This window comes from Aotus nancymaae, unplaced genomic scaffold, assembly GCF_030222135.1.
Source record: "Aotus nancymaae isolate 86718 unplaced genomic scaffold, 86718_ANA_hifiasm-v0.15.2.pri h1tg000004l, whole genome shotgun sequence".
Taxonomy (NCBI): Eukaryota; Metazoa; Chordata; class Mammalia; order Primates; family Aotidae; genus Aotus; species Aotus nancymaae.
The window spans coordinates 16,861,550-17,005,728 of NW_026988415.1; the positions used below are offsets into that span (position 1 = coordinate 16,861,550).

General features: G+C 37.1%; 1 protein-coding gene across 6 annotated transcripts; it reads left to right on the forward strand.

The window, feature by feature from the left end:
- The first annotated feature begins 282 nt into the window (after nt 1-282).
- On the forward strand, nt 283-114,234 carry MBNL3 (muscleblind like splicing regulator 3). Of its 6 annotated transcripts, XM_012458766.2 has the most exons (10): nt 491-955; nt 46,402-47,262; nt 80,341-80,505; nt 93,763-93,951; nt 95,039-95,269; nt 99,540-99,690; nt 101,680-101,715; nt 104,099-104,193; nt 104,947-105,020; nt 106,666-114,234. In XM_012458766.2, exons 2-9 carry the CDS (start codon nt 47,086-47,088, stop codon nt 105,001-105,003), a joined length of 1,101 nt encoding a protein of 366 aa, XP_012314189.2. In that variant the 5' UTR covers nt 491-955; nt 46,402-47,085; the 3' UTR covers nt 105,004-105,020; nt 106,666-114,234. The 6 variants fall into 6 exon arrangements, with proteins under 6 accessions (XP_012314196.2, XP_012314189.2, XP_012314197.2 ...); XM_012458773.2 differs by lacking the exons at nt 491-955; nt 46,402-47,262 and adding an exon at nt 283-462; XM_012458774.2 differs by lacking the exons at nt 491-955; nt 46,402-47,262 and adding an exon at nt 5,454-5,573.
- The last annotated feature ends 29,945 nt before the right edge of the window (nt 114,235-144,179 follow it).

Here is a 144,179-nt window from a genome sequence, read left to right on the forward strand (position 1 = left end):
CAGCCCGCCAGCCGGGCCCGGGAAGGGGCCCCGAGGAGCCCAGAAAAGAAAATATTCTGGGCCCTGGAAACGAAAGGAGTCTTGCAAAAGCACGAGGGGGCCAAGGGGGCAGAAGGGAGAGGGGGGACCGTCGCCTCCGTCCTAGAGTCCGCGTGCGCTTGTCTGTAGACTTGACATTTTATACCCCAGAGCCGCCGACTTGGAGCCGGGTTGCAAGTCCCAGCCCTGAAGTTCTGGAGGTGGGGCGGGCTTTAATTTGCTTATATCTAATGATTTCAGGAATCTCGCTTTAAAATGGCGGCATTCAGTATGCACCCCTGCTAAAGGCTCTCCCGGCACCGGGGCCACCTCGCGCAGCGCTGCTTTTGCTTCTGCCGCTAACAGATGGCATGTGCCGCTGCCCCTGCTGCTGCCGCTGAGATCAGGGCCCCTTAGCCCCTGGGTTTGCGCTAACAGCGTAAGGTAAGGCTGGAGATGATTTGGGATTTGTAAGAGTGGCTGCCTTCCTAGGACCCCGAGGAAATAATGCCTCTTAAACTTCATTTTACAAAATAGCAAATAGAAGGAAAAGTCATCCTGCAACTTTGTTGCGATTTTAGAGCTTTGATCATTTGTTTCCTCCTTTCCTCCTCCTCCTTTTTCTTCTTCCTCTTCCTCCTCCTCCCCTTCCTTCTTCCTTTTTTCTACTTTCTTCTCTATCTCTTTTTAATTTAAAGGAAATTCTTGCATGGCATATCAGCAGCAAATGCTTTTTAACAACTAATTTCCCCGTTTTCACGCGATATCATGAGCAGTGCCACAGCTTCCTTGCAGAACCTTGTCTCTTCCCGCCCGGAGTCAACACATTTGGGCAGCTTGCTTTTGCTACTGGGGTTTGAAGGGCATGAGGGTAGATTTTAGGAGACTATTAAAAAGGGAACTTTAGTTTTTAACAATCACACAATAAGCTTTTATGGTAAGAAAACGAAATTAAACCCAGACGAGTAATGAAAGTTGACATTTAAGTGATTCATTGTTGTAGTTTCGTAATTAGGGTAGTAGACCTACTATGTGTTTTTCTGACCACTCTTGATTGATTGATAGATGAATAGAACAGATACATTTTTTGTGCCTCTAATTAATGTGTTTTACAGGAATTATTTTCTCCTAGATGTTCTTACATCACTGTAAATTGAGCTGGGATCCCCACAGCCTCTCCGTATTCGTGTGTAGACTTCATGGGAAAGCATCAATTAAAACAAAACTTGCAAGATTTAATTTTGAAATGATTGGTACTTTTTTATTAAGCGGACTCTGCTTTAGTCAATAAACGTTTGGGTCATTACTGATGCAATGTTTGGAAAACAGACTGTTGGTATGTGGGAATAACTTAACATGCATGCTTAATACAATTTATCTAAATTGTTTTGTTTTCTTTCCCCTCTGTTGAAAGGTTTATTGACAACTAGGCACCTCGGATTTTTCCTGATTATATTCCTATTTTCTACTTGGCCCATGAAAATCTAGTCCTGAATGTTTAACTACTTTTTAAAGTAATTTTAAACTTGTTTCTTATGTGTAATACCTTTGGTGGATGCTTTCATATTAACCAAAACTTCTTCAAACATAGTCTAAAATGGGCTTTTGCCCACAGCTCAGCTGATAATATTCTATCGCTGTTCACTTCTTCTCCCAAAGCAGTAGAAACTACTTGGTTGGCAGACACTCCTGCTACTAAATTTAGCAAGTGTGGGGAAAGGGAGAAACATATTGTTTTGCATTTATTAAAGCATGGTGTCGTTTTCTGCCCAGGTGCTGTAGTCTACCTAGAAACAAACAATCAAACTGTTTACAATGGAATTTACTATACAACAAATTTTCAGCAGTTTTTCATATTATTCTTGAGAGAAGTATGTGGGGCAATTCATTGCTTCATGTCTAAAATGAGAGTTCCTGCAGGTACAGCAATAAACACTTGTATTTTGGTAAAGAGAGGATGAGAAAAAACAACTTATCCCATTTTTAGTGGTTATGGACTTAGATCCCAGTTCAGAACAGCTTGCTTCTGGATGTGATGCCTTGCTGCTAAAAGACTTTGGACCAAATGCATCCTTAAAAGAAAGTGAAGATACTAAGCCTTGAGGCCAGAATAGACAAACTGGGGGAAATTTTGCCAGTTAACATTCTGCTGCCTCATACAGTGATGAGATTGGAGACCTTATACGAAAACATAAGTGAAGGAGTTTGTAAAAAAAAAAAAAAAAAAAAAAAAAGTTTTGAGAGATAATTGATATAGTGCTGGGCTACAAGTGGTGACTGCATGTTTTGCTGTACTTCTAAGGGCTACTTCATTTCTCTAATTTCCTTTACTACTTTAAGTAATCGTAATGACTCCCAGGACTATTATAAAGTACCCTTTTTCCTCAACTGTCCACTTCGGGCATTTCACAACAGCTGCTTTTTATGATTATCAGCTGGTAGCAAAGTACCTTTAGTATTTTGGGATTGGCGTTCTGTTCTTCCTAAATGGTTATCTCTTGCACCTACCTTCTACCTAAATAATGCTTTGCACAAAGTAGGTGCTTAATAAATGTTGCATTAAAAAGAAAAATGAATAGCTTATAAACTCACAGCAGAATAGATTTTCGGTACAGCTTTTAATTTAATCAGAAGGCATTTTTGTGCACTCACAAGAACCTAAACATTCAAATATTAGTATGTACATTTGCCTAGTTGCCTGCATCTTATGTGCAGGCAACTCAGTGGGTTCTCTTGGCTCTCACTGTACTTCCAGGCACTTGTGTACTTCATCTTTTTGACTAGTAGGTGTATTATTATCTATCCAGCTTCACTGTGGTACTTCCCAGTAATCACAGTGGCTTGGGAATAAAAAAGGTTTTGTCTTTTGAGTGACTGTATAGTACATATAGCACATGCTGGAACAGTGACAGCCTCTTAACTGTTGTGCAGATGTTGACAATATAGTTTAGTAGAGTTTTGTTCTTCACCCAGCTGCCTTTATGTGTGAGGGAGGAGGGGAGTGAATGGAGTGAAAAGCTCTAAAATGATGAAGATTTCTATTGATAACATTTTACTTTTATTCTGCTTATAGTACAATAAATTCAGGAAGGTGGCAGAATTTTTCTGTTTTGAAATAAATAATGTTGTCTGATAGGCTTACAAATAGGGATTGGTGCGTAGCTGACAGTACATAAGTTATAGTACGTTTTTGACAAGTAATTTGATCCTGTAATTAAAGTTAGATAATGGTCACTGCCATGTTAACACTATCAAGTGTCTGTAAGAGCATGAAGGCGACACTCACCTTTACTTCATCAAGGTTCTTCCATACTGTTGAGTTTTCTTGTGGCAATGTCTACTAGGCAGAACAGATGGATTTTTCCCCATTACAAATGTATGCGATGTCAAGAAAATAGAAATCAGAAGTTGTGTTTGTGGGATTTTTCTGCTTTTCTCTAGGTGTGATGTAGCTCTCACTTCAAATATAGAAAGAAACCTGAGCCTCAGCCAAAATAAGATGGACACTTTTCCTGAAAGAGAAGAAACTGTGTCTGGGAGCAAGTTGTTTAATTGTCAATTAACCAACCAGCAAACAAACATAAATTATGACTGAAAGAAAGCAATTAGATCTATAATAACGTGGGCTTTTATGTCTTACGGATACCAGATGGTTCCATGACGTTCTGTTCTTCCTAAATGGTTATCTGTTGCCTCAAGATAGCCAAATGACAGTGTTGGAAAGGCAACTTTGAGAATTAGGGTAAATAAGGTATTAATTGTTTTATTGGATGTTAATAACATCCACATGACCTGAAAGGGATAAGAAAATTTTTTTTTTCACATCATTCTAGTAAAACTTCAATCTTAACCCATCTTTTGGATGTGCTTGGTATTAGATTGAATGATAGTGTTTTTTAAAGATTAATGGGGAAAACAATATAATCTGGGAAGTAGGACCTTATCATTTTTATTTAAGAAATAATGGGACTTCCAAATTGCCTAGGCATACAAACACACACATACATGAGTGTGCAAATTAGTGGTCAATTCGGAACAATTTATGCAGATATACATTGCTTTCTCACCGGAAGATTATAGAAAAATACCTATTTTTATAGCATTCCTCCAATTCTAAGAATAAAAGAAAAAACATTCACCGTAAACGATAATAAATATTTGATATAATGATGTCTCTCTGAGGCTCAGGAAAAGAGCCAGGGCTCTGATTGTTCAACTCCAGGCAGTTAACTTTCAGAAAAAAAAGATGCTTTGCTCAGAACTCAAGAGGAAGCAAGAATAAAAGGAGGCTTGATTTAAATGTGTGTGTGTGTTTGTGTGTGTGTGTGTGTGCGCGCGTTCTCCCTTTGTATGTATATGGTGGTTTTCAAGAAGCCGAAGCATGGGACTCAATTAGACATGCTTCCTAAAATATTATGTTGACTCTCAAGTTTTACTTGTATCAGCATTAATTTGGCTCAGAAGGAAAAGGAATGATTTGTTTTCTGATTTGAGGCAGGAGTTTGTTTTGAGCCCAGACAGTGAGTGAACTTGAAGAGCTTAGAAAGAAATGGCCTCCCATTGAGGAACGGCCACCTGGACACAAATGCAGGGGGTTGGCTGTAGAGACTAGAGGTCATTTGATCTCTTTAAGCGATGGAAGCATCCTGGAGTCTGATAGTTTATTGGATTTTGTTTTCCATTTAGGATCATTCAAATTAGCTTAAAATTGCTCATATTGGATTCTTAGAATCCTGAGCGTCTTGACGTTGCCTTCAACTGGTGTGAAAAGTTGAGAAAGGTTTCTTCAGGCTTACTAAGATTTCTTTGAATGTACCAGTAACTCTTCATTAAGCAGAGGTTATTGGGTCTCTTTACCTCATATCCCCAGTGCCTAGTAAATAATAGGTTCTCAGTAAAAGTTTGTTAAAGAAATGAAAGACTATATTAATCTTTCTAACTTGTTTTTGCATGTTACAAACATTCTTCCCTGTAGCATTATTTCTGTTTTTTATTGACAAAAGAAAAATCAACACCAATAAGCAGACTGAACACTAGATTGAATGACTGTTGGAGGCCACAGGAGCAACTCAAGTCCAGGGAGATGCAACAATGCCAGCTTTGGGGCTGAGACTTTGAGGACTGGCTTCTGCTACTTTTCTTTCACTTGTAGTTGCATTTAGAATACCTCCCCCACATCCAAGGGATATCAGTCTTCATTATAAAGAAATGTTTACGTAGAAACAGTTCTTTAACAGTTTCGCCAGGTTAAAAATAAAGAAAAAAATCAGAAATACTGTGACTCTGATGTCTCCCGTCATGTATAGTTGAGGAAGTGATGAAGTTACAGACAAAATCCAAAAAGGACACTGGGAGCTGTCTCATTTTCAGTCAGATGCTAATTGCCCATTTAGAGGCTGGATTTGCATAGGTTTTTATTTACCAAGATACAGGTATGAATAGCGCCTCTTTTTCTTGTGTCCAGAAAGCAAAGTCCACACAGTAGAAGAGACAAGAGCTGTCATTTCAGATCCACCACAATCATCTTTTGTGCCCAGAGGATAATCCGTCTTTAGGTACAGTGCTTGCAATTTCTCCTTATGTGACAGTACAAAGTAACTAAACAAGAGGTTGTGTTGGAGAGTGGCATGGGAGGGGTGGTCTATTAGCGAAATGAGAGAGTGAAAGAACCAGACAGCTTGCGTTTTACCTTTTGTTTTGTAGTACTCAACTTCTACACAGGAAAACAAAACAAAGCAAAAGAAAATACCCTGGAGAATATTAACTGGGCATATATCTCATGAAATAATTCCTCAGTTACTTAATTTATGAATGGGGAAAATGAGATTGTCAAAATATATAATATTAAGGTGGCTGTTTTAAGGTTGGATTTATATACTATATACTCAGAACGCTTTTTTTCTGAGTTCCATTTAAAATATAGTGACAAATTCAACAAGACCCATGGCGCAGAGGTGGGGGGAGATCACATTATCCTCTGAAAAGTAGGCGTTTGATAATGGACCAGTTGGGGGTGCTGTTTTGCGAAAGGGTACATTGATATTTTAAAAACTGTTTGCTGTCTGTGATCCTTGGGGATCCCAAAGAAAGGATGGGGGCATTTCTTTCAGAAGTGATTTTGAGAAAAATTTAAACTCCCAACTCCTTTATGTCGGTATTTTCCCCCAAGTAATTGGACAACATAAAGAGAAACCTTATTAGCTCACCCAGATATATGAAGTGAAACATAGTACATGTTATAGAGTTATATTTTATATTTAAGGACTTCCAAATACATAAAATCATTGGGGAGGGGTTGGGGTACCATGCCTGTGTAATCTGATATGTTTCATGAATGCCTATAGCAGTGGCCTCAGCTGCAGACAGAGGCTGTGTCATTATGCACTCTGTTGGCTTTCTGAAGCCAGGGCCAAGGCCAGACTCAGATTGACAGGCTCCCCAAGAGAGGGCCTTTTTTTGAGAAGGACCTTGAATTTCGGCAGGACTTTTTGTGGTGTATATGTTTACATTTATTAAATTTGCTTTGTAATGCAAATGAAAATATACGGTCAAAATACATAAACCTATCTGGAGATAGTGTTAAACATCTGCATCTGAGGCAATTTGTGAATTTGAGGCCTTAGGTAAATGGTCATCATGACGTTTAGATATCATGACATCAGAACCAGGGAGGAGACCAGTATGAGCAGTGAAGGGCTCCATGTCTGCCTCTAAACTTCAGTTCAGGGTAGGTTCCACTCGCCATAGAAGATGACTTGAAAATCAGTGTCACCAATCCAAATGAGGAGAAAGGGGTAACGCCCGTTGATTGACTAGAGGGAGGGTCTGAGAGTTCTTTTTACAAATTTACATGTGTATTTTTAGTTGACACTTAATAATTGTAATATTTATGGGGTAGAGTATGATATTTCAATACGTCATACAATGTGTAATGATCAAATCTGGGTATTTAGCATATCCATCACCTCAAACATTTGTCATTTCTTTGTGTTGGGAACTTTCAAAATCCTCTCTTCTAGCTACTTGAAAATATAAACTGAAGTGTTGTTATTGTCACCCTACTGTGCTATAGAACACTGCAGTTTATTCCTCTTGTGTAACTATAGTTTTGTGTTCATTAATCAATCTTTGGCTATTTCCCAACCCCTACCCTTCCCAGGCTCTAGTTACCACTGTTTTACTCACTGCTTCTGTGAGATCAACTCTTTCAGCTTCCACATATGAGTGAGAACATGCAGTATGTATATTTCTATGCCTGGTTTATCTCATATAACAATGTCCTCCAGGCTTCTCCATGTTTTGATGGGACTTTTGACTGACTCACAAGTTGCTCCTCTACCCCATGTTTAATCCTATCTTTCTCTGAGAGATAAACCTGGTTTTGCTGGGGAATTCATTTGGATACACTGAGATTCAGTGCGGCAACAATACCAGGGCAGAATGCTTTTGCTTTCTTACTGAAACTCCCCCTCCAAAGCTGTTTTGTGATTGAGAAGTTGACAGGCTAGAAAGATGTGTCCTAGGGCTTGGCATTTCCCAGTGTTGAAAAAAAGACAAGACTGCCTCCGTATTTTGTGAAGAATGTCATCATCATCATCACATCCTCTTAAAAGGATCTGAAATGTGATTTGATTTAGAGAACTCTCTTACATGCACATACTTTGAACTTGCACAGGTCGTTTTGTGGGATGACGATGATGATCATGATGAGACAGGAACTCTAAGAAGCTAGTTTTCTGGGATATTGTAGTCTCCAGCTCTGTCACAAATCAAAGGACATGAAAATTGTTTCTGAACATTGATCCTAAATTAACAGGAAACAGCTAAGCAATCTAAGATCAGATTCTAAATGCTTTTACAAATATGGGCTTTTATTCCAGTATTCATTAAAATGCAGGGGTTCAAGTGACTGGATCTGTAACCTGTGTTAAGTGAATGTTTTTTGGATAAAAGTTACATTTTTCACTTTCAAGCCTGGATCATATAATAGGCCTCCTTGTTGCCTTGTGTCTATCCCCAAAGAAATCTCTGTAATATTTTTAGCCATCTAAGAAAACAGTTCAGACAGAGGCACTCAGAAACAGTGACAAGCAATGACAGGAAATGCTGGTTGCACTGGTCTCCTTCATAACTTAGTGAGGCCACAGCTGGCTGATTTGCTTTTAGCTTCCTGTTTGGGGGCTATTTGAGTCAAAAGTAGCTGTGTTTTCCATATAGAGTTTTTTTTTTTCTTTATTCTGTAAGGCCACAATAAATCTGTCACTGGGCTGCATGTTTCGTATATTTTATGAACTGTATCATGTGGTTTGAGTTTAATTTGAAAGGCAGTGCTTTTACAATCAAGGTCCCTCCCCCAACACCACCCCCCCACACGTGCAGCTTTGTGGTCTGGGATTGCATGGGCCTTCGAAAGTTTATGGCTTTATTTACACAATAGTGATTGCTGAGGAGGGCATTTCCTGCCAGCTAATGACTGGTTGGAAGGACCAACAGTCCAAATCCACGGAGAGAGGACCATTCATTAAATGCCAGGAAGCGACCAGGCTGCTTTTCTCATGAAGTGGTGGGGAGAAAGTGAAACCACATTCTGCCCTTTGAAGAGCCCAGAGCACCGTGGGCCGAGCTGGGTATGGATTGGTGCCTCCTCATCCATATGGAGAATTGAGCTGCTTTTCCTAATAAGTGACTGGATCTGGTTCCACAAATAAACTAACAGGGCCAAACTACCTCTTTCCCACAGGTTGCCAAATTGGGCTTTCGATGGGAGGGCATTTCCTATAGGTCGATGGTCCAATAGAGACTGGCCAAATAAAGTTGAGGGCCCTGAACTTGCCATTAACTGCCTACCAGATAATTCTTAACTCAGTGTTACAGCTACTTGAAAAACCTTTAAGATCACATGATTGAGTTTCCTAATTGGTTGAATAACTGATCATTAGTAAAGTGGACAAAAACTTGGAAAGGAATGGAAAGAATGGTTTGTTTTCACGGACAGTTTAGCAGCATATAGATGTTTTACTTTGATCTACTAATATAATGAAAGTAAATAATACACATGAAGAGTGCTTTGCCTTTTGTGGAAGTACCACTGAGAGCTGTAATAGTAATCATTTAACCCATGACATTTCCAGGAAACAGTTTTGTCCTCAGTATAATTCTTGCCTGCTATAAAGCAGCTGAGGTGTGAAGAGTTTGGCATTGATTTAGAGCAAAAACAGAATAAGATTGAGGCTGGGTTCACATCTAGGAATCTCTGACTTCCTGGCCTGCCCTTCACTCCCTTAGCTTCCTAACTAAACCTTCCATTTGCTAAAAAGTTAAATGTTTATAAAAGACAAACATCTGTTCTGAGTTTTTTGGTAGGTACCTCCATATAAAGGAGGCTATGTGACAACTTCTCCCCACCAATATCCCTGACTCCACAACTTGGCTTGGTCCTTTACCTTGAAATTTAAATGTCTTTCATATCTTCCAAATTTGGTGGGGGGATGGCAGGGGTGGGTTGAATCTCTGAAATAGAGGCAATCATTCACGGCCAGACACCTGCATTTCTTCATGGAACTGAGTAATCTGTCACATGCAGAACAAACCAAATATTAAGTTTCATTTTTGAGTCTGGCAAATGTCATTACATGCTTTTTAAATATTCAGTAATCCAGGGATTGCTGGTCATTACCAGTTCACAAAAGTGAAAGGGTTTTCTGAAGTTCAAAACATTCCACAAATAAACTGTATACTCATTACTGTTGTTATTATTAGATGATGTCCAGAGCAGATTTATAAACAAAAAAGTGGCTGATTAACTAATATATATATATATTTCAAAACATTATTTTAGTTTTTGAACATTTTTTAGTTTGAATGTTAAGATACACTAAAATTTTGCTAGCTCAGATTAAAGACAGTATTCGATTTACAAACTGATTTGGACTAAGAGCAAACAAGGTTTTTTCTAAGTAGATTGGCCTGAATATTTACACACATTTATAGTTAGCAACATAACTGTATTTATTTATGTATTTGTATTTATATTTATTTTTATTTTTGGAGATGGAGTCTCACTCTTTCGCCCAAGCTAGTGTGCAGTGGTACAATCTCAGCTCATTGCAACCTCTGCCTCCCAGGTTCAAGTGATTCTCCCTCCTCAAGCTCCTGAGTAGCTGGGATTACAGGCGCCCACCACCATACCCGTCTAATTTTTGTATTTTTAGTAGAGATGGGGTTTCACCATGTTGCTCAGGCTGATCTTGAACTCCTGCCTCAGGTGATCTGCCTGCCTCGGCGTCCCAAACTACTGGGATTACAGGCATGAGCCACCGCGCCTGGCCTGGACATTATTATTTTGTTTAGCAAAACCTTTCTTTATAGGTAATCTAAAATATATATTTCAAGCTGGTTCAGGTTCAGTTATCACAATTTGAACTAGTGGCATCAAAATTAATGTAGGTTTACTATATTTGGATCCAACAGCATTACCTTGTGGTATTAGGAAAGTCTATTTATTCTGTCATTGTAGTTTTCAGTGGTAGCAACAACTCATTGGTGCATAATGAGATCCATTTAGTAGGTTGTGATTAGCATTTCTATTAAACAGAATTGCATTAAATAGTAAGAAAATATCAACATGTATCATGTAGTAAGATGAGGTATTTTGGGTGAACCTATTATTTCAAATCCATGCACATATACCCTGAGTTACGATGTAAATGGTGTTTCTTACTATTTGTTGCTGTCAGAAAGGTTTAAAAGTCAGTGTTTTTGTGGATGTTATTTCTGTCTCAGAAATATTTTTCCTCTTTTTTTTCAAGGGAAGATGCTCAAGAAATGCTGAGGGCTTTGGTGATGACATACCTAGGGCTGTTGGTTCAGTATCTGATAGTTAATGCATCTTCTTTTCAAACTGAACAGTAAGATATTGCTATAGATGTGCTATAAGATTTAATGTGCAAGGTATTTTGCAGTCCTGAAGGCAGAAACTTTATATATTATGTATTTACTAAGTGGTATTGCTAGAACATTAGGACACTGAAAATAAAACTGTCTGGGGAAAAAAAGCCAAAAGATGATGTTTAACAACAACAAAAACAAAAAATGCCAGCTAAAAATATTGGAACAATTGAGATGCTTCGAACTGCAAAAGAATTATCCAAAAATATTAAATGTTGGAAGAAAATCCAGCTCATTTTACTAAGTGAAATATAAGTTAAAGGGCTCAAAAATTGTTTTTGATTTTCATAAATCAAAAATGGTCATACCAAGAGAGAATGTGTTTACAAGAAGGAAACAAGCTGATTGATAAATAAATATAAATGTTTATGCTGGAAAAAAGCTGTGGGTGTCTGTTTTTTCTGCAATGAACAAAGGCACGCTTTAAAATGAATTTTAAAATTGTAGCAGAGGTATAAGCTAAAAGTCTGTTAAATATACCTAGAATATTAATGGGAATGATTACAGAAATGAAAAAAATAGCCACATAGTCTTTCCAATCTTTCTTTTCTTGGTACTAATGAGTATTGAGCCCAGTAGTAGGAACAAATAAGATTTACTCACATGAACAGATAGGAGATTAACTACTGAATGTGACCCATTAGGATATTGGAATCGTCCTTACAAGTCTGGCCAATTTGTGCATATTTCTTAGAATTAAATGATTGTCAAGGGGAGGAAAATATTGCCTTCTGGGGTACTATTGCATTTCCGGTAGGATCATGAGGAGTTTGTCTTCATCCTCACCTCTCCTCCATTTCCCTCCCAGTGTCATTAAATCTCTTTCTGCCTGAGACATACTGAATTCATTCCCAAAGGTCTCTTCCTGTGGATATCCTTCAGAGCCTTAAAGCACTGTTACTTCCAAAGCTTTGAGGACTTGACATGCAGTAAGGCTTTATAGATATTTGAATGTTAAAACTAAAGTGACTGCTCTGAAAATAAAATGTCAGCTTTTATGAATTAGTGACTAAACTCTGTGATTGTGAGTTTGTATCTCCCTTGTCAGATATAGTACATTTAAATATTGTTAAGAATAGAAAAAGACTTAGACATCTACTGATTGTGTAATTAGCAATCAATTCATGGAATGAGATGCAAAACAAATTAAGTACCATAATAAAGAGTTACATCGGGAGTTTGAGACCAGCCTGACCAACATGGTGAAACCCTGTCTCTACTAAAAATACAAAAACTAGCCAAGGGCAGTAGTGGGTGCCTGTAATCCCAGCTATTGGGAGGCTGTGGCAGGAGAATCGCTTGAATCCGGGAGGTGGAGGTTGCAGTGAGCCGAGATAGCGCCATTGCATTCCAGCCTGGGCAACAGAGTGAGACTCCATTAAAAAAAAAAAAAAAGACTTACATCATCACTAACAAAACCCATTATATACATTATTCTGTTCATGATGATAAAAACTAAAAAATGTTGATGGGTGAAACTGAATACATGCCCTCATCCTGGGAGTTAATGGTTTTAACTTTCTTAGTCTGATATTGAGATCTTTAGAAAGCATATTTTGAAATACATATTTTGGGGGGTTATAGAATACCTTTGCCTTTAAGCATCTATTTCACTGTAAACATTTACAGAGTAGTATAGAGTCGGTTAAATAAGGTGTAGGAGGTTTGAGTGTGAGTTGTTCAGGGTTTTCAGCTGTAGGAAGCATGTAGTTGATTGTGTGTTTTAGGCAAACAAAATTAGTCATTGTTTTGGGTGTCAGCTACCTTTTGCACGTTAGCCTTCTGGGATTTTTTGTTATGGGGTGCTTGAAAAATTAATAGTGATAAGCAAAAGCTATGTGAAAGGGAGTGCTCAAGCCAACTAAACCCCAACCTATCATTCATTTAATGCAGCATTCTAGCTTTCATCAGGCTGTCTGGGAAATATTATGACCTGTTATGTGACACACCTTCCATATTACATTTGAAACTTTAAGGTATACACAGAACTCAAGACTTTTGACAGGTGAGTTTATTTTGTTTCTTGTGAGCGGAAATTTTCTTTGGTAGGCAATAAGACTGTGGAGGCAAACTTTCTTGTAGAATGGAGGAGGAGGAAGGAAAGAGAGAAAGAGCTGCATGGTTTGCTGATATTTTGCTTGCGGAATCCCTTATACCGCATTCCTCATTTTCATGAAATCCAAAAGAAGTTTGAAATGCTGTATTGCTGTTAGCAGAATTTTCCCTAAACTCATAAATGAGGGAAACCCCTTGGTCCCAAGAATTGCAACCATTAGCACTGTCAGGAAGCCTGCAATTATTTGGACATAAAGAAAACAAAATATATATACCTTCTATGTACTCACAACGGTTTAAAAAATAAATAAAAATAAATAAATAAATAAATAAATAAATAAATAAATAAATAAATGTAATCATGTTGAAATAAAGCCTGACCATCTCAGAACCAGGAGAGGAGCTTTGGCTCATATTATTCCTCATGTTAGGTAATCATTAAAACAGAAGAAAACAAAACCCTCTTGAAATGGCAGATTTTTAAAGTTAAGTAGGGTTTCCTTGGATCCCTATAAAGAGACTCTTGTGAAGCACGCATCCAGACTTTTGAGACTTTATACTTTTTGCTTCCTAGAGCAAGAAAGACTTAAGAAATAGGAAGTCAGAAAATACAGTAAAAAACTATGGCTTCTGTGCTGTTAAGAGTCCCTTTCTGATTGGGTTGGTGTGAATAATGGTACACAATTGAACCATGTAAGATGTTAGAGGCCTGAGACTTCCCTTGACATTTCCTTAAGTTGGCAGGCCCAGGCAGTTTGACATTGGCTCTTGTAGCACTTGGGTGGCAGGAGAAATAATAGTGTTTACAGCCACCTTCACTTCCAGGAATGTATTATACTTTTAAATCAATCTTAGTATCTGTAGGCAGGAGTTTATATATAGGAATAAAATTTGAACCCCCATTTTCACACCCAATAAAAACGTCCTGTAATAGGTGTTTATTCAGAGTCAACTGACATTTATTGAACAATTACTGTGTGCCAGATGCTTTGCTAGGTACTTTCATTTTGTTATGACAGTTTTTTTTGGTTATGAAATACAATTGGTTATAGCCAGGCAAATACTTTCTTTGGCATCTAATAGATACATATCAGGCTAAAAATTCTATCTTCAAGTCCCTGCTTACTTTTTATATACAACACCTCCAACCCACAATCATTGCTTTTCTGTCTTGCTTCATCATTTGGGGACCATCTAATGGCCCATGGCCTGCCTCTTCCATCCATGAAGATATTTATTTCATTATAAATCAAGCCAACACTAATCTCTTACCCATCCTGATGTAACAAAAGACTGCTTTCACTCTTTGATGGATGGTGCTACAGTAGGATAGGAGAAACAGAGGAAGAGGCTTGAGAGGTGGATGTAGAGTGAGGAGTTAGGAGTGTGAAATGATGTGGAGTTAAGTGCTAATGAAAGCCATGTAGAAAAATCTAGAACAAAATTGGATTAAACTTGGCCAGAATGCAGAGAAAATAACAGGGCGAGATGTTGAAAATTAATCCCTCAACCTTAGGAGTGTCCAGGGCAGCCCAAGTTGAGCCACACAGGAGGAATTTTTTTGTTATAGAAGTAAAGGACAAAGAAAGTTTCTAGAAGAAGAGAACACAACAGATACTGCAGGAATTATGTAAGTTGAGGCCACTGGTTTGGGCATTGAAAAGGTTGTTGGTGACTTTGGAGAGCCAAGAAGCTGGTTTCCAGTGGGTTGAGGAGTAAATGAAAAGTTGGAAAGTGAAAGTGGTAATGATGCATTTTTGAGCTATATGATGATGACGGATGAGATATGTTGGAACTTCAAAAGGAAATTACATCAAGGGAAGGAAAGGTTTTGTTATTAGGATAGAGATGACTTAGATGTACTTACTGGCTGATGAAAAGGAAGCAGAAGAGAATATCGAAAGTGTCTGTCAAGCATGGAATATGTTCTGAGTGGCTACCCTACTTGCCCAACATCTCTGTTAATATGCACAGTACTAATTGTGCAGTCTGATCAAGTAATTTATGCAGAACTCTGGTGAGCCTGAACTTTGGGTCTTCTTTATTCTTTTTGCCTTAAAGGCAAAAAGGAGGATTAGGGTTGTTCATAAAAGAACTGGAATAGCTACAACCAAAAAAAAAAGGAGGGGTGGGAGGAGGGTGAAAGACAGTGGAATTCTGCCAAAATAACAGGATTATTTTTAAATGGCTTCAGAGGCAAGACAGTGCTACTGAAATAGTGAAAATCTGACTGACATCTTTTTACAGCACAGGCTCAATGAAAATGAAAGAGAGGTTTGGGAAAAGCTATAAAAAATGAGAATTCAAATATAACTATCAAGGATATACTTTTACTCTATTATGTGCCTTTACACTAGAGTTCAGTGTCTTTCATAAATTTGGAAATTTACCATAGGCATTACTTCCCATATGTTGCATCTGACAAGTTCAGTTTTTCATGGGTTTTATATTTCAACTTTAATAAAAATAAAAATAAACCTCGGGTCTGGTTCAATTCCCCTCATTTTAATCACCCTCCCCATCTTCCCATCTATAAGAATATATTTATTTCCACTTTTTCAGAAGCTTATGATTATTGGTAGAAAATATCTCTACCTTCTCTACCTTAAGCTTTTAATTTAATGTCTAGGTTGATTCTAGTCAAACAAAAGGTGATGCCTCTCTGAGGTTCTGCAAATTTCTTTTTACTCTGAAGCGGAAAATGATGGAAATTTTTCAATGCAAATGCATTGAAAAACTTAAATCTTTGAAATTATATTGTAGAGATACTAATGATCTAAACCAACATTTTCAAAACTGTGTTTATTTTGCCACATGTTCTAGGATAAAAAAGATTTATTAGGTGGAATGCCTTAGAATTGAGGTTGAAACAAATACCACATTCTGAGAATCAAATTGCATTAAAGCTACATTCCTAAAAATATATGTAAACATATGTATGCATATGGGGTTTTTTTAGGTGCATGTGCGTGTGTGCGTGTGTGTGTGTGTATTCCTTTAAATTTCAGCTTTTGGTTTTTTATGCTGCATTTCAAGTTATTGTTGCAAACATCACTTGTTGATAAGAATTTAAGAATACTCTATCAATAGGGATCAAAGTAGATTAATGACATCTTCATGCCAAAAGAACACATTGCACAAAATCAACAGGACCTTAGATTAAAATATTTCCCCCAATGCTAGAGAAAAAATGTTAAATGCATTTCTGAAGTGAATCTAGGAATTTTGCTTTTAATTTTTTGTTTATGGTTTCTAGTATAAATTTATTATTTATACTGGGAAAAATAGGTTTTATGGTATCCTATATAGAGAAGAAAATCAAATGGCTTTACACTTAGATTATGGAGGATATAATTTTACTTTGTTGAAATAAAAATATTTGGCAGGTTTAAGTTCTGAAATAATAGCATGAATGAGCTTAATAAGCCTGTGATCAATGATTTGCAACTGTTTGCTTGATAATTGGAAGGACTGCAAAGGAAAGCAAGTTTATATGGTTGGTTTAAATTAAGGCTATTGTTTTGAGGCAGTCAGACAGCTTGGTAATCAAGCTGTGAACTCTGTGCATCTCTTAACTAATTAATTTAGTGTGATATCCCCTCTAAGTCCACGTTCTGTGTTACCAATTAGCTATACCGCATAGGAATCTTAGCCACACTTTCAGGGTCTGCTCTGTGGTTTAGTATTGTGATGATTATTTACTAGATTCAATAAAGAAGTTCAATTTACAAACATATCCTTTTTGGGTTTGGATAGTATCAATAATCAACATTCTTAGAATCCTTTTCCTCTGTAAAATTACGTTTTTGAACAAGTTTTACACATTGAAATTAAAGGAATTAAAATTGGAAACCTATAGAAAAACGTATTTTCCCCAAGTCTTTACTGCATTATCTTTTGGGGGGCATGTGTCTGTATGATTAATATTGCAATAAATGCCAAAGAAATGACGACTTGTTTGTTGAGCTTAAAGTGGAAAAATTCCAGCAAGGAAGACACAAGTGAGTAGTGAGAGAGTATTTCCAAACACATCCCTCTCAAAATGTCTTAAAATGGCTTTTCAGGAAAAAGTTTTTGCCTCCATCTCTGCCCAGCTGCATTTTAGTTGAGAGAAACATTTACTTTAGGATGCGAAGTACCTTGCTTTATTCAAAGACAGAGAAGCCTAGTTTGAAGGACTTGTGATCTTTGAGAGGTATTCACTTCCTCCGATTCAAATTCCAAGCAATTTTTCTAGTGTATGTACATCATCAGAACTCCCTTTTGTCTGAAAGTGCAAGATTATATTTAGTCCTTTAGCCCCAGTTCCTGGTACAGCATCAATGTTCCTAAATATCCATATTGACATCCAAAGTTCTGTCTCCTCTTTTCTTGCCAGGAATTTGATTCTTCCAATACTCAAATCGAAAATGGTACCCTTACATGTGTAGAGCAGTTGGCACAAAGGGGAAGGGAGCTAACTTATCTGAGTCTAGTCAATAAGCCTACACAATTTCACATGAAAAAAGCGAATCTACAAAATACATGGAGAAAAGTTAGGTATAGCAGTGTGTGTGACATCTGCAGTTGACCTTCTATAGCATATCAATGCTGGCATCCTCTCAAGGCAGCCTTAGCCAGGAAATTACTATACTTATAATCTTGGAAAATTGCTTCGGCAACAAAATATATTAGATAGCATGTCTTCTTTTTGTTTGCAAAGCATATTTACAGACTACATATGATGAGTTTATAACAGGGCATCCTAAGTGCTAAATATCTTTCCTTCCCTCCTGCAGCATGCACATACACAAATAAACATAAGAGCAGCTTTAACTTATATTTAAACCACAGTTATGTAGTAGCTTGCAGTTACACTGTATTTGTATTTTACAAAATGGGGGTCTCACTTTGTGGCCCAGGCTGCAGTGCTAGTGGCACAATCATAGCTCACTGTAGCCCAAACTCCTGGGCTCAAGCAATCCTCCCACCTCAGCCTCCTGAGTAGCTGGCACCAGAGACATGTGCCACCACACTTAGTTAATTAAAAAGAATTTTTTTTTTTTATAGACAGGGTCCGCTGTGTCATGCAGGCTGGTCTTGAACTCCTGGTCTCAAGTGATCCTCTGCCTCAGCCTCCCAAAGTGTTGGGATTACAGGTGTGAGCTATTGAACTTGGCCCAGTTATAGATGTGTAGCAGTTGTGAAAGTTTTTCAATTGTGTTTTCTCTTGTAATAACAGACCTAAAATAAATCACTTAATCGTATCTTTTTATTTAAATGTAGTATTAATTGATAGGCAATTTTTAGTTTCAGAGTGGGTCTAACTGTAGAACAATCTGCTAGGGAAAAAAAGGAAAATAAAAGGAAGATGATATCATATTAAGAAGTGGTGGGAAGAGGTGATGTAATTTTGTACTTTTTTCTAATAGTAACAGCTACTTACTATGTGTGAGTCTCTTTGGTAAGCACTTTACACACATTATCTCATCTAATCCTCACAGCAACCCTATGAATTTGGTGATCTTATTTATATCCTTTTTACAGATGGGGAATCTGGGGCTCAGAGAGAGGAAGTAGTATGCCCAAAGACATGTGCGAGTAAACAGTAGCATCAAAACTTGAACTTAATGCTCTAACATTAGTCTGTACCTATAATCCCCAGGGTTATAGTATGGAAATATAAAAAAAGGTTTGATTAGGAACTTGAGTTTACTGCTTGTCTCTTTCACAGTGTATTAGCCACCTAGGATTGTGCACGGGATAAAGATTGTGCTGCATGAATGAAGTAAACATCTAGAAGCACCAGATGCGACAGACATTACAATTCACTTCCGAATTATAGAATTATAAACTTTTAAAAGTTGAGGGGGGAAAGCATCACGTGATTAATAATACACTTGTGCAGAATAAGACTATTTGGCATAATATTGGCAGTAATAGCAATCCTAAATGTTTCAGACTTTTAAAAGTTGTATTACAGTGAGATTTACTATTACTTAATAGAGGTAGTTCCTGATATTTTTCTAGGAATGTTTCCTTTAGGAGACTTTAATTCACTCTCCTTTTCACCCCAATTTCAATTTTTTGGGTTTTTTTTTTTTGCATTTGTTGTTCATTCAATATACTTTATTGATCACATACTCTGAGTTAGCCATGTTTCTATGTGCTGAGGATATAACTCAGAGCATGTAAGTAAATGAATTTTAGTGTTAATGTAAGGGACCTAGACATTTTTCTATAAATTGAGTGTCACAAAGCATCATTGCCTTTATTGCCCTGGATGTCCTTCTTTATCCTAATCATGTTGTTTTCAAACATGTGTACTGATTTAGTCACAATAGCCAAAAATTGGAAACAACCCAAATGTCCATCAACTAATGAATAGGTAAGCCAAATGTGGCATACCCACACAATGGAATAATAGTAATAAAAAGGAATGGAGTATTGATACATGCTACAACATACATGAACCTTAAAAACATTGTATTAAATGAAAAAAGGCAGACACAAAAGGCCACATACTATATGATTCCATTTATATGAAATGTCCAGAATAGGCAAATCCAGGGACAAGAAAGCGGATTTGTAGTGGCTGCTTAGGGAATAAGGGGTGGGAGTACAGCCTAAGAGGAATGGGGTTTCTTTGGTGGGGGAGTGGGAGTATTATAAAATTTACTGTAGTGATGGTTGCAAATATTAGTAAATAATACTAAAAATCACTGTATTATATTTTTTCAAAAAGTACTTGGATTTTTAATGTGCCAAAATCTCTGGTAACAGACATGTATACATTTTAGATTATGTTTGTATACTTTTGTGCCCATTGGAGGCAGTACAGAGAGGTGATTGACAAGAAGCATTTTGGAGTATGCCTGATTTTGATCCTAGCTCTTCCACTCATCTGCTGCATAACTTTGAACCAAGTTACTTAGCCTCTCTCTGTCTCAGTTTCCTCATCTGTGAAATGGATACAATAATGGAACCTGCCTTTCAGAATAGTTATGAGCAGTAAATGAATTAATATATATGAGTGTGCTAAAAACAGTGCCTTGCACATGGAAAACGCGTGCATATTTTCTGTTGTTACATTTTCAATTCAACTGAAATGCCATGTTTTATTAGTCTGTTCTTCATAAATCATAGACACTCGTCATTAAATGACATTCAAGTAATTGGAAATTGAATGTTCCTTTTACAGGGACTTATAGTTCTTGAGTGTTCTCACACCAAAAGCCAACTAGATTTTCTAGTATCTGTACTTAAAAATAAGAGGTCAGGGTTGATCTTTTCTGCTCCTTTTACATGGTCACAAAGTTTTATAATGTCACATGCCTATCTATCAGTTAGCTTGATAAAATCTCTATAGCTCACACATTATTTCATGCCAAAGGATCAGTGCTTTCAAAATGTTTGATGCATAGTTACAAATCCATAGGAAATAAAGCATAAACAGAGTTGAATTCACACTTCTTGACTGCATTGATGCCATTCCATTTGCCAGTCTTGTGATTTACAAGGGCATTTTTTTTTTAGTCAGCCAGTAGCATCATTGGCAAATATGCTGTCTAGGGCAGTGTTTGGGAGTTCTGCTTGGCCAAAAATTGACACATACAAAGTAATAATAGAATACTATTATTACTATTATTATTAATACTACTATTACTAATAGTAATAATCTAATAATTTAGAATAATAAATTAACATTGAGATGATTGTTTTTGCCTTAGTGCAGATGCAGATTACTAATAACCTTTCATCTTTCAATATTGCTTCATATTTATTATTTCTAGTACAGTGATGATATATAAGTCATTTACAGGATTAAGCACAAGTATAAACCTTGAAAATGGTATAAAAAATGATGGAGCTAGTTTGGCACAGAAAAATAGAATCCTTTTGAGACAAGATGCTATACTATGTGTGACTCAGTGTAGGGTTTACAGGAGATTCACTTTGCACTTTTAACCTTTTGGAACCAAGTTGTTAACAATGTCTCATCATTGTATTTATATCACAATTTTTTCTTTGCCATTAAACGAAAACATATTACTGTTGTGTCCACAAGAAAGTTTCCTCAGCCCAACAAGAAAATGAATTATAGTCCTTATGTCTATGATCATTATTAATTTTTAATCAGAACTTCCCTTAAATGAAATGCACAAGTAGTTAAGTTGGGTTTACAAATTTACCAACAAATAGTCTTTATAACCTGCTGTAATTATCTCTAGAAATTTTATTGTGTTCAGTGACTAATTCTCCAGAGCTTTTACTAAGATAAATAAACAGAAACAGCAATAACCAATTTCCTTGTATTTCCTAATTATTGGCATGCCTTTTAGTTGTATTTTAGACCTAAGGAGGGCTGTGTCTCTCTCTAGGCATCCAAACTATGCTTTCTCCTAGTTGGCTTCCTGGAAAATCTAATCCTCCCTGTTGCTCATAGACTCAAGTCCAACTAAGCTCTTGTATATCCCTTCATGTTTTGCATATAATGTCAAGGGATCTGAATTTGTGTTGTGCAGTAGCAAGCACCCAGCACAAAGTAACAGTGTAATAGTCTGGTAGTATGCATGTGTACGGCCATATAGTATTAAATATTTATTGAAATACTTCCTTACTGGTTGGTAAATAGACACTGCCTACAGTACCCTTTCCAGTGCTCACTCCCTGACAATCCCCCATGATTCAGCAACAAAAATGGCAACACCTGGCAGAACACCATCAGTCTTGAGTGGCCTGTGACCATGATATAAGAATTGTTTAATATTTTGAGTATCATTCCTGGCTCATGGTTTACTATGAGGTCAGTTCCCTAACTCACTGCCCAGGCCATTGACGCTCTGTGACATTCACAGCCTTTTTCTGAACAATTTTTCCCTGATTGCTTCTTAAACATCAGCTAGACTTCTGAAAGAAGAGTTGTATCTCATAAAGAAATGGGATACTACTTCCAGACCTCTACTTCTAACAGACATTGTAGATCTCATGAAGTCCGGGTCCGAAAGCTTTTAACATACTCATAAGGAACCCCCCCAAGGCCCTCTCTAAGAACACTCAAGAGCCCATGTCATTTATATTTTAAGACCCAAATCTTAAAGACTCTTGATTTAATACCTTACACAGAGCAATTGTTTGCTGCAGTTTATTTGATCGAATGTGACTTTGCAAACCACAGAAAATTTAACCAGTGTGTTTGTGGGGGAACTTAATAGAGGCAGAGGCATAGTGAAGTCATGACCAATAAATAGCTGCCAGTGAGGAAGAAGACAGACAAACTGTAAAAAGTGGAAATGTAGACACCAGACACACAGGCATTTGGAGCCATTTAACAAAGTGCCCAGTATATCCTTCAAGGCATTACTAAAGTTTCTTTCTAATGATAACCTAGAATTATCAGAAAAAGGATTACTTTTCTCACTGTCTCATGTCTAAGGGAGAACAAAGTTTTACCAAGCATTTCAGAAATATTTCTATCCAAAGATTGGTTAAAAGAGACAAATATTAGTTTATAAGGCTTTTATTTTTTGAAATTTTATTCTTATTGATCTCCTTGCCTGACATTTTTCCAATAAATGAGGTGTTGTAATAAGAACTTTATGTGAACTTACGGACTTTTGTAGTATCTGATGGGCTTCCAATTTTAATCAAAATTATTTGTTATAGAAATTATGGCAGTGAGAAAATGATTTTGGGACCAGAGCCAGCATTATAAAGAAGTATCTGCTCTCAGTAAAAACACTATCAAGCTCATAGAGTTTGTTTGTGAGATAAAAGAATACATATTAATCTAAATAGTCTCTTTTTTTCAAAGAAATATGATTGAAAAATTATTAGGTATCTCAGTGATAATAGTATAAGAGAGCCTATTGAGGAAATGTCTAAAATGAACTGGTGTCACTGTTGAATTTTTACATGTACGTCTTCTACTTTTTTGTAAATTATTTTTCTCTCATCAATATCATATATGCTTCAAAATGTTTGTGCATTATTTAAAAATAGAAACGTGAACTAAAAGAAGAACAAAGATGAAGAATACTAACTTTTTAAGGTTCGATTTGTCAGTGAAACTTTTAAACACTATCAATAATACTTTGCTTATCATATGAAAATTTTCAAGTGCTGTGTGAATGTGAATGCTCACAATACCCTGTGCTATAATACAGATAAGGTAATATTATACAGATGTAAATGCTGTTTGTGTGTGCCAATAACCACATGCATTGTTTCCAGAATCATAGCTCTTAAAGTTAAGTTTTGTACCATTCGTAGTATAATGAGCAACAAATATTCTAATTTATTTAAAAGTATTACCACTGCCGTAACAAAATAAATACATGGTAGCTTACACCTTACAAGATGTGCCTTAGAGTTTTCTGTGATCAAATAAGCACACGCACAGTGATTTACCAGAGGTAGGCTTTTTGATAGTCTCTACATTAGAATCCTATATATGCTAATATATTTTTGAAAACCTACTATGTGCTTAGCAAAAAAATGTCTGTTTTAGTTCCCTATTTTTAATTTTTTATTATTTATTTATTTATTTTGAGACAGAGTCTTGCCCTGTCGCCCTATCTGTAGTGCAATGGCGCAATATCGGCTCACTGCAGCCCCTGCCTCCTGTTCAAATGATTCTCCTGCCTCAGCCTCCCGAGTAGCTGGGATTACAGATGCACGCTACCATGCCCAGCTAATTTTTTATTAGTGTTTTTAGTAGAGATGGGGTTTCACCATGTTGGCCAGGCTGGTCTTGAACACCTGACCTCTAGTGGTCCGCCTGTCTCGGCCTCCCAAAGTGCTGGGATTACAGATGTGAGCCACCGTACCCAGTCGGATGGTTTTTAAAACAAGCTCTTCTTACTTCTCCTTAGCATAACAAATGTATTTGGATAGCCAATACAATAAGATATTTGTGTGGTTACATCTTTAGTTGATACAGTACCATTCTACTTAACACTAATGGTCTTCCTGATTTTCTATTGGCCTGAATAACCTCGTAAAGAAATGGCATATGGAATCAATGTTTTTCTGGGGTTTTAAGTCTCACTTCTGAGTTCCCACTTAGATGTGAAAACCAAAAGTCCCTCGTTCTTTACTGTTATTTTATCAACCTTTGCAATTGTGAGGAGCAGATATTCTTGATTTTAACTTAGCATCATAAGATATGTATTTACATTGTATGTTCATATTATTTCTTTTCAGTGAGGGCTACTGATACATTTTCTCAGGTACAATGAAATATTAATTAAGTGAACCCAACTGTCTGAAACCCACAGTTGACAAAAGCTTTATTTGGATTTGATCATTAGGAAAAATATGAGTTTACCAAGGATTCAGTGTTAAGAAAAATATAACCACATTCTTTAGTAATGAGAGAAAGTTTTAATTCAGTTTACGATATGCTGTTTACTAAGACAAAAAGAAGGAATGGTATTTTGAAATGGTTTCTATCAAAAGTGTTTTTTAGCAACCACAATTTAAAAATTCATTCAATATTGTCATTAATTCAATCTATTTCATATGTCTACTGATTTTGGACAATATTGCGCTTTATCTTCTCATAAAACAGAGAAAGAAAAGCTATTTTTTTCATATATCCATTTTTCTTATTCATAATCTCATGCCACATTATTCTCCTCTAACCCCTTAAAAATTACAGACAAATTTTTTTAGGGTCAGTGATGGCTTAACCTTTGTTAACTTTGGGACATATACAGATCATGTTGTTTGATAGATTATAAATGAGAAATCTATTTATTTCTAAATTTTACACAGTGATAGGAATTGCTATGCAATTGATTCAGTTCTAATAATCTATATATAACTTAAATACCACAAAATGAGAAAAAGCAGTAATTGAAATGCATGGCTATAGTAATTTCTTAACATTTTATTGGATACATATTTCTTTTTAAATTGTGATCAAAACTCATTTTGAACTAGCCACTATGCTTGCAATTCCGTTGTCTGCCATGAGGTGAGGTGGTGTGTGGTTGTAAGCTGTAACCATCTGGGCTTGCCATGTGTGGATAACAGTGAGAATAGGTTTATAGTACACAACTGAATTCGGTTTTTTAAATGAAAATTAACTATTAAAATAATATAAATATTCTTTTTGCTTTTTGAGACAGAGTCTTGCTCTGTCACCCAGGCTGGAGTGCAGTGGCACAATCTCAGCTCACTGCAAGCTCCGCCTCAATCGTTCAAGTGATTCTCCTGCCTCAGCCTCCCAAGTAGCTGGGACTACAGGCGTGAGCCACCATGCCTGGCTAATTTTTGTATTTTTAGTAGAGATGGGGTTTTGCCCCGTTGGTCAGGCTGGTCTCAAACTCCTGACCTCAGGTGATCCTCCTGCCTCAGCCTCCCAAAGTGCTGGGATTACAGACATGAGCCACTGTGCCCGGCCTCAATATAAATATTCAATCAGCTTCCAAGTATAGTCAGATTGGTATGCATTTTTGAATAAAATTTAAATAAATGAAAGTGCATAATTATGAGTACTTTTCTTTCACCAAACTCTAAAGGTTTTAAATCACCTCATGTACTTTCTTTAGTTTTCTTTAAAGGAGAATTTGACTCTTTCTGTTATTCAAAATTTTTTGTTTGTTAAAAAGCTCTGGGCCATATGCATATAGACAGCTTCCTGTAGGCTCTTTGCTTATAGCTTTCTCTTCTATTGTCCTAGTTAATTGTTTTGCTACTAGTTCTAAGTGCCCTAAATAACTAAAGTCTGGGTTAGTTGGGTTTCAGTTGAAGTGTTAAGCCCTAGCAATTTTATATAGGAAAGAACCGTGTCACATATTAAATACAGTGTATCAGTAGGTTTAGCTCCTTTTTGGCCATTGGACATAAGATTCCACACCCATGTCCAAAAATAACAACATACACGCACACACACACACACAGTGCAGGTGTACTCACCCCTCTACACACATGGGTTTATAACAGTATAGTATGCATATGTAGACATGTGGCTGTGTCTTTCCTTGGTCTCTGAAAAAATCCTGCAATGATCTTTCTTCCACCAGCTAGCTTCCAGCTTGTCACTCATTCTAACTTGTACTTTCTTTTGGACTTTGATGCTTGGATTGGTATAAAAACTAATTTGTATCAAATCATGAAATTGCCTGTTAACTTCACTAGTAGATTCCCAGCAGTTTTACAGTCTGCTTTGCAAAAGGAGGCCAATAGTGTATTTCTACTGCATTTTTGAAGGCATTTATTTCAACTTTCCATTCAAATAAATAGAATGGTTGCTTTAGTTATTTGACCACATGTACTATCGTGCCATGAAAATTGAGAGTTTAACTGTAAAGAGAGAGAGGAAGGAGGGAGGGAGAGGGAGAAAAAGATTGAGATTGGGAAAGAGATTGAGATTTAAACTTTCTCCAAAATGTAGAACAAAATATTCAACTCCAGTTGTCAGAGCTGAGCTCTTGTGCTGGCTCTGTCACTCTTTGTAACTATGACTGTGTCATTTATCCTCTGTAGTCCTATTGTCTTCTCTGAAAAATGAGCGAGTTGGCCTGTAGATCATCACTGTCCACACTGTTAGTCTGTAACTCAGGCTTTCATATTAAAGCAAAAATATGGGGGAATGCATCTTAGCTTCAGGTCTGCTTACATTCATGACTGAACTACTCAACTTCCCATAAAAAGAACAGATTCTTATGTGTAATAGAAATGTATATGTTCATTATTTTTATTTTTATTTCTTACATTTTCTGAATCTTCTGCTATTAATGCAGTGCTTTGCATTTGGGATATCTTGTTAGATATACCATATTCCCATTCATGTTAAAGGAAAATAAGAACCCTGCAATGATTATTATTATTTTTTTGTTCACATAGGTAAAATCACTGTGATCTACAAGAAATGTTGCCTTTGGATAAGAGAATGCATTCTAAAAGGGCAACGCTTGTTATTTTATATTTTTTTTTAATAAGAAACAAGTGAAATTCAGAACTTAATCCAGTGCTGCCTCTAATAGTTCTAGGGTGTGAGATTATCTCCACAACTAGATTATAAACTCATTGAGAGAAGAAACTATCTTGTATGCATTTTGTGTCAACCAAAAACCAAATGCAGTGCTATGCCCCTAGCATGCAGGATAGAAATCTATACTATAATAATAAGTTATTGACTTATGGTATCTAGCCTTGTGTAGTCATTTGGGGGTTTCTAGCCCAATTTCCCATCCACTGTGACAGAAACCCAGTGAAGAGGAGTGCACCACCCAGAAAAGCCTTTCAACATACTGTTGGAGAGCTCAAGCTGTGAGAAGGCTCTTCACTGTGTTAAGCTAAAGTATATCTCTCTCTGCCTTTTACCTGTAGATCTTTCTGGAAAAACATAAAACAAGTGAACCATTTGTCTTTATTTTTTCTTGTTCATCTGTGTTCATCTCCAGAATTTATCATTTTATAAGTATTTATATAAGGACCTTGATGGCTTCAGAGCAGATACATAACAAATTATTTTTTAAAAATTGAGTCATTGCAGCCATAAAAAAGGAACAAAATAATGTCCTATGCAGCAACTTGGATGGAGCTGGAGGCCATGATTCTAAGTGAAGTAACCCAAGAATGCAAAACCAAATACCGTATGTTCTCACTTATAAGAGGGAGCTAAGCTATGAGGACGCAAAGATATACAGAGTGATGTAATGGACTTTGGGGATTCCTGGTGGGAAATTGAGAGGCCCGAGTAAAGGATAAAAGACTACCTATTGGGTGCATGGTACACTGCTCAGGTAATGGGTGCACCAAAATCTCTGAATTCACCGCTATAGAATTCATCTGTGTAACCAAAAACCACTTGTACCTCAAATGCTGTTGAAATAAAAAGTAATAATAATTTTAAAAATTGAGTTACTGTAAAGTAATGCGATGAGGTTTGTCAGATTTATATTTCCACACTGAATGAGATAAATCCAGGTGATTTATTTCAGAAGCACTTAATTAGTATTTACTCTGTACCAGATGTTATTCTAAGTCCTTTATAAATATTAACTAATTTCAATCTACAAAATGACCCTAGGAGACAGATTCTATTACTGACACTATTTTATAGATGAGGAAACTGAAGTACAGGTTATTTAGGTAACTTGCCCAGGATTTTCAATTAGTTAGTAAGAAGTAGAATAATAAACAAGGTCTTCTGACTCCAGAATCTTATTCTTAACCACTATGCTATGCTGGGATAATTGTTATGGGTCTCAAAAAAATCTAGGACATTTAATTTTGTTTCTCTGTTGTTCTCATAAGTAAGTACCTAGTTATTTAATGTTTCCAGTTTTTCATGAGAATTTTATTTACTTATTTTAAAATTAATCTTAAAAGATCTGGAAAAGGTACTGTGTTCATTTGTTCTGTTTGTGTCACTTTGAAGCACTCTACCTTAATTTATTTTGATTATATAAAATTTTTGCCTATTTAAGTAATTGACATTGCTAATATCTGGGTTTTACTATCGTCTCTAAGGATGCTGTTACATCAGCTCTGTTTTCTATCCCTTGGGCTACTGTTAACGTTTTTCCATCTAGGTCCCTTGCACTCTCCCACACTTACTTGAAAGATTCACGTTGACTGAAGTCAAGCCTAAAACACCAAATAAATACTATAATTTACTCATTTTTTTTCATTTTCTTTAAATTTCTAACAACCCATTTACCATGTCTGTCATTAACTGGGATCTTGGCTTTATTGAATACCGACTTCACACCAAGCATTTACATATCTGTCATATGATTTATTCCTGCTAGGAGACTGAGATACTGAGTTTAAATATTTTGACAGAGGTTCAAATTCAGGTCTTTGTGATTCTAAACCTTATTCTATAGTGTATACAACAACACACTTTTTTCACTTCTCTGGGTCTTAGTTTCCTCACCTGCAAAAGCGAAAAAAAAGTACAAAAAGTAGGCTGAGAGCCTATTAAGTGTTAGGCACCAGGCTAGGTTCTGCTCTGAAAGCGTTCACAGAAATACACAACTTTAATCTAATGGGTTCATGGTGGAGAGATCTGTTTGAACAGTGTGTGGAGTACCCATTGCTCCCTTTTATTTGGTGTAATTCAAAAGCTGGCTCTAGAGGAATGAGTAGGATTTCTCCCTTTCTAAGGAAGCACATTCCGTAATTCTATAATACCTTTAAATATATTTTTTAAAATCAAATTTATGTACTCTTGTTTCTATACACAGGTTTATTAAGTATGTGGCATGGAAATTATAGTTTGTTAGACTATTAAAGTTCATGAGAACAGGAACCATGTCCACTGCCTTGTGCTAGTACTTAACATATATTTGGAAAACAAATGAAAGAAAACATAGTTGTAAATATGCAGACTCTTACACAACTGACAATGTGAATTTGCATTTAATAACTCCTATATAATGCACACCATCTTTATTATTTCTACAAATTTCAACTCAGCTAGTATTTACTGAGAATCTAGTATTCCAAGTACTACACTAGGAGAGGTAATATTCAATTCAAATTAATGTTATACTTGAATGCAGTCATTGAGTCTAGGGGAATTTTAATAGAATGATAGATGGAAACCATATTGTAGTACATGCTGGAGTGATTAAGGGTGAGGAAGAGGAGGCATCATGTAGAAGAAATTTCAACCATGAAGGCTTTGGAAGCCTTCCTCTAGAAGGAGGCAGAGTTGATGTTTAGGAAAGTCACATGGATATTTGTCGAGGAGACAAAACTACGGCTCAAATGATAGTGGAAAGAGACCTGAGGAACATGGTCAAGGGATAGATGGATTCTGCCTTGGTTGGGATGTGGTTTGTCCCTGCCAAGACTCATCTTCAAATTTAGTTGCCAATGTAATGGTATTGAGAGGAAGTGAGGCCTTTGAGAATTGTGTACATCATGGGAATTCCACCCTCACAAGTAGATTAATGCAGTTCTCTTAAGACTGGGTTTATTCTCATAAAAGTGTGTTGTTATAAAGTGGGCCAACCATTTTGTCTCCCTCTCTTTTGCATTTACCTACTTCTTGTTCTACTTTCCATTATGAGTTGAAGTGGCACAAAGCCCACACCAGAAGGAATGCCTAATCTTGGACTTTTCTACCTTCAGAACCATGAGCCAAAATAAACAACTTTTCTTTATAAATTGCCCAGTCTCAGATATTCCTTTATAGCAACAGAAAATGGACCAGTTCCTAGTGATGTTATGGTTTGGCCTATTCTTCAGTAACCCTGTGGGCTTACACATAAGTTTTTTGTTTTTTAAATGAAGGGTATATAACATCAGGATTCCTAAAATCATATCATTTATCCACTAAGACATTTTTTGAAATTTGTTTGAAATTTTGAAAATAAAATGTAAACATGAGGGACTGTGGCTTATCCATGTTTGTACCTTCAACATCTGTTATGTGGCCCTGAGTTAGTTCTTCCTAAGTGATGGTTTAGTTAATAAATTTATAAAAGGTTAATTATAGATAACTGCTATTGATATACATTGAATAAACGGATATAAGCCATCTACCCTGAAAGGTTTAGAGGCCTACAATTATCTGCCTGAAGGTAATGAGCTTGACTTGATCTTTCAGAGTTATTTCCAACTCGAGAATTCTCAAAATTCTTATCCTTTACTAAATGAATCTTACCTGACTTTTGACAAACCTGAAAACATGAGTTGTGTTGTTTCAGTAATTACTAATGTGAAAACTGCTTTGCTGTTTGAGGCTTGAGTATCTTCAATGGAACAAGTGTTTAGTAGTACACATAATTGATAATACCATCCATATTAGACCCTGGGAATTTCAGCCTAGTTTTATGTCAGTATGAGTTGAAGAAGTTTGTATTTGCTGAGAACCTTTATGATCTTTTGTAGGATTATACTGTTATTTTAAATAGAATGAAGGCATTTTGCTTCCCTTTCTGTATATGGAATTATATGGCTGTCAAATTTAATAGCTTAAACCATTCAGTACTTAGTGATATAGATGATATAATGTAAACCTTAATTTTCTCATCACCTCAGTAATGTATGTGTATATGATTTTAAATTGATGATGGTGGCACCAAAATCAGCTTTGATGGACTTTCCCTTCACCTCAGTATAAACGTGAATGCCCTCTTTAAATTACTATTTAAGCCACCACTCCTTCTCCTCTGTCTCCTCCTTTTTCACCTCCTTCTTCTTTTTTGCTTAGCTATTTAAGCTGAGTTGATTTTTTGAGATGATTTTTAATCTATAGGTACCTTCTTACTTTCCATATTTGTTGGTACCATGTACAGACTTCCTTGCTGGTTTGATTTCAGTATTGATTTTATTTTCAAATCCTTGTTTTCTTTGCAGGCTCTTACTCAGATCTTGTCCTGAAAACATTGTGTGGTAAAATCTTTTAAAAAATATTTTGCCTCATGTATGTCTTCTTTTGTAAAGTGTCTATTCATCTCCATCGCCCATTTTTGAATGGTTTTATTTGGTTTTTTCTTGTAAATCTGTTTTAGTTCTTTGTAGATTCTGGATATTAGCCCTTTGTCAGATGGGTAGATTGCAAAAACTTTTTCCCATTCTGTTGGTTGCCAATTCACTCTAATGACTGTTTCTTTTGCTGTACAGGAGCTCCTGAGTTTAATTAGATCTCATTTGTCTATTTTTGCTTTTGTTGCCAATGCTTTTGGTGTTTTAGTCATGAAGTCCTTGCCTATGCCTATGTCCTGAATGGTTTTGCCTCAGTTTTCTTCTAAGGTTTTTATGGTGTTAGGTCTTATGTTTAAGTCCTTAATCCATCTGGAGTTAATTTTAGTGTAAGGTGTCAGGAAGGGGTCCAGTTTCTGCTCTCTGCACATGGCTAGCCAGTTTTCCCAACACCATTTATTAAACAGGGAATCCTTTCCCCATTGCTTGTTTTTGTCAGCTTTGTCAAAGATCAGATGGTTGTAGATGTGTGGTGTTGCCTCCAAGGCCTCTGTTCTGTTCCATTGGTCTATATCTCTGCTTTGGTACCAGTACCATGCTGTTTTGATTACTGTAGCCTTGTAGTATAGTTTGAAGTCTAGTAGTGTGATGCCTCCAGCTTTGTTCTTTTTGCTTAGAATTGACTTGGCTATGCAGGCTCTCTTTTGGTTCCATATGAAGTTTAAGGTGGTTTTTTCCAGTTCTGTGAAGAAGATCATTGGTAGCTTGATGAGGATAGCATTGAGTCTGTAAATTACTTTGGGCACTATGGCCATTTTCACGATATTGATACTTCCTAACCATGAGCATGGAATGTTTCTCCATCTGTTTGTCTCTTCTCTTATTTTGTTGAGCAGTGGTTTGTAGTTCTCCTTGAAGAGGTCCTTTACGTTCTTTGTTAGTTGTATTCCTAGGTATTTTATTCTCTTGGTAGCAATTGTGAATGGCAGTTCGTTCTTAATGTGGCTCTCTTTAAGTCTGTTATTGGTGTATAGGAACGCTTGTGATTTTTGTACATTGAATTTGTATCCTGAGACTTTGCTGAATGAAGTTGCTTATCAGTTTCAGGAGATTTTGGGCTGAGACGATGGGGTCTTCTAAATATACAATAATGTTGTCTGCAAGTAGAGACAATTTGACTTCCTCCTTTCCTAATTGAATACCCTTTATTTCTTTTTCTTGCCTGATTTCTCTGGCTAGAACTTCCAATACTGTATTGAATAGGAGTGCTGAGAGAGGGCATCCTTGTCTAGTGCCAGATTTCAAAGGGAATGCTTCCAGCTTTTGCCCATTCAGTATGATATTGGGGTCTGTTGGGGGGAAATAGGGGAGGGACAGTGGGGGGTGGGTAGTTGGGGAGAGAGAGCATGGGGAGAAATGCCAGATATAGGTGATGGGGAGGAAGGCAGCAAATCATACTGCCATGTGTGTACCTATGCAACAATCTTGCATGTTCTTCACATGTACTCCAAAACCTAAAATGCAATTAAAAAAAATATTTTGCCTTCTTTTTATGACTTGCATGATCCAGATTTTGATATAGGAAATTTATAAGTTAGCAACAGAGTTGAATTTGTGAAGGTACTGACAGTCTTGTTGTAATATTATAGTTTCATAGTTTTTTCATAATTTCCAAATCTTGGTTCAGAGATTTCACTTTGATTTGGATAGCCATGTTAAGGCAGAAAAATATTTATTATTGGGGGAAGGATCTACTGTGCCCAAGGGCTTTTATGCTTCCATTCTGCCAGCTGGATGCCAGATTTCTGAACCACATGTTCTTTTGAATGATGATTTTAAACCCAATGTGTCAAGCAGTTTCTAACTTATTTGCCAGATATGTATGAAAACATATACCTTCCAAATTATAAGCAATTCAGGATGCTCTGGGTTCCCTGCGTAGGAAGTAGTAAGTTTTCTTATTGTAATTTCAGGAATCTGGGGGAGGGGGAATGAGAACTTGGAGATTTTTTATTGGTGTTTATGACTGTTATGATTTCTAAGAACATTAAATATTGAAAAACACAATACAATGACTTGGTGACAAGGCTAGAATTGAAATTTGTGAAAGACTGATTTTGTTTTTAAATGAAATTTTAACATTTTTATAAGTATGTACCTCATAGGATATTGGGAATGATTAAATGAGAAAATGAATATAAAATGCCTAGTACAGTGTCTGGCACAGAATAAAAGCTCCGTACATGTTAACTGTTATTAATATCTATGACTTAATAATCAATGGATTGACCTTGGAAGATAGAAATACCTATTAGTTAATAACACAGATACTGGCTTTAGAATACATCATATAGTATGCTCAGCAAAGCAAATTTATCTTCCTCATTGTGTTCTAGTGGTTATTTTGTGAACCCTAAACACACTCTTAGAATTCTTAATATAATTCCCAGTATCCTAGTTGATTAGAAATTAATATAGACAATATTTTGTATGGACACAGTTTAACCAGACCAGATGATAACAGGAGAAATGGGCTCACAGAGGTAGAAACAGGAAAAAGAGAGAAAACCAAATATTTGTTTAACAGAAGAAATGTGCCAGATCTTACAAGTTTTGGCTTGCAGTAGACTGTGGCCAGGAGGGTCAGATGGTTACAAACAGATAAACTAAATCTGATTCTAACAGGTTTTAGAATGTAGAGAGGATCAGGCAGAGTATGATAGAAAAGCTGAATCCAAAGTTTGAACAACCGATAATAGAGAGGCAATGGAAACAAAACCACATGTACAAAGAAGATGTTCTCTGAAACTGAACAAGGGTGTCACAGCAGTTGTGTTGAAATTAGTGGAAGACACAGGCCCACAGAGGTCAATGAATCTTTATAACCTCAGAAACAAGGGATTGCCTTTCTCCAGGGATTTAAAGCTACAGAAGGTGCCCTTCCGGTTTTCAGTACTGTGAAAATGCCTCCATAGCCAGGAGTTAAGTTCCAACATGAATATGAGCTGTCAAAATAAACTAATGAATGAGGCCAATTGGGTTAAACTTCTGGGACTCTGCCTATTCTGATCACAGATTGCCAAGATATCAGATAAGATGAAATTACAGCATGAGCTCTTTGTGTGCACACTAGGAATTTTAGGCATTTTAGCCAAGTAAATGAACCCTTCTGGGCCTCTGTTTAAGGTTGAAGTAATCAGCAGGTTACTTTGCCCTCACTGGCTTTGATAACTCTATTATGAACTCATTTTATTTGGAATATTTTCATATTTGATGTATACTTGATTGTCCATATCCCTTTTTTATACCCAAAACTTGGATTTAAAACACATGCCTTACGAAAGTCAGCACAGAAGTTGTTTCCCCATTTATTGAAGCAAATCAGAGTTGAAACTGATAGGTATCATAGCATTGTTTTTATGGAAGATGGGTATTAGATTATGGAAGTAAAGTGTTGCTTTCCAATCTTATGGTATAATTAAACCAATCTCCTTTCCAGCCCCCCTCTACTTTGGCGGTTCTATAATCTTTCTTTGCAGATTTATTGAGATGGACCTTGGAAGACTGAAGAGAACTATTCTATCTGGGCCAGGAAGATGACTTTATAATAACTGTATTATATTTACACACCTTTCTTTAGTATTAACAAGGGCATTCACTACTTGTTCCACATTCAATTAAAACATGTTTAAAAGCAAGCCTATTTTACAGTTTCTCTAAATTTTTCCATAAAGACAGGCTCATAATTTTTAGTCAAGCATAAATCACTTTGGAATATCAAGAGAAAAATGATTTTTTTTTTTATTTTTTGAAACTTTTGAAGAAGGATACCCTTAGGCCTGTGTAAAGATTGGGAAATGTAGACCTTAAGATTCTATCCTGTCTGTGCTTCCAGCATTTTACTCGTAACTTTTTACTAAAGCAGCCAACTTTCCAATGAACTCTAGGTAATTGGTTTGTAGATATGTATTTCAGTCATGTTTGTGATATGAATGTGAAATAATGCCTCTAGAAACAGTAAGTTCAGACACAAAGGGTTAGAGCTCTTGTGTACACTTTCCTAGAAAATTCACTTTCCCAGAAAACTCCCTTCAAGGCTACTGGAGGGTTTGGCATTGGTCTTTGAAATTAGGGTACATTTGGGACTCTGCCAACATTTTCAGCCACAAAGCTTTTTTCTCTGTCTTTTCACTAGTTTTATAAGTGCTCCTGATAAGGAGAGAGTACTTAGTATGGATATTGAGAATCTGAATTTATTGGCTATAATACCAGTGATGAATTCAGGTAAGGAAGCCCTCACTGGATTCCTATTAGGTATGGTAGTGAATCCCTTTACAACATTAAATCACATAGATGCTACCTTAGTTTACCTCTCTGCCAAATAATCATCCTTATGTGTCCCTCATATTTGACTACAAAATTACTTGGGCTGTTTATAAGTATTTAAAGGATGAATAAACATTTAGTGATAGCTTTTGATATGTGTGTGTGTGTGTGTGTGTGTGTGTGTGTGTGTGTGAATGTTCAATCAAATCTTATCAATGAATATCTTGGCCACGAAAATTTAATTTGATTCATTTCAATACGTACTTTGAGAGAACCATAAACACTTCCTTTTTTCTTTTTCTTATTGAGACAGAGTTTCCCTCTGTTGCCCAGGCTGGAGTGTAATGGCACAATCTCCGTTCATTGCAACCTCCTCCTCCCAGGCTCAAGCAATTCTCATGCCTCAGCCTCCCGAGTACCTGGGATTACAGACATGTGTCTCCATGCCCAGATAATTTTTGTATTTTAGTAAAGATGGGGTTTTGCCATTTTGGCCAGGCTGATCTGGAACTCCTGGCCTCAGGCGACCTGCCCATCTCAGTCTCCCAAAGTGCTAGGATGACAGGCATGAGCCACTGTGCCCGTCTTCATGAACACTTTCAAACCACTGGGGTGCTGGTTAAAGACCTATAGCAGGAATTTACAGGATGTCACTATAGCCAAAACATTATTATTCAAATTTAGTTCCTGGTATGAGCTTATTCTTTAGCAAAATGTAACTGGAAAAAACCATCCTAGTTGAAAGTTCAACTACATTTTTAAGAGGAATTTCTATTATAGAGATAAAGATTGAAAAGTGTTTGAGTCAGTTCAGAAAATAGGAATGCAGTTATGTGTCCTTAATGACTGGGGTCATTGATAAATGATGGGTAGGTAGCAAAATGCAAACAAGAAGCTGTAATTTTCTGTTTCCCAACCTTTTTATGTTGGCCGGTCCTGAATTACTCTGTCTTGGCCTCATGGAGCCTGTAAAATGGAGAAAAACACTCTGACCTTTATCTACTTTCGCTTCACCTTTTGTTCTTCCGCAGTATGTTGAATGCATGAACTTTACTCTGACTCTGTGCTGTGGGTTCCTTAAGTAAAACAATTTTCCAGGAGCAGATTATTTATGGCCTCTAAGATTCTACTCTGCTTCAAGTCTGTGAGAGAGGCTCCTCCTTCTATAACAAATATATATTTTTTGGGTTGCTTTCCAGGTTCTTCAGAAACCACCTATACATTATTTTTCTTCCCTAGTATAAATGTACCGTCCTAACCAGCCCATGTATGCTCACCATCCTATACACACTAGGTGCCCAATTTGATCTTCCAGCCCTTATTCATGCTCTTCCCCTTTTCAGAAATACTATCTGCCCCTCTTGCCTTCACCTAGATCCTTCTCATTCTGTAAGGCCCAGCTCCCCTTTCTTCTTGAAAACTCCTTTGACTACTCTAGACTTCAGTGATGCTCTGTTCTTAGAACTGTCATCACATTTGTTGTTAATATTACCAAATTTTGTTCTTAATTGTCTGCATTGTTTGCAGACATATCATATATGTTGTTCTTACCTCCCCAACTAAATTAGGGGCTTCTTGAGTGCAGAGGCAGTACCTTAAGTTTCTTCTAATTCCCAAGAAGCACGTGATACAGTTCTGTGGAGATAGTTGATGTATAAAACATGTTTGTTGATTGGTATTTTCCTATATGAACATTTTTAAAGGTTTTACTTGCCTTGATATTAAATATTTGTTGATTGGATAAAATGAATGATGGATATGTTTCTTTTTGTATTTTCTGCCTCTCTGGCCAATCCTCCCCTGCTGCCACCCACTTGAACATAAAAGTCAAAGGACAGGGCTTTTGTCTTGTTCACTTTTGATTCCCCACTACCTAGATCAGGTCCTGGGTCATAGTAGATGCTTGATAAATATCTGCTGAGTTAATCATCAGCAAAATCACCCTGCATATATTAAATGGAATCAGTCTTGGGACCTATTTTGTATTTCATTTATCTCAAATGCTTGAGCATTATAGGACTGGGATTGGCAAATGTATCAAATTCCTGTTGTCTTCAAATTGAAATCCAGTTTTTGGTGAAAGAAGACCTTTTAATGGCATTGGGATTTCTGTCACATGCACATAAGCAAGCACTTAACTAGTGTGATTTAATAACAACTATGTTTACGATCCAAGTTTTCAGTTGTTCTATATTAAATCGGGCTAGTTTAACATATTTAAATGGCAGATTCTGGGTGTGGACCAAGATGACTGAATAGGAACAGCTCCAGTCTGCAGCTCCCACCAAGATCAATGCAGAAGGCAGGTGAATTTCTGCATATCCAACTGAGGTAACTGGCTCATTTCACTGGGACTGGTTAAACGGTGGGTACAGTCCATAGAGGGTGAGCCAAACCAGGGTGGGGTATCGCCTCACCAAGGAAGTACAAGAGGTTGGAAAACTCTCTCTCCTAGCCAAGGGAAGCCATGAGGGACTGTACCATGAGGAATGGTGCATTCTGGCCCAGATACTGCGCTTTTCCCAAAAATGCAGCAAAGCTTTAAAAAAAGTTAATGAAAAAGTTCTGTACATAGGCATAATATCCTTATTTTTACGACCTTTCTTTTTTTTCTGGAGAGAAGACTTGGTTTTCTTTAAGATGCCTGTGAAATCATGGTTTCCATTTGCAGTGCTGAGCACCTCTTATATTCCTTAAAGAATGTGTGGCACTGGACCACTAACCAAAACACGTGAGGGAAACAGAACTTGAAGCAAATTTGAAAACTTGAAGGCTTTTAAATCTTGTCAGCCATCCAATTCAAGCAGTGTATGGCAGGTGTGTCATATATTTGTAGAGCCAAAATAAATGGCCACAAGAAATTCAGAAGTAATACAGATGTAAGGAAAGCTTAAAATGGAAAGAAAGAAAGAAAGAAAACATTGTTTTCATTGTTTATTCAGGGGTTGATAAATGCATTTATAGGAAGACCTCTTCAGTGATTGGTTTAGGTGCCAAATATCTTTGTGATATTTTGGACCAGGCACTGGCAGTGTTTCTGTTATGTGCTGGTTTGTGGAGGGAAGGCAAAAGAAAGTAGGAAACAGGGAAACTGAGGCAAAAGTGCCTGCTGGTAGTGGCCTTGCAAACAGCTCTATTATAAGTTACTATTAAATTAGAAGAAAACATGTCTTTCTTCTCTTGTTTTACTTTCAAAATAACTTCCATGAGAAAAAAAATGTAAATCCTCAAAAATAATGGAAATTACAGTACTTTTTTCCCAAAGGTTGCACTTCATAGAGAATCTGTTCTGTAAATAATTTTAAAATAAAAGTTTTTACATTTTCCTTATGTTATGTCTTGTCTAGGATTCTTATAGATGAGCATCAGTTAAAAGTCAAAACTTTCAACTGGGATGGTTTTTTGCAGTTACATTTTGCTAAAGAATAAGCTCATACCAGGAACTAAATTTGAATAATAATGTTTTGGCTATAGTGGCATCCTGTAAATTCCTGCTATAGGTCTTTAACCAGCGCCCCAGTGGTTTGAAAGTGTTCATGCAGATGGGCACGATGGCTCATGCCTGTCATCCTAGCACTTTGGGAGACTGAGGTGGGCAGGTCACCTGAGGCCAGGAGTTCCAGACCAGCCTGGCCAACATGGCAAAACCCCATCTTTACTAAAATACAAAAATTATCTGGGCATGGAGACACATGTCTGTAATCCCAGGTACTCGGGAGGCTGAGGCATGAGAATTGCTTGAGCCTGGGAGGAGGAGGTTGCAATGAACGGAGATTGTGCCATTACATTCCAGCCTGGGCAACAGAGGGAAACTCTGTCTCAATAAGAAAAAGAAAAAAGGAAGTGTTTATGGTTCTCTCAAAGTACATATTGAATTGAATCAAATTAAATTTTCGTGGCCAAGATATTCATTGATAAGATTTGATTGAACATACACACACACACACACACACACACACACACACAAAGCTATTATTAAATATTTATTCAGCTTTTTAGGAAGAATCAATATCATGAAAATGGCCATACTGCCATAAGTAATTTGTAGATTCAATGCTATCCGCATCAAGCTACCATTGACTTTCTTCACAGACTTGGAAAAAACCACCTTAAACTTCATATGGAACCAAAAGAGAGCCCACATAGCCAAGACAATCCTAAGCAAAAACAAACAAACAAAAAAACCCCACAAAGCTGAAGGCAGCATGCTACCTGACTTCAAACTATACTACAAAGCTGCAGTAATCAAAGCAGCATGGTACTGGTACCAAAACAGATATAGACCAATGGAACAGAACAGAGGCCTCAGAAGTAACGCCACACATCTACAACCATCTGATCTTTGACAAACCTGACAAAAACAAGCAATGGGAAAAGGATTCCCTATTTAATAAATGGTGGTGGGAAAACTGGCTAGCCATATGCAGAAGGCTGAAACTGGATCCCTTCCTTACATGTTATACAAAAATTAACTCCAGATCGATTAAAGATTTAAACATAAGACCTAACACCACAGAAACCTAAAAGAATATCTAGGCAATACCATTCAGGACATAGGCACAGGCAATGACTTCATGACTAAAACACCAAAAGCAATGGTAACAAAAGCCAAAATAGGCAAATGATATCTAATGAAACTCCAGAGCTTCTGTACAGCAAAAGAAATTATCATTAGAGTGAACCAGCAACCAACAGAATGGGCAAAAATTTTTGCAATCTACCGTCTGACAAAGGGCTAATATCCAGAATCTACAAATAACTTAAATAAATTTACAGGAAAAACAACCCCATCAAAAAGCGGGCAAAGGATATGAACAGACACTTTTCAAAAGAAGACATTTATGTAGCCAACCAACATATGAGAAAAAGCTCCTCATCATTGGTCATTAGAGAAATACAAATCAAAATCACATTGAGATACCATCTCACACCAGTTAGAATGGTGATCATTAGAAAATCACAAAACAACAGATGCTGGAGAGGATGTGGAGAAATAAGAATGCTTTTACACTGTTGGTGAGAAAGTAAATTAGTTCAACCGTTGTGGAAGACAGTGTGGTGGTTCCTCAAAGATCTAGAAATAGAAATACCATTTGACCCAACAAGCCCATTACTGGTATATACCCAAAGGATTAGAAAATATTCTATTATAAAGACACATGCACACATATGTTTATTGCAGCACTGTTTACAGTAGGAAAGACTTGGAACCAGCCAAAATGCCCATCAAGGATAGATTGGATAAGGAAAATATGGCACATATGCACCATGGCATACTATGCAGCCATGAAAAAGGATGAGTTCATGTCCTTTGCAGGAAAATGGATGAACATGGAAACCATCATCCTCAGCAAACTGACACAAGAACAGAGAAGCAAATACCACATGACCTCACTCATAAGTGGGTGTTGAACAATGAGTGCACATGGACACAGGGAGGGGAACATCACACATTGGGGCCTGTTGGGGGGTTAGGGGGTGTGGAGGGATAGCAGGGGTTGGGGGGATTGGGGAGGGATAACATTAGGAGAAATACCTAATGTAGATGACGGGATGATGGATGCAGCAAACTGCCAATGCACGTGTATACCTATGTCAAACCTGCATGCTCTGCACATGTACCCCAGAACTTAAAGTAAAATTTAAAACAAAGGGAAAGTAAAAAGCCCTCTGAGGAAGTGAAAATTTTGAGTGGCTTTGATGGGAAGAAAGAATCCTTTAAACTGAAACTGAGTCATCCTTTCACTTATTTATTCACCTATTTCTTTTTCCATTAAACCTTTGAACTATATCATTTTAAAAATGTCAAAATTAACTATTTTATTTTCATGGAAGAATACTTAGGAATGGTTTCTTCCTATGGATTAGAGTGAAATTTCCCCCACCCTTACTCCCACTACCAGTTCAGTTTCACCACACCTATTATTAAGCAAAAACATTTCAAAGATGAACCTACTATCCAAGAACACAAACAGAAATCATCTGGGAATTTAATATTTTTATAAGATATTGTTGCTATCAAATGGACTGGAATAGATCATTCTTTATCGAGACTGAATTCACTATATATGAAGAATCCTAGGTATTGTCATCCCAATTTGAAGGCTAGAACTGTGAGAAAATATTCAACTTCACAGGTTTGACTGATTCAAAACTAACAGGTGGCCAAAGCTCTAGCCTAAAGGATGCCGAACTGACAAAACTCTTTTCTAGTGTCATACAACAGAAGGGTTAATGTTAAATTACCATTTAATCTTTATAGTTTTCAAAGTAAAAGTCCTGGGGAATGCTGCCCTAACCCCAAATGACAAGATAGAGCCAGCAAAGCAGAGAAAGACTTGATCTCTATTCTTAAGGCATTTAAATCTAATAAGAGAGGAAGGTTAAGGGTCCCAGCCAGCAAGCATGGGAAAGAATATAATAGATGCTGTAAGAGTAACACAGTATTGTGGCATGGTTAAGTGGGAGAAGGGACTCTGGAGTCAGGCTGCCTGAGTTTGAACCATGGCTTGATCACCTGCTAGCTTCATGAAGTTGTGCAAGTAAAATTACTCAACTTTCTCCACCCTCATTTCCCCATCTGTAAGATGAGAACAGTAGTTGCCCTCTCTAAGAGGAATCTGGAGAGCAATAAGTCGTAGTACAATTTTAAGATATTCCTCTCGATGGCTTACTTCTAGGTAGCAGTATTTGAGTGTGTGTTTAAGCGTATTCTTAAGTCATGGTGCTTGGTGTATCATTCATGGTGAGTTAGAAGTTTGTGCTGAAGACAGAATTCCTAGTGTTTACTTCCAGCTCTTCATAAATTCTAATACTCATTTTACTTCCTTGTACATCAAGTTACTTCTTTATTTAAATGAGCATAGCATGTTCCACGAGAGCAAGGACCTTATCAGTCTTGTTCAGTACCTAGAACAATGCTTGGCACACAGTAGATGCTGGATAAATGTTGGTTGAGTACAACTTACAAAGATTATGAAAATGTTGATACATCAGGCATGAATGTAATTCTGAGAACGAACCATAAGTACTGTACAGAAATGACAGGTTTCCCTTGTTTAAGATTCCCAAGAGAGATAAGCAATGCTATCTATGACATTTCTCGGCTAGAATCTATGCATGAGATTTGGAGTCAGCAAATCTTGCCTGGAGACACGGCTCTACCACTAGGCTTTGTAACTTCAAATAAGTAATTTAACCTCTATGAGCTTGATTTCCGTCATCAGTGTTTTGGGTTATTACTCATGCTTTAGAATATTTTTGAGAGATCAAAAGATGAAATATAAGGACTTGTAAACGGCAAATACAATAAAGTACAAATGCACTAAGAAATGGTAACTTTTCATGTTCCACTTTAGAGGACTATAAATCATAAGAAGCAGAACTGTATTCCTGTTACTTAAGTCTAAGGTAGTGAAGATAAAGCTGTATTATCCCCAAAACAAAATTGATCTTAAGAATACAGAGAAAACCAGCACTTCTCCCTGTCTTTTATACATAGTCAGACAAACAGAGCTGCATGAGAACTTCTCCGCATCTTTGCGCCAGCTCCGTTAAGTGTTGCACTTAGTTTCTTCTGAGTCAGCCCCTAAAATAGTTCCAGTCTGAAGGAAGACATGTGGTGGATAGAACTGCTTTGAAGAATTGGCCAGAGCTTCATCAAAGGTTACAGGCCAAAATTTTAAAAAAGAAAAAGAAAAAAGAAAATTCCTTCTTCCCCTATCTCTGATATTACATAAAATGCATGGCCAGAAGCCAATTCTTGTTTGCATTTTTCATTTGTAAAATTTCAGAATTCACATGTATTATTTATTATGTTTCTATACTTGATGGACCTCTGTAGAAAAAAATCTTTCTCCAGACCCTCACTGTTTACGTTTTGAGCAGATCTTATATAGATAGATCTTTTTAGTCATTTTTCTTCCAAATGTGTTTAGGCAAACTATATAATTTAGTTGTGGGATTAAGTTGGAATATCATACTCTTTCAGAGTAGTTTTCATAATACATTAAGTCAGTTACAGTGTGGAAATGAATTTACTCTTGAAATTTGACTTAGTAACACTACTAAGAAAAAATCTGTGGCTAAGGAGAAATTCAGAAAGCTTGGGATAGCTAATCCCATCACTAGTCAGGCTGTATTTGGTTGTCATGTCTCTTTAGACTTTAAAATATATATATAACAGCTTTATTGGGATGTAATTCATATACATCCTATTCATCTATTTAAAGTGTACAATTCAGTGAATGGGCTATGATATTTCAAAAATCATGCAACCATCACCAGTATCTAATTCCAGAACATTTTCATCACCCCCCCAAAGGAGACCCTGTACCCATTAAGCAGTCACTCACCCTTATCCCCTTTTCCCAACCCCTGGCAACCACTAATCTACCTTCTGTCTCTGTAGGTTTGGCTACTCTGAACTTTTCATATAAATGGAATCGTACAATATGTGGCCTTTTGTGACAGGTTTCTTTCGCTTAACATAATGTTTTCAAGGTTCATCCTTCTGGTAGCATGCATCAGTACTTCATTCTTATTTATGGCCAAATAACATTCCATTGTGTGGATATATCACATTTTGTTTATCAAATCATCTGTTAATGAAGCTTAAGTTATTTCTACTTTTTGGCTATTGTGAATGGTGTTGCTATGAACATTCATGTACAAGGATTTGTAGGAGGATTTCTTTATCCCTTGTTTTCAGATACTTTGGGTATATACTGAGTCGTGAAAGTGAGGGACTGTCCGACAGTTTGCCGCAGAAACTGCACTATTTCATATTCCCAGCCACAATGTATGAGGGTTCCAATTTCTCCAATTTTTCTGTCTTTTAAAGTTATAGTTAGATTAATGAGAGTGAAGTGGTCATCACATTGTGATTTTGTTCTGCATTTCCTCTATCAGGTTATTTTAAAAATACATTTTTCTAGAAGTCATTTACCTACAACTTTAACCCTCTAGAACATGGCCCTGCATGTAACTTGATACAGAAGGGCTCCCAAAGAAGTAAGTGCAGCCTTAGAACTTCTGTGAGAAAGCTCTGCGTCTTGTTCCGTAGGCTCCTCATTCAGTGGGTAACTAATTGTTATTCAACATTCATGACTGGCTATTTGGTTTTTCGGAAGAGAGATGGAAAATTCACTGTGGTAGATATTGTGACAATCAGAGAAGTGACAGTGGATGTGACAATTAACAGTCTGCCACTGAAAGAGGAGAACTATTATACTTCCTAGTACATTATGGGTTCCAAGTCTTTAATTAGAGTCCAAATTATGTTCAATATTTTTAAGAAGACAAAGTTACATAGAATGAATACATTTTAGAACAATTTCCATGAAGAATGACTCAGAGAAAAACATGTTTTGCTGTTGAGTAGATAAGCTTATTTGAATTTTCTAGGTACTTAATTTCTCAATGATATTTGAAAAGTCAGGTGATATTGAATTTCATCTTAAATATGGAAAAGACAAAGAAAATTTAGATTTTGTAAAGTTGTTGAAAATATTGTCCAAAAAATTCAATGAAATATTTTTAAGAACTTTAACCTCATTTTTCAAAAAAGCTAACAGTTGATTTTTCTAATACTCAGAGCTCACTTTTACCAATTAGTGCTATTTCAATATGTGTTTATGGCATATGCCAATAAATTAACCTTTCCTGTATCTTCTCAGCTGTCACTAGAAATTGTAGCTGGTTCACACTGAGTTAAACTGCAAACCATAAAGCTGCATAATATTTAATCTATTTCGTTAAACAGCACATTCTGTCTCACTTGTTTGTACATGCTGAAATCTTTTTCTGAGTTGTTCCAATTTCCCTTCATAGAGACTAAGGAGGCTACACAGAAAAAAAATCCAGTATCTTTTCAAATGATTTTTTTATTCACTCAGTTTTATTTATTTATAACTTCCGCTTATTATTGGTTCTTATCAAATAGAGACTTGAATACATTTTTATGCAAAAAATACAACTTATACAAATAAAGAGCCCTTTGACGCACCCTTAATCCTACTGAGTGAGCCATTATTGTCAGCTTGCTATGAATTATTCCAGATATTCATCTCTTTATGCACATAGGGAAATATGTTATTGTTTTATGGATTTTTCCATAAATCATAACACATATATATTACATGCAATATGCATTTATTTGAACTTGATACATCTTAGTGATCTCTACACATCAGAACACATATATCTGCTTCTTTCATTTTAACAGCTGCATGGTATTCCATAGCTATGCCATGTATACAACATAATTATGATACGTCCTTAGGGTATCTTCTTTTTTTTTTTAACACACACACACACACACACACACACACACACACACATATATATATATATATATATATAATTGTACTTTAGGTTCTGGGGTACATGTGCAGATCTTTCTGAAGCACATTTTACATTCCCATCCTCCACTCCACCTTATGTGAGATTGTTGCCCAGTCTGGTACTACAACAGTGAATCTAAGCAGTTGCTTGCTTTTACTGTACAGTTTTATATTGGGAAATGCCCTTTTTATTGACAACGGCTGACTGTACTATGTTGCACTGTCAGTATCTAGATGCTTCCTGTTTTAAATAGGATATAGTTACTTCTTTTCCAAATCTAGAGTTTGAAACGGAAGCATTGTATTATTTTAGCTAATTCTATTTATTTTTTTCTTGCAGGTTCTGAAAAGTGCCTTTTCTGAAAACTCTGCTACTTGGATTCTACTCTAGAGCTGTCTCTTTACAAACCCCTCTCCCTAACATAACGTTCCCTGCCCTCTCCACCTCCCCGCCGAACCTGGTGTGCTTGTAGCTTACTGTCAGCAGCTGGTCCATTTCTTTTTTCTGTGATTCTCAATTTTCTTAGTTATTTTCCCTCCACTTGATTTTGCAACAAAACTTTTTTGGGTTTCTAACATCCTTCCCAATCTTATTATTTATAGCTAATAAATAAGGAGAAAAACTTTTCTCCTCCTGATCTGAGACCATTCCACAAATCGAAGGGCAGCCAGCAGCATTTGTTTTTTGCAAGAATAATTGAAAACATCAACTGCAGAGCACAGAATTCTTTTGAAAGTCTGCCGGTTGTTTCACATAAATTCGGCAAAGGAACAAACAGTTGGCTTCTTAGGAGTTGGTCTCTAATTTGATTTTTAGTTATTCTGATAGAGTTTTTATGATTGGCTTTTTGTTTGACTAGACCAGATTTGACTTTAATGAAAACCTAAGTGCCAACAAATAGACGTTTCACCAAAACCACCTATTATCTCTTCACACTTAGTTTGAATTCATTTTTAATCCTTAAACAGTCGACAATAATATTGTACTTAAGAGGGTACATTGGATTTTAATTTTGCTTTCAATATGACGACTGTCAATGTTGCCCTGATTCGTGATACCAAGTGGCTGACTTTAGAAGTTTGTAGAGAATTTCAGAGAGGAACTTGCTTTCGAGCTGATGCAGATTGCAAGTTTGCCCATCCACCAAGACTTTGCCATGTGGAAAATGGTCGTGTGGTGGCCTGTTTTGATTCTCTAAAGGTGAGTCCCATCTGAATGCACATAATTTAAATTTGTTGATTTCTGTGTTTTTGAAATATGATGTGCTTTGAAATGAGTAAAAATAATAGCATGAAAATGATAATTTTTTTTAAAGACAGAATGTCAAGATAGAAGGTCTTAAAGTCAGAATGTCTTAATGACAAAATGTCTTAAGTCTTTGTGTTTGTAGAGCTAAGCCAAGTCTAAAGCTCATTTCACTGAAGACCACTTATCAAGACAGATACACTTAAAGAATAAAAATTCAAGAATTTTTGTAGGAGTGAGGGATTGTAGTCTTGCTATTGTTTACTTTTTTGTATATGATTTAGATGTTAAATATAGTGATCATAATCCTTCTATAACCTAGAGAAGCCCTTCACTGAATTATAGCTTATTATCCATAGTACCAAAATGCACTTGGCAGGGACCAGTCAGCTTTCAGAGAATAAATAAGTCAGACTGAGGGAGTATAAGGTTTCCAGAAGGAAAATTATGGCATTTTGAAGTGTCTCAAAGTATATTTTGAAACTTTAACTTAAACATATTGCTACAAAACTAGGTTCACTTAATTTTTCTCCTGGACAGCTGATTGACCAATTTCAGATTTGTGAGTATATTTTATAAGGAAAGTCCTATTACCAAGGTCATCAAGCCTGAGTATAATCTACTAGATTGCAAAGAAAATATAAGGGCAGATGAGATATTATGTAGAATAGGATATATATGATTGCAGAAAAAGAAAATGTACTGATTTTCATGTTTTATTCATAGTTATCCTTAAATTAAGGATAAAAAGTACAAATTAAAACATAAAAGCAATAAATTGTAATGGATTTCTAGTTTAATAAGATTTACTACAATGCATTTGAGATTTTTTTCAAAATATGTCAAAATGAATTAAGCTTAACAAGAACATTTTCAGTTTTTTGATATTATTTTACCCTCATCATGACCAATTTTACCTCATTAACATTTTTATTTATGGCTGCATTGGCTAACAGAGATGTATCCCTTCGTGTGATGGTTTCCTCAGGAAACATTTTCTTAAGTGATACACAGATGAAGTATCTCTTATCTCAAATGCTTGAGACAAAGTGTTTTGAATTTTGGAATATTTGCATATCCATAAAGAGATATCTTGAGGATGGGACTCCAGTCTAAACATAAAATTCATTTACATTTTATATATACTTTTTATACATAGCCTGAAGGTAATTTTATACAATATTTTAAATAATTTTGTACATGAAACAAACTTGTGTACATTCAACTCTCAGAAAACAAGAGTCACTATCTCAGCCACCCATGTGACATCATGTTGGCACTTAAAAAGTTGAGGCTTTTGGAGCATTTTATACTTCAGGTTTTCTGATTAGAGATGCTCAACCTGTACTACTTAAGGAGTTATTTTTACTTATTTTGTGATTACTAGGTTTTTTTTAACTTGCAGACCATTCCATTTTAATAATTGAAACTTGTTATTGTAAAGATAAAGGTAATTTCCACCATTGAAAATCTCTGAATTGCTTTTATTTGTGGTAGACATTATGACTGAAGAGCTTATTTTGTTTTCTTCATTTCGGTTCCACTTAAGTTTCTTCTACAATTATTTTGTGTATTATTTAAATCTGTTGCTACAGGATTGGGCAGTGCCTTGAAGGGAAAGAATGCTGAGTTAGTTGGGAGAAAAAGGAGGCATCTTTCATCCAGTCCATATAGAGAGTTAGGAACTGCAGTAGGAACTTTGCATGTGTTGTTTCAGGAGATGTGGGGTACTGCCTCAGCCTCATTACTGTATCTGACCTCAGGCAACTTAACCTCACAAACCTTGAGTGATTTCATCTCTAACAGATGGGTAGTATCTTCTCTATCTAATTCTTTGATTATTGTGGAGATTGCAGTGAGCTAGTGTAAATGGAAAACCATATACCACTATAGAAGTGAATTAAATAAAAGGTTTTCTTCCTATCAACTAAGTGTTTGTTGTTGGCATTCTTTAATAAAGCTCTATTTAGTTAGGGTTTATTATTGAAAATTACAAACTCATGTTCCAAATATACATGACCAAATCTAGTTGCTGTGTGATATTAGTTGTTCAAGCTAAGTAAAAATGTTTTTATGGTTACACTGATATAGAGTTCCTTGTAGGCTTTGTAAATTCTGTCTTTCCAAACATCATAGAACGTGGAAGGAAATGTGTAATCTTCCTAATCGTTAATACACTCAGGTCAGTAATTCCATTTAAAGGCAAAAGAGTGCCATAAACTAAACATTTTGAAGAAAAGTACTAGGGAAGGTAACTGTTTACAAAATGAGTATTGCCCTACAACTTTAAAGCTTGGAAAGTGTTTAATTTAGAGACAAAATATATAATAGCTAATGAATATTAATAAGCCACTTAATTATTTAAATAAGTTGTCTACTCACTGTAGCCAGTGTTTTTAAAGTAATGTTTGCATCATGTTACTATCCTGATGACCAGTCACACAGGGTAAAGATGATTTACATAATCCTTACATTCTCATATTTTAGTGAAAACCTTAATATTTCAAATATATAAAGCCTTTCAAACAATTATTTAATTCACCAGATAGCACATTAATCAGAGTTCCATGTATGCACAAGAGCTTTGTAGTTCTTATCCATGACATGCATGAAAGTTAAATTGAGGGTAATTGACCTATGTGCATTGTACTAGTGTCATATCTGTAATACGCAAATAACATACCTCAGTGGTTACTGCAGAATTTCCTACTTCTCTTGAGTTCGTATAATTGAAACACTGTTGAAATTCGTCTGTGTACTGTTTCTCCTCTCATGAGTGATTAAATAACTGAAACAATCTTTTGGTGCGTTTTGGGCTGCTGCTTGTTTTTGTTTTGTTTTGTTGTTCTTGTTGTATAAGAATTCTGTTAGTACTAGCTACTCTACCAGATGATGGTTACTGCTTAATAACAGGTACAACAGATACAATGTTCTATACTCATGTCACAGTGAGGGAATGTTATAAAAATAAGAAGGGCAAATTGGATGGCTGATTGTGTATTGTGCTGAAATGCTGTGCCCATCAATCCATGAATGTTGAGTGCTCAGTGATGAAGGCAGCACCATCTTCAAATGGAAATCTAGTGTAGTCCATGGATTAATTTCTAGATACATAGAATGTGGGTATCATGTGGGTATGCAGCTGCTTTTGACTCAGTTGCCTGGTGGGCTTGGCATAATCTGTTTCCAAAGTTCTCTTCAAAGTATCACTTAATCCATGCTATGCCAATTTCTTGATATTACAGTTTGCCATTGATCTAGGTTGGTATTTTTAGTGAATGCTCCTTGGATTTAATGAAGGATCATCATTTTAAAAACTAAATCAATCTTTGTGATTATTTTTATAGCCAAGTTATTCTGCTTCAGCAATATCATGATGTCTTGAACCTTTCCCTCTATACTTGAAGCAATGTTTTATCAGTAACTTTTTATGCATAAAGGGTATAAATGTTGTCATTATTTCATTATGACAGATCAACACCCATCACATCTGCTCATGCCTCTTATTACTTTGGGTAGTTTTGTGCCAATAATTTCCTGGTAAAGGCCATAGCAGCAGGCATAGTTAGAGGATAGTCAAGCTAACCTATATACATTCCTAAAAAAATGGGAACTGAGTGAGAAATGCACATAAAGCAGTCACATGCCGTGTCTTCAGACATCACATATGATCATAAGAAAAAATAATGTTGTGACAAGGGAAACCTGTTGTATAAGCATATGGATATGAATCTATTCTTGCAGTTCAAACTGGCCCAAGTTACCAGTATATTCTGTAATAGCACCACTAGTCACAGCAGTTTTCATTAGTTTAAAATTTGACTATTTTTGACTGAATACTCACTCATCCCTATTTGCTAAGGGAAAGTTTAACAGAAACTAGACGCCTAGCAGCGCAATCCCAGGGGTCACTGGATTATGCAAGACAGCACCATTTATCAGCTCCATCAGAGAGGTCTGTCTGCACTATAAAGATACATAAGCAGCACCTGTTATCCTGAGAGTCAAGGAAAATAACATTTTATTTAAGGATGTCTATTTTCTGTGATGCTAATCTTTAAAAGGAAGTATCTTTGACTGGTAAAAGTCAATGCTATTTTGAACATTTCAAAAACCTCTTTTGAAAGGAAAATACAATTACAGTTATAGGTTGGTGCAGAAGTAATTGTGTGTTTTTTTTTTTTTGCCATGAAGGTAATGGCAAAAACCACAATTACTTCTGCACCAACCTAATGGTACCCAAACAAATATATATTGATAGTTCAGCTTTGCATTTTAAATGTTTTATTTTGAAATATTAATAATTTTAGGCTTAGAGAAAAGTTACAAAAATAGTACAGGAAACTTCTGTATACTTGTTATCCAGATTCCTCTAATGTCAACAACTTACATGCCATGCATAGCACAGTTATCAAAACCAGGAAATTATCACTGGTACAAGATACTTAAGTAAATTAGAGACCTTATTTGAATGTCACCAATTTTCTTCCAAATGTTATTTTTGTGTTCTAGGATCAAATCTAGGATCCCACATGGCATTTATTCCTCATACCTCCTTAGTCTCCTCCAGCCTGTGACACTTTCTCAGTCTTTCCTTATCTTTCATGAACATGACACTTTGGATGAGTATTGGTCAATTATTCTGTAAAATATATCTCACTTTGTGCTTGTTGAATGTTTTCTCCTGATTAGACTGAGATCATGTGGTTTTGGCAAAAAAAAAAGAAAGAAAGAAACCCACACACAGAAATGATGTGCATGACATCTGAGGGTATATGATGTTGATAGATCTTATCATTCATTATGTTAACTTTAATCACTTGGTTAAGGTGGCATCTACTGGGTTTCTCCACAATAACATAACCAGTTTTTCTTTTGTAAAAACTGATAACTATCTCCCCCATTTATTCATCATCCCCTACAATATGCCATTGATTGTAATGGGCATCCCAATGTTTAGATGTTATAAAGTGAACAAGTGTCCATCTTAGAAGTGATGGGTAATGCGCTTCCATAATAATGGTTAATGAAGAAAGGGAGCAAGGGGAAATGAGCATGGCCGCCGGAAAGACAGAAGACTGGAGAGTGAGAAGTCCTAGAAGTTGTGTGATGTACGGATGCATATCATATACTCCTCCAGAGTGTGACAACTGTCCCCTTCTGGTTCACAGCCTTGGGACTTAGCTGTGAATCAGAAACAGTCCCTACCTCCATGGTGCAGACATTCTTGTTGGGAGTTAGAGGAGGAGCAGGTAAAAAATAAGTAAATATTCAGGTTAACAATATATTGTCAGGTGAGAGGAAAGGGCACAGAGGAAAGGGCACTGTTTTAGATACAGTGGCCAGGAGGCCTCCAGTGGGGTGACCTTTGAGGAGAGGCATGCAGGAGATGAGAGAACAGTGAAGAGGATTTCTAAGAACACTCCAGGCAAAGAGAACGGCGACAGCCAAGGCCCTGAAGCGGGCAGGGGCCTGGTGTGTGAGGAACCTCAAGGTCGCCAGCGTGGCTGGAGCAGAGCCATGAAGGGAGAGGGCAGTGAGCAATGAGGGCAGGGAGGTCCCAGGGGTGGGGAGATCAGTTGGGACTCTGTGTATCATACTGAGGACTTTGGATTCTGTTCCAAGAACTGGAAAGGTTGATATAATCGGGGGAAAGCAAGCCCACACAAAGCAGAGGTGTCTATTCTTTATATTTTTTAAATGGAAAAGAGAATAATTTCCATGAAGACAAATAACTCCTGTTTATAGGTGAAGTAGAAGTCAAATGGTGCCCAATCCCTTTTCTTCACTCCCTTCTTTCTATGACTTGTACCTCAACTCCAGTTCATACGCCAATGGTGGGGGATTAGCAATAAAGAAAGTTCATGTGAGGAAAGAGTTAACATAGCAGGTTTGGTGGCTTACTCTTTGCATGTCTCCAAGGGAAACCTTAACTATCCCCTGGGAATGTGGCCACCATTCATTTTGTCACTGATTGGTTATTGTGTTATATACACCTGGAACAATGCATCATGCCATAACAGCTTGTCAGGGTTGCTTTGCTCAAGATCAAGATTGATGACTGATTCATTGTTAGGGTCCTGGATTACAGTTGCCATGGCCAGTTGGTAGCAGGCTTTGCATATGTGACCAGGACCCATCTGCGTCTCAGACCTTGAGACTAGAACTGGGCTTCCCAGGGTGAGACATTCCATACATGCCTCTGTAGTTTGCTACTAGAGAGTTTTTGTGTGTTCAGTGTGGCTTCAAACTAGGAAGGACATTGGAAGCTTGTGTTGGGCTTCTCTTGACTCTACTGATACATACATTTTTCCTGCTACTTTTCCTCTGTATTTTATGCTGTAATAAATTTTAGTTGAGAACATAAGTTGCTATTGACTCTGTGAGTCCTGGCAAATGTCAAAGAATCTTTTCCATGCATTACTATTTTCTATACATTATTTGCTTGATATTTTTTACATTTTTTCATTTTTTTATGAGAGGGGCTTGTTCATTTTGTTTCTATTTTGTGTTTAATTTTTGAATGGATATTTTCATAAATCGAAAATTTAGCAGAACAGTTATCAACTGATGACTGCATCAACAAAATGTGGTATATATAGACAATGGAATATTACTTAGCCACAAAAATGAACAAAGTACTGATCCATGCTACAGCATGGATGAACCTTAAAAACATGATGTTAAGTGAAAGAAGCCAGACACAAAAGGTCACATATTGTGTGATTCCATGTATATGAAACATCAAGAGTTGGCAAATCCATAGAGACAGAAAGCAGATTAGTGGTCGCCGGAGTCTCGTGAAGGGCAGTAGTAGGTGGGTGGGTGAGGGGTGAGGGGTATGGGAAGTAACTGCTAATGGGTACAAGAGTTTTCTTAAGGGTGATGAAAATGTCCTGGAATTAGATAGTGGTGATAGTTACACAACTTTGTATATGAATATATTAAAAACCTCTGATGTGTAGACTTTAAAAGGGTGAGTTTTATAATTTGTGAATTACACTCAATAAAAAAGTTTAAATTCAACTATAATATACAGTGAAGTGTTCACCTCATCTCTTTTCCCTAATCGGTTGACCTCCAAACTGATATTTTAGTTTTCCCTCTCCCATAGATATTATATATATATATGAGCAAATATTTCTATGCTTATTTTCCATTTGTTACACAAATAGTAGCATACTGTTCTCCTCCTTGCTTTTTTTAAGTTTAAAATATTAACAGTAAAAAGATGGGAAAAGCTATGTCACGCTGACATTAATAAAAAGAAGCCTGGAGGTGCTATATTTATAATAAAGATAAAAAGAATTGCACATGAATACAGGACTCTAGTTAGTAAGTCGCTCCTTACAGGCATATGTAAGTATGTGGATACTGTGGTTGAACAAATAGATATATAGAGAGTAGGTAATGAGAGCCTATTTTCTCACTGTCAGGGAAAAAAAGTTAAAGAAAAGGGGAAGGTTAGGATGAATACTGTGGTGTAGATTAGAAAGGATACATGTGTATGTATACAGGAATAGATACTGATCTGTGTGTATGCATGGGTTATTATGTATGCTTTCACTTCCTAGCTCTGTCGTGGGAGGACCTAGAAGCAATTAACACCCCAATAGCAGTGAACATACCTAGTATCCACATCTTTGTGTCTAATATCATTCTCCAATAAAGGAACCAGGGATCTTTGGAATAATAGCTGATTCTGGACAGAAGCAGGGGAAAATGCAAGGCTGTAATGTCTTTTGCTGTAAGAATGTAAGAAGGTGCTAGAAAAAGGGTGAGGGCATGACAAGTGCGCATAGTAGCTAATCTGAAGGAGCTCCCAGTGGCTGAAGTTGGAATAACTTGAGCAAGAAAGTAAATGATGACAGTATTGAGTTATAGCCCATGGAATAAAATAGATGCCCATGAGTCCATGGTTACACACAAAAAAAGTTGGATAAATGGATAAGTTGGGGAGAAGGGACAACTCCTCCTTACAGAAGAATTCCAGTTAATAAATGGAGAACAAATGAAGGAAAAATCACTTGTAGGCAAACACCATGGTAATAACAGTTGCAGGCAAGATCCACTGATATGTGCTTAAATCAGTGGGTAAAAGTTGGAGGAGAAACAGGATATTTGCATTGTCCCAAAGTATCTCTCCCAGGATATTTATCAATTAAAAGTGAAAAATAGACCAGGCGTGGTGGCTGGCTCACCCCTTTAATCCCAGCACTTTGGGAGGCCGAGGCGGGAGGATCTCTTGAGGCCAGAAGTTTGAGATCAGCCTGGGAATATAGCGAGACCCTGTATATACACAACATTAAAAAAAAATTAACTGGGCATAATGGTGCATGCCTGTAGTACCAGAAACTCAGGAGGCTGGGGCAGAAGATCGCTTGAGCCTGGGAGACTGAGGCTGCAGTGAGCAGTGATTGTGCCACTGCGCTCCAGCCTGTGCAACACAGCAAGACTCTGTTTCTAAAATAAAGAAATAAAGGGAAAATAGTCACTTTACAGTGGAAAAACCCAGCAGATGCCACCTTAACCAGGTGTTTAAGGTTAACATAATGAGTGATAATATATATCAACATAGCATACCCTCAGATAGGATACACATAATTTTTGTGATGTTCCTGCCAAAAAGACATGGTCTTGGTCTAATCATGAGAAAGCATTCAACAAACACAAAGTGAGAGGCATCTTACGGAATAAATGATCAGTACTCATCCAAAGTGTCATGGTCATGAAAGACAAGGAAAGACTGAGAAAGTGTCACAGATTGGAGGAGACTATGGAGAAATGAGGAATAAATGCTGTGTGGGAACCTGGATTGGATCCTAGAACAGAACATTAGGAAGAAAATTGGTGACATTCAAATAAGGTCTCTGGTTAAGAGTCTTGTACCAATGTTAATTTCCTGGTTTTGGTAATTGTGTTATGGTTATGTACATTTTTAACAGTAGGGGAATCTGGGTGAAGGGTATACAGGGACTCCAGGTTTATTTTTGTGATTTTTGTGTAAGTTCAAAATTATTTCAAAATGAAGTATTTTTAAAGCTAGCTTTTTTTAGTCCGCCCTTTGAGGCTCAGAAATATTGTGGGATATTGTTTCTTTTCATTTTTCTTCTTTAAAAAAACACTTTGAGTATGGTGATGAGAAAACTCTGAAATCCATGTCATGGCTGATCATGAAACTGGTCCCCCAAAAGCTTGATGACTCAGATAACTAAATAGTTAAGAAAGTGCTCATATGTATAACAGCACTTCACAAACCTAGCAAATGAAAAATGTTGGCTGTAGAAGGAAGAACATTCAGTTCAAAATTGTTGCCATCTACAGATGGGTAAACTAGAGATCCATTGAGGGAGAGCAACTTGCCCTAGTTCACGTATGCGGTTATCTAAAGAGCCTGATGACTCTGGTGTTCTTTCTATCATTATTCAGTCTTCTTCTTTCCTATGGAGGAGAAGGAAATGGAGAAAACATCCATTAGGCTCTTGTTTTAGTCAACCAAAAGCATCCAGCTCTTATCACAGTCATGCTACTCTACATGACATTGGGATGTACTGTCTGTGAAGTTTTGTGGTTCTCCTTTATTTTTGCACTTAAAAGTGAGGCATGGAAAAGCCAACTTTTCCTTTGCCAATCCCTCCCTCTTTTGTTGTTTCTGATTCATGATAATTTAGATTAAGTCTTTAAATTAACCTTCATATTTAGTTAATAGACAATTATTTGGATAACTTGTTTTGAAAAGAAGGCAGAAGAGCAGCAGGGTGTTTTTAATTTTTAGATAAAGTTACCTAACTCTGTGATACTAAACTTTGCTCAGTTGCTGAGTGTCAGAACCCTGAGCTGTCTCTGCTCCCTTGTCCATCCTTCTCCCCAAACACTGCATTGTTGAGTTTGCTGGCAAGAACTGGGAATTATAACTGTGGCTGTGTATCACATCTTCACTGCATAAAACTCACTGATGTCTGATTCTGTTATACACTCAATAGTACGATGCCCTGGCCCGCTAGGAAGAAACCTGTCATAGATCAGCTGAAATACTGCAATAGCAATTCAGCCTTATTATGGGTCAAATGTTTTATACAATAATTTGGAATCTAATCCAACTTATTTAAAGTGTTGTTTTATGGGATCATAGCTCAAAATCATTTCTTTGCAGCCAAGTTGTAATTGGGCATCTGGTGAGAAAAGACTTGGGCTAGGGCCAGGCATGTATCCCCCAACCACTATTTGATGATACCATTTATACTGACCCTTTGCTACAGTAACTTCATTAAGTAGGAGAGATTTGAAGATCTGAAATGTAACAGCTATTATATGTCAACTCTTGTCTGGAAGAAACTCTTAGATGTTAGGATAATATGTATCTGATCCTACTTGGTTCGTAAATAATCTCTTCATGTAGCATAACTGAATGAAGTCTTTTTCTCTATATCAGATTTTTTGAAATGTGGATACAAGGTATATAGCAATTAGTTCTTCTAGGAACATGACATTGTTCATAGAACATTGTTTACTTACTTCTCTTTTTGCCCTTGCAGATGACCTTCTGCATGTACCATCCTTGAGGTGATCCTTGTTTTCCTCTATCTATCTCAGGGTGTCACTTGGTCCCTGACTTACAGGGTTATATATTCCAGAGTAACCTTAGCTCTCTGCTATTTTCTTTAAATATTCATTTTTTTGCTTCAATGTTTATTCTGCTACATAATCAGTCTTCAGTTTCTTAAATTTGAGTGTTTTTTTAAAAAATTGTTGATGTCTAATCCAGATTTGCAGTCCTGCTTGTGTTTTCAATGTTTTTATTTCTGTGCCTTCAATTCTCACCCTAGAGTCAATTTTTACTGCTAGATGTCATTACAAGTTTATCTCACATATTTTGCCATCTTTCTTGATACTGTTTTCTTAAGTCAGTAAACAACTCCATTTGTTTTTCACCCTTTTATTTTCTAAATGATCTCCAGGATTTGGGTTGAACCATGTTGTTTCTAGAGATAGAGTAAATCATTTTTGGTATCTTGTTGATGATGAGTTTATGTAAAATAGCTTAATGTCATGTCTAGTCTGTTATTTAGTTAAATAGATAGGGCTATAGAATCCATCTGTTGGAAACGGTTTTAACTTGGTCATAGGCATTTAAATGTATGCCTTAAATTGGATTTTTGTCTATCATAAATAAGCTTTTTTTCTGTTCAAGCTCAAATTTTTATTTTCCCACTGGAATTTGGTAGAAAAGAAATTAGGCTTTGCTTCTACCAATATTCTCATGAATAGATATTTGGACAGTGAAGGCAGTTTCCACATTGAAAATGATACAAAAACTTGAAAATGTAAAGTCCACAGTAATATAACTGTATTACATAGGACAAATTCCCTTTAATTCCATTAAATATAACAAAAACCAAGACATAGCCTATGTGTCATCCATGATTTGTTAGCTAACTGAATGGTAGTAATGTTCTACACGTTGTCACATTGTCTTAATACCTTTGTTCATTCTCCTATTTGTGAAAGATAGTAAAACTGAAGTAACAATTTGAGGATTTTTAATACCTCCACGTACTCTGTGTTCTTGTTTTAAATATTTCACAAATACCTATCCTAGGAGTTGTTCCACTTAACAAAGTTAATTTTTTCCAGCTTTTATAAAAATGTAATTTCTAGAGTTTCTGCAATTTCCTGGTTATTTTACTTTTTTTTACTAACCAAGAAAGTGTTCTGTGTAGAAACAAATTCAGTCTTAACTTCCATGTTACTAAAAAATTTCAAAACCATAGCCTCTTTAATCTCCCAGTATCCCACTGTAGGAAGAATTCCACTTTGGAATATTTTATCTTTTTTTAAAGGAGCCTGAGAAGTAGTTTTAGAAAATGCCTTTTTCTTGGGTGAACTCTAGATGTAACAATTGAAATATCTGAAATGAAACATTCTATCAGCAAGTGGCATAAACAGAAAATACTGCCTTGTCACACGTAACAGTTCTAACAAGAGCTCCTTGTGTGGCCTTGAGCAAGTCATGGGAATCCTACCTCTGTTTCTCTTCATGTGAGAGCAAACAGCAGCCCTGAGTTTGTAAGACTATTGGTTGTGGTTTCCTAGAAGGACTTTTATAAATGTCAGGGGTTATTTAATGCTGAAAGTTCTGTTAAATCCATTAAGATTTCTGTGTACATTCAATTCCCCAAAGAAATGATTCATTCAACAAACATTTATTGAAACCTATTACTTGTTAGGCACTGGGCTCAGTACTGTGCAGAAAACAAAGTTAGGAAAGACGTGGTTCTTGCCTGACCTTTTAGTAAGAGGTTGCTTGCGTTATATGCCATAAGCCAGATACAAACTAACAGCTGAAACAGTCCAACGGGACAGGTAGGGGCTGGGATTATATCCAGCAGTGGTGATTAAAGATGCAGTCATGGGAGAGACACTGTTTAAGGTATTCTTTGAAGAAGGAATAGGAAGATATTCCAGGCGAGGGGATAACCTGAGCAAAGATAGAGGGGGGAAAACTGATATGTTTGGGGGGTTGAATGTTAAGTCAGAGAAGCATGAGAAATGACACCATCATCTTGTACAAAAAAAATTGATAGAAAAAAAGAAACTGGCAAAAGGAAGTACCTCTTAGAAAGCTGTTGCAGTATTTACGATATGAAATATTAAGGTTTTGAATTAGATGGTGGCAGTAGGAAGGGAAAACTAGAGATGGAATTGAGATGCAGATGAAGCCAACGTGATTAAGTAGAAAGGAGTGGATATTTCACTCCAGCTTACTGACCTGAAGCTCATCTTAACCTCAGATTTCTTTGAAGTTACAGTGAAAGTCTGCCATACTTTTTTTTTGTTTTGCTTTAGATGCTATCTTGTCCACGATCGTATCTTTTGTGCCTAGTGCGTGTTGGGACCTTGAAAAATATTTGTTGAATGAAACATGAGGTTGTTGAAACACTCTGAGAGAGGGAGAATAAATATGGGCTCAACTGAGAGGTACACAGAGATCTCTTAATCTGCAGCTGTACTTTGACTCCCAGTTCAGTTTTTACTCAAATATGGATGAACATTGTATACACCCATGTGCCAACTTTCCTCACTCGACCACATTTTAACCTAGATTTGATGGCCTACAGTTTGCTGATATTTGCAAATTTAATTCCATCCCGTAGCATTATAGAAATATTATTTGACCAAATGCTGTTGGATACTCTCCAACTGTTACATTTTGAGTGCTTTTATCTTATATATGTATTTTTTTTAATTTACTTAGTGGCCATTGTTAAGTGTTATTTTTAAAATAATTAGTGTGATTATGTAGTAATAGTCTAGCTTTTTTTTTGTCTTAAAATGTTTGAAGTTGAATTTTACAGCAGATGGGTAGCTTGCAAATCAAGGTATTCTTGAAAGCATAATGAGTGCTAATAAGGTGATTCTGAATCAAGTACGAGCTCATAACTTCAAAAAGGGATTTTTTGAAAAAGGTGACAGCCTAGTTCAAAAAATATATATTTAAAGTTTAATAAAGAACTCTTGTTCTAAATACACAGTGACATTTTGAAAGTCCAAAAAGTTTGAACATAGAAAGACAAAGAAAAATTATAATAGAGAGAGCCCATGAATTGACACTTAAGAAAACCTACAATAACTGTAATTTGGTCCAAATTTTAGAAGAAATGGGAAAATAATAAGAAAGTAATTTCAACATGGAAGTTTAAGAAAGGATCTCTAGGCTTATGTATTGTATCTTCTTGGAGTTTGTACAGTCAGCCCAATCTCTTAGACCTTCTCCATGTTCATCTCCATTCCTGGATAGTGATTGCTGGTTTTCAGAATAGGTGATCCTGAGGTCTTGGTGCAATCCTTAGTAGCCAAGATATGTATGATTCAGGTTTGAACAACTGACTCTGCTTTCAAAAACAGGGAAGGTGTTTGGAACATTTGAGCAAAGTGTTTCAACAAAAAACAAAATTTAAAATGGTTTTTAAATATTTAGCATCATTCAGCTGATGTCGACTTTTGGCAATGATTTCTATAATTGTGACTTGCATATTTTAATAGGCAACTGACAGATAAAACAGAACCAAGACTATCTCCCCCTTTTTCCAAATTCTTGAGATCTCACTTTAGTGGCATGTGACATTTACTTCATCTTTGAAATGATAAAACATTTAAACATGTTTCACTTATTTCTCCCCAAATTTTCCTATTGTCCCACTAAAGAAATACCTTAAAAAAGTGACATTGGTTCCGATTCAGAGATTTTAAAAAAAAGAAGAAGGAAAGAAGGAGGAACGGAGGGAGAGAGGGAGGGAGTGAGAGACACCCATTGAGAAAGGCTTTTCATTCTGAAATACTTCCGCTCAAATAATAATGTATTTGTAACAAAAACATAAGGAAAGCGTAATGAATAGAGTAACATACTCATGAAAAGAGGGTAATATACAGAGTAGGATTCCTTCATCCCCAAGACAGAATTATTTGTGACATTTTTATCACATATTTTTTATTATAAACTCCTCTGCTTTCGTAAGCAAAAATGAATAGCTGTGATTAATTATGGCCGAGAGAAGTCTCATTCTCCCTATGGAACTTGCTCTTCCTCCTTTTCAAAAGCACCACTAAACATACATCACTAGTCACCTTTGATCTCCCTTTTGTTCACAACCTCCAAGCAGGTGTCAAGCGCTAGGTCCCCTCAGCACAACTACTCATGCCTCTACAGTTACAAGAGAGAGATTTGTAAACCCCTGGTGGGTAGTTTCCATGTCATAGTTTTCTTCCTTCCTTCCACAGTATCTAGCACAGTTTTTACTTTTATAAAGTAGAGGTATTTATTAGATGCTTTATTTTATCAGGCAACAGGAACAAATGCAATTCAGTACATTTTCCTATTTACTGTGGTTGCCAGAAAGCTCACAGCTATGTTTTGGGCCCAGCTGCAGCAATTAACCTTAGTCTAGAATTTTGAAGTTTTTGATATAATTATCTCCATTGTTCTACCCTCTCCATTATATCAGTCTTTACACTTACTGTAATAATGTTACTGCAAAAATATCTTTCTTGAAGGTCATTTTGAAGGCTTTTGAGAAAAATGTAATTGTCTAAGAAGTAAGAGAGCAAGTCAACAACAGAAGGGGCTAATTCTATTTCTGAATTTCTTATTTGCAGCTTATAAGGCTATCTGAGTGATTTTCATTTGGACACGTTAATGTATTCCAGCCATTCCAGTATGGTTAATGGGGGAGCTCAGTTCAAAATGGGCTTCCAGTGATACTCACAAGTAAACCAAATGCAGCTGGGGCTACTTGTAAAACAGAAAGGAATAAATAACAAATACTTGAAACTCCTTAGATGTTTATTTTTTTTTTTTCATTAGGAAAAAAGGAGAAAGGGTTGTATGAGATGTATTTTTTCCTTACTGCTTCGCTGCAGGGTGCAATTGAACTTGTATTCAGTGCTTGTTTTGAGGTTTAGTAATCTATTGATACTTCAGCTTTCGATCATCGGTGCTGAAACGCTGTGGTCAGCATTAGGTTGTTTGCCTAATCGATGTGGAAAGTATTTTCCTCCCTTTAGCTTGTTTTTTTTCTAGGTATTTTTTTTTAGGGATGAGGAGAAGGGGTAATGTTCTCGAATGATTGGGATTTCTGCAGTCAGTAAAGGTATGAGTTTATTGGAGAGCTGAGGAGCAGTTTTTAAAGAATCCTATATTTGTTTAAATCTGGGTACATAGCAAACATTTCAAAAACACTCTGGAAATGTTTATACAACAAATGTAAGCAACATACAATACAGAGCTCTCATGTACATACTTACCATCATAACTAATAGCCCTACTTTGTAAACAGAATGTGTTTCCTAGGAGTAGTAGAATAGATTTTCAGAAGTCCAATCCTTTTTCATGACCTGGACTGGCCTTCTTTTACGTGACTGCTAATACCATTACTGATGTCAGAGATGTGGAATTAAGATGTCCAGATTTCTTCAATATGACCTTTGGGAAACTGAATTATCAGTACTATAAGAAAATGCGTAGCAAATAACTAAATCCATTGTTGGATAGGACAATATTCTCTTAGAGAAGGGGTTCTCAAAAGTGTGACAAACAGACTAGCAGCATCAGCTTCACCTGGGCATATTTAGAAATGTAAATTCTCACCTCACCCACACCTACTGAATCAGAAACTCTGGGGGTAGGCCTGGCACTTTGCGTTTCAAGAAACTCTCCTGGTGATTCGGGCAAACAGTGAAGTTTGGGAACCATTAATTTAGAGAAAACCATAACTGGTTTAGCAGGATGTCAATTGAGGATGATGTTTTAAAGCTTCAGAATTCTCAGGGTGCTGTGTTGTTCCTCCAGTGCCTCCTCCTTCCTCATCACTTGTCCAAGCGGCCCTTTCTTGATATATATTCAGATCTGTTGGAAGGAAAATGATGTCTGTTCTGGAAGACTTACGTTTCTTTGGGAGACCTATTATGTTTTCCCTCCAAGGAGCATCACATTGCTTTTTAGCTGAGAAAAGGCTCTGAGAGGTATTGCATGAAAGACAGCAGTTTAGTTCTGTTTAACCCAAGAATTTCTCTAAATCTTTTGATCACAGAACCCTATCTTTGTGGAGCATAGAGAAACTTGTCACGGAGTATTACATAAGAGGTGATTGGCCAAGAATCATGCTGGTGTCTAAATGTGTGGAACCCAAAAGAAATGAAGTTGTTTTAATTATTTACTTATTATAACCCTTTGAAAGGATTAGTAACTTTTTTGTACTGCAGAGGCTTTATTGTAGGTGTTAATAGCTGCCACACGTGGACATTCAAAATTTCATATGTAGCAAGTGTGAAAGCAAAACGATGTGTCTATGTATACACACACACACACACACACACAGCATATTCAGACATTTCACTCTTATATGAGTCAATTTTCACTTCCATAAGGTTAGCCTATTAAGATGAAAAATAAGAAAAATGAAAAATTAGCTCCAACATTTATAAACAGTTTTCTAACGAGATTCAATTTTATTATTTTACCAATTTATTTAAATGATATTTACAATCACTTAGCCACAGTTATTTTTTAATATTTTAAGCACCCTTAACATCTTTTACAGTCTCTTATTTGGCTTTGTCTTTCTAACTTACCAGGAAAAAAAATGACTTGCCTGGTTTCTTTTTATCATTTTAATATGTATTATAAGTAAAATATAAGAGTACCCATGGCAAAGTTAGAATAAAAATAGTACCAACTAGAGTGTGATGCTCCGTGCTTTTTTATATAATACAAATGTCTTTGAATGTTTTATTCATTATGATTTTAAAGTGGATGTACATTATGCTAAATCTTAAACTTGTGATGGTAAAAGAGTGTCTCTTGACTAGGTAAACTAATCTCCTAAGTAGGCACTGGCTTATTACCACTTGAAAAGAAAAAGGAACAATAATTCTTTTCTCCTTTTAGTTATTCATAAGGATGAAATTAAAGCTTGGATCTCCTTCTTTATCCTGCCTTTTCACCTAGAATACCACTAAGTTGTGGGAGCAGCAACTATTTAACAATAATATCCAGTTCTAATAAGGGAAGTGTCCTCAGTTTTCTAACATTATCCATATATAAATTCCCTCCCTAGGCACATAGTAATTTATATTACTCATATAATTGGTAATTACTCTATGATAATATATTACCTCTTTTAGGGAGGTAAAATGATTTAAAGTAGTTATAGTCTGTCAGAGTTTTTATACTTAATTCTCAGAAAGTATTTTAGTTCTATTGTAAAGAACTAATAAAGAAAAATATATTTTTGACATTTTGTACTGATTTTTCTTTCAAAACATACTAAATTTTGCTTTGTTCCTTTTTCCTTTCAAAGCATGTAGGAAGCATGTAGGGGCAGGAATTATTTCTAGAGAAGTTAACACAATTGGAAAATAATTTACCGATGATCTAAAAGTAGTTAGAATTCAGGGCACTAGAATCTCAGCTTAGCACTCTTTCTAATAAAACACTGTATTCCTATTAAAACTTCTTAAATTCATTTCTTCTTTGGGAACAGATACATTAGAGGTCAGAGTATGAACAGCCTGTTACCTGCTTCCAAAACAGTTGATTCTTAGAACAGTGGATTTGTTTGTTGTTGTTATTATTTTCCCTATTATATTGTCTTTAAAAGTATAAGTACACTTTTGGATTCTCCATGCTCAGTTGTCTAGTCACTCTTTTTTTTTTTTCTGAGACAAGGTCTCACTCTGTTGCCTGGGTTGGATCATGGCTCACTGTATCCTGCCTCAAGCTCCTGGGCTCAGGTGATCCTCTCACCTCAGCCTCCTGAGTAGCTAGGACAGCAGGCATGTGCCACCACGCCCAGCTAATTTTTTTTACTTGTTTTTAGTAAACACAGGGTTTCCCCATGTTGCCTAGGCTGGTCTCGAACTCCTGTGCTCAAGCAATTCTCTACCTCAGTCTCCCAAAGTGTTGGGATTACAGGCATGAGCCACCATGCCTAGCTCACTTTTTATATAACAGCCAGATTATCTAGTATCATCATCAAAATATCTAGAACACTTCATTTTAAAACGCTGTGGAGAAACCTGAATGATAAATCGTAGACTAGAATTGATGTGTTTATTTTATTGGTATGTTTACATGATGCAGCCACATATTAAAATTTGTATTTGAAACCCTTTAGTTTTATTTTGTGAATAATGTTTACTTAACCAAAAATAAATTGACAATAAAGAAAAGAAAGGAAAGAAACATAACTTGTACATTTAAAGCACTGAAAAAGTCAAACCCTCGTGCCTAAGCCCACAGATCATCACCTCCGCTTTGCAGTATCTCAAAATATATCTACTTTACGGTCATTTAACTAAAACCTCCACTGAAACTGAGCTTTCGGTGGGGTAGTCTTTTGTGAAGTGATGTGTGCAGTTCATGTGCATTCTCGTTTGCCTCTGTCCTTGGGGGAATGAAATGCTTCAGAAGAACATTTTGTACCATTTTGTGTTAAGGTTGATCTTTTCTCATCATTTGGAGACTTTCTCCGCTTTGTGATAGTGTCAAGCCGACAGCACTCACTTGTCATCTGAGTAAACTTGCTTCTGAATGGCACTATGGTGTTTTTAAAAGATTATTCTCTTAGGGTAGTGATGATAGTCATGAAGTGCACAGACCACCTCTTTCACTGAGTCCTACTTCCATTGGTTCTCAGTTTCCATGGTATATTGCTGGACTGTTACTTTTGTCAGTTCATGGCCGTTTATGCTTAAGTCCTCATGACCCAATTCCTGATAATTGGACATTGCTTCTCCCAAACCAACTAGCAAAATGCTACTGTGCAAACAGTTACTAAAAACTGTGTTAAGAGATAACATGTTTTGCTAATTGTTCTGCTTCAGGAATTATGGAAGGCTGTTTCTAACATTTTCCCAGGGCCAGGTGCAGTGGTCCACGCCTATACTCCCTATCACTTTGGGAGGCAGGTGGATCACTTGAACCCAGGAGTTCCAGATCAGCCTGTGCAACATGGGGAAACCTATCTTTACAAAAAATACAAAAATTAGCTGGGCATGGTGGTGTGCACCTGTACTACTCAGGATGCTGAGGTGGGAGGATTACCTCAGCCTGGGAAGGTTGAGGTTACAGTGAGATGTGATAGTGCCACTACTCCAGCCCGGGCAACAGAGTGAGACCCTATCTAAAAAAAAAAAAAAAAAACCCAACATTCAATTACCTTGTCTTATTCATTCTCAAGTCATCCAAGATCGCTAGGTTCTGAACAAAATAAATTTGCCATAAATTTGGGCTACTAACTGGTGTCTGGACATACCTAACAGTCAGTTGATATGTAGTCTTTGTTATAATCTTAGAGGGAAAGTGGTGGGCCAGACAGTATAAATATTTGAACCAGTTCATTCCTCTATTTAGAACTGTCAACAGTATTATGAAGCAAAGTATCCTGATGGAGTGTGAGCTCTGGACTGCAGAACACATAGGTTCAAATCCTAGCTCTGCTACTTATTAGTTATGTCAGGTTGGGCATGCTTCTTCACTTCTTAGTGCCGTTTCCTCAATTGTGAAGATTAAATGAGATAATGCATATAAAGCACTTTGAACAATGCCTGGCACATGGAAAATCTACAATAAAGTTAGCCATTAATATTCAGGTGGACATGGCGTGAAAAACTGGAAACCAGTTTACAGTATTCTAAAAAATCTCTCAAATCAGTTTTGTTTTTATGACTACTTTCATGATATTAATAGAAAATATAATTTTATGGGAGCCTCAACCTGGTGTCTGTGTATCAACAATTGTCTCATGCCATGTAACATGAGCTAAAGCTGTATATATAATATCTGCAACTTATGCATAAGTGATCTGAATTAGTTAACATCAAAAAGGTCATTTGACTTTATATGCAAGAGTCTAGTATACCAAGTCAATGCAAAACATGAAACAATGTAAAACCAAGTGAATACTCCAGTTATCTTTAGTAGAAAACGAATGTAAAAGATTAGCACACGGCCGGGCGCGGTGGCTCAAGCCTGTAATCCCAGCACTCTGGGAGGCCGAGGCGGGTGGATCACAAGGTCAAGAGATTGAGACCATCCTGGTCAACATGGTGAAACCCCGTCTCTACTAACACAAAAAATTAGCTGGGCATGGTGGCACGTGCCTGTAATCCCAGCTACTCGGGAGGCTGAGGCAGGAGAATTGCCTGAACCCAGGAGGCGGAGGTTGCGGTGAGCCGAGATCGCACCATTGCACTCCAGCCTGGGTAACAAGAGCGAAACTCCGTCTCAAAAAAAAAAAAAAAAAAAAAGTAGTCAAGGATTGGGCCAGGGTAGGGGTGATGTTAAACGGGTGTTGAGCTATAGAATATGGATGAGACTGTAGAGTTATGCAGGAACCAAGTCATAAAGGACCTTTTTTACCTTGCCAGGAAGTTCGAAGTTCTGCAGTCTAAGAACAATAAAGAAGTCACCGAAAAGTTTTTAGGTCAGGGAGTGAGTGACATGATCATATTTGTCTTTTGCAAGGATTACTCTGCAACCAATTGAGAGTTGGTTGGAGGCAGGAAGACATGTGAGAAAGTTGTTGCAATAATCTTCCTGGATTGAGATGATTATGTTTGGTATTGAGAGAAGGTTCACATGTGAGATAGGATGTAGAGTCCATAGGGCTCGGTTACTGGATATGGAGAATGGTTTATTTATTTATTCTGTCACGCCTGTAATCCCAGCACTTTGGGAGGTCGAGGCGGGTGGATCACGAGGTCAAGAGATTGAGACCATCCTGGTCAACCCGGTGAAACCCCGTCTCTACTAATACAAAAAAAATTAGCCGAGCATGGTGGCGCGTGCCTGTAATCCCAGCTACTCAGGAGGCTGAGGCAGGAGAATTGCCTGAACCCAGGAGGCGGAGGTTGCGGTGAGCCGAGATCGCGCCATTGCACTCCAGCCTGGGTAACGAGCGAAACTCCGTCGCAAAAAAAAAAAAGATTAGCACACTGATGTTTTACACTGCCTCATTTCTTTCACTCTATCCATTTTGTCAAAATCTTTGAGAATGAAATTTGATTTACCTTATTTAACAGATATAAACTGACTTGTTTTTTTCAAAAAGACATGTTTTCTGATTTTATCTTGATTTTTGAGGGAAAGTACAACTGAGCTAGAGTAGATTTTTTTTTTCTCACCAAAATAAGAATTCCACTAATTAAAAGGCACTGACTAGAATATCACCATGGCCTGAATGACCCCAGAAATCCTTTCGTGCTTAATATAGAGGATGTACATTTTTAATGAACACTACATCTTTAGGCATGTACTACTCTTCTAATAAGTCTTGTTTCAGCTGTTTAAATTGACTAAGGGAGTACAGTTCATAGATTTTGAAGGTAACTAATTAACTCTCTATTCCTTGCTTTGGATGTGGAGCTGTGCATCCTTTGGCAGTGGTCATATTTCAACTTCTTCTCTGTAAGGCCATGAGACATTTATGGTTGAAACATTGATTTATTTTAAAGCAAAAAGCCTCCCTTTATCACTATTTTCTTTAACCCCATTTCTAGTTACATTGTTTGTGGAGGGCCTTGTTTAGTTCTTTAAATACTGGGAACAGTTTCGTCATCATTAAATATTAACTGCTCACTGGAAGCAGAAGTGAGCTTCATTAAGGTTGCTGTATTTACTAAATTAGACTGGAAGAGGAATATTTTAAGACACGCACATATCTGAAATAGAGAGTGAAGAAAGGAAGAAAGAAAGAAAGGAAAGAAAGAAAGAGGAAAGAGAGGAAAGAAAGAAAAGAAAGAAAAAAGAAAGAAAGAAATCTCAGCAGTTTCATTAGAGCTTTGTCAATTGTGTTCACATCTCTGAAACATTTCATCCAAAATGAAAGTCACATTTTGGATGAAACTTAACATACTTGGTAGATAGTCAGGACAGGCACAATAGATCTTTATTTTAGAAGAGAAAGCATTTGTATCAATACTTTGTTTTCATGTCTGTAGAACAAACAGTAAGTTGGCCTAATTTTCAGATGCTTTTTAAAAGAATCACTTGCCTAAAAATGCCACTTAAATACACGATACATTTAGAGTTTGGAATTTTCTCTGGGAATTTGCCTGATACTCTAAACTACATACAGTTGTATTTTATTTTTAATTAATAATTATTATGGGAACATAATAGTTATGCATATTTATGGGATACATGTGATATTTTGATATAGTCATACAGTGTGTAATGATCAAATCAGGGTAATTGGGGTATCCATCATGTCAAACCTTTATCATTTCTTTGTATTAGGAACATTCAAATCCTACTCTTTTAGTTTTTTAAAAATATACAATGAATTGTTATTAACTATAGTCACCTTATTGTGCTATTGAATACTTGAACTTATTCCTTCTATCTAACTGTGTTTTGTGCCCGGTAACCATCCCCTCTTTATAAACCCCTTCTCACTACCCTTTATAGCCTCTGGCAATGATCATTCCACTCTCTATCTCCATGAGTTCAGTTTTTTGTTTGTTTGTTTTTTTAACTCTCATATGAGTGAGAACGTGCAGTATTGATCTTTCTGTGCCTGTCGTATTCACTTAACATAATGTTCCCCAGTTCCAATCATGCTGCTGCAAATGACAGAATTTTGTTCTTTTTTATGGTTGAATAATATTCAATTGTGTAATGTACCACATGTTCTTTATCCATTCATCTGTTGATGGAAACTTAAATTGATTCCATATCTGGGCCATTGTGAATAATGCTGTAGTAAACACGGGGGTACATCTCTCTGAAATACTGTTTTCCTTTCTTTAGGTTAGATACCCAGCAGTGGGATTTCTGGAGCATATCATAGTTCTATTTTTAGTTTTTTGAAGAACCTCCATACTGTTTTTTATAGTGGCTGTGCTAATTTACATTCCCACCAACAGTTGCCTACTTGCCGGCAATTTTAATAACAAGTTAGCACAAAGGTTTCAATAGAACTTTTGGTGATGAAATATATGTTTTCCCTAACAAAACATAAACTTAATCCATGCCTCAAAAGTATTTTAATGGCAGTCCATGTCACCAAGTAAAAACTTTCTACATGAAAATTCCATTTTTGCTTATTATAAAGTGGAGACATTTGGCTTCATTGGGGGTTGAAACAATTTCACACTGATTAATTCACCCTGTAAACAACCATTTTGGTACCATGTTTTACATTTCTTTATCTGAAAGAAGATTCATATTTAACAAAAGAAAAACTGATTTTCATCGCTGTACCCCTAATTTAAAAATGCAGAGGGAAACCAACAGCTATATCTACCCTTTATATAAAGTTTGAGTGGAGAGCTATGTGGCTGGTTATAAAGGCATAATTATTTAATTCATTCTGAGCAGCACACTGAGTCCAGCAAAGATAAATTGTTTAACTCTGAGCAATAATCAGTGCCTTTCTCGCGATATATTCTTCATATACATTTGTAAGATATTTTCGCAAATTAAATTTTGCTTTGAAACTTTTCATTTTACTTAGAGACAGGAAATTTAATTTTGTCAAGTGGAAACCCCAAGGTTTAAGGTTAGTGCAAAACTAAAACCCTTTGGAGTTGAGGAGATTGCCCAATACCTTCTGACTTTCCAGGTTTCAGTACAGCAAAAACTCACTTGAGACCCTTAAGTCATGGAAAGCCTAAAATAATTAGCACGGTTTCAGGGGGCAGAAGTCACAATGTAGGAAAGCCAGTTAGACAGAGAAGGCTTGATGTTCTTACTTCAGAAGTTGCTTGACTAAAGCCTTCAAATAAAAGAAGAAAGCCACGGCAACCATTTGGAAAGATCTGATGAAACTTACAGCTTTGAAAAGGGGTGTTGGGAAGATGATTGTGGGATGTTACTTTGCAATCATAGGAAAATATCCATCTTGTTAGCTTTTGGGAGATCATGGATGGGCAAAAATGTCATTTCAACAGAAGAGCCAATTTTTGGGAGTTCACTCTATTTTTCTATTTAAGAGAGAAATCAAAATGAAAGTATGAAGGAAAACTAACTTAACCTGCAGAACACCATACAATTTGGTTTAAGGTTTAGTTTATTTACCTATAGAATGAGGAAGTTCGATTAGATCAGCATTTTCCTAAGGGTACACTAAAGAGAGATGTTAACGGGAATATCATGAAAAATGGGGGCATGGTTTCTGAGTCAAACAATATTGGGAAATGCTGGGTTAACAAAGGTAACCAGGTTTCTTTACTTTAGGACATGTGAGAGCCTTCATCATACTCTTGTGTATAGTCAGCATACAAGAGAGTGACATTTCTTATACTCGATTGACCAGTGAACCCAGCGTTTGAGGTTCCTCTCTTGGGATTAGTTGTCTGTGGTACACACTCTGGCAAATGCTGGACTAAATGATCTCCAAGAGCCTCTCTAGCTTTACTATTTCATGTTTCTATGATATGTCCATAAACATATCAACTTCCCCAGAGCAGTACAATTTTATTATTTCTGACCTTACTAATTCTTAATCTTTGATCATTCCAATGAAAGCGTCTGCATTCTTAATGAAAAAATAAATTCAGGACTGTGTCTAGCAATTGCTTAAATGTTCACGATTGTAATGTGAGGCTATTATGGATTGCCGTTTTTCTCGAATATATTATTTGGTTCATTAGAATTAGCCATACCTCTCTACTTTGCATTCTTTTAATGTGAGTAATCAAGGATTGACTGAAAAATATATCTATGCAAATAATGGCTATTCATCTGCATGCTCTGAATCTGGACCTTCATAGAGCTTATGTGTGCATATAGAAACATAATGCTAAGTGGTCATTTTCCTGCACTTTTTGACTGCTTAGCATTCTGTTTCTATATGCACACATAACCTCTATGAAGGCAGGGCTGAAGGGAAAAAAAATGGTTAACCACCCCTCACATCTGCACACACAGCTAAAAGCCTTAAAAATCTTAAAAGTCTCATCTTTATGTAACACTTCATATACTCAAAAATCTATGTGTAAATTTGGAGTTACATGTTAGGCAGGTGTTGGTCACACACCATCCCCCTCTTCATTCTAGCCTAAAGGGGGAGCTCCAGTGGACATCGAGGGTATTTAAATATACTGTTGCGCCACCAGTGGGTGGGAAGGTGGAGTGGCTGCCAGGGTAGCGAGCCGTGTGAAGCTTTTGGTGGGAGGAGCTATGGATCAAAAATTGCTGTCTCCAACAGTCAACTTCCTTAAATTTCCTTGCAGCTGATCAGGTAAGCTGGGGCTGAGAATGCCTTCTGCTTTACTCCGGGCAAATCAAAGCCTGAGAGAGCCTGGGCTGATTTCATGAAGAGGGCTGCTAAGAATCTTAAGGTAAAGAGGTAAAATGGGTTTTCAAGGATTTGCCTTTATTGAGCTCAACTCATCAAGGTAGAACAGAGTGGGAGAGGGCTGCCAGATAAAATTTTGTATGGGGTATACTTATACTAAAAAAAAAAAAAATTCACTGTTTATCTGAAATTCAAATTTACCTGGGAGTCTTGTGTTTTTATTTGATAAACCTGGCATCTCTAGAGAGGATCCTAAGCAGAAGCCCTAGCGGGGGAACGAAGGGGGCAAGCAACTGGTACCCTCTTTGCCCTGGCTTCTAAGTCGTTGTGGCAAGTGAATGGATGGGGTGTCCAGAAAAAAGAGGTAAAGAACTCTAGGAGCAGGAGATTTGACTAATGAGTCAGAAACACCTTATGTTGTTTCTTAATGAAGTTCATGTAGAAGGACCTTTTTGAAGTTATGTGATTTTGCGTGTGTTTCATTTCTTGGAGTAACAAATTGAGTACCATTACTCTTTCTCTCCCATTTTTCCGTTTCTGATGACATTTTGTGTTGGCAGCTATCAGCTGCTCTAAAGACAGCGTCTAGGAATACTTAGCATCAGGAATGCCTTCCGACTTTTGATAATTTGGTACCAATGTGCTTCGTTGTGTTTGGGTTTTAATTTTATTCTGGTTGGCTGGTTTGTAAATAGATGATGCGTTTTTGATGAGCTTATTATTGACTAGTCATTCAGTTAATATTTTTCTACAGGGATGGACGGTATTCGATGAGAGCCGTGGTAAGAAGTGTGTAAGTGAGGGGGGAGAGGGCAGGAAGTAGATTTAAGGTATTAGTGAGGCAGGCTTGCTTTCACTGTTAACAGCTTCTGGGATTTTTATTGTTATTTGCTGTTTAAAAAATTTCAAAGAAAAAGATCAAGCTCATGATCATTTGAAAATAAATGTTTAACGTAAATGAAGCTAAGCGTGGGTCATGAAGGGAAGCCGCAGACATTTTTCTTGTAAGAAGGCATATGCATTAGAGAGCCACAAGAAGGCCCCACCTGCTGTGATTTTCCTAAAGCCACCTTTGTCTTAGTAGCTTCAGGGAATTTGACTTGCGGCTTGTTCAGAGAAATTCAGGATGGGGGTGGGGCAGTTGGAGAACGCAGTTTTTTTCTAAACTGACCCTGGAAATGCAGGGCCCTCCTGGGCAGGCCCAGGTGCTGATTAGATATGGATCTGCTGCTGGCTCCTTTATTCGTCCGGTGGGGCCCTATATCCTGAGGGCCTTTGTGGCCAGAGACCCCTTGGAATCAGACCAGAGTTTGTGTCTGTGGGTCTCATGGATTCATGTCACTTTTGGTTAAGTTACACTAAATTACCAGGATGTTTCAGCCATGATGGTCACATATTCCTCAGGGTCTATATTCATAGGAAAAATAAATTAGGAACTAGCTATATTCAGGACCTGAATAGAATAACGGTTCATTTGGAACAGATAACCAGGAGGAGCCTCAGTCATATGTTGACTATTGTTCTCTTCTTGGAGGAAGAAGAAAGAACTTATGAAAGAAAATAGCAAGAGAAGCACTTAGGCTTCTAAGGCAGACTTAGTGTTATGCCCTATAACATTATTCTCATGAAGTTCAACAAACGTGTATGGAGGGGTGACTATTCATCAGGCGCACACACACATCTCTGGAGATTGAAGAAGAGGAAGATGTAGTTCTGCCTTTATACTGGCTCAAAGTCTAATAGAGGAGACAAGCATGTAAACAATTTATCGATGTACACTGCGATAAGAGCTATGATAAAACTGAGTACAAGGTGCAGTTGGAAGCACAAAGGAGGGAGAGATAAATGGGGGCAGGAGTGGGGAGATGGTTCCAGGAAAATCTTTACAGAGGAAAAGCCATTTGAACTGAGAATCCATATTGGGTAGTGAAAGTCTGGAAACTTGGCTTGTGTGCTTACTGAGCTGCTTATGAATTACGACAAGTCACCTCATCCCTTTGGCCTTCACATTCTCTGTAAGATAAAGGTGCACAAGATGTTCCCTACAATCAGATTCAGCCATAAACTGTTTCCATCCTGGGAATCAAATTATCTTAGTGGGCTATTTCAGAACAAAAGTGTGATTGTAGAGCCCAGTACTCCCTTTGTCATTGGGAGATTAAAATGTAAAAGTTCTCTGGAGACAGATAGGCAAGAAAATTATTCTGCTCTCCTCCCAGCTTCTCGCCTATTCAAACTTGTTATTTGGTTTGCACCAACGTCATTGCCCTGTGTATATGTGTGTGGGCTGTGTGTCAAGAAAACAGAGTTGGGACAATATGAAGAAGTTGGGTACAGTGCTGGCTGCAATGGTGGGGGGTACTTGGCTAGCCCTCTCCATGGGGATCGACATTCAGCCTCATTAATTTTGCCTTCATTATATTTAGGAAATGGTTTATTAAAGAGTTTTTCCCCTAAATTTCTTGCCTGCATCTCACATTTAAATTAAAAGTTGTATGCAGAATTTTAAGTCTGCGTGTTGTGCATTTATGTCAACATTTATAGATGATACAATACTTGGAGGAGAAAATGATGCAGATTATCCATTTTTGTAAAGACAGAATTCTAAAAGGAAGAAAGTGGGAAATTTGCCAGTAGTATGCTGATATCTGGCTAATAACTCATTGTATGTTGATCTTGACTCAGGTTTCTCCTAGCTTTAATAAATCTGTGATGCACACTGGGGGCAGTTGGGGGGGGGGGTAGGGGAGGAGCAGCGGGGGTGGGGAGGACGGGGAGGGATAACATGGGGAGAAATGCTGGATATAGTATACACCTAAAGTAAAATTAAAAATAAATAAATAAATAAATAAATAAATAAATAAATCTGTGATGCTTGCAGGATCTAGCCAAACTGGTACATACGATTTGTAATTCTGAAATCAGTGTTACTTCGTCTGAGAAGCCATGTCTATGCATGTAAGTATGTTACAGTGGGGCACTATTGTCAGACATTTTTCATTTAATACATGATGATTAAAATGGAATAACAACATTTTTCTTCATAGAACAAATCATCTGTTGGGTTCCTTGATTTAACATTTAACTTTTAACTCTTGGCAGTTTAGCAGATCAGTGAGATTATGTATTTGAAAAGTAATCCAGTTATAATTGTATTTGAGAGAGAATATTTAGGAGTTTTTTTTTTCTGTATAACTCCATATGTATTTGACGAAGCAAGTCATTCTGCAAACAGCTGTTTCTCTTAAGATACTGTGGCTGACAAAGGGTAATTTGCAGCCTCCCAGGTTCCTTTTCTTATTCTGATGTATGGTAGGGCTTTCTCTCATGAACATAAAGTACATGTCCCAGGGTTTTTCTACCACCCAGTGCATGGGAAGTCTTGTGTCTGACAGACCCTGACTCTCATAACTCCCTAGACATAGGTGGGATTTGAATCTCTACAATTATACATTTTTCTCTTAGTCAAAGGCTTTGTATTCATTTGAGAAAAGGCTGAATGCAGGAAAAAGGCAATAGATTGAATTTGGGAGGCTTTATAAATGTTCTACAACGTTTCCCTTTGTCTGTCATCAACTTCTTGATGCAGATGTACTTCAGAAATGTCATCGGCTATTTTCACCCCCTGCTTGCTGCTTTTTGAGTGCATTTTTAAAAGACAGTCGATGGGAAAGGGGAGCTGGAAGATTCATATGATTCATAGGTGTACTAGCACTTATTTCAGCAGATAATCGCTTTCCTATTGAATCACTTTGCTATTTTCTTTACTCAGTAACACAGTGAAAGACCAGATGAGAATGACATGTTTTTTAAGCCCAAAAGGAAATGGAAAAGGAGGGAAATTGAGGCAAGCATAAATGAGCTTGCTCTCTAGTCTCTTCAACGTTTCTTTAATCTTGAGTGTATATGGGAGGGGGAGAGAGTTGATTTTCATGTCTTGACTCCCCTTAGCTGCTGGTTTTAGTACATAGCCTGCTCTGCCAGAGGGTGGCGACTGTCATAGGTACATTTACAGAGCCATTTAAGACAGAGCCTGATACTTTGCACTAGTGTGTGCTAATTCTGAACCTATGGGTCTAGATTGGAAGAAGGAGGGCTTGGGACACCACTGACTTGGCTAGGGAAACCTGAAGGGTGATTTTTCAGAGCCAACATGGCTGCTGGGCTATCACACCAAACTGTTATAGACCCAGTGTGACAGGGTACCTTGTGGCCCACTCAGAGTGCTTAGGTGGCCTACGGAAATCATTGGAACCTTCCTAGTACAGAGTTATTGATTTTCCAAAGGACAAAAACAATAGATGATTACCTACTCGACTGGGACAGTCCCTCCCTAATCCCCACTCCATCTCAAACTTACATGCTTTACCAAAGCCTTAATTCTATACCACGGATTAAAAAACAAGTGTTAACAGATGTCAAAAGCCAAGTTTGTTTTCTCCCAAACACCAATTAAAGTATTTTGGCCTATAATTAAGTTTGGGCCTCTTGAAGAATGAACACTATGCAGAGGAGATTTATCATCACCAAGTGTTGTGCGTATAAATATATTATCCTGAGTTCTAAAGTTGTCTTCGAAAAAAACAGGGGCATAGTTTTCTTTTGAAATGTTGTATTCCACAGATAACATAGATATTAAATTACCTGGTCTCCTCATCTATTGTTTGGATAGAGAATGCAGATTTTTATTTTATTTTATAAGCCTTCTTGAACATAAACAGCAGTTTCTGGTAAGGTGATGTTGCTATGCATTTGCATTGTTATAGAATTAAATTATGGATTCTGTCATTCAAAATAGAAGCTTTATAAATCGAGTAAAATCTCATAACTAAGATGAATACGTTTATTTAAATCTCATGCTGCCTTATATTCTGTACTTGAGTTTTATAACCCAACTTGATATAATTTTTTAAAGTGTAATTCTTTTTTCTATTTCTGTGTACTGTTTTTGCTCTGCTAAACTGTCATTGTTTTCTAAGAAAAAGCTTAAGATAAGTTACTTTATGAAAAGGATATAAAAGCACAAAGGCATGTTCACTTCTTTATCGGTATATTGGCAGGAAATGTGCCAAATACAGTGTGTTCTCTCTCTCCCTTCTTCTCCCTCTGATTACATTCAGTGTAGATGATACTAAAACTAAATTGTAACAAATGGTGAAATTCCAATTATTCTTTTTTCTTTCTTTTCTTTAACTTATCTAATGTTTGGAATTCCTGAATATGAAAGACACTCTTCATTATATAGCTTTTTTTTGCAGTGGAGTTACAAATTGTGTTCTATGCTTGTGTATGCTATTTGTCTAAACAAGCTATCTGGGTGGCTCCGCAATCCTTAAGCAATGCTGCTCAGCAGCTGCCTAATTTCTTTTCTCACTACTGCTGTCAAACTACCCCAATGCATAGGAATTTGAGTGGTGGCCCTAACTGGAGTATGCAGCAAGATGAAAAATAGTCAAAGGAGAAGGAGGGTCAGGAGTAAGTTATTTAGACCCGGTTAGGCGGCAGGGTCTCCAAATGCAGCTGCAATTGATAATAAAAAGGACTGAAATTCAGAAAAGAGGTCAGGGGTAGAGATAGAGATTTAAGATCCAAGCAATTGTAGAAATATTTGGAACTTTGAAAAAACTTAGTTTCTCCGGGGAAAAGAGGTTAGAGAGGAGAGCAAGAGGATTTAGAACTGGGCCTTGGGGAAATCTTTAATGTTAGGGTGTGGGAAGAGGAAGAGAAACCCTGAAGTAGAAGCATAAACTAGCATGTTTGGCTGCGGAAGTCACCAAGTGTCACTGCCTCCATCAGCTGTTAATTCTGAGCCTGATCACCTCAGTTTTGTAGATGGAGAGTGGAGACTCTAGGAACTAAAGATCCTTGTCAATTTCTGTCTTGCTTCACGTTGGTGGGTGTAAAAAGAAGCTAATGGTTTCTCTCAGGGGTACGTTTATGGGGAAAAGAGCCCTATTACTGTGATTGAGCACACAAAGGGTTTTCCTTACACTCATTATATATGTTGAAATTGCACAGCTATTCCTAGGCTACTTTTAAGAATTTAGGAGGATTAGGTTAATACGATTCTTAACTCATACTACCAATAAATTATTCTTTCTCCAAGATTTGCATAGAAATACAAAAGTACATAAAACTAAGATTTTTGATTTTATAAATCATTCTAATTTAATTTAATGTAAATTGAGCATTGGGAAAAACAAAAAGACGAGCTCCACAGAAAACAATGGTGTCTTTTAATTTCTCACACTGACTTTTAAGTTATACTCAGCTTCTTGCCAGAGGAGTTAAAACAATAGAGCCACCTTGTCCTAGTGATCTAATATTTAAAAAGAGCAGATGCAGTACATCTGGGTTTGCATTATAGGTAGCTCTAGAAAAGTTTTGAAGGACATGTCTTGATTCTCAATGAAATTATAGGAATGTTTTAATAACAAGATAACTAAACAATGAAGAAGTGATTGCATAAACTATGTAGGCATCATAAATAAGGAAGACACATAGCATGTGTTGAATGAAAACACTTGGTGAACAAACTCATTTTTCTCTTGGGAATTCAGGTGGCCTAGCAGCTTGCACTCTTCCATCCAAAAAAATGTTGCCCTTTTGCTCCCCACCTCCCCCTCCCCCAGTAACCTCATGTACTGTAAAGAATCTTAGCATCTGTGGGAAACAGAATTGTTTGCAGTTGTGCTTCCTTAAAAGGTTTATGGTGGACCTGGTAATCCAAATAAGAGAGACTCATTAGCTTCTTTGTATAGTGCTCATGAGTAAAACACAGTAATGGGTCACATTGTGACAATGCGATCAACAACTAGTCCAGCGACATCCTTTGCTGCTACATAGTAAACATCATAATTAGCAGCCATGCCAGCATTTAGGTGACACCAAAAGCATGTTTGGTTCCACAGAACTGACATACTATCCTGTCTTGAAAGTGCTTAACATCAATAAAAAACATTCACTTTGCTGAGAATCCAAAATACACTTTGGTCTCCATCATGCAAGTGATCTAGGGCCATTATCTCTGGAACCTAAAGAGCAAAATGGCTGCCAAGCATAGGGATTTATTATTTCATTAACAGACTGTCAGTGAATTTCAGGGTGTTTCTTGCCTTGTATGGATTCAAGAAGAAGAGTTTTGGAGCTTAGATCGTCCCCAGATAATGGAGTTCAAAATTTATCTATTTGTGTATAGTTTTAATTAAATGTTTTCCCTATTCTTCATTGTTAGGGTCGGTGCACTCGAGAGAACTGCAAGTACCTTCACCCTCCTCCACACTTACAAACGCAGCTGGAAATTAATGGGCGTAACAATCTGATTCAACAGAAGACTGCCGCAGCCATGTTCGCCCAGCAGATGCAGCTTATGCTCCAGAACGCTCAAATGTCATCACTTGTAAGTCACAGCTATCTTTTGAAAATTGCCAGTAAATATCTACAGTGGATTAACCTGGCAGGGACTTGAGGAAGTTAGTTGCAACAGGATTTAGGACACAAACTAATATGTTCATTGACACTACAGAGCTGTGCACATGAAGAGAGCAGTCAGGTGTGTTGCATTGAAAACCTGGCTGCATTTATGCATGAGTTCAGTTTGTAAGAGAATATGGACAAAGGAGCAGGGATATTTTAAGATAAGAAGAGTTTTTATTATTATTACATGGAAACCTTTGAATTCTAGGACATTAATTCAAACAGATTTTCTTGTTTGATGGGGATTTTGTTGTTGTTGTTTTTTTTCTTTTTGAGACAGAGTTTCACTCTTGTTGTCCAGGCTGGAGTGCAATGGTGCAATCTAGGCTCACTGCAACCTCTGCCTCCCGGGTTCAAACAATTCTCCCTCCTCAGCCTCCTAAGTATGTGGTATTACAGGTGCCTGCCATCACGTCCAGCTAATTTTTTTGTGTATTTTTAGTAGACACAGGGTTTCACCATGTTGGCCAGGCTGGTCTCGAACTGCTGACCTCAGGTGACCCACCCGTCTCAGCCTCCCAAAGTGCTGGAATTACAGGTGTGAGCCATTGCACCCAGCCTGTTGTTGCTTTTAAATAAACTTTCTATTTTGAAATAATGTTATATTTACAGAAAAGTTGCAAACGCATTAATAGTATAAAGAGTTCCTGTATTACCCTTCACCCAGTTGTCCCCACTGTTAACATCTTATATTACTGTGGTAGATTTGTCAGAAGCAAGAAACTGGAATTGCATGTCATTACTATTAACTAAACTCCAGACTTTAGTCAGATTTCCCCAGGTTTTCTATTAATGTAATCCTTCTATTCCAATGTCTGATTTAGGGTACCACAGTGCATTCATTTGAATTTTAGCTCCCCTCTCTTCTCTGCCCTATCACCATTTCTCAGCTTTTCCCAATTTCTCATGATCTTGATGGTGGCTTTCCCTTATCCTATGCAAAAGTTAATAAGATTATGTGTCATTCTAGACAAGTATCTATTATTTTTGTGGACTCGTGAGTTTAAATGGATCCTTTAGAAATTAATTAAGCTATATCTGTTCATATTGTTTTATTGAAACTTCACTCTTGTCCCTATGCCTTAAAATATAAACTTCCATTTTGCTTTTACATCTCTTCGGGGGAATTGAAAACTGTCCCTTTTCTGCTATAGTTCTTCAAGCCTCACATTTAACTCAGTGGTGCCTCATTCTAATTCCAGCTGGCCTACTTCCTTTAAAGTATTAACAGGATAAATTTGAAAAGCCTATGTTACCTTTATTTGTTACACACTTAATCAGTGACTACGATGAACATATTGAAAGCTGAAATATGTATGTAGTATTTAGATGCAATGAAAATGTGGGAGTAGGACAGTCTGCTATCAGTAAAGCCCATCTCGTTATAAAGTTGATTCTCAGAATTCAAGGATATGACATACTTTCATGAATACATCTTTATGGATAAATGCAAAAACAGGTGGGAGAGGCAATGATGAATCACTAAAGGTTTGTACCATGATACTCTTTTTCCAGAATGTCTAGACAGATTTAAGTAAAATAAATAGATTTCAGGTTCTGTACTATTAGTTTACCAAAAAGATTTGCCTTGGAACTCAATGGTGATTAATTATGTTGGTAAATTAGTTCCTAGAAGGTAAGCTCCTCAGTGCTCCTCTTTGACCCTCAGTAATTCTTTACATTGTTGAAGTCCTTGCACAGACTATTTCTCTGGGCTTTCACGTACTGATGTATCCCAGTCTCTCCCTACTTCTAAGGTCAGAGGGAAGATAAAGTCTTTTGGGTACTGAATATTGTTATGAACAAAACCATAGAGAAGTAAATGTGCTTGGTAAGTACAGAAAATGCGAATGAGCAGGGAATAAAGCAAGGCAGTTTTTTATTTTTTTCCCCAGCTTTACTGAGGTATAATTAGCCAATAAAATTGTATATATTTTAAAGCATACAGCATGTTGATTTGTTAGACGTATACATTGTGAAATGAGATGGCATGGATGAACCTGGCAGGCATTAAGCCAAGTGAAATAAGCCAGACACAGAAAAACCAAATACTATATGATCTCACTCATATGTGGAATCTTGAAAAAACTGAATGCATAGAAACAGAGCGTCGAAAGGTGGTTGCCAGGGGATGTGGGTGGAAGGGGATGGGGGAAGATGTTGGTCAAAGGTATGGCAAGGGAGATTTTAACTCACAGTTGCTACTCTCAGCTTCTCATGGGATGTCTCAATTTCAAACTAAGCAAAGAATAGGATGCAGATTTCATTATCAGACACCTAAGCCCAGTGTTTCCTACAGAGCTGGAACACTTATCTTTTCAAAGGTCAAGGGACAGCTTCAGGGTGCTAGTGAAATGCCTTGTTTCAGAGAATCAGAGAGCAAGAAGTGGAGTACAGTAGGGGTACTGAGGGAAGCCGTTCTATTCAGCCTCTGCTAGAGTCTCTCCATTCCAAGTCTCACTCTTCAAGTGTTATTGATCATGCTGGCTCACACTGGAGAATAGGGAGTAACTTTTTTGAGAATCCAATAAGAAATCCATTTTGCTTTCCAGCCTCTTCACTTGTGCTTTCTAATTTGATTCTCCATGCTTTCTATGTTATAATACGTTTCCTGATCTTTTCTTCGATGAGGGTAATTTCAGACTTCAGATGAGAGAAGATGACTGATATGATTCACAGGAGTACAATTCATTTTATAGCGTATTACAAGATACAAGGCATTACTTAGAAGACCCAAGGCAACAATTGGAAATTGCTTCTCTACCTTGTAGGTTATTTAATGATAGCTGTTATGATGCGACGCGCTGATAAATGATTAATTCCTGCAGCTATTATGTGTACAAAAATCTAACCCCAAGATGGTTGTTATGTTCCTCTTCTATGGTCTAAGGAAGCCACTTTGTAAGCATGGTATAATTGAGCTAGTGTGAGCAATTTTAAGTATCATTTACCGGTCTGATTTGGAAAAAATGTTCTTTATTGTGGATCCTGATATTATTACAGAAGTAATGTATCATTTTACTTAATTTCTCTGGTACCTACTCTCCCCAAAACAACTCTCTATCCCTTTTAATCACCCCCACTCAATAATCTGATTCTTGTCTTTAAAATAGTCAACCTTTTGTTTAAGAAATTTCCAGTGCTGATATTTGTAGGGTTGCATATTAAGACCCATTTGTATCACTGGCTTGAACTTCACGTCTTTCCACAAAGAATACTTTGATCTGTTTCGAGGATACCGGAAGAGCACATCTGCCTTGGCAAAATTGAATATGGTTTGCTTATTATAAGCCCCTAGATAAAGGGAATGTCAACCTAAATGCGATGGTAGCTACAGAACAGATTCTGTTGAGTGTGACTGAACAATGAATAAAAGCCACACCTAGTCAATTTGGGTGGAATGCTGACTGGAGCAGGCAAGTTGGTTCACTCTATTAAACAGGTCTGAATTGACATTTGCCAGTATAAAAGTCCACCTCTGAAAGCTTTTTGTTGGCTTTATTAAGGAAGTTCATCAGGTGAAACAAAATGTGTGACCCCCTAGTGTTTTTCAATGCAGTTTAAGAGAGATTGTTTCTGATGTTCCCAACAAAAAAGTTTAAGTTGAAGTATCCCCTTGGCATAATCAGAAGGCAAATACAACCACTGTGGAAGAATGTTAGAAAGAGCAGATACAGCGGACTACCCTGAAGCAAAGCTAATGTTTTAAAATTTCGGTTTTACAATTAGGAATTTTAGTTACGAGGAAAGCTTCTCACTACTGGATGTGGTGTATGTATTTATAAAGTGAATATGATACTATAGGCTGTTGGAATGTTTTTATTTGGATGTTTTGCATATCTATACCTGTCCATATCCAAACTAAAGGAATACCTGGGAAATTTCTTTAGTTTCTCTCTTTGAATGTGGTGATTCACATGGAAACAGATCCTGACACACAGGTGAACTTGACCCAGTAGAGTGTATTCATTTGATTATTTATATAGGGATTGTTGACTCAGCACATTTGAGGTTGCATTGGGGTGTGCCAAGTAATCAGGTTCTGTTGTATGCTATTTATGGCTGGTATTCCTGTGGCCAAGTTACCGAGTTCCAAACCATGAAGGCCATAAACAAGGGTTCCTCTCCAGGTTTTCCTTTATCTCAAATTGAATCATCTGATGTCTGCCTGGATCCCTCTCCACCTTTCTACATCATTTTTATAATTCTATTTACCAAATATATTTCTTATAAACAGGCTTGTATGTTTATCTAACATTAATATGGTAAGGAACAAAGGTGATGTAACACTTCAGAACCAAGAGAAAAAAAATAGTTCAAATAGGTAGTAGGAATGGAGATATCCCAATTAATGAATAATGAATAATATTGTTTTAAATGTTTGTTTTTCTCTTTTACTAAAGGGCTACAAGGTATTATAGTACTTAGGTTTATATTACTTATAAACTTAGTGACTAGAGATAAAATTGGAAAATATTTATTTATTTATTTATTTTGAGACACGATGTCACTCTGTGGCCCAGGCTAGAGTGCAGTGGCATGATCATTGCTCAATGTAGCCACAAACTTCTGGGGTCAAGCCATCATCCTGCCCCAGCCTCCTGAGTAGCTGAGACTACAGGTGCACATCACCATGCCCAGATAATGTTTTTTTAAAAAATTTTGGCCAGGCAGAGTGGCTTATACCTGTAATCCCAACACTTTGGGAAACTGAGGTGGGCAGATTGAGAGGTCAAGAGATAGAGACCAGCCTGGCCAACATAGTGAAACCCATCTCTACTAAAAATACAAAAATTAGCTGGGCATGGTGGCGTGCACCTGTAGTCCCAGCGGGAGACTGAGGCAGGAGAATCGCTTGAACCCGGGAGATGGAAGTTGCAGTGAGCCGAGATAGTACCACTGCACTCCAGCCTGGCAACAGAGTGAGATTCTGTCTCAAAAAAAAAAAGAAAAATTTTGAATAGAAATAGAAATGTGATTTCACTATGTTGCCTGGTCTGGTGTTGATTTCCCAACCTCAAGCAATCCTCCTGCCTTGACCTCCCAAAGTGCTGGGATGCCTTGCCTACTTTTTAATTTTTGTAAGTCAGTTGTTAAATGATACAGTACTTGAAAACAAGAGGACAAATATTCATACTAGAGTTATAATTTATTAGTTCAAACAAACTTAGTTTATTCACTGAAATATTTACTCTATAAAAAAGAATAGTTTTGTCACGGCTTTTTTATCAAGAATTATTATTTTAAAAGGTGGCCCAGACATTTTGTAGGTTTAATAGAAAAGAAAACTGTGTCCATATTCTAAATTACCAATCTCATGGTCAGTACAGAAATTATAATATGTTTTAATGAAGGTTCTACAGCAGATTTTTTAGTTCACCTACTCATGTAATGATGAATGATGGCATTTCATTCGTTACTCTTGATGTGGTGACATTACCTGTTTTGTAAAGCGATTTTTGCAAAATATTCAAGTCAGGAAAAGACAGGCATTATGTAATTATAAGGTTAATATGCTCCTAATATAATTACAACAGTCATGATCATGCAAACTTCCACATTGAGGTTGACCAAATCACATTACAGAAGTACCTAGAGTGCTATCATGCCACGATCATCTAGATTTTACTATTTATTCTGAAAGGTTAGACAGAATTTTACTTTTAGGTGTATCAGCTGAAGCCTAATGTTATCTATTTGTTCAACTAACATTGTTTTCAAGGTGGACTTTATCCTGAGACTAACATGAGGGGTTTAGGGATGCTCATTTGGATGGTTTCCTTCCAAGACCCTGAGAGGGGTCCTACCAATGTATTTAAAATGGGTTTGTAAAATTTGCAAAAGATATTTGTGTGTTTCATTCTTAAAGCTCTACTTCCCCACCCAGTAGTCTAAGCTTCAAACCCACAGATCCCAGATTTGCTACTCATTGCAGTTATTGGTCCAAAGTATACTAGTTATTCGGGCCTTTTGCTAAGACTGTGTATGTCACATAGCTTAAAGCTTCTTTTATGTTAGAACAAAATAAATCCCCTAGCAGTCCCTTTGCTGCTTTGCCTCACCTCTGTTAATAGACACTGTGAAATCTGTTTTTTCAAAAATTGAATAAAAATTCTACACTTTTGCAGCCAAACAGAGGACAATTCTACATGATACCTTCTACAGTGCCCAGTTTCTTTGAGAGTCACAAATCTCAACATTCTCCCCTTATCATCCTTTATATATTCCCGTGAGATAAATTAAATGTAATTTCCTCTATTTTGGGTCCTTCTCCTCTGGGGCTGGTTAGCTAGTTAGTTGGAGCCTGGTTCTAATGAGACCATGGTGGCCTGTGAGCTTCACTGTTTGTGGTCACAGTGTAATCTGCAGCCAGCTACCTTGAGATTGCTTGCTGTAGATCACAAATGAAGTGAAGGCTGGGAGTTTGGTGGGGTCTGTGAAAATCTCAATATGGCTCAGTAATTTGTCAGTGAGAGGAGACCTCATATAAAAACCTGTGGTTGCCTCACCACCTGATAATTAAAGTGGTACCCCCAAACATTTTTCATTTGCCTTAATATCCTGTAAAGATCTGTTAAATATTAATGTACACCCTTCTTTCTATAGTCTTCTCTCTTGAACCACTCTGGCTACCAGTCACATTAGCAATTCATTAATCACCTGGATTATACACGTTGTGATTTACACACTTTGTAATAAAGGTACATATTTTTATCTATAGTATCACTAAACCACTTTTTTTTAGAAATCTTAATTAGGTAGCTTCTAGTATGGATTTAGCCACCCTAATTTTAAAAATACATACATACATACACATCTGAGATCCCTGTATGTACATATGTATGTATGTATGTATAAAATACCCTGGGCTTTTTATACTATTTGATCTAGCATTTCATATCTTTATCAAAAAGGAGTTTAGGACTAGCCATCTGCCTAAAGTCTTCCTCAGCGGAGAGCAAGACTGAAGGATTTATTCCATCTCTCTGCCACCATTTTTGAAACTACTTTTACTCCTTTTTGCACTCTGATTTTTAAATTGGGTTGGTCTAATTAATAAATTAAATATTTAATTTAATTTTTAATCAATGGTTTAGGAATCCATTTTTATTCAATCCAGTAAGTATTTATTGAGCATATACCCTGTGACAGGTATTTAAATGAGTGAAGGGTGGATAAAAAGATGATCGAGGAATGAACTCTACCCTCTAGGAATTAATTATGTAACAAAACTAAGATGTTGGATAAATATTTTCTGGTCCCCTTAATTTCTGATTTGTACCTGATTCTTCATATTTTTTAGCTTTCGGCCTTTCTTTTTTCCACATAGAATTATTTTTCTATTAGCCATGCAAGGTTCTGTTTTGGGTTGTGCTGTTTTGATGGTGTGGTGGTGGTTTGTCATACCCCTGATAATTTTAACTTTTAACGCAACTTGCACTGACATGTTCATAGTCTCCAGGTTTCCTGTGGGTTCCTTGCTTTGTTCAGCTCTTCCTGTTTATCTTCCAAAAACCCACATTTTGTTTACACCCCTTGTTAAAACTAGATAACTTAATTTTTTGAACCTCTTTATTGAGGTAAGATTGACACACAAAAGCTGCACATGTTCAATGTATACAAATTGATGACTTTGGAGACAAACAGATACTCATGATACCATCACTACAATCCATGTCACAAACTTGATTTTTTAAAAAATAGTCTTTGTTTCCTACTAAAATACTAAAGTTAATTGAATTGCCATTGTTATACGGTGATCACCAAGAAAGTTTTAAGTCACTTCCTGTTCACCTCCTTGGGAACAATGTCAAAGTTACCCTGCTTATGAAGTGTCAATCATTTGCCCTCTTCCTAGGTGATATGCTGGTTTGTGTTTAGGTACTCCTTTATGGTTCCTGGCCTGCTATTGTATTTCTCCTCCCAGCAAATATGGGTAGCTCTGAACCATGACTAGTGTTCTCATTTGTGTTATCCTTTATACCTCTTATACTCACAATCACATATTGATCTTTCACCTAACCTGCCTGCCTTCAATGCTTTCTCTTACTTGGAGACTTCTCTGATTTATAAGGTCAGAAAAGCCAGATCAACATGGGGACAATGGTTCACTTTTGACCCCTGAACTTTTTTTTTCTTAGCTCTCTCTAGAGCCATGGTGACTTATTCAATAACAAGTACAATTGGTACATAAACACCACTATCAGCTTGCATCTGTTTATAACGTTAACTGTCAATTACTGAGAGACCAATTAACTAGTCTGGAGGTTATGTGGGTCTCCTGCAGCCTGCATTTTGGCCACTTCAGTCCCCATGGAACATTACTCAAGGAGTGTGGAAATGATCGAGCAAATACTGTGAAAGAGAGATGATTCAATTGTGCTGTGTGTAAGTGAAGTCGGATGGAAATTAAAAATATGTATTTCAGTGCATTTTGGAATTATCTAAAGATAGAAATATGCATGATGGCCATAAAAGGGGCTTCCTTTTATATTATATAAATGTTTGCAAATGAGCAGTAAAATGAAGATATTATGATGCTAGTAAAATTTGAGAGTGCTATTTTTCTGTATTAAAATTGAGTCAACAAATTGTTACCAAATGTTTACCCTTCTGTAAAAGAAAATGTCTAATCATTCAATTCTAGACAGGAACTGAGAGATGGAAGGCCCTGATTATTCTGTTGACCTTAGGCCAGGATTTTGAAATATTTTATATTGACTTAACAATAATTGTAACCAATCTTGGATATTTTTGAGGTAACTACAAATAGATCTAGGCTATTGAGGAGATACAAAGATTGATTTGGCATAACATTTAATTTGTATTTCTTTATACTAGCTTGAGGAATAACCTGTTAAGTCACTATTCCTAAAGTGTGTGTAAACTAGACATTTATTTGAGGCATAGTTTTGCATTAAATTGCATTGCCTCAGCATCCTTTAAGAGCAATCTGTGGTGGCTCTTAAAAATTTACCTTTACAGGATTCCAACTATTTCCCTATTCTTAGTCACTGAGTAGTACTTGTTCTATAAACAAATCATTAAGAATCCTAATATTAGTATTTGAAAGAACATTTTAGTGAATACCTTAGTATTGGTTTACAAAGCCAAATATTTTCAATTTGTGGAATCTTGCTACAGATATTAAATTTACATCTTGATATGTATGTATATATAATATATATAATTATATATATATTTTAATATATGTAATTGGTACTTTACTCCAGAAAGTGAGGGAGAATTTTAATTTTTGAAATCCTTTAGAATCAAGGTCGGTGAACTTTCTTATAAATGGCTGGATATAAATATTTTAGGCTGTGAGGTTCAAGAGGCAAAGTTAAGGGTATTATATAGATACTTATATAACAAGACAGGAAAGAAATACTTACAGTTTTTTGTAATACAGGTCTACTAATGAGCACAGTGAAATTTGTAGATGGACACTGGATTAAGAATTTCCTATAATTTTCATGTTTCATCAAATATTATTCTCCTATTTTTTTTCAATCATTTAAAACTGTAAAAAACATTCTTAGGTTGCTGGCTGAATTTGCTTTACTGGCCCTACTTTGCAAAGCCTTACTCTAGAACAGAGATTCTTAACCACTAAGTAGTTCATAACCCGACACCAGGGGTGAGTGTCGTGGGGTCCTTGATCTTGTTCGGATCACAAGCAACATTTTTTGCATACATGAATTTTTCTGTGGACAGAGTCTGCAGCCTTCATCTGACTCTTGAAGAAGTCCTGGACTCCAAAAAGATTAGGAGCCACTCTTCTCTAGACATTTCATTAATTCTTAGGACACATTTCCTGAGTGCCTGATAGTTCCTAAGTACTCTGCAAGTCACTGGGAACTCATGGGAATTTCTACTGTAGGAACTGATACTACTAGAGACATGGGGATAAATAGTTGTTAGGTAGTCTTGTTCATAAAGCCTGTTGTCACCATTCTTGCTGGTTGACAAGACTCAGAAAGATGAAAATTTATACCTGGTTATGGGAGGGACAGTCTTCTCTTATTTTCAAGTATTTAGTAAATGATTTAGGTTGGAATTTAAACATCTGAAACATTTAAGTGTTCAGACCATTTCAGGCTATAAAGATAAATCAGAGTCAATGTATTTAAAACCTTTTCCTGTACAATAAAAATTAACCCACAGATAGGTTCATGTTAGCTCAACTGACATCAAGGGCTGAGATATATGTAGAGACAGGATTAAAGTTGCTTATTAAAGCTGAGCTTGTGAGCTTGCAAGCTGCTTGATTTAACCTGTGGCTGTTAGTCAATGCTAAGCCCTTGAATGTTCAAATTCATGAAATGGAGTAGTTACCCTGGGGCAGAGGTGGTGGTGAGAAAACAGAAATGTCCAACTGAAAATAAATAAGCCACTCAGGAGTTCCTGCCTCTGCCCCAGGATTGAGAATGGAATAGCTTGCTTCTTCTCAATAAACAGTGTTATAGAATGTATTTCATACTCAAGGAGGAAATGGTTATAAGAGCTAGGATACTAATTTTAAGATCTAAAGATAGCATAGCATAGTTTGTGGTAAAACCTTTGAAAAACCTAAATGCTTTCAGCAATCCCTTTACATTTTATATATAGACGAATCATTAATTTATAGCTTTTTTCCATACATGTGGAACAGATAACAAATCTAAGAAAGTTTAAAAGTATTCCCCCAAAAAAGCAGAATTTAGCTAGGAGAATTTCCCTGTTGAGTCACCCCAAAAAAGAAAAGAAAAAAAATTACAGAAGTAAAAAGCTACCATAAACAGAAAGCATTGCTTACACATATATTAGACTTCAATATTGTTAATTGATCAGCATTTATTAGTGATTAATAACTTTTTAATCTGGAAAATTATCCCACCTCCAGGTCTTTCAGTTCGAAAATTAGCAGATGCAATAATGGTCCCGCTCAATTTTGTAAAAGGCAAAAGCAAAACGTATGCAGGAGAATGGGATGGTGACTTAAGTGAGAAATTTACCAGGAAAGTCGGAGACAACAAATACTAAGTGCACTATTGTGTGCTTCAAAAATGGAGTTTTTCTCATCAGAGATTCTCACTGATCTTGAGATGACTATGAATCATTACATTGATAAAGTCTGCTTTATTGCTGAAGCCTGCCTGGGTGGCTGTTTCCAGAAAATTTCCTTCTCATCATATAAAATAATGTCACATCAGCTAGTTCCTGAGCTTAGCATCTCATTCCATGACAAGTATCCCATATTCCTGTAGTCTGTTACATCATAAGACCCAGTTAGACTGGGTCAGCCCTTGGCTGTTTGCCCCCAAACTTTAGAGTCCCTCTCCTGACTACTCCAGCATCTTTCTTTCCTGGCACCTGGCATTCCCTTTCTACTTAAACCTCTTGGCAGCAATGCCTTTTCTACTTACCCCCGTGAGTCTTGCCAGTTTTTTGGTGCCAGATCCTTCCTGCCCTTCCTGATGTCGCAATCGGCTAATTTGATAAACTCACCTAAGGTAGAACACTGATAGGGGAGTGCTTCCTTCTAAGCTGAATATGGTTTATAACAGGCTCTTCTTGGAATGCTACGTGGGTGACAATTTCAAGTCTCTGTGGGGGTGGGGCAATGAATATACATTGCCCCTCACTTTATATTCCACAATCTGTATTTAAGAGTTGTTTCTATTAATGTAACTTAGCAGATATGGGCACAGTTTGGCAAATGCTACAAATTCAGGGTTTTTTTTCAGTGAAAAAAAATTGTAAAAAGCAAGAAAGAACACATGTGATTAGTAATACACAGTGAGACACCACCAGTTTCACAATAACTATAGAGTCATTATTAGAAATATACTACATTTAGTCATGATTTAGTATTCATTCATTAAACTTTTAAAATGTATCACTGAGTATATCTGTCAACCAATCATTCACTAAGTGTTGGGCGCTATAGGGGAGATGAGAACTATCAAAGAAATAAAACCACATTGATAAGAAAAGATACCCACATGTGGAACAAACTGGAAAACAGCAAAGTGATAAATAATATGGCCACAAATAATAAAGGAAATATACATATTAAACTTTTTGGTCCAGGATCTTTGAAAATAGAAAAAGCAGTAATAGCTTTTTGTATTTCGGAGGCTTTGTTTTTTTTACGAGTTACGTTCTAGTTTGTATACCATATAATCCTGTTATCTTATCTCTTCCTGCCTAACAGGGATTCCTGTAGCATTTCTAGTGCCTTCTTTTGAACTATGAGTATCATCTGGCCCCCTAGATAAAGACAAGGCTATGCAAGTCAGATTAGCTTGTGAAACAGGACCTTTAGGATGACTACAGTAAACAATAATTTCTTGTACACTTAAAAATAACTAAAAAACTATAATTAGTGTTTGTAACACAAAGGAATAATAAATGCTTGAGGAAATAGATACTCCATTTACCCTGATGTGATTATCACACATTGTATGCATGTATCAAAATATCTGATATACCCCATAAATATAGATGCCTACTATGTACACATAAAAATTAAAAATTAAACAAAAACAGGACCTCTAATTTTAAAAAATAACAAAATATAATGAACTGTACTAAACTCGTTGTAGGTAGATATTAAAGGACTCACTTTTTCTAATTTACCCTTTTCTTCCTCAACTCCTTCCTGTGTTCCATAATTGTCAGTGGACCAAGAAGAGAGAAGCACAGCCAGTGTTTGGTCATACAGATGGGGCCTGTGGTAGGACAGACTGCCTTAAAGCCAAGCAGTATTGATGGGGAAGAGGAAGGAGGAAGGAAAGGGACTGAATGCAAAGGCCATGCCTGTGTAAGGAAACAAGGAAGACTGTCCATATATGTAATGTCATTGTTGACATGGTTTTTAAGGAAAAAAGAAAGAGTTGAAGGAAACATGTTTGGAACAGACTCTAGGGATGAGATTTAATTTGGCTAATTCATGACTGTTAAAATCATGTGGCTTATTTTATCAGCTTACAACAAAGTTATTAAAGAGATTTGTTGGCTTAAAAGCAACTCCTATATGGAAATTAGTATAAGACTAAAAATAAATCAGAAGAAACAATGGTAGATTTTGATGTGGCATAAGTAATTTTGATGTTTCTGAAAGAATGCCTCCATGTGTAACGATAGGAAGAATCTGTTTACCTCTAACATCTTTTTTTCTCTTTTAACCATACAGGGTTCTTTTCCTATGGCTCCATCACTTCCAAATCCTCACATGGCTTTCAATCCTTACATACCACATCCTGGGATGGGCCTGGTTCCCGCGGAACTTGTACCAAATACACCTGTTCTGATTCCTGGAAACCCACCTCTCGCATTGACAGGAGCCATTGGTCCAAAACCGATGCGTTCAGATAAACTGGAGGTATTTGTGAAGATATCTATAAATACCTGTAGAATAGATATTAACCTTATGCATAAAGCAGCATTCTCAGAGCCCCATGTGTTGTTTGTTTTAAATAAGAGTACCCAAATTTTTTAGCTTATGGGGTATAACCTCAGAAAAATGTTAAATAATTTTACTACTGCAATCGTACCTTGATATAATGTGCACTAATTCAGCTGTATCGTAGGTCAAACAATATTTTAAGTGTATCCAGCCATAGACTGTGAGATGGCACAGGAAGCCTCTGTGGGAATGTTCCTGTTACCCAGGCTCCAGCTTTCAGAAACAGATTACTGTATTTGTTAATGAGTCTCTACTTGCTAGAATAATCAAAGTGGGAAAAAAGTAGACAATATAACTCTCTATGATTGCAGAATGTAAAGCTATATGAATACAGAAGGTAAATAAGTCTCATAGTGCCTAAACTTCTTTCTCCATTTTAAGACTGATGTGCTAGGTAATAAATACCCCAGATGCCTAACAAAAGAAAATCTAAAAAAAATTTCAAACAGCTTTTTGATTTATTGAAGTCCTTCATTCTTCTCTTGTTATTCTTTGTACATTGAAATAACTAGTCTTTTCTTTACAAAGTCAGCTCCATTTGCAGCCCCTTAAATGCCTGGTGATGTATTGTAATAGAATTTGATTGCACATATAACTCAGTTATAGTTCACAAGTTGGCTATGGAAAACCACCAATGCACTGCTGTGTGATAAAGACTCATCTTGGACTTAAAAAAAAAACTAATTACGCTTAAGGCTGTGTATTAACTGGAGGATTAAAACTGGTTTTCAGTAATACTTTTAAACATTTTTATTTCAATGTAAGGACAACCTTCCTTTGGGGAGAATAGGAATTTTTTTCTGGGAATAGAAATTCTGTCTGTTCATATCTCATAGTGAATATGGCTTTACATTATTCTTTATCTTTTTAGATTTGTTCTTAAATAATATATCCAATGTATGTATAATTACTCTTACATTCACTGGCAAAATAAATAAAAGCCAATCAGCTTCCAGTTATCAATATGATATGTGTGTATATGCGTGTGTGTGTTCTCTCTAAGGTTTGCCGAGAATTTCAGCGTGGAAATTGTACTCGTGGGGAGAATGATTGCCGCTATGCTCACCCTACTGATGCTTCCATGATTGAAGTGGGTGATAATACTGTGACAATCTGCATGGATTACATCAAAGGTCGATGCTCCCGGGAGAAATGCAAGTACTTTCATCCTCCTGCACACTTGCAAGCCAAACTCAAGGCAGCTCATCACCAGATGAACCATTCAGCTGCCATGGTAAGAAAAGACCTGCACTTGTGGCCTGTTTCAGAGTAAATGATTTGTATATTCCTCAATTTGTCTAATATCCTGTAACCATAATAATGGATGGTCAGGAGTGGACCTTAATATGAACAGTCAAGGTTATAAGCTGGAAAAGAACGAACCTATTTATTCTACATTCTGTACTAAGATTTTCTAAAGATAATTATTTAAAAGCTTTACTAATGCTTTTAACCCACTGTGCTCTTTTTCCCATTTTCAGAGAAAGGATAAATTATATGATTTAAACAGTCAGTTATTTTTGAGTGCTTTTATAGTTTCACTACCCTCAATATCCTAGAGAGGCAGAAAGTTGCCTCTGCTCTGTGAGCCACTTTCATGGGCACTTTGCTACTAACATCCTTAATGCCTTTAAAAACAGTGCACTTAAAACATAGGATATTAAGTAGGTTCCAATTTCCTAAAGGTTAAGGCCACCTTCCTCTCTGGAGGCATAGTATCAAGGAGAGCAGCCTGCTTAGTCTAGAGGGAAATTTTTATGTGGTTGGGAGCAGAGGCCTGACTTTTTTGTTTGTTTGTTTGGTTGGTTTTTTTGTTTTGAGACGGAGTCTCGCTCTGTCACCTAGACTTGAGTGTAGTGGCATGATCTCGGCTCACTGCCACCTCCGTCTCCCGGGTTAAAGCAATTCTCTAGCCTTAGCCTCCTGAGTAGCTGGGACTACAGGCATGTGCCACTGCTTCTGGCGAATTTTTATATTTTTTGTAGAGACTGGGTTTCACCATGTCGGCCAGGCTGGTCTTGAACTCCTGACCTCAGGTGATCCACCTGCCTCAGCCTCCCAAAGTGCTGGGATTACAGACATGAGCCACTGCACCCAGCCCAGAGGCCTAACTTTTAAGTTGCCATAGAAAGCCAATTTTGAGGGAACAGTTAGTGCTGCTTAGTAACACTGAAAGGTAGGAAGCAGGAGACATACTTGTGTAACACTGCAGTGTGGTCACTTAAAACGAGCAATTCTCCTGACTGAAGTTTGCCACAGCTGTCCATTGTTTTGATGTGCTGCTTGCTATGTCTTTCTTTTTCTACCTGGACCTTTCCTTGTGTAATAAGGCATAACAGCCCCAATAAAGGACAAAACCCACAGGAAACCTCATGTTCCCTGGGTGTGGAAAAAGCACTGAAATGACCCTGAAGCCTAGGAGATGCACTGTGAGCTAAATCTCCTCGCAAACATTCATAGTTCAGACTCCCATGACAGAGATTTTGCCTATTTACAACAGAGAGACACTTATTTTCAAACATCCCTATTAAGAAGGTTTTCCTCATACTGAGTTGAAATTTATCTTGCTGCAACTGGAACTTCACAAAAGAAGTCAATCTCTGTTCCAAGTGAGAGTGACTGTCATGTTTCCTCTCTAAGCCAAATACTGCAAATTTCTCCTACTTTTCCTAGTAGGTTATGGTTTCAAGGACACAGTGCCATTTTCGGACTGGCTCTGCTTTTTTTCAGAACTGAACTCATTACATCGTGAAGGATCTGAGCACCAAAGTAGAGCAAACTTATTTTCTCCCTTGATCAGAACAATGTAGTCTGTTAATGAATATTGAAAAGACTTTACCAAATGCTTTTTGTCTTAAATGCTTTTGAATGGGAGAATTTTCAGCTATGAAAATGGCTTTGTATGCAGGTGTCCATTTCTTATGATTTGAGTGCGTTTGATAGAATGCAAAGATTACAAGTCAGCCCCAAATTTCCATGTAGAGAGCTAAATATTACATCATAGGTCTTCAATTGTTACTTGTGAATATCAATATAAAATTCCCTTTTAAGTAACTGATCACAGCCAGATCTTAGCAGTGAGATCAAGTTGGCCCACAGGAATTTGATAGAGGTAAGATTAAATAAAGGAGGGATTCACGAAGAAATTCAAGCTTTTTGTATTTTTTTTTTTTTTTTTTTTTTTTTTTTTTTTTTTTGAGGCGAAGTTTCGCTCGTTACCCAGGCTGGAGTGCAATGGCGCGATCACGGCTCACCGCAACCTCCGCCTCCTGGGTTCAGGCAATTCTCCTGCCTCAGCCTCCTGAGTAGCTGGGATTACAGGCACGCGCCACCGTGCCCAGCTAATTTTTTGTATTAGTAGAGACGGGGTTTCACCATGTTGACCAGAACGGTCTCGATCTCTTGACCTCGTGATCCACCCGTCTCGGCCTCCCAAAGTGCTGGGATTACAGGCTTGAGCCACCGCGCCCGGCCGCTTTTTGTATTTTTTAAGGACTTATAGTGGACATGCTTTGTAGAAGAGATTTTTACCTTGTTCATGTATATAGCTCAGGTTGAGTTCACAAAAAGCAGTTTGTATTAAAAAATAAACAAAAAAAAGACATGAAGGGTTGATACTTAGTTCATCCACAGTCTCACACCTCTTTGACAGGTTTATGAGTTTAATAGTACAAGCACCACCCAATCGGAACTGGGCACTGACCCATCAGGATAAACCCCAGCCATAAACAAGCCGTACTACCTTACCAGCGTCTACCTGTCAAATGTTCATCTAGGTTTCGCCCCAATTTGTAGTTTGCTAGGCAACGTAACTGTGGTTCTGATGATCATACCATGCTGCCAACTTTCAAGAGAAAGGGATACTCCCCATTTATACCAAAGGGAAATCTTTTTAACAATCCGTTAAGTAAGTCTTCTGCCTTAGACAGTTAAAATGTTCAGCAAAACCATTTTCTCCCAATAGAGATAAAAAGCATTTGAAATGATAGATTTTGTTTTATGGTTTGTGATTTTAGTCTTGACCTTTGTCATCTGGCCCGCTGGGATATATTTGGAAATTTTATATCTCTAAAGCTCCTCAACTTACTTTATCTTACTCTTCTGGCATGCTTCTCTTTATTTAGGTGAAATAAAAAGCAGACCTGCACTAACCTAGAGTTCCCAAAAGAAAATAGGGATACGTTGAGACCTTTGTTATTCACAGGAATGATGTCATGGCATTACCCTTTGGACACATGGCAGGATGGTTACTGAACACAAGTATTCCTGTTCCTTAAAAATTTGGAACATACCTAATTGTTGTTGCTGGGACATGTTTATTAAGTAACGTGCAATTTGCTGAGAAAAAAAAAAAAAGTAAAGTAGTGTTAAACTTCTCCAAAGAATCTGATCCAGAGGCAAGTTTGACTGAGTATTATAAGCACAGTGGGATTTTGAAAAAACTGTAGACATGAAAGGATACTTTAAAAATGCTAATAGGTTTTAGAATTAAACCTTACAAGAACTTAACAAAGCAAATGGTACATGCTGAAATGCACAGCAAGCCTCTATAAATAAGAACTGCATATATTTTGCTAACTATCTATATAGTACCTGGATGAGGTAGGCGGTGGGGAAGGAAATATTCATTTGCTTCTTCCTTACGTGTTAGGAAATACACAGTTTTCGGATTTGAACTGGAAGTCTTTGTATAAATTGGATTTTATTTTATGGGATGACAGTGTCAGACTCTCATCTACCAACATCTGTTTTATCACCTATATGCCATTTATGTCCTAGAACTATATTGGAGTTTTATCTGGCAGAAATGTCTTTCCTCCTATATCTGTTGCTTCTGCTAATCTCACTTTTATAGATTCATAGATGAGTATCCCTGAGATATTAGTTTTAAATGATTGTTTGCCGTAATAGATTTCTGTCACATCCTGCTCAAATGAGGTCTAAATTAGTGAAGTTGAAAACCTTTTTTCTTTTTTTTTTTTGCATTTTTTTTTTCTGTTTTGGATTACTGCTCATCTAGTGGACTGCCTTTTTTTTCCCCCCTTAAGACAGGCTCTCACTCTGTTACTCAGGCTGGAGTGCAGTGGTGTGGTCTCAGCTCACTGCAGCCCTGACCTCCTGGGCTTAAGCAGTCCTCCCTCAGCCTCCCAAGTAGCTGGAACCACAGGAATGCACCACCATGCCTGGTTAATTTTTCTATTTTTTTGTATAGATGGGGTTTTGCCATGTTGCCTAGGCTGGTCTCAAACTCCTGAGCTCAAACAATCTGCTGATCTCAGCCTCCCAAAGTGTTGGGATTACAGGCATGAGCCACTGCACATGGCTGTGAACCTCCTTATCTCTGCAATTGGTTACCTTGCTGTGGGGCCACTGCTTATCCAGTGTCTTGCCCAGTGGATACCGTTATGAAGGATTTCCAGGACATACCTTATATAAGTGGTGCTTGCTTGGTTTGAGTACATTTGTTACTTTCTCTAGTACTAGTACCATCTCTTGCCCTACAGGCCCTGCAGCCTGGTACACTGCAACTGATACCAAAGAGATCAGCCCTGGAAAAGCTGAATGGTGCCACCCCGGTCTTTAATCCCAGTGTTTTTCACTGCCAGCAGGCTCTAACTAACCTGCCGTTCCCCCATCCGGCGTATATCCCTGCAGGTGAGAACACAGCTCTGGGCAGGGCAGCAAGCTTGATGATGTTGTGAATGTATACAATGCAAAGCAGCTTTCAAAGAGCTTTTGTAGGGGGACTGTCGACATGTATTTTGATTAAAAATAAAACAAGGAAGTTATGCTTGTCTGCTGTTATCTAGAACTACTTGTTTTTTTATAATTCATGAAAATTCATGGTTTGAAATCAAACTAGGAAAAGGTATCAACATTTTTCTTTTTAGCATTTCTTGGTTTTTGCTTATGGTTAATTCACTTGGTTTAGTCTCAAACTAATTCCTTGACTCTTAGGTATCATTTTCACAGACAGTAAAGTGCTGTCAAAAAAAAAAAAAGAAAGAAAGAAAAAGAAAAGAAAAAATTCCCAGCTTCAATATTGTGGAAATGCATTGTCTGTATATTTTTGATATGCCAAAGGTAGTTAAAATAAAATTACCCTTAAATGCACAGTATAGTATAGTTTACATTAAAAAGATAGTTTTAGCCTGTAACTCTTGAATCAGTTAATATAAAATACATAGCAATTTATATTTTCTGATGTTTTGCAGCCTATTTTTTATCCCCTACATTCAGCTATATTTAAAAGCCTGTTTTGCACCAAATTGAATAGAAAATGTTAGGCCAGAAATTTGTTCAAGTAGGTATTATATATTAGGGGGAAATAATTTACTTCCAGTGGTTTAGTAGTTAAATAATGAGCATATAGTCTCTTAGGAATAAGTTGAAAATTCTAACCACTGGGAGTACAGTAGGTTTGTTTTTTTGTTTTTTTGTTTGTTTGTTTTTTTGCCAGAATGCTAAATGCCCCAGTTTGGAAACTATTTTTAAATGAAAATAACATATGTTTAAAAAAATAATTTAGAAATACTTGTTAATACCGGGACTTGAGAAAAATGTATTGGCTAATTAGTAAATAAATCAGTTAATTAATTTTTAAAGGTACCATAAAACACCAGTCTTTAATTAGTAACCACAGTAATCCTTCATGCCATCATTTAAAATACACAATTTTTATACATTTACATAATAGTTTCTGAGAGGAAATATGGAATTCTTCAGCACTTTCTTACATGCCTTATAATAAGTAGCTGCTGATACCTAACAATTTAGACATGTTCTGCCAACCTAAGAAAAAAACACATAATGTCCACTCAGTAAAAGATAAAACCAGTATGAGTTGATATGACATTATTTCTGGCATTTTTTTCTTCAAAAATTATGGTAACTTACTTACACATTAGATCACTCTACCTTGGCTACTTCCAATTTGTATTATAGCTATGGAATGAATTCAATAGTCAAGGTGATTGAATATAATAAAATGTATGTTCATTATAGGTTTTCTTAATACTACAGTTACTTTGGTTCCAAGTTTGAATTTTTTGCCAGATTTGGCCAACATAAAATCTAGTGTCATAAGCAAAAATGTTAGAAAAATTCCCTTCCCCTTAATTAGTAGCAACATAAAAGCCTGTCCAGCTAAGAGGTCTCTCTTAAGGGAAAGCCTGTTTGCCGTATATTCATAGTTAAGTCCTACTGACTATGAGACAGTGGAGGAGACAGTGTTAACAGATTAATACTCTTAACAGAAATACAGACACCAGATACAAGATTCTGGAATGTATTTAAAAAATAATATGTATAATAAATTAAAATTCTCTTTCTTATGATAAAAATTATTTAGGATGCATTTGTCCACAATAAATATGTAATTTAAGTGAGCTGATTCTTTTACAGAAAAATTATAGCTCATTTTGTACCTAAGAATCCAAGAATTATTTTGATTACCTGGATTTCTGATCTTAAAGCTAATCTGTAATTGTAAACATGGGAAATTGTTGGACTTGCATGTGCTGAGTAATTGATATTGCGAAGAAATAATCTTTCTAGTTAAAATAAATGTATTTCTATCAGTAAATCCTTAATAATCAAATATCTCTTCTCTTTACTTTCCATGCTTTTCTGCATGGTGTACAGGGCCAATACTGTGCATGGCACCCGCTTCAAGTATTGGTAGGTTTTTCTACAAAAATTCTCAACATTTTCTAATCTGAAAAATGTGTTTTTCTGTTGTGACTATGAAAGATGAATGACTGAAAGATGTGTCTGGAAATTTTCTGAGTATGTTAAGGTTTAACATGGTGCTTTCTGTTTTATGTCTTTGTAGCATCAAAATAGCCCTGCTTTCTCAAGTCCTAGTTGGTTGCCACTGTGGCCAAATTCTGGCCCTGTCATTTCTCTATTTCTACCCTAACAATAGCAACTGAAATATTTTAAAAGATTCCTTTTTCAATATTTGAAACTAGCCAGACTGGGCAGTTTTGTTCTTTGCTTAACATGTATTATTTAAAAATTGTAAAATACTTAAAATGTCTAACTTGTAAAGTACAATGAAACAATTCCTCCCTGAAAAAGTTATCTATAGGACTTAAAGCATTCAGTGTTCCCATGTTGCAAGAGGATGAGTTCAGCAAAGTCAGAGCATTCTGCAGTGTTCTGTAATAAATTCTGTAGTGTCCTAGCCTGAAGCGCCATTGGCACAGAAGCTAGGCACAACAGAATCATTTTAAAATGACTCTGGGTGTTACGTGATTTTTTAACAAGCAGTTGCACACAGATCCTTTTGTTAGCCACTAACACAATATGGTAGCCATCTCTAAACCATTTTATTCAGCACTAAAACTGAAGAGCATGAGAAAGGAATGAGGAGTTCACAGCTCCTACAGTCCTCATGGGCACCAGGAACAGGAGAAAATAGTGCTGTTTTATGCAAGGAGAAATGATCCCACCCTGTCCCATTCTACCATCTCATATCAATCCAGGCCATCCCCACCCTTTTGAGAGTTTGCAACAAATTGACCTTTGTCACCTTGGTGGACCAGAGTAGATACAGAGCCTCAAAGGCACCACTAAGAGTCTTCTTGAGAATAGAGGTGAAAATGACAACCACATAGTAGCAGCACTCACTAACATAGTGAGGCCTGAATCCTGGCAATGGAGGTGAGGCCCCTGTTACTGAGGGTTTGACTGTCTTCTGTAGGAATAATAAACATTTCTATTAATACCAACAGGAGCACAATATGTATACATTGTAATCATAATGTATACAATTAGAACAGACTTCTGCAAGCTTGAGAAATGTGTCTTTGCCTTCATATTTTGTGAGCTTTCTTGGAGATGTTCCATTGTCCATTCACTTTCAGAGCTCTGCTTAGGAATGCAAACTGCATTCTTTAGTGAGTCTGCTTCCTGTACAATTGCTGCACTCCCAAAGGGAAAACAAGAGTGTTTTTAGAATTGGCATGTGAGACAACAGGGATGGCTCTGGGCAATGGGTAACTAGAGATGAGGAGAAGGGATAACTATGGAGTTTCTGTTAATCACCATTTGGGGTATGTTTTCAGTTTCTGTGGCATTGCACGTCAATTTCTCTCTCTCGCTCGCTGGCCATTCATTTTCTCCGTAGACTTTCAGAAAATCTGAATTTAATCTTTGTAGACATGATAAATTATTACATATGCGTGCTTGCCATTCACACATTGCCATTCACACATTAATTCCTTAGTTTGATTTCTGAAATGAGCTAGACATCAGAAAGCAGCCTGAACACTTTCTAAATGAGATAGGAACTAGAAAAGGCAAAGAGAAAACATCCTGCAAGAGATTTCACAGCTACTAACCATTGTAGCTATAATAGTTGCTGTGAGGACAAGATTTACTCTGAAGTACTCCATGTATTTGATAAATGGCCAGAGTTTCCTGGGAGTTTGCCAGAGATGTACTTAAAACCCTGCATGCATAGTTTACTGTATTATTCATATCTGCCCCCCTGCCACATGCCAACCAGTCAACCTACCATGTATTTGCATGCAGATCAGGTAAGTATACATATAACTGTCCATTTGCACTTGCAAATCTAGTGACAGCATTCATGTCCGTAAGTCAGTGAGCGTAAATCCCAATTTACGATTCCCTAATTCCATTTTGAATGTGCAATCCAGTTACTTGTCTGTTTAGCTTCAGATAGATAGATAGCCCTTGTAACATCCGAGTTTTGTTTTCATATGCATTCATTATAGCTCCTTCTAAAAATTTAGCCTTTTGAGTAAACTACAATGGGATTCTGCTTGAAAACTTACTAAATGTTGAGAATGGTTCCATATTCCATATTGGTAACTATAATTGGCTTTCCCCTTTTCTCTTTTTAATTTTCCCCCTTCCATGCTGTGTTGCTTTGCACTGACTGTGATTGCATGAATACCCTGATGTATTCGTCATTATGATGTCACATTGCTTGTTGCTGTGATACCTACCACACCTCATTCCATCATAAATGTCACGGTTGCCTAAATCCTCCACACTCCTGTGTGTTGCTTCTATGGTTTTCAACTGAAAGTGCCCATGATGCACGGTGCTACACCTACCACTGTGTCTGCAGCAACAACACCTGCCACCAGCGTTCCCTTCGCTGCAACAACTACAGGCAATCAGGTTTGGCCATTTATTTCATCTGTTCAGATCGAGATAACTACAATGTTTTGGTAATGCACAGTATATGCTTTTTGGATTGGTGAGATTCTTGTGTGTTTCTTAAGCCATTGTCACATTTAGAATTTTTATTTGCGGGTATATTCTAGAGTGCTGCATGTGCTTTGCTATTCATCCCAAGATGAATCAGTGGAGTTTTGCTCATTTTTAATTGGTTACCAGATGTCGCTCTTCATATTCTATATCTAATTGTTGGTAACACACCAATCCTCAAATGTATATACTTAATATTTCTTAAATGCTTCCTCATTGGTCAAGAGAAGAATTTATTTTATTTTACTGCCATTTTTTATTATTGTGTTTAAACATTGGCTTGGTACAGTCATCACCTTTTCCTTCAGATCCACTGGAAAGAAAACAAAATATCACATTTCTTTTCAAGACACAGATATCCTTATCATTTCCCAGTGATTGCATTTGAAGTTCCTTCTCATATGGACATTAGATGTGCTTGTTGCTTTGATTTTTATTTGCTTTAGATATTTCTAGGCAGAGTTCACAAGGCAAATTATAAGTCTAGGGGGAGTATTGAAATTATAAAGAGATACATAGAATAAGTATTGTATAATATTAGGGCCATTTTGCCTTATTAAAGTGGTAACCATACTTATAGACTAACAGTTCCACATATATAACAACATAAACAGAATTATCTCAATAAACTATTTTAATCTAAAATCTTTTTTACTACTATAGATGCCCCAATTATCAGTAGATGAACTGAATAGCAGCATGTTTGTTTCACAGATGTAGACGTTCCCAGTAGAAGAGTAAGTTTCTTTAAGTATTAATATAAATAACATTTATAGGTTACCTTTTTTATTTGCATAATTGCACTTACTAAAAGGCTTTAGTAAATATTTTCATTAATAGACATTGCTTGTGACTTAGAGTTTGATTTACACACTGTAAGTTTTCCAAATTGAAATGTGAGAGCAAATATGCAACATTTTTTATATGGCAATGACAGCTGGTACTGTCTTTTCCCAATGAGCTTACACATTCTTGAATGTTTTCATGTTATTAAAGGAATATGATTTGTTAGCCATAGGCACAGATTACTTTTGAGTTGTAATTCTTTAACCATTTTATAGCTTCATTTTTTTTTTGAAAATCAAATTTCAGGGTTTCATTGTTTTGAATTTTGAGTGACATAATTTAGTAATTGAGTCATTATTTTCATTCCAATCATGTCTCTTTTTTAAAATTTTGGTTGTTGTTGTGGGATTTTTTTTCCTCCTTTACCTTCGATCTCCTCATTGCCTGGTACTCATTGTGGTACACACGTCATTTGAGCAACCATTCACTTAGAATATGTGACTTCTGAAGCCACTGAAGACTCCTGGGTATTTTAATTAATTCTAGGGACTTACTAAAATATTGCACCAACTCTGAATTGCATGCCTTCATCATCGAAAGTTTGAAGTTCTCACACCTGGAGTGTGTCATTTGGTTGAAGGAGGCAGCAGTTCTGTTACCTAGTGAACTAATTCCCCAGATCCCAGCTAGCCCTTCTTTGCTGCTGAGGACACATGAGCTCAGAACACTAAGTGTTCTGAACAGAGCTGATAGCTGACTGGACATTAAATAAATAGGTCCCCTCGATCATAAGGAAGGATTTTAAAAGGTACCTTTGAGTACATGGGATAAATGAAGGAGCTATAAATTGTAATCATTTCCAGGGGTGTCATTTGGGATAGTGGCACTTGGGAATAGCACTAAACATGAGAATGTAGGTTTTGCCAACACTTGCCCAACTTTCATGTGTTGCTTTACATCAAGGTAAACAAAAGTTGTCAAATTAACTTTCCAACAGAGCATGTTTGGGAAGAGTGATTCCTTTTTGCTTGATTTTGGTAGCAAATATGGAGGTATTTGGCAGAACATAATCACTTCAATATGTAATTGGTGCTGAAAATGTCTTTAAAGTTTAAAAATGTAATTTTGTACAATACAATGCCCAGATTTCACAATTAGGCTATTTCTGCATGGCTCTAAAACATTCAGATAAAAAGTTGAAAGTGTATTTAATATTTGCATATTTCAAAATGTTTGGTAGCAAACATATTTTCTCAGTACATGCCAGTTGAAAGAGGTGGACACATCGGTGGACGTTCAATGGAAAGTTTTGGCATTGAGCAGATAGATAATGCCTTAAATGTTGGAGTGTGTCTCTGTTAGCTTAGGGCAATTCTCCACATTAGCACTCAAAGGGTACCATAGACTATCATATATACATGGCTCTTTCATGATTATTCTCAGTAGTCCCATTTTAATGTGAAATTCAGAGTGGGGATATTTTGGCACTGTTTAACAGATACAACTGGAACAAGACCTGCACTCTATTGATTATTTGTTCAGTAACCCTTCAATATTTCTCACTCTTTTTTTCTTTCTTTTTTTTTTCCATTTCAGATGAAATACTGAACAGCAGAGTTATGGAGTATCAGAATCTTTCCATGGAAACCTCCATATGGCCTTTCTATATATATTCTTGTATTTCTTCTTCTACCAACACTACAATAAGCGTGGTACAGTCAATATATTAAGCAAAGCAAACCTGCCAGCCAGCAAATTCAAATAAAAAATAAAGCATTAAAAATCAATGAAGATGTTAAAACAGAACATGAATAGAAAACTAATAACTACCATCCATCTTATTTGAATTATCAAGCAGAACATGACCATAAAATTTGGTAACTTGTTACATTACTCTTTGTCATTTTCTAATAACCATGCTAAGTGAATTTCCAGAGTGAGCTATTGGCTTACTGTATACATTCTTAGTGGATAAATTATTCATCTGTTTTTGATTTTGTTTATAAGATAGTCTATTGGGTTGATTCAGGATGTAACAAATATATTCAGTACCATTTCTTGAATTTTACTGTGTTGTGCTATGTTAGGTTTTTACATGCTGTAGTGTTTTGCTGTATACGTGTGGTGTTTGATTTCAACTAAAATGTTATTAGTGGGGAACAAAAGTATATGCTTAAAAACATGACAGTTTCATGCAAATATGCTTTCTCTCTTTAGAATATTTCTGTAGGTTTCTTGGGACTGACATTTAAAATGCCTCACTTTTGAGTGTGCACAAAACCTGCTCATTAACATGCATGTGTATAATTTGTACCTGCAGATCTTACGTTGCATAATACAATCAAATTGCTAGATTTTTTAAAGAGAGAAATAATTACCTGCACAAAGCAGAGAACTTCATAAAACATTAACCCCTAATTCACTTTTCTTAAATAGCTTGGAAAATAAGATTTTACCTTTAAATGAATTTCTCAGCATTTATACTAACAGTTATGTAAAGTGCTCATTAGATTTTTTTTTTGCGTGGCTTGAGAATCCTATCTCCTAGGTTGAGTGTCTAAAACTGAGCCATTTGTCATCTTCAGCTGAGAAACTGATGCTTGGGAGCTTAAAATATGCTAATTACAAGTTATAAATCAGAGAGATGGGGGTGTGGAGATAGTTTTTACGTACTGGAGGAAAGTGTGTAAAACCGTGGCCGTGTCACCTTTTACACAAGTGCCATTTTCCAAATGCAAATGACTCATGCTCTTTAGACTACTCTTTGAATAACAAATAAGATGCAATCTAGCAAAAGCCAGTCAGGGTGAAAGAGAATTGGTTACAAATGAGGACTTTCCTCCCCAAATGGACTATCTTCTGTATTGATCACAGAGGGAGCCTGAGTACAGGTTTGGAGAAATGGCTAGGACAGGAACAGGGAAGCACTTACAATTATTCCTAGATTTATTCAAAAGAACTGGGAAAGATGGTTGTAGTTATCTTTAGCTTCAGTTCAACTGAGTTTTGTTTCGTTAAACAGTTCAGCGGAGGAGAAAGCATCTGTGATATATGGCAAGTGTCCCCCTGCCCAAACTTTAACATTAGAGCCTCTCACATTATAACCATGCCTCTTTTTTGCTTGTTTGGATTTGATTGCCTTTATATATGTTTGAAAATGACAATAAAGAGGGTTTTAGCACCCTTTGGATGAGATAGCGTAGCTATACTCCACAGAGCTCAACTGAATTCACATTATTAATACTTATGAAATAATTTTATAACCAAATAGTAATTAATTCCTGTGGTGTGTGACATATCTCATCCACTCTACTCAGTTATTAATGTTACTATTATTATACAGTGGTGGAAACATATGATATTTTACATCAACTAATAGATTTAACATTTTCTAGTAAATAGGTGTTCTTCCACCGGAAAGTATAAAACCATGACAAGTAAAAAGTAAATCTGATTGAGGATGCCTTAAGCTGGCTAGAAGTGTTTGAATCACAGAACAATGGAGTTAGCAAAATAATTTTCATAGTTGATGGAACTGAGGTCAGGGGCATATGACTTGCCCAAGGCTACCTAGCCATTGTGGGGCCCAGAAATATCTCCTGCCTCCAGTTGTTCCTTCTTTCCAGGTTTTTTGTGCTTCAGAACATTTGAGGCTCTCTCCCAAGGCAGACCCATTTGGCTCAGAATACAAGAGAGCAAAATTAGCTTTCTGGGAATTGATATTCTGTTGATTTTAATTATCCATCCAAATCTTGATCAACAGTGCTTTCTAAACAGCCTTGCTTGTATTAATCCATTGTCAGCTGTTGACAGTGTTGCGTGGGATTAGAGATCAAGAGTTGTCCTGACTTTTACCTATGGACTCTTTGAACCAGTTAATTTCTGTTTCTGAAATCTTAACATTGCTACAGAAGAAAGTAGCTATGCCTTTTTGAAATTCCTCATGTATGGAACTGAGTTTTGTATGATCTGTGCCAGTGCCTCTCCAGAAGAGTAGATCTGATTACATGAATCCAGGAGGGATGCACCTGAGCTAGTATGGATATATTTCTTAAAAGAGACAAGAACTTTTTTGTGCAAAATGAACATTTGTGTAGTTTGACATCTGCATGCAACGTACTATCTCACTTAACTTTTTCAACTTTGGGCAAAGATGTACATAGACCATAGATAACCTAGAGTATAGCTGTTTTCATGTTGCATTAACCACTGGAAGACATTAACAATGACTTACTTTTTAGTAAAAAGTTCAGTGAGAGATATTTAGGGTGATTGTATTTTTGCTGCCACAATTTTCTACATTGTTGGCATTTTAAAAGTTACTTTGTAAATGAGTTTAAAGAAAGAAAGAAAGCTCAAAGCCCTAAAGTTTTGATCAAATTCAAGAGTTTTGAGAAAAAAAAAATACAATTTTAAGATGGCACTCTTTAAACTAGATGTGCAATGACTTATTCAAATTATCTTTATTCAAGAAAAGAAAAGAAGAAAGATAAGTCACTAGACTATAAATTTCCATTTAAAAAGACAAGTCACAAAGCAAATCAGTGACTCTAAACAAAAATTTACTGGATGAATTGTATATATAAAATTCTAATCACTTATGATTCTTAGTTAACATTTTATAAGCTTTATATTTTACAGGGGCTTTTTTTATTTATCCAAAATTATTGTTTTCATCCATTTTCCTCAGCCTTTTGCAAAAATAGGCAAGAGTGCTGAAACTTGGATAAAAAGAGTCATGTATACAGAGAAAATAATCTAAAAGTTATCTTTAAGAGGGTTTTAGTAGTGTCAACTTTTTAAAAAAGTACTACGTGACCATAACATACATATATTTTAAAGAGGGATTATGATTAAATTAAAATAAATGGATTCATAAAATTGCTATTTAAATACAGTATTTACTTTTGCAACTGGAGCATGATTCCACAACCAGCTGTGGCATTTCATTTCACTTTTCTAGATCAGAGGCTTTAATTTGTAGTTAATCATGATGTGGAAAATCATCTTCTCTCTACTCCATCAATTTTCTCCATCCATTTTTGAACATGCTGAAGCACTTTGATCTTGCCATAAGTGTTGTCCTTTACCACTAGGCGGTGTTCACTAATAGGAGGGCCTCAAATCACCTGCTCTCCAATTTGGGAAAAAGCAAGTACCTCCTCCCTCCCATCAGCAGAAACCGAATGAAATTGATCTTTGCAAATTGAATCTGTTTTAAGTAGCATTACCAATAAGCATAGTGATGTCTGAATAAGGAATGATACTTACATTACATTTTATTAAATAAGAGAGAAAGTCCTTGTGCTACTTTTGAAATGTTATTTGGTTCTCTGTCCCCCTTTGAAGAGTATACATGAGGATGCTCCTAGGTAAAATGCAGCCACAAGTTTTCTGAGTTCCTTTAGTCTGTAGGGTAGGCTATGAGGTACACAATAATCAGAAACTGAAATCCTCATTCTTTTTCTCTCAAATACATTTCACACAAATTGAAATAGAAATAGGTAAAATTTATTAGGGAAATCTGATTTCCCAATTCTGATGAATAGATATACTAAGACAGTAGCCTTGTTTAACCAGTGCCTATAGAAGGCACTAGAATACATAGCATGTCCAAGAGGATAACGACTTTGTTGTAAATTTAGTTGCTAGCCTGATCAAACTGTAAATATAACTCACTAATTGGTACCATGTTTTTATTTTTCTTATTGTTCATTTTTAAGGTTTTATTTTATTGCTTTTCTGTAGCTCTAAGTAACTAACGAATTTAATTTTGAAGGAAAGTTAAAGTTTAAGCTTTTACTGCATGGATTCAGCTCACCTAGCTAGGTTCTGAACTGACACTGAAGTATGACAAGATACAGATTATAGTCCAAAATTTTCCTTCACAGTTCACAATTTAAGAACAAATGTAACTTTATATACAAATAATCATTGTTAACTAATTATATTTAGTTGTTGCTTTGGCGACAAAACTACAACATGGCTACCTTTAGACACTTGTGTGTCTGAACATTTTACTTGTAAACTATAGGTAGTTTGTGACACTATGAGCATGTAGAAGATACAGCTCAAAACTCTGAAAACAGACATGGTTGAGTCCTTTTTTTAATCCTGAAGGCCCATATATAAAAGCTGAATTTGTATCCTTGTGTGACTTTTTGTGAAAAAGTTTATAACACATGGATTCTAGAATCAGGCTTGATAGTTTATAGAATTTGTTGTGTGGATTGGGTTATTCCACAGTATTGAGACTTCAAAACACAATCATTGCATTTTTAATACATTACCTGACATTTTATATGACTTTATTCAAAATTACTTTATTCAAGTGGCATAGCTGTAGCTGCAAAAATTCTGTTTTCTGGAATTACATACACAAATATATCTACATGAGGATTAAAGCATGACTAAAGCCTCTTTTGAAATCAATTCGTATTTTTAAAACTATACATAAAGATATTGTGGAATGACCCCTTAACGGTGTTTAAGAAACATATGCTGCAGTTAATTGACTGTCTCAGTTAGGGTGCGGATGTGTGAGACACACCTTTTTTGCACTTATGTACATAGTCCATGAAAGCAATCCATGGAGCTTTTTTTAAATGTAAGAAGTCTGTGATAATAGTGGAAAAGTTAGTAAGAGAGAGTTATTTCTAAGGCTTTGAAAAGGAGGGTGTTTTTGCTCTAAGACTTAACTAAAGCATAAAGTTGCTTTGCTGTTATGGAGGCTTTCTAGTTTGCTACAGGTCACCAAAAGAGAAGGCTAATAACAAGTAACAGGTCAACCTCAGCTAACAACACTGAACAGGAGTAGAATAGCTTTATCATTTAACAAGATCATTAGCAAAGATTGTTTGCTTTTTAAATTAATCACCACTATCACACACACACACACACACACACAGACACACACACACACACCCCAGGCAGGTTTCTAGAACAAATTTTCCTTTTTCAGTGGTTGCAAGCAGTGAAATACCTCATATGTTACAAGATAGATAGTCCCGTTATGATAGAATCAGATTTCATCTTTCAAAGACAGTGATCAGCTGATATATGTGTCAGTTAAAATGTTTATCAATTCATACATATTTAAGAGACAATCAAATTGTTAATACTGACCACTGTTCCTCCTTTAAGATCCAGTTACCAAAACCAAATTGGCAACCATTGAAAGATTATATTTAAGAGTTAAGGATGGCCAGCATAGGGCAGTTCACTCCCTTCAACAAAGGAAAAAAAAATGCCCCTGGCACAACTTTATAACTGGCTTTATTTACATTATACCTGTTCAGTGGAAGCTGTTTTCTGACCTACCTTTACCAGATTACAAAGTACTTCACTGTGCCTCTTCAGCCTCCCACTGTTTTGTTTTAACTAAACAGAAGAGAACGAGCCAAAATCTTACATAACACAGGAGCTGGAAGAGAGTGTTTCAGTCTGACCATCTCTGCCCATTTTAGCTCCCACAACACTTATAGATAGCCATTTAACTTTCTTTTTCCCCCCAGGCAATGAGACCTAGAATAGGTCAAAGTTAGAAAGGGTAAGCATCTAATCACCACAGGTACTTTGAGTACCTAGAGAAGGAGCCCATCCTGGGGTTGGTAGAGTTGCTATTGCTACTCATTTTGATAGTTCTTACTTACAGAGAAAGAAAAATAAACCAAAGCCAGAAAGCAATCCAAGCCTTACAGTTGTCCAATACCTCAGGGCCAGTTGGCTAGAATTCTCTTTCCCTCAGCCCATAATCACTTAGAGTTAGCCATGCAACAAACAGCCTGACAATCTGACCAGCATTTCCATTGATATAAAATGTAAGCATTCCTTCATTCTGTAGTTAGGAACTCCAACTTCAGTCTTATCTCCAACATAATTTCCCAATTTAACCTGTGTACTGATACGGACATTTCTTTGTGAATCTTCCAGATTCAATAATATATTTTTCTAAGGTCAATAGAGATATGGCATTTTAAGTCAGGAAAAATCACCTATAAATTAGTAGGAATAACCATAGAAGCATCACAAAAGATAGAGTAGATGGCATGGTGTGCATGTTGACAGCCACCGGGTCATACTCTGGGGTTTCATCATAGGGGCTGTGTTTCAATAAATAAGAAAAATTATGGAATTAATTATAACAAATGCATGTAACTGAGGCCAAAAAAAAAAAAAAACCCTCTATTACTAAGCTCAAGAAAGTATTTAGTTTGACTAATTTGTGCTGTTTCCAGCCCTTCCACTTGTTCTTGCCTGTAAGAGAATCACTAATACTCAAAAGCTGGATTATTGAAGAGAAATTTTATCTTTAAATAGAATCCATCCACAATTATTATATATGTAAAGAAAAAATGAATCACTATGAAATAAGTCGCAGCTCTTTGCAGGTATTGCAAAATCCTTGCTAGGCATCTACATCATATTAGTTTTTAAAAAAATACCTCTGTAACAAGACCTAAAACTAACATAACTATTAAGCAGTGCTTTTTTTTTCTCCCAAAGCATACAACCTAAAGATTTATGTATCATAAAACTGCATGGTTCCAGAGCTTTATTTCTGTGTAGAGATGCTATATGTTAGTGATGGAAACAAATTATTTTGTTGCTATGTCTTTTGTATCTAGCAGTTGAGAGAATGATATGATCATCATATCACTGGATTATGAGAATGAATGCCCTTTTCAAAATGAATTTCTTTTTAATATTATTGTTGCTGCTTTAATATAAAATGAGCCATTTGTCCCCATGCTCCCAAATTACAATGATTTAAATTTTAAAATTTTTAAAGGATTTTCCTAAATATATTCTTTTTTAAAGGGCTAACTTTATGCATTCATATAACAACAATTTGGAATAATGTGAAAAATGGAAGCACATAATTTGGGTGGAAAAATGACAATTTAAAATATATATAAGAAAATTATTAGCCCTGTGCGACATTATAGATTTAAATAATGACCAGAATATTTCATGAGTACAAACTCTTCCCATAGTATTTTTCCTCCAAAATGCAATAGCTCATTCCTTCAACTGCAGATGCTTTTTTTTCAAGTTATAGTGTTGTAGTGCTTGTTTATGTTTAAAAGTGCACATTTTGCAACTCATTTTAGTATGCTACTTCTTTGTTTATTTTTTGTTCTTTTAATAAAGTACATAAACTTCTTTGTTCTGTCTTTTTTATGAATCCATATTCACTAGGAGTTCACTTGAAGGCTACTCATGTTCTAATATATTAATCCTAATATTCTAAAATGAAATTTAAATTTGTGATTTGGCTCATGTTATATTTCATACATAGAGTAAACTTATTTCCAATAATAACATCAGTATTTTGAATTATATAGATAATACATCCATCATGTTAGGCCTATTACACCTGTAAGATTGAAGTTACTAACACAAGACACTTCTATTTTAGTAAAAGAAAAGTAAAAATTTTGAGAGAAAGCTTACTAGTTTCTATTGTGCCTCAGAAATCCTAAGGCATATTCTAAGATACATTATTAGAAATTTCTGTTTGCCAGTTATTCATTTCTATCCTGCATCCCCAGTGGAATATATGAAACCAGTGTTGTTCATTTCATACTTTCCAGATGGGCATCAATTGTTTCATAACAATGAGATGCATGAATTTTTTCATTAAAATGTTTTCTCTCACTTAAAATTGGTTATCTTCAACAAATGGCACAGGAATAAAAGGATGATCATTTGTGTTCTTTAAGAAAGTAAATGTACTTTGGTAATACTTTATTCTTCCTTATTTCAAAATGCTTCAAAAACGTGAATCTGGAACTTCTCTGCATTGACCACTGTTCTGGAGTCGGGCTGATAGAAAACTGGGGTGAAGAAAGTTTAGATCAGAGGCTATGGCAGAGCAAAGTATTACTGATGTGTCTCTTAACAGTGAAGACGGTTAGGGAGGAGGTTGGGTCCTTGTCAAGTGTCAGCTGCCCTATACATAGTTCCCTTACCCCTTGTACCATGTTTTACTATTTCTAAAGTGGTTCCCACAATGGCATTTCTTGATGAGCCAATTTTGAGCCATTTAATGTGTTGTACGTGTTTCTGTGAGTCTGATAATACCAGCACTAACACCAGTTCTGTATACAGACATTTACAAGAGGTCTTTGGCCTCTTTAGAATTCAGTTAATGTCTCTGTCTTTGAAGCTGCTGAGTGATAGGTAAGAATTCAGGGCAAGCATTCCCGACCATCATCAAAGTGGAGACTTGGGAGTTTCTATTGGCTGGAAGAAAGTCGACCCACAGGCAAAACCAGATGTAAACCAAGTTTGTCTTGGGTACTTTTCAAATTCTTTTCACAGCATCCTTTTCTCATCCCTCATGGTGGCCTCTGGCCCTCAAAAATCCTCATAATAGCAACTTATCAGGCCTGCTTTCTCTGATAGATCTGGAATTTTCCCCTTCAGTACTTTCCTGTTGGGCTTCTCAGACTATAGAGAACTGCTCATAGTTGAAATCTAAGAGACGAATTACCCTATAGTGTTCAAGAATGGCCGTATTAAATGTGCTGCCCCTCATGGAAGTGTTCACATTTAAAAAGGCATGACTTTCCCGTGGGCAAATATCAGACAGCTACATGCATAGATAAGGGAGGTATATTTTACTTAAGCAAACTTCTAGGCATTGAATCTCAGTGTTTAGGTGCAGAGATGGAGTTCCCATAAGGAGTGCAGTCATTCACCACCTCAGGAAGGCTAAAAAATGGAGACTCATAATTTTGTTATTATCAGGAAAGTTCTGATATGATAATGAACCTAAAATACTGGCTAGATAGTGAACATCCTAAAATTCCACTGACCAGAATGCACTCCCATGGTCATCACCTGTAGAGAGCATGATACAGTGACAGGCCAGATACACGATTGTAATTCTGGATTAATTTAATGCCTATATTTGTTAAACTTCAACAGATGGACACACACTCTCTGATTTTCTACTTGGCTCTTTCCTGTACTAGAAATGCACATTTAACTAAACCCTCCCAGCTATTCCTTTCAGTGCCTGACTTACACTACTCCCTTAGGCAGGAGGACAGTGGGTGTCTCGGGAATAAAAGCCAAAAGCTCCAAACAGGATTTTGGATGCAAAGGGCAGCCACCAGGAAATAGGGTGAGCTTTGTGAGAGGGACAGACTATCTGATTCCCATCTGTACAAACATGTCCAAAGCAAAAGCACAGCCTTTTAAAGTGGATACAGAAATTAGTATACAAAGGCAGTTCTGGTCAGTGTAGCCCAGCATTTTTGTGTTGTGCATGGAAAGAACACAGTGAAGAGGCAGGCAGGGCATCTAGTGCTAAGTGCAACAGATATGCACACACAAATCCAGTTTTCCTGATGAGAGAGAGGAAAGTATCTCTTCATACGTGATGTAATGTAATACATGCATGTACAAGTACAAAGAAAGATTGATTTTTAAAAAATCAGAGTAACTGGATGAAGAGACATAACAGCACCTGCTAAAGCAGCCAGCCTGTTCATTAAAAACTGGACTTGAGGGAATGGAGAAATAATCTGAGGATCCTGCAGTCAGCATGCTTCTAGAGACCTTATGGCTACAGAAGATGATGATCAACTCATAGAGGTGTAGTAGGCAATGTAGTTCTCAAGAAGAGGGTGGGAAAGCATAAGATGGGGACTAAGACTTTGCCGTTAGCCTTTATGACAAAGAATTGAACAACCCTTTGTTGGAAAAAATGGCTGTTAAGAGAGAACTGTATCTGTGTTAATTATATACATTTCTATATAGTAAGTAGTTATTGATGTGCCTTTGTTAACCATTTAACTATTTAATAAATGTGTGGATAGTTTATTCAAAGTGTTTCAGTCCTTCTCAATTTCTATGAACAAAGTCACAAGTTAAAGAAATCAACTAATGGGGATATGAACAGACACTTCTCAAAAGAAGACATTTATGCAGCTAACAAACATACGAAAAAAAGCTCATCACAAGTCATTAGAGAAATGTAAATCAAAACCACATTGAGATACCATGTCACGCCAGTTAGAATGGTGATCATTAAAAAATCAGGAGACAACAAATGCTGGAGAGGATGTGGAGAAATAGGAACACTTTTACACTGTTGGTGGGAGTGTAAATTAGTTAAACCATTGTGGAAGACAGTGTGGTGATTCCTTAAGGATCTAGAACTAGAAATATCATTTGACCCAGCAATCCCATTACTGAGTATATGTCCAAAGGATTATAAATCACTCTATTATAGACACATGCACACGTATGTTTATTGCAGCACTGTTCACAATAGCAAAGACTTGGAACCAACCCAAATGTCCATCAATGATAGACTGGATAAAGAAAATGTGGCACGTATATACCATGGAATTCTATGCAGTCATAAAAAAAGATGAGTTCATGTCCTTTGCAGGGACATGGATGAAGCTGGAAACCATAATTCTCAGCAAACTGACACAAGAACAGAAAACCAAACACCGCATGTTCTCACTCATAAGTGGGTGTTGAACAATGAAAACACATGGATACAGGGAGGGGAATATCACACACCAGGGCCTGTTGGGGGGTGGGGACTAGGGGAGGGATAGCAGTGGGGTGGGGGACTAGGGGAAGGATAGCATTAGGAGAAATATCTAATATAGATGATGGAGTAATGGATGCAGCAACCACCATGGCACGTGTATACCTATGTAACAAACCTGCACGTTCTGCATATGTACCTCAGAACTTAAAGTACAAAAAAAAAAAAAAGAAAGAAAGAAATCCTCTTATGGGTAGTTATACTAGGAAAACTTACACCCATCAGAATCCAGGCAAACAATGGTCATAATTTGGGGTTCACAGAAAGGGCTGCCAATGAAAGCCAAGTGGCATTTGTCCTAACAATCATACCCCATTTTCACAATTAATATATAAAACCTCAGTGATAAGCAAGTGTTTACCATAAACTGAGTTACCAGCCAGTGTTACCAGAACACTCTAATAAGCAACTCCTTTCTTCTAATGGATACCATCCGAAATACTAAAGATGCCCGGAATCTCAATGTCATTGGGATAAGATTCTGGAGCCAGAGGAACACCCAAACCATTCAGGAGCAATATCCAAGGAGTGTCACACATCTGGGCATGTTTTCCTCTACTCTCCATATCCTGGAGAAATGCTGTTCCTGTGGGCAAAAAAAATACAGCTCTAGATATTGTTAGGGTTGCTAAGGGAAAAGTCAGTCCAAGAATAACTTATTTAGTAATAACAGACTAAAAAAATCTATCAGAAAATTATGATTGTGGATGTATTCAGTGCCGTGCCATTTGACACTTCTCCTTTTTGCTCCATCCTCCACATTCCTGCCAGAGTCATTTTCCTAAAGTCAAATGGTGGATTATTTCGATTCCTGATTAAAATCTTCACAGTTCCTCAATGCCTATGAAATAGTCTATACTCTGACATAGCACTCTTTCATGCTCTGGCCTTGGGCTTCCCCTTCACCTTTCCCCTCTGCCTTCTATAATGTGTTGTAAAAGCAAGCCAGAGGTGAACAGAGGTTCAAACAGTAAAAACAGATTTTATTCAAGACTATTGCCATATGGGAAAAGAGACCTCAGTATTGAACGTGGTTCAATTCTAAATACAACAAGGAGGAAAGGGAATTTATAGCCAAGGAGTAGGGTAGGGGACATTGGATGGAAGACTACTAAGAGGAAGCATCAGAGATAAGGGTGGGGTGGCAGGATTCTGGCTAACCTGACCTAACAGAATTCTTGCTGAAGACAGGTCAGGGTGAAAAGACATCACCTGGGAGTTGGTGGAGGATGAGGGACCTGATCAGTTACCAAGGGTGGGCTTCTGGCTAAACCAATTTGACAAGATTCTTGCTAAAATTGAGCAATGCAAAGACAAACATGGAAGTGTAAACACTGAGGCCAAGTTGAGAAGAGGACTCAGAAGAATCAGACTAAAGTCTGATCAAGTAAAAACCTCATCACTGTACACTCCAGACAAGTTAAAGCACCGTTGGGGAAATGCAATAAAATAAGAGATCTTCTCCCCATCCAGAAATCTTCTCCAGAAAGGTAGTAAAGAAAGAAAACACTCTTATTATTGAATAAACATTAAAGCAGAAACTCACTAAGAGAATGCAAAGACAGAAAGAAATTTCACCCCCTAATATAGTCAAGCAGATACAACCCATTACGTGTATGTTCCCAAGATAAGTAATGACTAGTCCTTGAGCAAGAGGATTTGAGAGCACCTTTTGTCACATAAAATTTTGTCCTAACTTTATGGTGATAATTGGGGAAGTCACTTGTGTTGGCTTAATCTGAAGAAGAAACAAATTTCTCATTTATTTTACGCAGGAGGTAGTTTTGCAAACTGGAGAAAGGCCCATGAGGGTTAGGTTCTTACCCTCCTACGGGAACTGGGAGATAGGGAGGCTACCTTCCTTGATATTTGCATTTCAAAAAGATAGCTCCTAGGAGTTGTAAGACTGGGAGAAAGGCTTACTTATTTAGCCATTAAAAAGATTTGCATAAAAAAGACTTGCAAAGGACAGAGAAAGACATTTTAAAAGAAAAGGGAAGTGGGTAGTGTAGAAAGAAGTTTCTTCCCTTATGTTCAACGGGGAGAATTAAGCTTCTTATTTTTAACTTGTATCTGCCTTTACACTACTCTCTGTTTCCCAGATACACACCATAGTCTCCCATGTCTGCATTTTCATCTCAACTTGGAGCATCTCTTCTCCTCCTTCTCCTTCTCCTCCTTCTCCTTCTCCTTCTCCCTCTCCCTCTCCCTCTTCCCTCTTCCCTCTTCCCTCTTCCTCCTCCTCCTCCTCCCTCTTCCTCCTCCTCCTCCTCTTCTTCCTCCTCCTCCTTCTTCTTCTTGTTCTTCTTTGCAAACCCATTCTATGTTGACATGGTTTGGCTGTATCTCCACCCAAATCTCATCTTGAATTGTAGCTCCCATAATCCCCACACGTCATGGGAGGAACCTGGTGGGAAGTAACCGAATCATGCGGGTGGGTTTTTCCTGTGTTGTTCTCGTGATAGTGAATAAATCTCACAAGATCTGACGGTTTTATAAAGAGCACTTCCTCTGCACATGCTCTCTTGCTTGCTGCCATGTAAGATGTACTTTGCTCCTCCTTCACCTTCTGCCATGATTGTGAGACCTCCTCAGCCATGTGGAACTGTGAGTCCATTAAACCCCCTTCTTTTATAAATTACCCAGTCTTGGGTATGTCTTTATTAGCAGCATGAGAATGGACTAGTACATATGTATATATCGACCAGCACTCCCTTGAGGTCTTCTCTGGCCTCACCTGCTACCACTGAGATGTAGCTATTTCTTCAGTGCTTACCAGGTGATCTCAAAGTTCAATGCCCAACTCCTCTACAGTGCTTCTAACATTATCTCTGTGCCTCCCTCACTAAATCTGGCTTCTCAAGAGCAAGAACCAGGTCTCGTTGATTTTAGTATCTTTTATGATACTTGAAACAGTAGCCATATAATACAAATGCAATAAAAACTTGGGCGAGAAATAACTAACAAGTCAGGGCACTTTGATTGTAAAGAAGAAAGAAAATGCATTCAAATTAAATGGATTTATGTAGTGATACAGAAAAATTTCAGTTTCCAGATGCAGGAAGAACAACTGGACCTCATGAAATTGAAAAGTTATCAGTGGCTTGTTTCTCACCTCTCTTTCTCCCTGCCTTGGTCTCTCTGTGTCTGTTTGTCTCTGCTCTATTCTCCTGCTTCTCTGTGCAAATCAGCAACCAGCTTTCTCTGCTTACCTATAAGCACTGATAACTTATCAGTGATTGATCAGGACTACTCCCAGAATGGTAGCCTTGTAGCAAGTCTTCACGAATGATAGCCAACCTGAGAAGCACTTGCAAGGCTTGTAAAAAAAAGATTGCTGGGAACCCACCCCACAATTTCCGATTCAGCAGCTATGATATGAGGTATAAGAATTTGCATTTCTAACACGTTCTCAGATGGTTGGTTCTAATGATCTGGGGACTACACTTTGAAAACCATTGATTGATATGAACTTCAAACTTGACTCTCCACAGAGAACTGACCCAGTCACTGGACTCCAATGCCTGAGTCTCATGAGAGAGAATCTGATTGGCCCAGTTTGAGTCAGACGTTATCCCTATTGCACTCAGTTGTGGCCAAGAGGTTGGAGTCACATGGTACATATGACATGTTGCCTCTTTCAGGCTGTGGGTTGGGAAACTTTCCCAAGAGAGTAGATCTCTAGTGCAGTCACTGCCACGGCTGTTTTTAAAGCCATCAGATTTTCTACACTAAATTAGTTCGTTGGTTCATGTGGCTCAATTCTCTATAGCCAATAGAGCCGATAGGAAAGTAATAACCATCTGTTGGGCATCTCCAGCCAGTCATCTCAAACTGAATTAAGGCTTTATGTTCAGCCCTAAAATCATAATCTTCCTTCTCAAATATGCTGCCTCTCTAGCCAGTAGTGCAAGTCAGAAACTCCTTTGACTCTTCCTCCTTTACCCCAATCTATAAACTTCTGTCAATTCTATTTCCTAATTATTTTATTTATCGCTTCTATGCCTGGGTTAGTTTAACTTGACACCCTACCTCCAGGGATTTTATTTTTTTCTAAATCTGTTCTTCACATGACTGTCAGAGTGGTCTAGCTAAAGCAGCTTCCCAACCTTAGCTCCCAGGACAGTTGTGTTCGGCCTGGGGTAGCCGGAGCCTGGGCTTTTCTCCAGCAGCACGCAGCTACAAGTCTACCTCACCCAGAGTGCCACACAAAAGTTATCACGCTCCATATACTAAGATGTGATATGAAAAGAGACTGGGAAGCTTGGATCTAAAGCACAGCTTTGACTACATAACTCCTCTGCTAAAAAACTTTCAATGACACCCCATGGGTCTTGGGGTACAGCCTAAACACACCTTACAATAGCCTATAACATCTGGCATGATCTAATCCCTGTCTACCTCTCCAGCCTTATCTCTTGCCATTACTTGCCTTGGACTTGCTTCAATAGCAGGTAAATGCTTATGCTTGTAGTTTCCAGTACACATTCTACTGTTTCATGCCTGCAAGTCATTGCCTGTGATTTTCTTTCTGCGTGGAATGTCCATACTCCCCCTTTTTGCCTGGCTAGCATCATTTGAGGATCTGTTTAAGTACCATCCCCCAAGAAAACTTCCACATCTGCTCCCCACTTCCATTAATGTACCCCTCTTTGAAACTCTCATTATACCTTGAGCACAAGTCACTGGATTTACCACACTGTATTAAAATATTTTTTTCCTGCTTCTCCCACTATCCTATGAGGTTTCTTTGAGGTAAAGGTCTGTGTCTCATCTGTTGCTCTATTTCCAGCAACTAGTGTAGCGATTAAAAAGTAGTATTATACAACTCAACAGCAACAACAAAACCCAGCTGGAAGATGGGCAAAGGCTTAAACAGATATTTCTTCAAAGGTATACAAATGGCCAATAAGCACATGAAAAGACATTCAACAGCATTAGGTAAAGGCAAATCAAATCAGGAGTAGGGTAGGGGACATTGGATGGAAGACTACTAAGAGGAAGCATCAGAGTAGCCACTAGGATCACTATAATTTTTGAAAACCCAGAATGTAACAGATGGTGAGGATGTAAAGATTGGAACTCTTTGTGCTTTGCTGATAAGAGTGTAGGATGGTACAGCCACTGTGGAAAACAGTTTGGTGGTTCCTCAAAAAGTTAAACATAGAATTACCATATGAATCAACAATTTCAGTGCTAGGAATATACCCAAAAGAACTTAAAGCAAGATCTCAAACAGACATTTGTATATCCATGTTCACAGCAGCATAATCTACAAGGGCTAAAATGTGGAAGCAACCCAAGTGTCCAGAAACAGATATATGAGTAAGAAAAATATGATATATGCATATAATAGAATATTATACAGCATTATAAAGGAAGGAAATTCTGACATATGCTATAATATGGATGAACTTTGAGGACATTAACTATGTGAAATAAGCCATTTCCAGAAACAAATACTGTATAATTCCATTTAAATGAGGTACCTAGAATTCACAGAAACAGAAAAGGGAATAGAGGTTGTTAGGGTCTGGAGGGAAGGGGAATAGGGAGTTAGTGTTTAACGGGATATGATACGGTTTGGCTGTGTCCCCACCCAAATCTCATGTTGAATTGTAATCTCCACGTGTTGAGGGAGGGGGCTGGTGGGAGGGGATTGGATCATGGGGGTGGTTTCTAATGGTTTATCACCATCCCTCTAGTGCTGCCTTGTGATGGAATTCTCACGAGATCTGGTTTTTTTAAAAGTACATAGCACTTCCCCCTTCGCTCTCTCTCATGCCCGCCTTGGTAAGATGTGCTTGCTTCCCCTTCCCCTTCCGCCATGATTGTAAGCTTTCTGAGACTTCCCAGTCATGCTTCCTGGACAGCCTGTGGAACTGTGCATCAATTAAACCTCTTTTCTTCATAAATTACCCAGTCTCAGGCAGTTCTTTATAGCAGTGTGAGAACAGACGAATACAGGGTATTACAGAGTTTCAGCCTTACAAAATGAAAAGAGTTCTGGAGGTGAATGGTAATGATAGTTGTACAATGAGAATGTACTTATTGCCACTTAACTGTACACTTAAAGATAGGATGGTAAATTTTATGTTATGTATATTTTACCACAATTACAAAAATAAAAGCAGATGACTCTGCGGCTTCTATGCTAAGCTTGGACACAAGAATTCCACTTCCAAGACAGGAGACACAGTTCCTAGGGATCAGTCTTACTTGTTGCGCCACCTAGACATTTCCTTCTGAGGTTCTGCCACATCTCCCAGAGCACTGAGAAGGTACAGGATACGCCACAGAATATAAATAGGTTCCTAACTGAACTCCCTTCCTTCTATCTGATCTTTTACATCGCTCAGGAAGTTTTCTAAACCTCTTTCTCATTTTGCCTTTTCTGTTGTTTCCATCCCCACGCCTTCATCTCTATCCTTGCCCCCACCCCCAGGACAATCCAGAATAATTTCCTTAAAAAGGCAGTGCTTTAAAAACCAGCCAGTCAACCAACAAAAAACAACAACAACAAACAGGATGGGAGTTGGGTTCTCATATCTGATTCAAAAGCACATCAAACAAGGGAGAATAAAGTCTTGGTTACCCATATGATATGGAAGGGAAAAATACCTATAGCACTGAGGAAAAAATACAACCTACTGTCAGTAAATGATTCCTAGCATGAGCAGAATGGTGGCGGGGTGGGGGTGGCACATTGTAAGAATATGAGGGTCTACTTGTCAGGGTCCTTCTGGTTAAGTGAAAGAATTCAAAATAATGCTGGTTTAAGAAATGAAAACATATATTAGGTAAAAGAGTTGACCAGATCCTGAGTGGTTTGATTTCAGGCATAGCTATATGCTGGCACTCAAGCTGTGAAGTTAGAAATCTGCCTCCTTTTATCAGCTGTAACTTCTGTGTTTATCACTAAAAGGTCTACCCTTGCATCTAACCAGACTAATAATCCAGAAAAGAGATAATTGTTTTCGATTGTTCCAGTAAAAGTCCTAGGGCTGATTCATACAGTTCTGGCCAGATGCTAGTATCAGTTTGGGTCACATGCCCATTCCTGAAGCCAGAAAATAGAACACTCTTACTGGCCAGGCTTGAGTTTATGTGCCAACTCCTTGAACCAGGCAGTGGGACATCCTCACTCAAATCTTGTGGATCAAAAATAGGAGAGAGAGGAAAAGAGAGAAGAAGAGGGAGAATGCAAGAGGTGGTTTCTCAAAAGAAAACCATATTGCTTTCCCAGAACAATCAGAATGTATATTAGACAAAAACAACACATGAACACTATATTCCACTATTTGATAGGCTCCCCTATTTACAAAAGCTATTCAAGTAAAGTAATATAACTATATCATATACAGACGAAAGTGCACTTGTGCCCTCTATACAGAGACAACCCAAGTACATACACCCTAAGGGTATACAATTTTAAGTCCAAGATCTTCTAGCGATTCAGTCATCTTGGACAGGTCTTGATGTAGCTCCCTATAATCTCACATTTATAGGTACATGATATGTTTGATTCCATCTAAAATATCCAATGTCCAATATTAGAGGAAAAACAGGATGAATTAAATAAAATCTCCAATTTGGAAATGGAAGAAATAGAAACAATATACAGAGATTATTGACCAATATTCTATCAATTTATGTACCATATACATGAATACAAGAACTCCCTGGCCTGGCAACAGAGTGAGTTCTTGGTCAGCCAGCTGGATGTCCCAGATTCTGCTCTCTGAGAACACCTCCCTTGTCTGTTTTCCTACTGACTACTTCTGAAGGGGGCATTGCAAAAATGTACACTGGGGATGCCACCATTTCAACAATCCCCTTCCTGTATGTGTGAGTACAGTGGCTTGGAGATTGCCTTAGGAGTTGAAAAATCACACACCTTTATTGTGGCTACACTTGGGGTTCATCTGGCAATACAACTTTCTTAACAATTTAATAGGTATATCACTTAGCATTAAATTTAGTTTCCTATGAGAAAAAAAATAGCAGTGGCCTTCTCAGGATTGAAATTTCTTTGTTTCTTTCATAAAAGAAGTGTATAAGTAAATTTTTACAGTTGATATGAAGTAGACAACTTCCTTCTAGCTCTATGCTTTACCATCCCTAGGATATGGTCTTCATCTTCATAGCATAAGATAGCTGATAGAACTCCAGCTACCACATCTACATTCCAGTCAGCAGGATGGGGAAAAATGAAGAAGGGCCTGTATTCTAGTTTTTTATGTCAAGTGGCAATATGCCCAGATACAAATTGGGGACCTGTTACTACAGAAGGAGAAAATAGATGTTGGTTTAAGCAAATAGAATTCTACCATAAAAGTAAATGTGATTTATATTCTATTTTATGGGATGGTGGTCAGAGGAAGAAATACTGTAAACACATGTTCTTGCATCTTTACCTTAGCCTAAGAAACAACAGGCCTTAGAAATCTGCCCAGCCTCCTAGTCCCTCAGTTAAATGACTCTCTCTTGACTTTTACATTGGGGTCATTAAAAATCATGTTAGGGTCAGAAGACACAGATAATCTGAGGTATTGGCTCTCCTTTGGTAGCAGCTGTTTCAGGGATGCCTGGGAGATCGGGCTTTTCCAAGGCCCTATTCTTATGTTCAGTGGTGTTTCCTTCTTCTTAACTTTTTAAACATCATCTTTATATTTTGGATAAAATAATTTAGGCTTTCTGACACTCCAAGTTTCAAAATGATTCTCATCCATCTTGGATTGCTGATAGCAGGCATAAAGGGCCACTTAGCAAATCTGTACTGTCTTTCCCCTCTGCTTTCAGATGCACCAGTGTCAGCCACAGCTTTTTCCCTGTTTTCGCAGGTTATTAGTGAAGGCCACAAGAAGTCCCCATATACTCCAACATGCTGACATTTTTGAAAGGTGCCTAAACATGTAGACCTTTTGTCCTGCATTTTATGATCACAGGTCGGCTGCTGTACCTCCAGGCATTTTAACCACATTTTAGGCAGAAAGAGGAAGGAAGAAACAAAAAGATTCAAAGATATGCCAACTGAATATATCCATTAAAAAAAAAAACTTTTCCAGAAACTCCAAACAACAAGTTCTGCCTATAACTCATTGGCTAATACTGGATTATATGGCCATCTCCATCCTCAATAGTAGAGAAAGTCAAGGAAGAATAAGGTTATATAAGGTTGTGAGGAGCCAATCCGTAGTGTCTGTTTACAGCTTTGGGTAGCCAATGTTTATACACATATATTTGCTCTTTAATGGAAAAGGGAGGACAGGCCAAAAGTCTGATCTTATTACAGCTTCCACCTTGAAGCTAGAATCTCTAGGTATTGCACAGTCCTCTCCATAATGTCTGGTCTTGTGACCTACAAATCAAGACACAAGTGGTCTTCTCCTCACATAACTGGTATGAAATGTTACAATTGGAACAGAATATATAAAAGAAAAACTCCATTCAGAAAATTCATACAAGGGCATGAATTGAATGACATACAGCGGTAATTCATCCAAAACTTGTATCAAATCCTGCTAGACAGGAATTACAAGGGTTTTTTTGCCCTTACGTTGCAGAAAGTTTCTTAGTGAGCCAACTTAGCAGTTCTTTGTTCTGCCCTCTGGGAGGCTCTTCCTTACTCATTTTCCTTCATTAAAAAAAATCCGTCCTCTGAGAGGATGCTTCTTTTTCATTCAGGGTCATATGTGAGGCAGGCACTAGGGAGAATATCCTGGAGACTGTAATTTCATAGCATTTCCTATTGGACACCTGGGGTTTGCTTAGGGGCTGAACCCCACAGTATGTTGTTGGCTTTGGCAACTGAATTCTCTCAAAAACTGAAGTATATTTCCAGTCAATTCCATGTGCAAGCAGGCACAGACAAATGTTTTGACAAGACATATTCTTTTTAAGACTGAAGTGTCCTTTTTGTATCTACTCATCTTTGTACTCTACCCATGCCCCTAACCCTAAAATAACTTTGGTTAATGAGACACCAATCATAATCAGATAATTGACAATGGGCTTGCCTCTTGTTCTGGCAGAGAATTATTAATAGAACCTGCTTTAGAAAGGCCTAGACCACCAATTGCATCTTCTGCTATGGCTGCCAATTCTTTGCCACTGATTGTACCAGCTTTAGTTTTGAGATACAGAAACAGTTGGTCCTTTCAATCCCATAAGTCTCCAAATTATGGGACAACTGACTATGTAGACTGTAAATCAGAGGCAGAAATCACTGATCTTAGCAATGCTTTTCTTTCAAAATCTACATTCAGACGTTCTCAATTCCAGTTTGAGTTCATTTCTCTCTTGTAGAACTTTGGTGAAAACAACAAGAAGTAGCAAATGTCAACATCCTGATATTTCTCCTGTAATTTCTCCTAACACTACAGTCATTTTTCTTTGCACATCTGATTCATTCTTCTGTGTTCAGAATGGGTATTTGTTTCTTGGAGCTTTCTGCTGATCTCACCAATGCTTGGATTAACATATCCTCAGTTTTACCAAAAGCACCACAACTCACAAGAGTTCCTGGGTCCCAAATTCAAATTTCCTAGGGAGAGAGCCTTACTAACTCAGTTTAGTCAGCTTTCTTCTTATCATTGTCATTGAATTAGCTGTGGTCAGAGGGCAAAGGTCATGTTCTATAAATACATCAGACAGCGCTGTCTCCTACAGTTTTGTGGTGTTATTCCCACGGTAAAGATAAATACCAAGAGAAAGATAAGGATTACATGCCATAGCAGTATAAAAGAACAGATTTCTTACACTGAAGAAACTTCCTGGAAGCAATAGTTGCCTAGACTTTTGAGAGAGTTTCAGGGTTGGCTTCTTTTCAACTCATATAATTCATTATCCTACCAAAGGACCCCAAATGGCAGCCCTTGGATCAGATCCAGAATGTCCAAATGTTTTTCTTTAATTGCTTGCCAACATTGAAAACTCAAGATATTTTATATAATGATGCAGATATGGGAGTTCTCTTAAAGAAATCAGATCTGGCAATGCTGGGGCAATCTACCACATCTGACAAGCAGCTGCCCTCTTTAAATGAGGTATATGTTCTCCAGGTTACCAACTTCCAATTAGCCAGTCCTGCTTATTGGCATTACCTGCCTGTCTGCCATAGCATCCCCTACCCTAGCGGCTTTCTGCAGAAAGAACACTAAAAGGCTACTGGCCTCAGATTGGCCATATAGGAATGGAAGAATAAGAAATTCATGTATTCTTCTGCAATGCATTTCTTTGTCCACCATGTGTAAAATACCTTTTCCTCTGCATGTATCCTCACTAGAATATTCCAACTATCATGCTGCACACCAGGATTATATCTACCCTCTTTCCAATGGAGTAGTAATCCACAAATCCTTGCTGTTATATCCCAGGCAATAACTTGGGGATACTTTAAAAGTTGTTTGTGATGACATTGTACATCTTAAATATAAATAAATTTTATTTTTCAATTATACCTCAATAAAACAGGAAAGAAAAGAAACTGCCATGTTGTTTGTGTTTTTAAAGAATGTTCCTGGCTGGGCACAGTAGCTCACAGCTATAATCCTGGCACTTTGGGAGGCTGAGGTGGGAGGATCACTTGAGCCCAGGAGTTCGACACTAGCCTGAACAACACAGTGAGACTGCATCTCTACCCCCCCCAAGAAAAAAAAAAATTAAATAGTAGCTAGGCATGGTGGTGCATACCTTTAGTCCCAGCTCCTCTGGAAGTTGAGGTGGGAGGATCATCTAAGTCCAGGAAGTCGAGGCTACAGTGAGCTGTGATATCACCACTGCACTTCAGCCTGAGCGACGAAGTGAGACTTTGTCTCCAAAAAGAGAAAAAAAAAAAAATGTTCCTGAAAGGTCTTTCTATAGTATAAAAGTATTCAAAAAAATACTATGCAGGTATAAAATCTATCCAGGTAGTCTGTATTGAGGGATAAAACGTTCATATAAATTTTTCTAGATATCACTCTCAAACATAAAGATTTTCATTTTGGAGACACCTTGATTTTGGATTTGTAAGCTTCAGAACTGTAAGATAATACATTTTTGTTGTTTTAAGCCACTCAGTTTGTGATATTTTGCTATAGCAGTCCTAGGAAACTAGTGCATGCTCCAAGTGACAGATGTCATGCACCTCAAGGCCTTACCTAACCTCTGAAACACACCTTAATTAATGACTTCACAGGAACCGCAGAGGGAGATCCTCACTGCTCCTCACTCTACCCCACCAGGCTCTCATTCCCTCTAAGGATCTCTTCCTTGAAACTTACTTTTTAGCACCAATTTACATATAGTTTTTCTAATGTTACAAGAAACTCTATAATATCATTTTTGGTGATAATCGTTTATTGTGTAATCATATGGATGGTACTCCATACACTGGAGTATGCAAGAACTGTCACATTTCTTTATTTTCTTTATATCCAAGTTATTCCAACTCCACTTTTCTGTGCTGTCATAAATGGCAATAAATTAAATTCCCATCACTTTCTAGAGCTCCGCGCCCTCTGTAGAATCACACAAATACTCACGAGGTTTTTCCAGCAATTGTCACATAGGGACGATATCTCTAATTCTCAGGCTATCGTGCTTTCTAGTCCAAGCCTTCATGGCACTGAGAAAGCAAACAGCCACATTTCTCTTATGCCTGTGTGAAAGCTGCAACATCTAAAGTCTAGCTAGCCTTCCAAGGTCTATCACAGATACATTACCCCCAGGAGTTCTGTGAGGGAGTGGTCCCAGATTTTTACTGCTTCCAAACTGGCAGCTGTGTGTCATTCCTAAGGCTTGGAGAAATCTCTCTTCTTCTGCCTTCTCTAAAGACAACCACTTCCATCTCTTTGAGTGTAGTCCCTATAATGTGCTTAGGATTCCAGGTAGACAAGAGCTAGGAAGACAGATTTGGGGCCCTGCAACACATCCCACCATTTCTCTAGGAAAGAAAGCGCAAGGGCCTGGATTCCTCTTTGGAATACAAGAAAGAAAAAATAGAGGAAGAATAAACAATATCTCAACAAATTTCCCTGCTTCACTTAGTGCCAGGATAAAATAATACTAAGACCTTGTATTTGTTGAGCACACATTACATACCAGACATTGTTTGAAGTGCTTGATCTGTATGAACTAATATCAGCCTCACAATTTGATCTAGTAGGCACCATTATTATCCTTATTTCACAGATGGAGAAACTAAGACACAGAAAGGTTGTATCAATGGCATGAGGTCATATAGGCATTAAGCAATGAAAGCAGTATTCAAACATAGGCATTTTGGTTCCAGAGACTGCAACCAACATTAATCCTCTACTGTCTCTCAGTAGAACATATTGTTTTCTTATCTACGTAGATGTTTTAGATCTCGGTAATTCCTAGACATGAATAATTATCAAGGAAAATTGTAATAATAGCCCAACATCATTTAGGAGTAAACATTCAGAACATCAGAGACACCTTCTCCTTCCTTTATGCCTCTACATTTATAGGAGCTGGGTTTCTCAATAAGCCACCTGATACAGTTTGGATTTGTGTCCCTGCCCAAATCTTGTGTCAAATTGTAATCCCCAGTGTTGGAGGAGGGGCCTGGTGGCAGATGATTGGGTCATGGGGGTGGACTTTCCCCTTGCTGTTCTTGTGAGTTCTCATGAGATCTGGTTGTTTAAAAGTCTGTAGCACCTCCCCTTGCTCTCTTCCTCCTTCTCCAGCCATGTACGATGTGCCTGCTTCCCTTTCATCTTCTGCCATAACTGTAAGTTTCCTGAGGCCTCCTCATCCAGGCTTCCTGTGCAGCCTGTGGAATTGTGAGCCAATTAAGCCCCTTTTCTTTATAGATTGCCCAGTCTCAAGTAGTTCTTTATAGCAATGTGAGAACAGATTAATACACTACCATAAGGACAGATATCCTCCTTTATGTTCATTCTATAGGTATTTGCCCTTGGCTCCAGTACCTTCTAACACAGAGCACCATTATAAGGCAGGGTTTTAAGGCAAACAGGCTTAGAAAATAATTGGCCTTGATTGTGTACGCATCTCTGTTTCAACCTGTCATGGCTGGGGTTAGTTTTATTTCAAGGGTTAGTTGTTTTCAATGCATATGCCATAGGCTCTAATGACTCTATGCAGAAAGAAACTTGGGGGCTGATTTCTTCAGAAATGGGCTGTAGGAGTAGTGATCACTAAGCATTGCAGACTACAGTCCAAGCCCATAGTAAAGAATGAAGACTTAATAGCTTTAGCAGGAGCTAAGCAAGTGTGCCAACATCACAGGTCAGGCCCTCCTTTCCAGGTTCAGTGAGGTATGAGCCAAAGACAGGTGCCAAATTCATGCAAGATGAGCACATGACCTAGAAGGTAGAAACTAAATTTAAAATCAAAGCCACAAAGGATGACACTTCATCCACTCTGATGTTTTCTTCCGAATAGAATTTAAAGTCTTAAGTCTCTCCCAGCTTAAAAAAAAAATTCTCTCAACTCCCTGACCTTCAATTTTTCACTCTTTTCTCCTCATGTATTACCCAATTTACTTGTCAAGCTGTCTGCACTTGTTATTTCCATGTAGTTACTCTTCGCTCACTTCTCAACCCACTTGTCCATATTCTGCCTCCGTCTCTCCATAAAACTTCCCCCATCAAGTACATCAATAATTTTGTTGACCATTCTTACTTAAAATTCTTCCTTTTCTTTGAACAAAGAGTTCTTAAATACAAAACCAAAAGCACAATGAATGAAAGAAAAGCTTGATAAGCTGGACTTCATTAAAATTAAAAATTTCTATGAAAGACATTTTTAAGGGAGTGAAAAGACAAGCTAGAGACTGGGAGAAAATATGTGCAAATCACATACCTGACAAAGGATTTGTACTCAAAATGTACAAAGAACCCTTAAAACTCAACAATAAGACAACAAACAACCAGATTATATTTATTTATTTATTTATTTTTGAAAGATCATTTCCTTCTTTCATCCAGGCTGGAGTGAAGTGGCATGATCTTGGCTTACTACAACCTCTGCCTCCTGGGTTCAAATGATTCTCCTGCCTCAGCCTCCCAAGTAGCTGCCACCACGTTCAGCTAATTTTTTTTGGTATTTTTAGTAGAAATGGGGTTTCACCATGTTGGCCAGGCTGGTCTTGAACTCCTGACCTCAGGTGATCCACTCACCTAGGCCTCCCAAAGTGCTAGGATTACAGGTGTGAGCCACTGCACCCAGCCAATAACCAGATTTTAAAATGGGCAAAATATACAAACATACTTCACCAAAGAAGACATATAGATGACAAATTAACATAAGAAAATATGTTCAAAATCATTAGCCATTATGAAAATGCACATTAAACCACAGTGACATACCACCACATGTGCCTACTAGAATGGCGTAAAAAAGTGACAGTACCAAATGCTGGTGAGAATATGAAGCAAACGGAACTTTCATACATTACTGGTGTGAATATAAAAAGGTATCACTACTTTGGAAAACAGTCTGTCAGTTTCTTATAAACTTAAATATAACACTTATCATACCATGCAGCCTTTCTACTTTTAGGTATTTATCCCAGAGAAATGAAAAGTTACAGTTACACAAGAATCTGTAGATGAATGTTTATGGCAATTTTATGCACAATCTCTACAAACTGGAAACAACACAAATGTCTTTCAACTGGTGAATGGAAAAATGGTGGCACAGTCATACAATGCAACACTACTCATTAGCAAAGAGGAACAAATTACTGATACACATAACAATGTGGATGAATTTCAAAAGCGTTATGTGAAATGAAAGCAGCCAGAATCAAAAGGCTGCATATGGTTTGATTCCATTTATACATCATTCTGGAAAAATGAAAACCATGTGGTGGAAATCAGATCAGTGGTTGTCATGGGTAGGTGCAGGGGTTGACTGAAAAGGAGCAACACAAGGGAATTTTGGGGAGTGATAAAACTCTTCTATTTCTTAATTGTGGTGTTTGTGGTTATATGACTATGCATTTGCCAAAACACATAGAACAATATACCACAAAGAACAAAATGTATTATACATAAACCCAAATAAATCAATAAAAACTTCTTCCTATGGCTTTTGTGACAACATTTCTCATTTTCCTCCTTACTTTTGTCACTCATCCTTCTCTACTTAGAGAATATACAAAGATATTCAAGGTTTAGCCCAAGGCCATCTTTATATAAATTATACACTATACTCATAGACAACCTCATCCATTCCCACAATACACATCTCTAGCCAAGACACTTCAGATCTTCAGACCTTCTGATTCACTTGAATGTCTTACAAGCATGTCAAACCCGACATGTCTAAAACATAAGTTAGTATTATATCTTCACCCTCAGCCATGCTTCTATCCTAATCTTCTCTATCTTAATTAATGACACCATTATCCACTTAATTGCTCAAGGCAGAAAACTGGGAGTCATACTTGGTGTTTCCCCTTTTTTCACTTCCCACATCCAATCCAATCTCTTAAATTTATATTAATCCTTACTCTAGTCCAAGTAGTTATTATACAATCCATTCCAACACTTTCCCTTTTTCTGTATTCTAATGTCATTCTAACCACTCTGGATTTCCTTCAATTCATAGAAAGCAGTATGCCTTTGGGTATTTACCCACACTGTTCTTTCTTCCTGTAATACTTTTCTCTACCTCATCCCCCTCAGACTTAGCTAGATTTTAGCCTTCAGGTCTCAAGGTAAGTAAGTTTCACTCTCTTAAGAGGTCTTCTTCGATTTCTTATACTAGGTTAGGTACCCTTGCTATCTACTTCCATATTGCATTTATCATAACACTGAATTCATGATTACTTCTTTCATATTTTACTCCTCTGCTACAATCTATGCTTCATGAGAGCAGGACTATGTTTGTGCCCTTTTCTCTCTCATCCTCAGTACCCAACACTTGATAAGCAATACTTGCTAAAGATGGAGACAGATAAGTGAAGTTAGAAGTTTATACTACAGATCCAGAGGCATGTGTGGACACCAAATGCATACTCATACCTCTTTTGAAGGTATGTAATTCCACTTCTCTGGGCTTTCTTCAGTTTGTTTTAAAGCCACCATCCTTAGGATGCTCATCTAACACTGACTCTCCCCACTCTGAGTTAGGGAGGAAGAAGCTTTCAAAAGTGATGGAAGGCTGCCACTCTAGGTTAGAGGGAAATGTATAGAGGGGTAGTAGGTTTTCTTGCCTTTTCTTTGGGCTTGTACCCATTTCAACCACCTAGATGATCAACTGTTACTGATGCCTGGGAGAGATCAATAGGATCCAAAATTTTTCTCAGAATTACTTAGAAAAAATATAATGCATGGGACATGCATTGGAGAGTAGCTGATGAGTCCTGGCCTTCAGTGCCCTCTTCTCATCTTCTGACAGAATTGCAAGATGAGAAATAGAGTTTTGCCTGAAAACATGAAGAGGCATAACCAACACATTCATAGCTTTTCCGGTGGATGAGTGCGGTCCCAGGTAGTCTGTAAATACTTTGATGCCAGAGATAATGATTCACACTTCTTTAATCCTCACATTGCTAGTAACTCAACAAATTCATTGAATCAGCCTACAAGCTATGTACAGATCTGATTTGCAACAGGAATCTGAAATTTTAACATTATCCTGTATAGAATACAATAATCTGGTAGACCTTACTAATTATTAATAATTATAATGAAATGTTTATGGATCTATTTTATCATTTTATTGTGAACACAGTTATTAGTCTTTTTTTTTGGTAGATGCAACATTTACTGAGTACAGTGATGTCTTGAGAGGAAAACATGTATTTTTGAGTAAATACAAATTAATTTTTATCTTGGTACCTACTGATGTAAATGCTGTTGCTGAACTGTACTTCTATGTATATTCTTTCTTTCTCTTTTTGTTTTTCATGTATCCTGTATTCTTGGAGTAGATATTAGACATCTTTCCATAGGGACATCATTTAGTGTGTATGTGTGTATATGCATTATATTTAACTTTTATCTCCAGTACCTTGTATTTTATGGCTCACGGTTGAACACATATTGTCCACATTATGCCCTTATGAGTTGATTATTGCTTATTGATTGTTCGTACATATCTAAGTCTTTCCTTTCTTTTATCTTTTCTTCATTTTCATCATTGCTTCTTTTTCATGTTGTAGTTTATTTCCCCTTATATCAGTTTTTTTTTAGACAGAGTCATGCTCTATCGCCCAGGCTGAAGTGCAGTGGCATGATCTCAGCTCACTGCAACCTCTGCCTCCCAGGTTCCAGCAATTCTTTTGCGTCAGCCTCCCAAATAGCTAGGATTACAGGCATGTGCCACCATGCTGGCTAATTTTTTGTATTTTTAGTAGAGATGGAGCTTTGCCATGTTGGCCAGCCTGGTCTCAAACTCCTTGCCTCAAGTGATTTGCACACCTTGGCCTCCCAAAGTGCTGGGATTACAGGTATGAGCCACTGTGCCTGGCCTCACATTGGTATTTTGTATGTGGTCACAGTTCTTTTATACAAATCATGTTGAAGCTCTAAAAACATTAAACTCATTTTTTAAGTTGTAAATGTAATAGCACACACAAACATAAAATTTACCATCATGACCATTTTAAATGTACAGTTCACTAAGTATATTCACAGTTTTATGCAGCCAATCTCCAGAACTGTTTCATCTTGCAAAACTAAAACCATCCCTGTTAAACAACTCCCCATTTACCAACCCCCCCAACCCCTGGTAACCACCAATCTATTTTCTTTTTCTATGAATTTAACTACTCATAATAATGCATATAAATAAAATCATATAATATTTGTCTTTTTGTGATTGGCTTATTTATCTTTAAGGTCTTCAGGGCTCATTCAATTGTGGCATGTGTCAGAATTTCCTCTTTTAAAGGCTGAATAAATATTCTATTGCATGTATATCCACATTTTGTTTATCCATTTGCCCACTGATAGACATTTAGGTTGCTTCTACCTTTTGGCTTTTATGAATAATGCTGCTATAAAAATTGAAGTACAAACATTAAACCTTTCATTAAATACTTAAGCAGATAAACACTCATAAGTGGATACAATTTCTTAGAAATAATGTTATATAATGTATTTGATTTGAAATTAAAGTACTTAAGGTTACACATTGTAGAAATTCTAAGCTTAAATGCAGAAAATGATTGGGAAAATAAATGCTCAGGAATGCCTATAATTATCACCTGTGCATATCAAAATTTACAAATTAATAGCCATCATTTTTCACATATCACCAGATACTCATATGTTCAGTAACTGCTTTGATTACATGAAAATTATGCCCATTTGAACCCTGACAAAATATGCCTAGGCTTTACGAACACACACACACACACACACACACACACACACACACACACATGCATGCTTGCACAGAATCAAGATGAAAAGGGGAGGGATTAATTCATTTGGGAGCTCTGAATTATTAGAACAGGCAGGCTTCAGTAATTGAAGGAGATTTCCTTAGAAAAATTATGAAGGAGATCTTGAAACTAATGGTCAGGTTCCTGGAAAACTAAGATTAGAATCATTGAAAAAAGGCTAGGCCTTTATTCCCAAACAAAGGAATAAAGGTATCAATGGATCTGGTAAAGGAAAATGATACTCCCAGACCAAAAGCAGAGAGAGGGGAAAGAAGGTTGAAGCACCAATAATATAATTGAATGAGTGAAATGAAGCATTTCAACAAATTATTTAAACATTAAGTGGTTATTTTTACAACTGCAAGATGCAATACCAGAAATTAAAAATTCACTGGGTAGTTGCTTTTATTTTTTTTTGAGATGGAGTCTTGCTCTGTTGCCCAGGCTGGAGTGCACTGGTGCGATTTCAGCTCGCTGCAACTTCTGTCTCCTGGGTTCAAGCAATTCTCCTGCCTCAGCCTCCCTAGTAGCTGGGACTACAGGTGCATGCCAGCAATCCCAGCTATTTTTTGTATTTTTTGTAGAGACGCATTTTTTTCCAGGCTGGTCTCAAACTCCTGACCTCAGGTGATCCACTGCCTCAGCTTCCCAAAGTGCTGGGATTACAGGCATGAGCCACCATGCCTGGCCCGCTGGATAGATTTAATAGCAGAAGATAGTATCAGCCAACTGGAAAACAGGCCTACTGACAGGTCAACAGAAAATTTAAACTGAACCTCAAGAGAAAAATGAATGTAAAAATCAAAACAGCACATAAGAGAAATGTGGGATACAGACAAAGGTCTAGCATATATGTAATTGGAGTCCCAGAAGAAGAGAGAAAGGAGAATGAAACAGAAGAAATAATGACTGAAAATTTTCTAAATGTGATGAAAAACATCAACTCACAGATTCAAAAAGCCCACTGAACATCAAGCAGAATAAATATGAAGAAAAACAATTTATGTACATCATAGTCAAGCTGCTCAAATCAAAGTTAAAGTGAAAATCCCAAAAGTGCCCAAAGTAATAAAACACATTATCCAGAGAAAAACAATAAGATAGCTGACTTACTCACAGAAACTGTGGAAACAGATGACCATAAAATGACATCTTCAAAGTGCCAAAAGAGCAAAAGAAAAACAAAAACATGTCCAACCTAGAATTCTACACCCAATATTTCAAAAATCACTAAAAAAAAAGACATTTTCAGATAAAAGCAGAAAGAAATTTTTCTAGCATACTCATATTAGAAAAAAATACTAAAGGAAGTTCTTGAAAGCTGAAAGTTCCCTGGAACTTCAAGAAAGACTAAATAGCACAGGAAAGGCTAAATAATTTGGTCATTATCAAAAATTATAGACTATTTAAAACAAAAGCAATAATAAAATAATAAAGTTTTGTGGGGTTAAATGTAAAATATACTTTGTGATCACTGAAAGGGTCTGAAGGGTAACTCGAGTTAAACTCCTATAAGGTTCTTGAATGGTTCTGGATGGAGAAAAGGTATTACTTTAAGGTGAACTTTATTAAGCTACACATGTACTTTGAAATTTTTAGGATGACTTCTAAAAGAACAGGTCAAAAAGGTAGAACATAAAGACTAATAGAGGAGATAAAATGGAATAATAACTGCTTTACTAAAACAAAGAAAGTAGAAAAGAACAATTAAAAAAATGAAGACTAGATGGAACAAATAGAAACTAAATGGCAAAATTATAGCCTTAAGATGAACTATACTGGTAATTACATTAATATAAACAAACACCGAAAATAATGAAACAATGAAAATAACTGTATTGGCAGACTTGATTTTAAAAACAGACCCCAGCTATACCTACAAGGAGCAAGAAATACACTTTAAATATTAAAACAGAAATAGATTGAAAGTAAAAATATAGAAAAAGATACACCATGCAAACACTAATCAAAAGAAAGCTAGTGCGACTATATTAATATTAAACAAAATATACTTTAAGGAAAGATACAGGAAATATTCCATAATGCAACAAGAAGATATAATTCTATGTATGTACCTAATAACATAGCATTTATGTATGCGTGTACATGTGTATGTGTATATTTAGACAGCTGCTGGAGAATGTGTAATTTGTATCAACTGGATAGAGACTGCTCAGTCACAGTCCTTAAATTTAGACCCTCATTTAAAAATTTCTGTCTGTTTTGAAGAGTCTCCATCTCTGACAAATGAGCTGGTGTAATGATACAGGGGTAATGTACTCCTTGTATTCTAATGGATGGCCCTTTGTAATAGAGAATAAAGAATTTAATAAGTTAATAATTATTAAATTTATTCTGGAAGGGAATATAGGCCAGTAGGAAGTGTTTGGGATGGAGTTAAGGAATCATATGCCCCAATTCATGCCTCCCCTGGTCCCAATCTGATTTACCAGTGTTTCCCACTTTCTCGAACTTTAACAGGAGAAATAGACAGTGAACATTTACAGTAACTCTCAGCCATCCTAAATCCTTGAGTGCAGCAAGATATAGCCTTGTTTAAGAAAGGTTTGTGCCCTTTCCTTTCTGCTTACACATGGGCCAGCTTGGACCAAAATTTATATCTATGCAGATACTAACTAGAGGCTACAAAAAGTAGCAATCACATCATAATCTTGAACATTTTCTAGCTCCAGACCAATAGGCACATAATATTAATCTAACCAATAGGTACAAGTTTCAATAAAAACAGTTTAACTAGATGGTATGCAAGTTTATAATGAAAGGTGTCACCTTCCTGGTTGGAGATGAGGGGATCCTCTTGCCCTGTAGCCAATTTCAGTGAAGCAAATTTTGTATTTAGGCCTGCCACTTCTTCCTTTCCTTTCTTTCTCTTTCTTTCTTTTTTCTTTCTTCCCTTCTTTCTTTCTTCTTTCTTTCTCTGTCTCTCTCTTTCTTTCTGTCTGTCTGTCTTTCTGTCTTTTCTTTCTTTCTTTTTGAGACAGAGTCTCGCTCTGTCATCCATGCTGGTGTGCAGTGGCACAATCTCAGCTCACTGTAACCTCTGCCTCCCGGGTTCAAGTAATTCTCCTGCCTCAGCCTCCCAAGTAAATGGGACTACAGACATGCACCACCACGCCTGACTAATTTTTATATTTTTAGTAGAGACAGTGTTTCACCATGTTGGCCAGGTTGATCTCAAACTCCTGACCTCAAGTGATCTGCCTGCCTCGGCCTCCCAAAATTCTGGGATTACAGGTGTAAGCCACTGTGCCTGACTTAGGTCTGCCACTTTCTAGACATCGGTTTTTTTTTTTTCCAATTTTGCTTTAGCCAGGACTCTTTCAGATGCAGAACAGCCCATGTCAAAATAGCTTAAGCAGCAAAGGGATGCATTGGCCCACACAACTGGAAAGTCCAAGGGCAGATCTGGCAGAGTGGGACCTAGGGGCTCAAAAATGTCACGTGAGTTCTCTTTTCATTTCTTAGCTCTGTGCATCTCTATGTGCTGCTTATTTCTTTTTTTATTTTATTTTTATTTTTTATTGACAATAATGATACGTATTCATGGGATACATGGTGATATTTCGAAACATTTAACGTATGGTGATCTTATCAAGGTAATTAGCATATCTATCATCTCCAACATCTGTCATTTATTATTTTTTCTTGTTTTGTACTTTTTTTATTGCATTTTAGGTTTTGGGGTACATGTGAAGAACATGCAAGATTGTTGCATAGGTACACACCTGGCAGTGTGATTTGCTGCCTTCCTCCCCATCACCTATATCTGGCATTTCTCCCCATGCTATCTCTCCCCAACTCTCCACTCCCCCATCCCTCCCCTATTTCCTTCTGACAGACCCCAGTGTGTGATGCTCCCCTTCCTGTGTCCATGTGTTCTCATTGTTCAACACCCACCTATGAGTGAGAACATGCAGTGTTTGATTTTCTGTTCTTGTGTCAGTTTGCTGAGAATGATGGTTTCCAGGTTCATCCATGTCCCTACAAAGGACACGAACTCATCGTTTTTGATGGCTGCATAATATTCCATGGTGTATATGTGCCACATTTTCCCCATCCAGTCTATCATTGATGGGCATTTGGGTTGGTTCCAGGTCTTTGCTATTGTAAACAGTGCTGCAATGAACATTCGTGTGCATGTGTCCTTAGAGTAGAAGGATTTATAATCCTTTGGATATATACCCAGTAATGGGATTGCTGGGTCAAATGGAATTTCTATTTCTAGGTCCTTGAGGAATCACCACACTGTCTTCCACAATGGTTGAACTAATTTACACTCCCACCAACAGTGTAAAAGTGTTCCTATTTCTCCACAACCTCTCCAGCACCTGTTGTCTCTAGACTTTTTAATGATCGCCATTCTAACTGGCATGAGATGGTATCTCAATGTAGTTTTGATTTGCATTTCTCTAATGACCAGTGATGATGAGCATTTTTTCATATGTTTGTTGGCCTCATGTCTGTCTTCTTTTGTAAAGTGTCTGTTCATATCCTTCAGCCACTTTTGAATAGGCTTGTTTGTTTTTTTTCTTGTAGATCCATTTTAGTTCTTTGTAGATTCTGGATATCAGCCCTTTGTCAGATGGGTAGATTGCAAAAATTTTTTCCCATTTTGTTGGTTGTCGATTCACTCTAATGACTGTTTCTTTTGCCGTGCAGAAGCTGTGGAGTTTGATTAGGTCCCATTTGTCTGTTTTGGCTTTTGTTGCCAATGCTTTTGGTGTTTTGGTCATGAAGTCCTTGCCTACGCCTATGTCCTGAATGGTTTTGCCTAGGTTTTCTTCTGGGGTTTTTATGGTGTTAGGTCTTATGTTTAAGTCTTTAATCCATCTGGAGTTAATTTTAGTGTAGGTGTCAGGAAGGGGTCCAGTTTCTGCTTTCTGCACATGGCTAGCCAGTTTTCCCAACACCATTTATTAAACAGGGACTTCTTTCCACATTGCTTGTTTTTGTCAGGTTTGTCAAAGATTGGATGGTTGTAGATGTGTTGTGTTGCCTCCGAGGCCTCTGTTCTGTTGCATTGGTCTATATGTTTGTTTTGGTACCAGTACCATGCTGTTTTGATTACTGTAGCCTTGTAGTATAGTTTGATGTCCGGTAGTGTGATGCCTCCAGCTTTGTTCTTTTTGCTTAGAATTGACTTGGTTGCTTATATCTTAAGTACCCTGCATTTGGCAGGAAAAATGGTTGCTGGTCGTTACCAGTCTATATTTGTGTAACTCAAAATTCAAAAGGTAAATGAATATATTCCCCCCCCCCAGAATACTTTTAGAAAATTTCAGGAAAGAATTTTGATTGGCTCTGCTTGGTTCATGAGCTGTTCTCTGTACAAATCACTGTGACTATGGGAAATGCAGTACAAAGATCAGTCTAGTCTGGGTAAGATGTCCATCGCTATGTCCATGAGAGAAATGTATTGTTTGTTAGAAAAAAAAAACCTATATAAGGTAATGACAGAGGGATAGTACAAAGTGCTATTGGGCAATCAAAGAGGTATGATGTTTACTATAGACTTTGACCCTTATATATTTTTCTTCTTGCAAAATAATACATGTTCACCGTAAAAACTTCAAAATTTGCAGGAATGCAGTCTAGCATTTTGGTGAAAAGCATGTCTCTGAAATCAGATAAATCTGGGCTTGAAACACATTTTAATTTTTTAATCCTGGGTAAGATGCTTCACTTTTCTCAGCCTTAGTTTTCTCATTTGTAAATAGGGCAAAACAATAATACTGACTTCATATGCTATTTATAAGAATGAAATGTGGTAATACATGAAAGTGCTAAGAGCACCATCTTCTTATAATAAAGGCATATACCTAATATGCATGTAAAAATAAAAGCGGAGAGATCCAAGATGGTTGATGATTAGCAGCTCGGGCACGTACCTCCCAGTGAAAGCGCAAAGAACGAGAGGACGCCACACTTTCAGACGAATATTAGTTGCTCACGGACCAGGAGATTCCCAGTGGAGGAGCTCCACGGGTCGCCAGGGCGACTCTTGTGGCCGGCGTGGCGGTTTTGCTGGTGCCTTAGCACGCCAGTTCTTGGTGCAGAGTCCGGAGATTCTGGGCAGAAAAGCACCATCAATCTTAACACCGCTGTTTTGGCCGGCTCAGTGGATTGCTCAGATTTCGGCGCAGGGAATCAACAAGTTGGACGTCAGAGACCCAGTTAGAAAGTCGGTAATTATAAAGACGACAGATGGACAAATATATAATGAAGGGAAGAAACCAGCGTAAAAAGGTAGAGAATACTCAAAATCAGAATGCCTCTCCCTCTACAGGGGAATGCAATTCCTCATCAGTAACGGAACAAGGCTTAATAGATTACACGTGTGTTCCAATAACAGCAGCAGGTTTCAAAACATGGGTGATAAGAAACTTCTGTGAATTAAAAGAACTTGTTCTAACCCAATGCAAAGAAACTAAGAACCTTGAAAAAGGGTTTGACGAAATGTTAACGAGAATGGACAATTTAGAGAAGAATATAAGTGAATTGATGGAGCTGAAAAACACAACACGAGAACTTCGCGAAGCATGCACAAGCTTAAACAGTCGAATTGATCAAGCAGAAGAAAGGATATCAGAAGTCGAGGACCAGCTCAGTGAAATGAAACGAGAAGACAAGAATGCAGAAAAAAGGATGAAAAGGAATGAGCAAAGTCTCCAGGAAATATGGGACTATGTGAAAAGACCTAATTTACGTTTGATAGGTGTACCTGAATGTGATGAAGAGAATGAATCCAAGTTGGAAAATACTCTTCAGGATATCATTCAGGAAAATTTTCCCAACCTGGCAAGGCAGGGTAATATTCAACTCCAGGTAATACAGAGAACACCACAAAGATATTCTTCAAGAAGACCAACCCCAAGGCACATAATCGCCAGATTTATTAGGGTTGAAATGAAGGAGAAAATACAAAGGGCAGCCAGAGAGAAAGGTCAGGTTACCCACAAAGGGAAACCTATCAGACTTACAGCAGATCTCTCAGCAGAAACCCTACAAGCCAGAAAAGAGTGGGGACCAATATTTAACATCCTTAAAGAAAAGAACTTTCAACCCAGAATTTCCTATCCAGCCAAACTAAGCTTTATGAGCGAAGGAAAAATTAAATCTTTTGCGAACAAACAAGTACTT

Excerpts from the sequence above, each read along its gene's own strand:
- MBNL3 (XM_012458766.2), top strand. The coding sequence starts at position 47,086 with ATGACGACTGTCAATGTTGCCCTGATTCGTGATACCAAGTGGCTGACT. Across the intron at positions 95,270-99,539 it reads TGAACCATTCAGCTGCCATG|GCCCTGCAGCCTGGTACACT; the intron begins GTAAGAAAAGAC and ends CTTGCCCTACAG. Across the intron at positions 101,716-104,098 it reads GGCACCCGCTTCAAGTATTG|TGCCCATGATGCACGGTGCT; the intron begins GTAGGTTTTTCT and ends TTCAACTGAAAG.